Below are 135,896 nucleotides of genomic sequence, written 5' to 3'. Positions count from 1 at the left end.
GTGAGATGTGAAAAAGGTTCTGCTAGCTTTTGAGGTCAGGATTATACCAAGGAACCTGAAAGTAAAAGCAGAAATAATGGTTTGGTGGCTGTGGTTCTCATGTTTTCTGTGTGACTTTAAAAACTCTCAAGACTTCCCTAAAACCAGCACAGGACCTCACTTTGGCTGCAACATGGTTTCATCCTTGTCAGCTGACAGCTTTTCTTGCGTGACTTCTCCTAGGTTGGATCCTGGGTATCCATAGCTCTTTATGTCAATTGGAGCTGTATATCCAACCTTGGAAAAACTAGGCAAGAAAAGATGTTGGCTGCTGAGGGATGCTTCAAGGTAATACAAGATTGCTGTAATGCGTGCATGATAAGAAGCTGATAAGATGGCATTGTTCTGTAGCTTCAGGGTCCAGTTCTGCAAACACCATTCCACAGACTACTATGGTAACAAACTGAGAAACCTTTGGTGCTGTAGTATCTATTGATCGATGGTGTAATTTTCATATAAATTCTTCACAATTAGCAAGAGTTGGCTTTTATGTTGTAAAACTTTCAGGATGACACTCTGTAACTGATAACTTTGTCAGGTAACTGAGTGTTACGGTTTGCTGTGTACATGCAAGAGGTACTAGAGCTAGAGTTGTGATTGCTGCTGCTATCTGTTCACTGTGTTAAAAAATCCAAATCAACTATTGCACTAGCTGTACTTCAAAAAAAGCAATAATGGGAGCATCTTGTAGCTTTTCTCTCCAGAGGTGCTGTCTGTCATGATCACTTCACTGTCAACTGTAAATTTGGTAAAACATGTTGAAGAAATTGTTCTATGTGGTTTACTTGGCACATATAAGTTGAGATTTTTTTATTGTCAGCCTGTGTATTAGTTAATACAGCTGGACTATTTACATAACCACCCACATCTTTAAAAATCAAAAACCTTATATCCATTTATGGTGCTAATAATCTCAAATATTATAAAGAGCTGGTATTCTTTTATTACACATGAACACTAAGGAAAGCTGTTGTGACACCTTTCAATGAAATAAAACTTCTCTACATTTTAAGCCTGTTCCAAATGCTTTTTATATAAACACAATGCTTTTCTATTTCCATTTTATATAAAAATGGCAAAAAATAGTATTTTAGTGCAGGAAAACATTAGGAGTGTATATTGTTCTAAATGACATGTCCAATTCTAAATTTTCATACATTTAGGATAGCTAATCTTCTGAAACTCAGTCTAAAATCTAAGAATTTCAATAGGTAGGATTAAGGGACAGGCTGGTAGTTTAAATAAAATAATTCTCTGGCTTCATCATCACTGTTGAAGTCTTGGAGACAGAGGGAGAGGATGTGAAATGGACAAAGCTGTATTAGGAGGACACTGATTACGCAGTGTAGGTGTATATTTTGCTGAAACTTTAAAAAACCCCAACCAACTTGTGGTGGACATGACCATGTAACTATCTAAAGAGGAGAAGTGAAACAAGGTAATTGTCAAGGCAGTGCATTATAAAAACATGAGAAAGAACCTTAAACAAGATTGTTTAGATTGTGAAACAACAAAATAACTTTCTAGCTTGCTTTGAAAGCTTCACAAACAACTCTTTCTTAAGATGAAAAACTGTCTTGTGCCTTCTGTTGCAAAAGTTACTTTTGCCTTCCCCCCCTGCCTTTGGTTGTGATTTTACTGCATAAAATGGGCAGTGCACTTCCAGATCTTTCCAAGAAGCATTCTTGGGCAGCAGTACCTACACTTTCTATCCACAGAGAATACTGAGCCTTTAGTTCTTACTAAAAGCCACTTACTTGTGAGCTTACAGTTGTGAAAGTATCTGCCTGTGACAGGTATGCCTGTTGTAGTCAGCTCTTAGATGAGTGAGATGCCCTTAATTCACCTGGACACGTGAACATGCGGAGCGGGTGCCATGTCCCGGTGCACTGGTGGCACTGCAGCACACCCCTCTGCTCTGAAATGGTTGTGCCCTAAGTGGCTATCCTTCATGTACTAGAATAAATTCTCTTTAATCACTTCCACCCAGCACTTCAATAAGTAAATGGGGTTCTCTAAGATCTATTTGATGGAACTTCTATAGCAGTGCAAAGAATATCCCATGTTTAGAATAACTTAATTTAAAGCAGAAACAAGCACACCATCTAGGATAAAACCAGGGCTGGGTGGGTTTTTTGTTGTGTGAAGGTGGGTAGTCTAATAACAATAGCCTGGATTGTTTTCCTACTTGTCTCTGTGCCTGCTTTTATGGTAGGACCCTTGGAAAAGCCAAAGATTGAACAACATCTGTAATAGTCCTAAGCCGCATTGAAATATAATTTTCCTACCTTAATTACTAGACGCTTCGGAGAGAATGGACTATATTTTTTTTAATTTACAAAAAAAGTGCAATAATTACAGAACTATTAAGGGGCAAATGGCTGCATGTTTCAATGCCCTGCAAAAACAAAACCCTTGTGAGCATGTGACGTGCACTTGGCCAAAAGTGAGGTTTTTTTAGCTTTAGCTGCTGTGTTACAGAAACATGTTTCAGTGCACTAGTGCAACTCAGAACTTTCAAATATTTTCAATGTGCTTTTGACAAGGAGAGTGTTTCTTATGAATAAAGTGCCTGTGGAAGTAAAAATCCAAAAGTTGCCTGCAAGCTCAAATAAAACATAAAACCACAGCCCATACTTGAAGAGAATGGGTGCTAAGTAAGCAGCTGCATAGAACAGCTGGTCATTGACAGGATTCAAAGATTGAGCAAAGAATATTATGTTGCTTTTGAGAGTTTACTGTGTTAAACTCCCAATGCTTCTGCTTGGGCCTTAACTCTGTAACTTGGTTATCTTCTAAAGAAAAATTAGTTCCTTTGAACTATTCTATTTTTAATGTGTTTTTTTTCCTGATAGTCTTTACTCTGGTGGGGATTTTTGTTTGCTTGTTGCATGGAGCTGTTTTTTGACCTGTTAAAAGTGGAGTCACCATATGCTTTGATCCCTCAGTTAGGGGTAAAAGAGTTTGAAGAATGGTTTTTCCTTAAGTGCAGAATTAAAGGGGGTGTGGGTTTTATTACACTGATGCTAGGACTGAATAGGAAGGATTTCCATGGAAAGTAGTGTAGTGCTAAAGCTTGTATATGTAGTTATTAGGAGTATGCAGAATATTAGAAAAGTACTTGGATATGTTTTGCTGTTAATTTCCTACTTTAAAAAGAGGCTATTTGGTTCTAATTTAAATCGCAGAAACTGATTCTAATGTTGCAACAGCTGTTATTTTAACTTGAAATATCCACTTATGTACTGATATGTTAGAGGAAAAGTTATATTTTATCACTTAAATTTTTGAAATTAATCACTTTTTATCAAAACTAATGTGCAATTTAATATCTGGGCAGCCTAGAATTGGCCATATGCCACTGAAACCAAACTTTCAGCTGCATACATAGGGAAGGAAGGCATTTTCAAAATCTAGTTCAACTTCTTGGCTAGACTGAGAAGGAAGTGAGGCTAGATTACTCTTGTACAAAGAAAACAGGCAAAAACAGTAATGTGTTTCAGCTGTGCTGAATACCTTAGCTTCTTATTTTCACAATACAGAATTTAAACTTTTCAGGAGACTCAGATATAAAATATCTTTAGTTCAGCTAAACTTTCACCTGTTTTTATATATTTTTTCTAATAGATGCATTTTATTTGTATACATTGTAATTAACTGCTGAATTTCTGCCAAATATGGACAAAATAAAAGCTGTAATCTATTCTGCCACTCAAAATCTGTTCTTAGTTTTTCTCTTTTGTTCAACCCATGGCTGGTAAAATGTCCACTTGCTGTTTAGATTAAAGAGACAGTTGCCTTAATTGCTCAGAGGAAAACTGACCTTGACCATTTAAAGCTTTATGTATTTCTGAAATTGCTGTAACTTCTGTATAATTGCAATAAAACCTTTTTAATACAGTTCAGCCATTATTTTATGAGCAACTTGTCACTATCTTTACTGAATGTTCAACTGCTTAAAAAATAGTTTGTTTAGCAAAACCCTTTTTAATGGGAAAACTCCCTTTATTCTGTCCTTTTTTTTTTTTTTTGTTTTTTTGGGGACACTTTATAGAAGGAGCACTGTGAGCAAAACATGAATACTTTTCTCTGTTAGTGAGGGTATATCAAGAGCACTTACTAAACCCGCTGATACTGCAGCAAATTATTGGGAAGACCAGGCAGTGGCATTTTTTCGACTTTTAATTACCTCTCTAGGTGTTAAATTTTATATTGCTGATCAGCTGGAAAAAGTGCACTGAAGTGCTTACTAGAGGGAGGGAGCAGTTACCCTCAACACCAGTTCTGGGTGGCTTTGGGGGATTGGGGTGTTTGGGTGTGGTTTGGGGTTTTGTGTTTGGGGTTTTTTAATTACTATTTCATTTGAGGGAAAGGAGGACAGCTACATGTCTTTTTCCTCTGAAATTTAAGTGCCCCTCATCGAAGCCTCTCTGTGCTGTTCTGCATTTGCCAAGCAGGGAACCTAGAGCTGGGACATGGTTCTCGGTTTGTCCTTGGCTCTGGAAACAGAAGATTCAGTGTATTCCCTCGAACTGTCGGGTTTTTGTGTTTGAGAACGGGAAAAATGATCATCTGCATTTCCTTCCCTTCTAAACCGCTAAAAAAATAGGTATTTGCGTAAGGAGCGTTTGAAAGCAAGTCCTGCGTGGGGTGGAGAGGCGTGCTCACTTTTTTGTTGTTACTGTTTTTTTGGGTTTTTTTTACACGAGCAGGACATGTGGGTTTTTGTTTAATCCTTTATAAACTTGGCTCCGTCACGCCCTGCCGGGGGCGGTGTCGGGGCCGGGCCCCGCTCCCCGCCCACAGGCCCGGCGGGCCGGGGTCAGGGCGCCGCCGGCCGCGCCTCCCGCCCGCCCCCGCCATCTTAAACCGCTACGCGCCGCCGGCGAGGCGAGGCGAGGCCGCCCGTCCCGCTGCCCGGGGAGATGGCGGGGACGAGCGCGGAAGCTCGGACGTGGCTGCTGCGGCCGCCCACGGCCACCGAGCTGCTGCTGGTGGCCCTGTGCTGGCTCGGCTGCTACTGGCTGCTGCGGCGGCGGCCGCGGGCGCTGTCGGGGCTGCCGCCGGGCCCCGCGCCCTGGCCGCTCGTGGGCAACTTCGCCTTCGCCCTTCTGCCGCCTCCGCTGCTGCGCAGGTGGGCGGTGGATGTGAAGGGCGACCGGCTCTCCCCCGCCTTTTCGCCCCATGTCTTCCTCACCGGCCTCACCAAGCTGTACGGCAGCATCTTCCGGCTCTTCGTGGGCAACCGCCCATTCATCATCCTCAACACTTTCGGGGCGGTGCGGGAGGCGCTGGTGCAGAAGGCGGAGGTGTTCAGCGACCGGCCCTCCGTGCCCATCGTCCTCATGATCACCCACCACAAGGGTAAGCGCCCGGGGGCTCCCCGAGTCCCGCCCGGGGAGCTGCCGCACGCCCGGTGATGCTTAGGAGCGACGCGGAGCGGGGGCTGCTCGGACCATGGCTGCTCTGCCGAAATTTATAAATACTCCCCACGAATTGTGGACTGAACTATTTACTTGCTTTTTGCTCCTCACGTGTGTCCCTCGCCCTGCCTTGAGGTGCAGCATCCCCGCGAAGTTGGCGGTGCTGTGCCGTGCACCACAGAGCATCTCTGGGTGACTGAAGTGCCTGATCCCTTTAGCTCTGTGCACAGTAAAGGGACTGAGGAGCTGCTGGGCTGGGTTAGGCTGGAGGACAGGAGGCTCAGGGGAGGCTTTTTATCTCTCGCCCCAACTGCCTGAAAAGGGCTTGTAGCCAGGGCGGGGTTGGTCTCCCGGGTAATAAGGGGTAGGACAAGAGGAAATGGCCACAAGTTGCACCAGGGGAACTTTAAGTTGGGCATTAGGAGGAATTTCTTCACAGAAAGGGTGGTTTGACAGTGGGATGGACTGCACAGGGGGACGGTGGAATCACCGTGCCTGGAGGTGTTTATGGAAGGGCTGGATGTGGCACCCAGCGCCATGGTCCCGTTGACAAGGTGGTGTTCGGTCATGGGTTGGAATCAATATCAGAGGCCTTTCCCAACCTCATTGTTTCTGTGACTGGCATCTGTGCAGGGGTTTAAGGCACAGATGGTCTGTCACCTGGGGGCTTTCTAATTTTGGCTGTGTGAGGGAAGAAATTTCGAGTACTTGGGCAGTGGTATGAAACTGAGCGATTCCCCAGTTCTTACCAAGGTAGCGGTGGCAGAGATCAGGCTTCTGTGGAGTCCCGTGGCTGTGCAGTCTGCGCTGCCTGTGCCCAGGCTACTGTTGCTGAAATATTTGCAAGTGTGTTATTCTGCTTGTCAAAACTTACTGAGCATGTTTGGGTTTGGTTGTCTTTTGGGTTTCTTTTAAGAGTCCAAAGGAGAGTTACTAGCTTTTGCAGGAAAAAGGCATGAAGGGTTTAGACACATGCTGACAATACTGCAGGTAGAATTTCTTCATGTTTAGTTTTTAGGTCATTACTGATCTCAGTGTTTATGGAAATATACTTACCCTTTTTCAGTTTAAGAGGTGGACCCCAGAAGGCTTGTTAGTGTGCTAGCTTGTTGTGAAACTTACCTTTTTTTATTTTTTCCAAGGTTAGGAAAATCTGATTTTTAAGTGCATGAAACATTTATCTCTTTTTATTTTCTTTTTTTTTTTTCCTATTCCAGAATTGCCCTAGTAAAGAGACAAGAAAGTGAGAGAGCTAGATCATGTTTATTAAAATGCTATCAGGTACCGTTGCTAAAATCAGTTTAAAGAAAAAAAAAAGATGTATTGTGTTGGTTTAATGATATTGTTCCAATACAGATCTTACTGGCATGTTGTTATCATGTGTGAGTATTTTTAGGTACAGTACTTCAGCAAGAACTGGAGGAGGAAAGGGGAAGAGGAGTTAGATAATTTTAGCAGTGCTGTAAAACCTCATGTTCAGGCTCACGGTATATTTCTTTTTCCTTGAATGCCATGAATTTCATATGTTTCTTGTTCTCTGACAGACCTCTTTTGAATATGGTGAAGCAAAGAGTAGCCAGGACAGTTGGCAGCTTCCACCAGTGGGTGCTCCAGGAGAGTTGAATGTACCAGGAACCTGTGTTCCATGGCCAGAGCATGCTGCAAGCAAGCCCAGGGATGGTGCCTGTCTGTGTTGCACTGTGGCAAGAACATTGTGTTGCTCTGGGTTTGGTTTTATCTGGAAGGTCACCATAGCTGTGCTCGAGCATGAGGACTGCAGCATCAGGGCTGCCCAGCAGACCATAAAACATCCCCAGCTGTTCCATAGCGCTCATGTTAGCAGCATGCTGCATTGCCACAGATGTAGGAATATTGTAGAGTGAACCACAAGGGTGATGCTGTGTTCTGAGTGCACAAAGGGTGAATATGGGCAGTGGGGCCACTGCTCCCTGCAAGCTGGTTCTCCAAATGCCAGTGGAAGTTGCAGATGCTATCCCTGTGCTGCCTTGGGTTTAGTGGTGGCATGAGGAGATGACTGAGCCTCTGCGATGCTGCGTTCATGCTAATGAGTGTTGCTTTTTTCGTCTGTGGTTCATGGGGGAGGCAGATGGGTTATAGCACTCAAACGGAAGGCCTCTTAAGATTGGTTTGGGAGATAATTTCAGGAGTTTGTGGGTGAGATATTTCTGCAGGTCAGGACAGCAGCAGTTATGCTAGTATGTACTAGGAAAAGAAACAGTAAGGGCAAGATGATGGGTAACTTCAGATCTACCACTCACAATTTGGGTTCTACAGCTCTGGGAGGTTTAGTATCCATTTTGGGTTCCTGCATGTCCTTGGGTTCTTTAGGTTCCTTCATTCTGTAAGTGAGCTATTGTGGTATGAACTTACAGAGATATTTTCTTCTAAGCTACATTTACTGGTATAGTTTTGTCTTTACCTTGAGCTGCCCTGCTAGGTATGGTATGGAAGAAAGAGGGGCTTATTTCAGTTGTGTGGTTCTATTGCATGTAAGATGCAAAGAAAATAGTTGTGCCTGGGGAGAGCAGATAGAAGTATCAGAAATGGCAAACACTACATTTCAGCAACTTGATTAGTAAGTGAGGGAGGCTGCCTTGGCTGCATAGAAAGTGCCATAACTTAAGGAGAAGGTAGTAGTCAATTCTTAATTTTTAATTAATCATAACATATGTCTGCAGAAAGAGACGTAGTAGACTGGGGAAAAACAGACATTTTTGTGGTTTAATTTTAGGATTTTGGTTTTTTGTATTCTATAGCTACAAGAGGTAGCAAAGACTGAATCTGCAGAGTACATGGAGTCAGAGTGGTTGTCTGCCACTGTACATATCCACATGTAGACATCTGACAATACAGAAGTTGAATGTTATTAAATGTCATGAGTGCTGTGTTTATCAATGTTCCCAGTATTGTAGCAGCACTAGAGCTAGCAGTAAAAAATGCAGGGGATGGACATCTGACAATACAGAAGTTGAATGTTATTAAATGTCATGAGTGCTGTGTTTATCAATGTTCCCAGTATTGTAGCAGCACTAGAGCTAGCAGTAAAAAATGCAGGGGATGGAGGAGTAAGTAAGCCTTTGCTTCTTGTGAGGATTTGAATTCTTTTGTGTAAAAAGGGGGAATAAAATGAACTCTCTGGTTTTGTGAGTTTGTTGGTTGTATTAAAAGGGTTTCATTATCAGCTCTTAGAATTAGGCCTCTGTAGCGATCATGAAGTCCTGGTTATTGTTGCTTCAGAATTTATTATTGTATGTCCTTCAGGGTTTTTTTGTTGTTGTTTGTTTTGTTTTGCTTTGCTTTAATTTTGTTTACAGGGGAGGCTGTTTTTGTTGTTTGGGGTTTTTTTTAAGAGTAGGGATGTCTGTGCTGAGTAATTTGGCTTTTTAGGGCAGGCAGATTTTCTCTGAAATAAACAAAGGACTATTCCATTATTGTAGCTTGGTAGGGATACAGTTGAGAGTTTGCTTTCTTCTCTTACTTCTTTTGTTCTGTCTTTATGCTTTTCTTCTTCTTTAATCTGTCTTCTGTGTAATTCTTTCCCAATTTACAAATCAGTTGTCAGTATTCCGCAGCAGTTTGGGGTTCAGGGACATCAGAAAACACCCATGCTCTCTGCAGGACCGCTGGAGAGGCTCACTGCGTGTGGCGAGGTTTGTTGTTGGTGTTAGCTTTCCCGTGGTCCTAGGCAAGTCTCTTTTACATTCAAGACAATAGATCTGTTTTCTTTTGTGAAAGTATTTAGATCCTAAAACTAATTTTCCTAACCAAAAAAAAAAAAAAAAAGAAGGAAGAGACTGTGGATGCGTAGCCTGCTTTGGAGATATTTGTTGCAGGATAGAAATAGTGATAACTTTGTTTTGTTCCAAGAAATCCATGTTTCTTTTGCAACCCAGCCACAAGCCCTGGAACCCAGGGTTCTTGGCCAAATTCAACCCAGGTTGGTTCTTGGCCAAATTCAGCCCCAAATACTCCTGTTTTTTCACTTAACCTACTTGAGGACACCAGTGCTAACAGGAAACAGTTGAGAGAGGAAATCTGGAAAGTTTTGGTTCTGTTTTATGAAGGGCCAGGAAGTGGGCATTTGAATAGATTGCCTGAGGAATGTCTTCATGCAGAGAAGATGAAATTCAGCTGATTCTGAGCTTGTCCTGACTCTTCCTAATGTTGTTTAGGACATTTTAAGCTAGGTCAGCTAGGTGTTAGTATTCTTTTAGCATTAAGGGCTAGGAATTTTAATAGAAATGTTCATTTGTAATAGAAATGTAAGTAAAGTATTGAAACATGGTGCATCTTCTAGTACTTATGTAGTACTTCTATTTTCTCATGGCCATTTCTCCTTTTAAATTCAACTTTAAGGTTTGCAGTTGACAGAAGAATTGATGTTGCTTTTACAAAGTAACTTTTTTTTTCTGGAAACAAAAATCGGTGTCATTTTACTAGAAGAAAAAAAATCTAGAACTAGATAATGTTTGATGACTAAACTTTCTGAGGTTAACCATGGAGTACATTAGAAATTGCAGGTTGTGTATTTGTTACCCTGTGGTGTCTTTGGTGTGGTCTTTTAATTCAACATAAGAGATGTTTCTGTTTGAAAGTGAATAATAGGGATTTAATTTAAATGGTGTTTCATAATGACACAATCATGCAGAACAAGTGCCTAGGGGCATCAAAAGTGTTGAGATGCATATCAAGCAGGGTTTTGCCAAGTGTTTCTGAACCTGTCTTCACCTTCCCAGTTTTCTTACAGTGTGAGTATCCTGTATTTTTATTATAACTTCAAGATAAAGCTCACTTGTAATAGACATACTTGCAAAAAGTATTGAGAAGTTTGTATAAAACAAAAGGGGTAAAATGCAAATCAGTTTGTGTTTTAATGTCTTCTGTTATGCCTTGCTGAAGAAGTTCAGTCTCAGGACATTGGGAGAAAAGACTATATCTAACATATATCCCAGACTAACTGTTCCCTCTTCTCTGTCTATTTGTGTCTTGCAAAGTCTAATGAAACTAGTGATGTAACTTCAATATTTGTTTCAGTGATGAGGAAAAGGAGGGACAGGATTTCCAAAAGTTATAATAAGGAACCTTGTGTTTTTCCTTTAGCTCCTAGACCAGGTGCTTGAGAGAGATTTGCTGTGCATCATTTCCTTCTCTTCTGGCTTTTGGGTTGCAGGCATAGCTAAACTATTTCTAATTGAAAATTGGGCATTTTGGTTTCAGTCTCTCTTTTTTTCTTTCAGGTGTTATTTTTGCGCCTTATGGCCCTGTCTGGAAGCAACAGAGGAAATTCTCTCTCTCAACACTGCGTCATTTTGGAGTAGGGAGACACAGCTTAGAGCCTAAAATCATAGAGGAGCTGAAATTTGTAAAGGAGGAAATGCTGAAGCATGGAAAGGATTCATTTAATCCCTTCCCAATCATTCGCAATGCGGTGTCCAATGTTATCTGTTCCATGGCTTTTGGCAAGCGTTTTAACTATGAGGATGATGAGTTCAAGACGATGCTGAAGAACATGGCCCGCGCCCTGGAGCTGAGCGTGAACAGCTACATGATCCTGGTCAACATCTGCCCTTGGCTCTACTACCTTCCCTTTGGGCCTTTCCGGGAGCTTCGGCAAACTGAGTTAGACATTACTGCTTTTCTGAAGAGAATAATTGCCCAGCACAGGGATACACTGGATGCAGCAAATCCCAGGGACTTCATTGATATGTACTTCATCCACGCGGAAGAAGAGAAGAACAACAAGGAGAGCAGTTTTAATGATGATTACCTTTTTTTTATCATTGGTGATCTCTTCATCGCGGGCACAGATACTACTTCCAACACATTGCTGTGGTGCCTGCTTTACATGTCTCTTTACCCTGAAGTACAAGGTAAGATTACTTTTATTCTAGGTGATTTATTCCAGACTTTAAAGCTCCAGATGAATGCTTGGAAACAGAAGCAAGCAGTGACAGTGAAGAAATCATTTGGAGAACCAACAGTTCGTGTTGTATGTGTGATTTGAAAGGCTGGTATGTAATCAGGCATCTTCTAGCCTGCTGTTCTATGATGATTTCTGGGTTAATGCTATATATTAAGTGCTAAATGGCGCTTTAATCTGTAAGTTTCTTCTGGTATGGGACAACTTTATCTTTCCCAAGCAATTCTAGGGAACTTTAGTATGTTTGAAAAACTTTGGCAGTTGTGACATTCTAGGTATGTAGTAGTGATAGAAGATGTGTGAAGACCATAGTGCTAAGGTCTGCTTTTATGGCTTCCTGAGCAGGGTGGTTCTTGAGCCTGGCAGCAGAGTCTGGGGAAGTAGAACACTAGCTACTCTAGAGGAAGATCAAATCAGAGACAGCTTAAGCAAACTGAACTTGCACAAATGCACAGCACCAGCTGCCAGTGTTGTTAGAGGGCCTCTCCCTGTCAGTCTTGAGTGCTTAGGGCAGTTGGGTGGGTTGCTGATGATGAGGGATGGAGGGGACAAAAACAGAGGCAGAACAAATTGGTCTTGTTCAGTCTTAGGGAAGGATGACTGAGAGGAAACCTTATGCTATCTACAGCTGTCTGATCAAAAGATGCCAAGAAGATGGAGGCAGTTTCCCCTGAGGTGTGCAGCGGAGGGAAGGGAAGCAGTGGAAACAACCTACAACAAGAAAATTCTGATCAGATACCAGGAAAAGAAATTGCCCTGTCAGTATGGCAAAGGAGTGACATAGGTTGCCCTGAGAGTTAACAAAATCTCTGGTTTTGGAATTTTTCAAAACTGAGTGGGTCATGACTGGTAGTAGTCTCATCTACCCTGAATTGGATCTCTTTGGAAAAATCTCCTTAAATAGGTCAAGATCATAGTTTATTGCACAAAGTCAAACAAACTGCAAAACAGGGCACCAGTTCAGTACATGGGAGAGAGAGTTCACTGGGGACAAATGTAAAGTAAACTTTATTGCCATAGGCATATTCTTCTGTTTTAATGGCATGTGTTATCACTGCTTGACTTGATATACAGTTACGTGGATTAGATGTATTCTGTGCTACACAAATGGAATCCACAGGAGTTTTGTGTTTGTTTTTTTAACCTTTTTTCCTTCTGCCTGGTACTGTATGTGTATGTACTAGTCAATTTTCACTTTTCTGCTGATCTCTAACAATTTTATTACCTCTCTCTGATCTCCCCTTATGCTGTGGCTCTTGTCAAGTAATCGAAATATAATCAGTAGTCCAGACTGTATCACTTTTAGTATCCCATTCCTTGTGTCCTGATTGCCTTGAAGCTATGTATGGGCCCCTTTTTTTAATTCCTGGTAATACATTTCTCTTAAATGTATTTCCTCCCTAGAGAAAATACCTGAATTGTGTATCCTTTAAAAGTAGTAAAAGTTGCTTGCAGTTATGGAAAGAAAACTAAGGGCTATCAGAGGAAAAAAAAGTATTTTTCTCTTTGGAAAACAGTTTTGCTTTTTACATGGAAATAGAGAATGATGTGGATGGACAATATTGTGAAGCCTTGGGGAGTATTTGGTTTGTTCTGTTCCCTGACTTTGTTTTGGTCTTTGACTACTGAAGATCATTGAGATTTTTAAATGTATGAAAAGTTGTGGAGCAGTTCAACTAACATGCTGTTGCAGAGCCTACTAGAGTTTACATTTTGCAGCTGGTAATGTGAGCAGCAGTTTGGCAGCTGTCTATATAGTTTCTCATATTTTTAGAAACTCTGAACAAATGAGTTGTTCAGATAAAGCACTGGTGTGACATTTGGTATGAGACAGTCTCATTATTTTATTTTTTTAATATATTGAAAACTTTATTTATATGTTTAGATTACTGTGAACATACATGCCTGAATATAGGGCTATGATAATAAAAGTAGCAAACCCCCACAAAGAAGTTACTGGAGAGCCACTCTGTCAGCACATCTCTTGCTGTATTTTTTGTGGTTTTTAATGTTCCCCATGTATGAGCTTTTCTTCTGGGGCAAACCCAGTAGGTGGCAGCAGCGGCTCCTTAGACACATTTCAGGCAGCACTTGGGGATGCTGCTCGGGAAACTGGGGCAGTTTTTTTGCATTGAGCTTTTATTTAATCTTGTATCACTGCTAAGGAGAGAAAAGAGCAAAAACTCAGAGCATCAGCAGCCTGGTTGGAAAAGGCAAGCGGAACTACCACAAAGTATGCACGATATAAAGGGTAAAAAATGAAAACTGACTTCTATTATTTTTGAATAAGGGTTGGTTTAGAGGTCTCCTTTTTCAAGATTGTCTTTTGTGGTGTAGCCAGATTGCAAGTTACCTGCAAGAAAAGGCACATCATCCTCTATGTACGTAGGTGAAGTAAATCCTGAATCTTGGAAACGTCTATAAAGAGAATTACTTGTATGCTGAGCCTTTAGTGAAATGAAAGGGGCAAGCAAATAATTTGATATTTTTTGCTCCCCATGAATGAGAAAGTTGATAAGCTCATTAACTTTTTTGACTTTGCATAAGGGCTGTGTGGGAAAGGGGCATCTGCTCCTGCTTTTGGGGGAAATAGCTGAGTTTAGGTTCTGTGAATAGAAAGTAGGAAATGGCAAGAACGAGTTAAATGGCTTCAATGCTTGCAGTAACAGCACCAGAATTCCTGCTCCAGAATGAAGTATCTAAAGCAACTGCATAAACAACTTTCCCACCTCTTCACGCTCAGGCACACACTGCACGCAGTTCTCTTACGAATCAAGTTTTTAATTGCAGAGCAGAAGCTTGATGTTTTCATCATTAAAATTACTGTGTAATTAAACTCCTAAAATACGATTAGGAGTTTGGAATAGCAACAAGAGTTTACCTGTACTTTTCCAATACTGAAGTGCTAGCAATGTCTGTCAGCTCACTAGCTTTACTCTTGACTGTTGTCAAGATTGTGCTTGGTCGTTTTCTTCTTAGCTGAGTCTGTTCCTAAGGCTAATGTTGGCATAGCTGTTTCAGCTAGGAATCACATCTTGAAGTAATTTTTGAGAAATCTATGTAAACAGTGAAGCAAGCAGTCAGATGAAATTGAGATGATGTCTTCTCACATATTATGCCTTTTGACTTCTTTATTTTTCTTGCTCCCTTTGAATAGAGAAAGTTCATGCAGAAATTGAAGCAGTTCTAGGACGTGACAAAGTTCCCTCTCTTGCTCACAAGGCTCAAATGCCCTTCACAGAGGCAACCATTATGGAAGTGCAGAGGATGACTGCAGTTGTTCCCCTTTCTATTCCTCGAATGGCCTCAGAAACTGCTGGTAAGCATTTCTAGACACTTGTTACTACAGAGTTTCCTCTGGGGCTGAAAATCTGATGGGACGTCTAGTGATAATTTATAGAGACCTCATTTACATATTAGACCTGTAAAACAAATATGTAAAATGCTCTTTATAGGGAGCAGGAGGCCTTGACATAGTTCTCTATGTAAGCTGCATGTCTGACCTGACATCCAGCAGTTTTTCTAATCTCGAGTGATTTTTTTCCTCTGGGGGTCAGCTTGTATTGACTAGTGTGCTAAGTCATAGCTGGCAGCTGAGACTCCACCTTTGTACCTGAAACAGCAGAGCTGTTCTTAGCTTTCTGACACAGAGGTCTGAAAACATCAGTTTAGAGTAATTGGTTTGCTAAAGGCTTATACCACTGACCTCCACATGTACAGAAAACATTAAGAAATATTGTCTTCCAACTCATCTATGTGTTTTCATAAACATAGCTGAGCACTGGCCAAAGTTGGTGTGAAAGAGCAATACTCTACTTTTAAACCTATTACTGAATTGATCTGCTTTTCTAAATGTTTTGATTTGCAGGAGAGTGAGGTGCAACAAGCTGAAATGAGACTAGTAATTTCAAAACCATTGTGTCGCAACAGTTCAAAATCCATCCTTTGACTGTGGTGGGGCTCTGTGACAGCACAGGAGCAGCAGGAAAGTGGGTCACAGTATTGGGGTGCTGCAGAGTGCATTTCTGGCAACTGCTGCTTCCTTCTCTGTGCAGAAGCTGTTGGTGAAACTTGGTGTCTTTCCAGCTGCTCAGGCTTGTTTGATTCTGACTCAAGCAGGGTAGCAGAGATCACCTTTGCCTTCAGCTTTTGCTACATTTGCAGCCCACAGCTAGGGATCGATATAATTTTTTGTGACATCCTCTTGTTGTCTTTTTGCTGCTATTTTTCCCATGTTTTCTTCTAGCAACTTTTCTGTCACATTTCTGTCTCTGCTTTTGTTTAAAGTGCTCCAGGGATATACTATTCCTAAGGGTAGTGTGATTGTGCCCAACCTGTGGTCAGTACACAGGGATCCTAACATTTGGGAGAAGCCAGATGAATTTCAACCATCAAGATTTCTGGATGAAAATGGCCAGCTAATAAAGAAAGAGTCATTCATTCCTTTTGGAATGGGTAAGATAATCCACATGGAGTCATTAGCTGGGTGGGTGGGTGGTGGTGTTTCAAGTGTAGGGCCTTGGGGGTGAGAGATGTAAAAGTTGCACATAGGACCAATTATATAAGTAGATTTATTATCACAGTTGGTGGCTTGCAAAATGGTTTGGGTTCCTAAATAGCCAGTCGCCAGACAGAAATTATGAATTGTCCTTTGATACTACTTTTGCTGTGGGTGTAAATATTGTTAATATGAACTAGTACAGCTGAGCATGGCTTAGACTCAAATACAGGAGGGCAGAGATTCAGAGGTCATAGCTTAACAGTAGTTTGAGCCTTTTTTGAACTATGGTAGCACAGGAATTGCATGTGTGTTAACAAACTGCTCAACTGCATAAAGCCAGTAATACCTCTCTTCTAACTGTTCTTCAGGTAAACGTGTGTGCATGGGAGAGCAGTTGGCAAAAATGGAGCTGTTCTTGATTTTTTCAAGTCTTATGCAAAGTTTTACCTTTATGTACCCTGAAAATGCTGCAAAACCATCTATGGAGGGAAGGTTTGGTCTAACTTTAGCTCCATGTCCATTCAACATAATAGCTTTGAAGAAATGATACAGTGTCAAAAAAGATTAAGCAAAGAAATACTGCACTTTTAAAATACAGCTTTTTAAAAATTATTTTTATTATTTCCAGCTTATTTTGTTACTTTCTTTCCAGAAAATAACCCCAACTGCATAGGCTTTCCTAGTCAGTGAGAATGATCCATTTATCCATTTAGCCTTCTGGAAAGAAGACTTTTTATTTTTTTTTCTGTCAGCAGTTGCATTCCACAAATTAACTGACAAGCATAGTTTTTAATTTGATATTAAAACTTGGTGGGCTTAACCTCTGTTGATTATGGTCAGTTTGTCAAATGCTGATTATGGGAGAATGGTCCAAAACATTTGTTACTGTTCTGGCAAAAAGTAATTGTAAAAAATTGTGAAAGCAGCGCATAAATATTTCCTTTACCAAAGGAGTGAAGCACATAATGTAATATTAAAAGTGTTAATGAATTGTTAGCATTTTCTGTGAAAAGAAAGATTATAACTGAGCTTAAATAATTACTTATACTTTTTGGAAATTACCAAATGACATTACTTTTAACCTTGGAGGATTCTTTTTTGCAACTAACTTATAGGTGTAGTAGATTGGATCCAAATATCCTTGAGATTCAGGGCTCACTATAAAAAAAGCAGGTACCAAGTTGGAAAAGCCAGGATTTGAAGCCAAATGAATCCTTGAATATGCCATATTCTCAACATGAAATGAGTGTGCAGCATCGGGATGCAGATGTTTTATCTCAGAATACAAGAGCAGAATTCTCTGACAAGAAACAGCAGAGCTCTGTTCTCTCTGGTGCCAAACATATTCAAGACATCTGTGCTGCCTCTTGGCATTCATTGTTTACCTCATGGCAGCAGTGGCTGCAGGCTGGACGGGACCAGCAGCTGCTCACTGGGGAAAACACAACATGTGTAGTCCTGAAGTCAAGGCTGGTGCTCTGGTGTTTCATCCACAAGCAGTGTGGACAGTACTGCCACAACCTCTGGCTTTGGGAACTGGAGTCCTCAAATACAGCATCACTACAGCAGTACAGGTACTGCTTATACATTTACCATGGAACAGGAGGAAGCTGACAAACTTAAGGTTTGACTGTAATGGCTCTCTCTTTATTATCTTCCATACAGAGTAAAAGTATCTGTAGTTCATACAGCATTAGTGTATCAGTACTTTTTTCACATGCAGAATCTTAGTGCTCTTAAGCACTGTCGAACCAGCTGCCAAGGAAACCTCGTTTAATTGTTTCAGAGCAGGCCAGTCAGTCTTGCCTTGTATTTCAGACATGGAAAGTGATCTTTTGGGGGACTGTGTAACAACTAACCTTTAAATAGTTGTTCTTAATCATTCTTTAATCTCTTTACACTCCTTTTGATCTATCAGAATTTCATATCACACGAATTAAGTTCTTATATTTTTTTCCCCTCACTGCAGATCTAGAGAATTACCCAGAGCCCTCCTAATGTCAAGTTTACAGGACTGGAATGTGAATTTGAATGTAATTTAGAATTGGGCATTCCATAGCAGAAACAAAATCTTTTTTTTTTTTTTGTAAAAGAAGAGACAACTTCTCAGCTTTAAATTAATGTCTGGTTTTGTCACTTTTAACCTTGAAGTTTTAAAAGCCAGGTAGTGCCTAACAAAGACTGTAAGACAGTTATTTTGCATTTAAATTAAGGTTTTCTGTTACCTGCTTTGAATAACAGAGTGTCTTAATTTCTGAATTATGTATTTGGTTGGTCAGGTATTCCACTGTTTGTGTGAGTACTTTCAATTCTTAATTAGGTTAACTTTGGACTATATAGGCTTGTGGGTTTAGTTTTTTGGTATGAAGTTTTTGAAAACTTAGTACAATAAAAAGTTGAGTTTGGTACCAATGGCAGTGAACTTGCTCTAAAACCAGACTGTTCTGGAGAATTAAGCACTTTATTTAATTTAATTTTTTATTTTTGAATGAATAAATAGATTCTGTGGACTTGGGATTTTTGTCTGGAAATCCTAAAATTATGCTTAATTGAGAAGCTAAAATTAAGTGCTGATAATATTTATCTTTCTGTTGAAATGCCTCTTTAAACAACATAATGATGTTGGTGTGCAACTGATCGCTTATACAAAATACCCGTCCTTTTAATCAATGAGGACACATTTGAAAAGCACTTTAGTATTTTTTTACAGATTCCAAAGAAGATGCAATTCACATAATCCCCTGGCATGTGAAACTCTACATATTTGTGCTTGTTTTTCCCGCTGAGTTTAGTTTAAATGTCACATTTGAAAACTATCCTTTGAGAATTAGCCTTCTACAAATGCTACTTTGAGAATGTGTTTTTTGGTTATATATGTAATCAAATGCTGCAATGTGTGACAGGCTAAAACTACTGATTGGAAGTTCCAACCATGTCAAGGTGTGCTAGAATACATGATGCTGTTGGAAATGACAATGAAGACCTGCCTTTCATACCTTCCAGGTGCATTGAAATTTTCACAGGATACCATAGAAGTAGTAAACAATAGCATAAAAGCAGCAAAATCTGTGGTTTTCAAAGTGTGGTGCTGTCTTTGGCAAATTGTGAAGAGTGGTAGCAAAGTTGGTTTGTTTTTGTAAATGTATCCTCCCCCTCTCCTTTTTTTAGCAGAGGAAGCATCTCAAATGCCTTGTTGAAAAATGTATGCTCAGATAAGTGAGTGACTGTTTCTGAATGCTGCAAATATCTTTATTTCTAAAATTACTTCACTTCAATGTGTTTTTATTTTGAATAAAGTAATTCCCAAGTAAGTGTTTCACAGCTTTGCATAGTCATTTCAATGAGTTCCACTTACTGACTAAACTTGTCGTGTTTGGCATCTTACATCTTGCAGAAAAAGCTTCTGAGTGAGAAAATGTTAAAAATGCTTTGGATGAGGAGTGAAGGAGGTGGGGAAACAAAGTGAAATTGGGAAAATAACATTGCCAGGCTGCTGCATTTCCCTGTGGAATGGTATCACCCTCCTGGAAGACCCCTATAGCTGTGACTGTTAGAATGATCTTTACTTCCTCTTTGTACCCCATTGGCCCAGAGCCAGATAACCCAGACCTCCCAGACCCTAGATAAAAAACCCTACAGCCATTGTCCTTCCTTTTTTTCCTCCTTCTCCCCAGAGAATAAACACCTGGAAACTGAGCCTCTGCAAATATCTCGCCTGGTTTCTGAAGCTTCTTATCCCTGCAGGTCCCCCAAGGCTGAGCTAGCTTAGCAGTTCAGGGGGGCTGACAGGGGGGAAAGCATCACCAGGCATGTTATGATCAAATGATAGAAAGAGGGTTTTTTTTAAAACACTGTTACCCAGAATAGAAGAGGGAAGGGTAGAAGATGAGGAAGGTAAAAGAGCAAATGAATTGTCAGCCAGAGGAGGCATGCAGTCTGCAGGAAAGAAAACCTGGGCAGAAGTTGAGGTGTAGTTTTTTTTGACTCCTGGCATCGAGGGAGGCAGAGGGCAGAGAGGGAAAGGGGTGCCAAGGGGGAGCCTGGGGAAGAGGGCAAAGAGCACCTGAGGGGTCTCAGGGGAAAGTGGGAGATCCTTCCCTGTGGAAGAGCAGAGGGCTGAGCTGAAGCCAGCTGAAGTGTTTGTGGGGAGGGGGTGGGTATTAGCACTGGTGTTAAGCAGGAGCTGGGCACTCAGCAACAAGAGCTGTGGGTGGAAATCTTGTGTCTTATGCCCTGGAGTTAGGTTGCAGGTTACTTGGAATACTGCTATTTTTTGTTTGTTTGTTTGTTTGTTTTTAGGGAAAATTAGGGGAAATTACCACTCAGTTGTCATTTGTATAAACACAAAGATCATTAAGGGTGAGTCTTTGGATGAAGCTGTTTCCACAGCCACTTCCTGCTCCTGCCTAATCCAGGTGATTTTTTTTGCAGTAGGTTTGTGGTACAAAGTGCATAGATATGAGAAAACAACACTTTATTTGAATTAAACAAGCTGCTTAATGTTTACTCAGGTAGTGATGCTGACTCAGGTAGTAATTGCTGTGTTGTCAGCTACTACTGAAGTGCAGGTCTTTCTGGTGATAAATTAATTAGATGGAAATCAGGGCAGTCTGCATCTGATATGATTCAGCTGTTAGCATTTATAATGGAAGATTTTTTTTTTCTTCTTGTTTTTTAATTATATTTGTTTATTATGTATCTTGTGCTAGCCTGGAAATAGCATCCCCTTCTAGTCAGGAAATTTGCTGCGGAGAGACAGCTTCTAATGATGTGAATAGGAAGAACATTGAGGAGCTGGAGGGTGTCCAGAGAAGGGCAAAGAGCGCAGGTCCTGTGAGGAGCGGCTGAGGGATCTGGCGTTGTTTAGCTCGGAGGAAAGGGGGCTCAGGGGAGACCTTATCGCTCTCTACGACTGCCTGGCAGGAGGGTGTAGCCAGGTGAGGGTAGACCTCTTCTCCCACGCAACCAGTGACAGGACAAGAGGACACAGCCTTAAGCTGTACCGGGAGAGGTTTAGGTTGAACTCTGTGTTCACAGAGAGGGTAATTTGACACTGGAATGGGCTGCCCAGGGACGTGGTGGAGTCAGCGTCCCTGGAGGTGTTTAATGAAAGACTGGATGTGCCACTTGGTGCCGTGGTCCAGTTGACACGGTGGTGCTTGGTCATGGGTTGGACTCGATGATTTCGGAGGTCTTTCCAACCTCATTGATTTAGGGATTCTGTGAGCATAAGCAGCGGGAAGGCGAGCGCAAAGGGCGGGCACCAGCGCAGCCTCGGCCGCCGGCCCTGCGCCAGCCGGGAGCTTGTGGGCGTTCCGGCAGTGCTGACCTTGTCCTTGCTGCTTGGCTCTTAAGGAATCAGAAGTAGCGAAGGTGAAAGATCCAACGCGCCTCCCCCTTCAGCGGGCAGCTGGGACCGGGCCGCCGGAACCTGCCGCCTTCCCCCGGGGCGGAGCGCGGCCCTCGCCCGGCCCCGCCCCGCCTGTCCCGGCCCCGCTGCTCGCTCCGTGCCTTCGCCATGGCCTTCGCCACCCGCCACTTCGTGCGCGCCGCCTCCTCCGACGCCGCTACGGCGGCCGCCAAGAAGCTGCTCATCAAGCATGTCACGATCATCGGCGGCGGCCTCATGGGCGCCGGCATCGCCCAGGTGAGCGCGGTGCGGCGGCCCGGCCGCGGGGCGGGGGGGCGGAGGCGCCATGGCGGCCGCGGGGCGGCCGGCGCCCGGAGAGTGCTCGGGGCCGCGGGGCGAGCCCTGCGGCCAGCGCGGGCCCTTCCCGGGCTGCTGCTCCTGGTCCCCTGCATTCCGCTGCGGCTCTTCGCTCGGAGCTGAGCCCGGCCGTGGTGCTGCGCTCCGCGCTGTCCCCGGGCGAGAAGGGGCGAGCGGTCTGCTGGCGGAGCAGCATTAATAAAGCCCACAACTAAACATAACAACCCTCCTAGCGCTTCTCGGAACGTGTTATAGTCCGTGGTCAGACTCCTTCGCGCTTGCCCTTCCAGGCTGTGTTTGTGTGGGAAGCAGTGGCTGCGCTGGCTCTCGGCCGTGCCGGGACGCGCCCCTGCGCTCCGCTGCCCGACTGCCGCGGGTTTGGGTTCGACTGCTGCCGAGGCGGGCTGCAAAGTATTGCTGCTCCGCTCCTCTCTGCTTGCTCAACTCTCACACTTCTGCTGATCCGCCCATCTTCAGGTCGGACGGCTTGGCGAGAAGAACCAAGCCTGACGGCTTAAATTGTTTAAGGTGGTTCTTAAGACAACACGTGGACTAATTGTAAACAGACAGTGGGTAATGATATGTGGTTGGAATGAAGATTCTTGGTTGGAAAGAAGATTCCTTAACTTGGCAAGGGAGCAGATCAAGTGTCATTTTAGACATTTTACCAGTAGAATGCAGCAGCTAAAATGAGCATTTAGATGCCAGTCATTTTCAGAATTATGAAGTGGTTAATATTTAAAAAGGACTTATTTTCCCAGAGTTTAATCTCAGGCTTTTGGCCTTTAAGTTCACCTTTAACTTGATAGCTTTAGGACATTAAATTTTGAAGAGTCCTTTCAGTGATTGAAAATTTCACACTTAGTTAATTCAGAGAAAGAACCTGTTGCCCAGGATACCAGGGTAGCTCACAAACTTCACAAAGAATAAGGAGGGTAGACAAACATCCAAGTGGAAACTGACAGTGAGGCTGGAGCTGGAGCTTATGAATAGCTGTTCTCAATTTCAATGAATTAATAGGTTTGCTTCTCAGAACTAAAGATTTCTTACATTCCTGGCAAGTCTCTAGCATATGGAATACAGAGGTAAATTTTTTTGGCTAAGAAAATAGTTGTTTGTTCTTTTTTCTCATAAAAATACTCCTCTGTATTGTAATACTAGAGCTTGAGGTTTCCACTGGAGAGCCATCAAAGTACAACTTAGAAAAAAGTTGTTTTTGTGTTTAAGGAAGATACAGACTATGCAAAGCTTATAATTTTCCAGGTAAGTGTGCTGATCTTGTTCTTCTGGACTGCACATTTTCAGAGAGCAGCTTGTCAAGAGAAACATGTCTGGTATTTGACAGTAACAGGGGTTGCAGGCCTCTACCACTGTTAAGGACCCAGGACTGTTTTGCTGACCATCTGCCTCCAATTTATCAATCCAAACTTATCTCAAAGCAGAGGTCATTATAACCCCGAGTGGTGTCTCCCCTGTACCTTTTTAATAAAGCTGCTTTTCATCTCTTTTTGAGCATTTAAGAAATTGTGTCTCCTCTTCTCTTGGCTTTTTAGAGTGTCAGGTGAAGCAAGCCTCTGCTAAAGTGTATGGCTGAAAGCCATAATTTTTGGTTCTGCCCTGTGAAAAGCATTTCTGTATGAAAAAAGCATTAATTGCCTACCCAGCACTTGTGCTTCTTATTTAGAAACACATTCTTAAGATTATTGGATAGTAGAGTTTAGGCAAGTGTGTGATTGAGTTGCAAGGAAGTGGTATGATCTTGTCTCATTTTCTTCCTCCCAGTCCTTGTAAATATGGTGGGAAATGGGAGATGTTATTTTTTCTAGGATTTTTCACCAGCTGGTCAGTGATGGTGTCATAAATGGATCCTCAGTGAAGCACCTCTTAAAAATATGCTTGGTAATGATTTTTTCCTCTTCAGATGAAAAATCACTGTTACAAATGATCAGCAACAGATGAAGTGCTAGGAGGAGAAGTGCAAGCTTGGTTTAAGTGGCTTTTAAGGAATGGCCATAGTGAAAATAAAAAAATAAGCTGGATAAAGAAATGTCTGTCTGCAGAATGACCCCTTGTTAAAGCTCTACTGCTGCTGTCCAGAGACAGTCTGGCATTTCTTTATTTGCTGGGTTAGTGAGGCAAATTGGATGAGAATATCACCATGCTTTTCTTCATGAGATAGCTGTACTTTCCATTTCAGCTAGCTTTGCTGGAGTAGGTCTTGTGGGTGCATGAGTCTTTAGTCATCAGATGGTTAAATGTAGGGTAAAAGATTGCAGAAGGGAAGCTCTGAAGTTGAGTGATTTTAAAACCATCAGTTGAACTATGTTTTAATATCTGTTTTACACAGTTACTAAATCACAACTCTTAGTTCAGGGATTCTGGAAGTGAAGATAGGCTGTTGCTAACTAACAAGAGGAACATAAAGTAAAAGTGAAGTAACAGATAACAAGCAGCTGATCTTTAATATGCTAATACAGTGCAAGACAGTGATGTTATGTGTTTGAAATTAATTTAAATACCAGCCAAAAAGGCAATCCAGTAGTGCTGTGTGTAGCTGAGCCAGTGTTTGCACCAAGTGCAGAGTAAGGAGACTTTGCAGCCATTCTTGTCTGTATGGAATCCTGGAGTGGCAAACACTCACTCCTGCTGTCCCCTTCCTGTTGTTGCAGGGACATGCTCATGGCCTGACAGCAGAGCTGTGTTCTGGGGGCACAGGGTTGGCCATTCCCTGTGCCACCTGATCACCCTGCCAGCATTCCAGTTTTGGTCTCCAAAGCCCTTTTTCCTTATAAGATCCAGGGCTCTCGGCTAAAACAGTTGTTCCTTTCAAGGAACACTTGTTCCTAGCCACAGCCACTGAATTTCAAGGCCTTCAGACACAAGATTCTGCAGACAGTGTGAGGGAAAGAGAGATTTCTTTTTCTTTTCCCTCAAGTTGTTTGAGACCTTTATCGCTTCAGCATCACCCAAACTGTATACAGGCATTTATGATTTTTCTAGTCAAGTGCATTTAATTCAATGTATTTTAGCTCTCTTTTGCCTAAATGCCTGGTGTATTGTCTGTCAACACAAATCAGTATGGTTGGTTGTTTTGTGACATTGATGTTGAATTTTTTTTTTTTTTTTTTAACTTCCAGGTTGCAGCAGCCAGTGGTCACACTGTGGTGTTAGTAGACCAGTCAGATGAAATCCTTAAAAAGTCTACAAAAGGAATTGAAGAGAGTTTGAAGAGAGTGATAAAGAAGAAGTTTGCAGATAAGCCTGAGGTTGACACCTTCTTCTTTATTCCTCTAGGAAAACTTGGAAGAATAAAAACTCCCATATTGAAATTATGATACTGCAGTTATGCATTATAGAGCATGTTGTTATCCTTGCTTGCTTAAAAAGAAAACTTTTTTCCCCAGTGTGCTTAAGAACCTGGACTTGCAGTTTGTTTTTGTTTGTTTGTTTTTTTTTAATTTAGAGAGGTTGAAAGATGTGTTACTTCATTTTCTTTCCTTAATAAACTTCAGCTTTAAGCTAAAGATTTAAACCAACTTGGCAATCTTTTAAAACAGTTGCTAAGTGTGAAATGGAATAAAACTATTCATCGTAACTTAAAAGCAAGCAGTCTTTGAGTGCTTACCTGGGAATGCACCCATTTTCTCCAATAGCAAATAGTAAAAAAATTGTTCTAATACCTTTTTTTTCTTTTCTCCTCACACTTGGACACAGGATTACTGCAAAGGAAATGAGAATGCAAGTGGCATGTGTTAGAAGTATAACTTTGCACTTGCATTGCTGAGTAAGTCTTGCATACAGCAAGCCACTGTGGTGCTCTTGATAACTCTAGCTTTGTATCCTTAGGGTTACTTGTTGCTGTGTTTGCTTCTCTAAATTCCTCAGCAGATTCATTTCTTCTTTTGATACATATTATTATACATATACAATGTATACTGATATTGATGACTGCCAGAAAAAGATGCAGATGAAGGAAATAAAATGAGCTTGTTTGCAGGAGTATGGAAGTGTCAGGATAAGTAAAGCATACATATATAATTATGGAGAGCCTTTTAATCAAAAAGAAAACCGTCCACATAATACTTGCACTTTTGTATGACATTATATTCTACCATATAGGTTTTTTTTAATTTGTACTGTGTCTCCATTTACCCTTGGCTAAGAGTCTTGCATTTCTGTTTGAGTTCTACCCTCACAAATTATGTCAACAGATTTACTAGTGAGGAAACATTTTTTCCCCACTTTTTCACTGAAGCTATAACAACTGATTGACCAACCAGGTGATCACTCAGACTCTTGTGCTGAAGGTTGGACTACAGCAAATGGTCGTCCTAAAAGAATGAATTTAAAGGTCTCTTATTTGCTTCAAAACAGATTTGACTGGCTAGGAAAATTTTGTCAGTGGAAAGCATTGTACCTCTACACACTTAGAACTTTCTCATTGATTTGGAAATGTGGCAGACTGCCTGCATTTTGAGGGGGTCAAAACCACCAGAGAACATAAGGAGATTCTTGTGTAAAAGTAAATTAAATCACTGTAAATAGTCATTACATCTGCTTGAAAATGTTTTAGGCTGGTGCTGAGTTCATTAAGAAGACCTTGAAGAATCTCACAACAAGCACAGATGCAGCATCAGTGGTCCACAGTACGGATTTGGTGATAGAAGCCATTGTGGAGAACCTGGAAGTTAAAAATAAACTCTTCAAGACGCTGGATAAGTTTGCTCCAGAGTATGTGTATTTTTCCTGTTACATTTTGAAACTTAGACTATTTCCTGTTTTTACACTCACAGCTAGTTCTCTGTTTTCTTAGCTGCTTTATTTAAGAATGAGTTTTGCTGTTTTAGACTAGCTTCAGACTATCATGTTGGTGTGGAATAGTTTTTGTGCCAGGTGCATATGTTATAAACATTCTCAGGTGTGTTGCATTGCTTCATTTGCTTGTTGCATTGCTTCCTTTGTTGTTCCAGGTGTGTTTAGTCATTAAGATTGCCTATCTACTTGGCAAGTTCAAATCTTAATCCAACTACAAGTGCAGAACAGTAGAATCAACTTGTTCCAATGGACACAGGTTACTGTTGTGTTCCCATACTTAAATAGGGAACTGGGAGGATAAAGTATTTGTTTCCAGCACATCTGTCATAAACAAGTTTTAAGAAGTCTCAGTCATCTCAATAATGTCTTAAGTGAACTAACTTTACTTTGTATTACAAGAGTTGGGAAACAGCCATTGCTGTTATTGTGTGTGCTGTAAAAGGGTAAATAGTATTTTAGTAGGTACTCATTCAGTTACATGAAGTCCCTTGGAAACGTCTTTGAAATATATTTGATAACTGTTGGAAGCTACTGTTGAATTGTATCCAAACCCAAAAATGCTGTTAAGGTGAGCATGCAGCCTCAGAAATTTGAGCCTTGTAATTGATGAATCAGGATCACAACACCTTGACTGCTTGTTGAGATTTTAACTAGTGCAGGTAAATCTGGGGGTATATTGGCTAAGAGGTATTCTAGACTGTCTGACCTGTTAAATGGGCAAGCTGTGCCTTGAATATCATATCAAGGGAGAAAAGATGTTATCATTAGTTGACTTCAGCCTGGGGAGATTTTCAGGCTTTCTCCTACTGTCAGTAATTAAAATTACCTTGTAATTTTGAAAACAATAAATGATCACAAGCAGCCATGTACTGAGCACAGGGTAACTTGCCATTAACCTGACACACAAAAGTAAGTAGATGACTTCCACATTTATGACAGTACCGTGTTATGATTGGTTTGTGCCTATTTTGTGCAAACAGACCATTGTTTTTCCAGGTATTTAATGAGCAAATTGGAGTGTACTATATGGTAAACTGTCTAAAACCAGTCAGCAAGGAAATGTGGGCATGGGGACTTAGAGCCTCACTTAAAAATATGTATGTTTGGAACACCTAAGACTATTTTTTGTAAGACTGAGCTGTTTGTCAGCATAGCTGCTGTAAAACATCAAATATTACATCACAGTGTTAAAAGATACTGGGAGTTGTTCAAATATGCTCCTGCCCATTGCAAAAGGGATGATTTTGCAGGGTTGGGAAAAATGGCTAATACAAGAAGCCTTTCTTTTTAAGAGGGTATTTGGAAGCTATTATAAACATACAGATATCTTATGTGTTGGATAAAGGAAGGTTAAGTGGATGGCAAATAAAATGGGTTGCAGTGTAGAAAGTCTAGATGAAAAACCGTTAGATAGTGAAACTTAGTAGCCAAGTGTTTAAAACATTAGCTTTGGATACAAAAGGTAATTTGTAACTGTGAGAGAGTATAGAGTTGCAGATGGTGTGTATAGTGTGGGAAAAGACAGAAACCTGTAATGAGTGTTTTTCCATGTGTTGGAAGGAGGCAGTAGGCTTTACTCATCCCTCATGGCACTGTGCTGGAATGGAAAGCTCTCCCTGTCAGTGCAAGCATTCTACAGCCTTTTCTAAGACTGAATAGTTCAAAATTTATAAACCTATTGTATGGATTAACTGTTCTGTCAGCTCAGTAGGGGTGGTAGACTTGTGGTTAACTGGTAACAAAGACAGGATTTGTTTAAAGACAGCTTTGAGTCTCAGGAGGAGCTTTGCTTCTGAGGGGCTCTGAGCATTGATGGCCCTCTGAAGTATGGGTTACAGGGAAAGACCAAGATGCTGTGGAGGCTTGGCTTCAGTCAAATCTCAGGACTTCCCACAGGGATGGATGATAGTGGGTGGAAATGTGTGGGTCTATGTATTACAGTTGTTCTGACAAGATGATGAATTCTGCCTGTGAAATACAAGGTGTATGAAACCCTGCATTTTTCTTCTTTTGTGATGTATTTCATGTCTCATGCATTTCCTCAGCTGCAACATGTACTTGTTCATCTCCCATTTTTGCACTATGAAGATATCTCCATGGAAAAGAAATAAGTCTAGGAACTGCAAAAAAATATTACATTGAAAAAGCATGGCATAATTAACTTAATTCCTTTTCCTTTTCTTATAAAGTAACTGTAATTCCTCTAAAAGTGGATCTAAACATGTAGGGGATGGGAAAGCTATTCTTTTATTGAGAGAAGTTGTATTTGTGAGTGGGGAGTGAATTTCTCCTAAGTGTTCAAATCAAATGTAATAAGCCAGGAGCATTTGGCAGCCCAGGAGCACCTTGGAAACTCAGGGTATTCTTCATCTGGGTAATTGCCCAGGTGAAACAGTGGGTATTGTTTCTTGGGTACCATTAGTCTGAGAACATAATGGTTTATGTTCTTGGAGCTTTGCAAAAATGTACGTTCTTGGAGCTTTGCAAGATGTGGAAGGCAGAATTGTATGTCCTATTCCTCTCAGTATTAAACTCATATTTGGTATTTATTATTGTGTTACGTGGTCATCATCTTTGGAGCAGTGTGAATCATTGCTACCTACTCTTCAGTTCTGTTTTCCTTTTCTTGAATGGAGTTAGTCTTGCATTTCCATTTTGAAAAAGGTCAGGCTAGGATTTTTGTAGACACTGCAGCACTTTTCCAAACAGGGTCGTAAGGACTAAGACAAAAGAACTTTTGCATATCCACTTTAGGAACTTTTCTCTACTTGATTTCTGTTTTTTTCTGGGATGTAGGAAATGTCCATCAATATTCCTTGGTCTAGGATTTGCCTTTAGATGTGGAAACTCAGCTTGGACCTGGCCAGTGTTTTTCAGCTGTTCACTGTGTTAGAATGAATGTGTTATGAAACTGTTTAAAAAAGAAGTATTATTCAGTGTTTGCTGTGTAAGGCAGCTGGACTGTAGGAGTTGGATTTATTGGAAATATTTATTAACCTTTCTCTTGTGTTGGGCTCTGCTTTTGACGTCTTTCCCTGAGCCACTAGATGGCACCAAGAGAAAGCACTCTGGTGCTGGGAAAGCTATTTCTATGGCTTCACTAGTACTGGCTTCTTAAAGCCTCCCAACTCTGCTGTCACCTGAAGCATGGATTGTGTAATTCTAAGTCACAGAGGCATGAAAATTCTATTCTAAACTCAACTGAAATCAATTGGTTGATGAGAGAAGAAAGTGTAACTAAAATGCACTTGTTCACAGTGCAAATCCAATGCTTTTCTTTTTTCCAAGGCTTTCTATTGTGTGAGGCTGCAGAAGAGGTACTAAGGTAAAGTCTCTTAAGTGAACTCAGATATAAACCTAGCAATGATTACATTTCACAAATCAATGTGCTTTTTTTTTATATGAATGTTTTAGTTTTTATATACAGTGGCAAATTTTCGGTGAGAGTGACTGTTGTATGCACTGACCTTGCAAGGTCAAAACTATGAAATGCAGAATGCTCCTTTTAGTACCTCACCTTAGAACAGTATAAGGCCACTTCATGGTGAGGAGTTAATAAAAGAATATTTTTAAGAAGAGTAAACAGGAATTTTCAGGATTTTTTATTTCCTTCACCATAATAAAAAAGGAAACATAATAAAAAATGGAAAACAAAGCAAGTGTTTTGTCCTAAAATGTTTTCTTTAATGCTGCTGTAAAATATCGCCATGACTTGGACATAACTTTTCTGAAAGCTCTGTTGTAAAGCTCAGTTACATATTAGTACAATGTAAGCAAAATATCAACATAGATAAGCATTTGCTGAGTCCAGTAGAATAACTTTTTGAAGGGATGGTAGAATGCAGCCCAAAATGAAAGGTAGGTTTTAATCTCCAATTTAGTTTCTGATTTGAAGAAAGAGCCATTTCTCTTAAGTTTTTGGTGTGATTTTTTGTGTGGCTGTTGAGGTTTTGAGATATTTCTGGGAAGAAAAACCCAAACAAACAAAAAACTTAAGCCATTATAAATTGCAGTTAGTAAATTGGGTTTATGTCTGGAAAAGGACTTAATAAATGTCTTAAAATTCTTGGCATTTTGTGTATCCTTTGCAGCGTCCTATGCATGGCAGGTCTTAAATTTTCTGTTTTTTTCTCCATCAAATCTTTACTCTAGCGGTAGGTTTGCTTATCATGTCTACCACTGATAATTTTAAAACAAAGTAGATTGCAAATTTTCTGTAAGCCTCCAAAGTGCATTTTTGACGTGGCATATGATTGGGTTTCAATAAATGTGTAAATGTGTTTAACAACAAATAAAGATACCTTCAGGTTTCCAGGTTTCTGAAGGAATTACCTAGAATGGATTTGGGGAGTGAAATAAAATTTTCTACTTACACAGTCCTTTTTTCTAGCCCTAATAAAAGCATTCAATATTTTTCTTCTTCAAGAATCAGAAACTCACACGGTCTTTGCAGTGGTTATTTAATCACTGCTGTGCTTAGACCTCAGCAAAAGGACTGTGATAAACTGCAGGGATATTTCTGAGAATTCTTGGATGGTTAGCCAGTGGATGTCTGTTTATGTTTAGTGCCTCAGTCTCCTGCTGTCCTTTATCCAGTCTGTATATTTCTTATTTCTAGGCATACAATATTTGCAAGCAACACTTCATCCTTGCAAATCACAAAGATGGCAAATGCAACCACCAGGCAGGACCGATTTGGTGGTCTCCATTTCTTCAATCCTGTGCCTATGATGAAGCTCGTGGAGGTGAGTGTCTTATGAGCACACCTTACAGGGGCTGCTATCATCATGTTCCATCATAGTAGCAACTGCAGCCCAGCAGTGCAATTGTCAGCCGTGGGATTTCAGTTAGATTGACAGAACAGATCTCTGTTTGCAGCTGTTCTGATATGGAATTTGCTACCTCTAGTGATTAGAGGGTGCTGCAGACTCTGTTGAGAGGCGGGTTTAAGAGACAGAGGTAACTCCTTCAATCTCATTGTTCCTGAGTTCTCCACTGAACTGCCAACAGAGGTGCTGTTTATAGCCATCATTTCAAGCAGGGAGGCTTATTCATAAGAATTGCTTATACCAGTGTAGAAATAAATAGAAAATGTCAGGACATGAAATCTTATTGCCTTGTCACTTCTGAAACAAAGTCAGTCATGTTTGTTTCAATATTTCCAGCACTACAGGCTGGGGAAGAGGGGCTGGAAATCTGACCAGAGGAAAAGGATCTGGGAATGCTGGCTGATAGCTGCTGAACATGAGCCAGTGTGTGTGCCCAGGTGGCCAAGAAGGCCAGTGCCATCCTGCCTTGTATCAAAAATAGCGTGGCCATCAGGACCAGCACCGTGACTGTCCCCCTGTACTCAGCACTGGTGAGGCCACACCTCAAATGCTGTGTCCAGTTCTGGGCCTTTCACTACAAGGAAGATATTGAGGTGCTGGGGTGTGTCCAGAGAAAGGAAACACAGCTGGTGAAGAGTCCAGAGAGTAACTCGCATGAGGAGCAGCGAGGGAGCTGGGATTGTTTAGCTTGAGAAATGGATGCCAAGGAGAAACCTTATCACTCCTTGAAATTACCTGAGAGGAGGTTGTAGTGAGGTGGAATAGCTACTAGAACTTGTTATATCAGGAACTATGGCTGTTTAAATGGGTCTTTGTGTTTCCCAAGACAAGAGACTATGGAGCTTTTAAAGTTGTTTTGATACACTATAATCTCTTAAGTGTGCTTTCAAAGAATGGCTCCTTTTACCATCCTTCCATAATAGCTGAGTAGGAAAGTGTCTTAAGGAAATACAGTATTTCAAAATGCTGTATCTGTGTAAAATAGTGTTCTGTATCTATTAATATCTATACATTGAAGTTGGTTTCCTGCAAAACATTTTGTGAATTTCTGGAAGAGTGTTCTGGATTACATTGCTGTAATGGCGAAATGGGAGAGATTCTGCTCAGAAATATGCTTATGGTCTCTCTACCTTCCCTGTATCCAGGTCATCAAGACTCCAATGACCAGCCAAAAGACTTTTGAATCACTTGTGGATTTCAGTAAAGCAGTAGGAAAGAGTCCTGTCAGTTGTAAGGTGAGTACATTTTGACAGTATAGTGTTCAGAGGGTCTGTCCTTGTAGACTGCTAATTTTAAGGTGGTAGATTTTAGTAGATGTATGAGCACTTCAAAAATTTCCAGGCTGCTTCTTGTCTAGCTTGTCTTCATAATTAAAAGCAATTTGGCAAAGAAAACACACACGTTTACCACAAATTCTTCAAAGTCCAGTGACTCTTGACATCTTGTCTAGAGCAGCAAAACTCACAGGTATCAGAGCTTACTGTTACGGAGTCTTTTTTTCAAGTCCTGCAGAAGCATAGACTGGAGAGCTTAAGCAGGAGCTTATCTTTAGCCATGCCAGAGACAAAACTGCTGCCTCTTGTACTGTGAGGCAGTTGGCTGAATCCTCCATGGTGTGTGCTCATTGCAAGTTTTTCTTAAGACTGCAGTAACTAGACACATATTAATCTTAATTTCTTCTCAGCTTTGGGTTTTTTTTCTCTAAAGAAACACCCTACTTCAAAAGCTCACTTTTTCTGAATCCATTAAGCTGTGGTCTGGATAGCTTTATGCAAGCTACTGCTTTGGGTTTCACAGCCCCCAGGAGACAGCTGATAATAAAAAGAAGGACCTGCAATCCGGTAGTTACTGGATTAATTAATTCAGCTTCTGGATGCTGGACTCTAATTCTGGCTATGTTCTCTAAATTCTGGCTAAATAGTTCTGTGGCCTTAGTTGACTTTTTTCTTATTTCTGTCACAGTTTAGTACTAAGCAATGAGTAGAATATAGGGTGAATTTTTATAAATTAGCTTGGATAGAGAATAATGCAGTATTCACACCTGAACTTTTTTTTTTTTAATTCTTGCTTTTAGGGGAAATGTTGCTTGGGGTTCTCTGGATTAAATATTGATATAGAGTGGAATGAATAATAAACATCTGAAACAGTAGTAGTATACAAAATAATATTGTATTTGCAAAACTCTTGTGTTTGATTGTGCTTTTGATTATGCTTGTTCAAAAGAAGTTTTGTATTCATTTGTTACCTTCTGACAGCATGTGTCTTACCTTTTCATTGTCAGTGTTGATGTTTGCTGTTAAAACTATCCTAACTTTCAAAAGTATGGATCACCAGTGAGCAGTGGGGGAGAAGCAGACTATTTAGTCAGGAGTGCTTCTGGTAGCAGACACACACACAAAAAAATGTTCTAGGAAAGAAATGCTTTTCTCCTAACCTTCAGGAAATCGTATCATTAGACTCTTGATAAAGAAAAGACTAGCCATATTAAATTGTTTTAAGATTAGTTGCTTTGGCTTGTAGTAGTCTTATTGTTCTCAGTCATGATGACTGTTTATACGCCATTCCTTGTTTGAATTTCACTATGTTTTATGCTTTAATACTGAGCAGATAAATGAGATGAAAATACAGTTCAGAGAGTATCTTAAGTAATGATACATTAAGTGTCTTCATCCACTTGTTTTATTTGTCATGTAGCATTGAGTGTAGTTCTGTTAAAGAGTGTTTACTTAGAATCCCTTTTTTATGTTTCATAGGATACTCCAGGGTTTATTGTCAATCGTCTCCTGGTGCCATATATGATGGAAGCTGTTCGTCTTTATGAGAGAGGTACTTGGTGGGATATTGACTTCCAGGGATGTTGACATATAACAGTACTAAATGTTACATTGCTTCAGAAGAGCCATGGGATTCCCTCAAAATTTGCAGACATTAAAGGCTGGAAACCAATAGAGAATGTTAAATATGAGCCAACATGTGTAGTTGGAAAGGCTTTGCCTTCACTTTGAAATGTCAGATTATGCAGAGTTGGAAGGTACTTGTTTGTGAAATTCCTGGTGGTGGAAAATATTTCTGGCTTGGAGGTGACAAGGTGAGTGTAGTGCCATTGTAAAAATGTCAATTGCCAGCTATTCAGGAACTTCCCTCTTTCTGTCCCAGGAGACATTGATAAAAGTGATTGAAAGTCCCATAATGGGACCATTAGTAAAGTTCTCCTGAGCTCACTTATATGAGGCTTGTGAAATAAACCACCGGTGTCAAGGTAAGTGGTGTAATAGTGTCACACTATGGTACTGGCAGTGAAGTGATTTGGGCTCAGCTACTGCCACATAAAACTTCCTGTTCCCCTTCTGTGTTCATTTTTAGACATAGGTTCTTCAGGAACTCCAGTCTCACTGCTGGTCTTTTTTACTTTAAAATGTAGGTAAAAATAATTATGAATCCCCAAAGAAACACTGAATTTTTCAAAGCATTGAGGCTTGTTTTGAAAAGAAGCCAATAATGAATGTAGTGGATAAAGATGAAATTACAGACCCTAATGGCTTTTAGTTCAAGTTCTCTGCTTGTAGTTCTGTGCTACTAAGAATGTCATTTGAAGCATTTTGTTTTTGAAATCACTGCCTTTTTACAGATTAAAGCACTTCATTTCAGGATTCCACCAAGTATGCTTTAAATATTAAAAATTTCTTTTAAAGCACATGGAAGAGATGATTTGATTTCAAAAAGAAAAAAAATAAAACAACACTACTTGTTTATCCATCAACAGATGTACCTAATTACATCTCAAAGGGAGAAAAGAGCAAATTTAGTGACTTGAAAGGCAAAGGCATGAATGTGAGGGGGTATTATTCTTTTAGAAAAAGTCACAGTTTTGAATAAAAGTATGAGTGTTATGGGTGTTTCAGTGTGTTTAAAAGAGGTGCCTTTGTTAAGTGACATGTATCATTGTGCATATTTCAGGAGACAACAGAACTTTTAATTAAATGCAGAAGAAAAGTTACTGAGTTTGTATGTTAAAACTGACAGCTTTTGCCTAAGCAAAACAATATTTTGGTTTAATCCTTATTCTTTCTGTATTTTCTCACACAGTATGATATTTCCAAAATTGCTAAAGTTAATTTGAGACTTTTAAACTCTAAAGAAATCTATTTTAAACACTAGTTCACGTCTTGGGGAAGGTTGATGGCTGGCTTTTAATTCATATGTTCCAGTGAATCAGGTTAAATTTCTATCATATCCTTTATGTTTATTCTCAGAGTAGACACTTGAGCCAGATTGTCATCGACATTGAATGAAATTGTGTCTCTTTCCTGGTAACCCCAAGCACTGAAATGCCGTTTTATTGGCCTAGTCCTTGCGTTTTTATTTATACAAAATCTCATTCTGTTAAATGTGCACTTTTGCATAAGCAATATACCTTTAGTATATTAACAATTACTTAGATGGGGCATATTATAAACATTAATGTGTAGTGGTCTGTACTGCTCTGTCCTTAGTGGAAAAACTAAAAAGCAGTCAGCTAAGTTTCTATTAAAGTCTGCTTTATACTAGGAGAGACTAGAATGAACTAGGGATATAGCCCTTGTTTTCCCTTTTACTGCTTTTCATGGTGTTGTAATTAAACTGTCGTGTGGCCAAGTCCCAAGTTTGACAAAGTGGGACAAATCTGTTGAGAGAACAAGTCTGTATACCTGCATCAGCTGCAAATGAGCTGAGGATTTAGCTGTGTTTGAATTTGGGGAACTGAAATTACATTAGAATTAGGTAAGATTACTCTCCACAGCTTCTCAGAATTAAAATGTGGCTTAAAAAAACATTGTCAGCTTTAAAGAGTAAAAGGAGTTATATATAAATTATTAGCTCATACAGAACTGGCACTGAAGTTACCTTTACAAGAGATTTTGTAAATTTATTTCTAGGGTTCTCTGATCTTGGTGTATAAATTGCACAGGCTGTGTCTGCCAAGCTGCCGGACACCGTGCATGCCTGTACTCATTGAGCACGGAGGTTACTTAACAAGTACCTCTGGGGTTTGTATAACTTCATCCTTTTTGTAGCATTTGCAGAGAAAGTGCACTGCCTTTCTCAAAATATGAGTTACAGGTATGCAGTAGAAGTGCATCTGCTTTGATGACAGTCTAAAATATGTATTCCCAGCTAAAGAATGAGCTTAAAGTTAACTGTGACAATGTGGCAGTACAGGATTTGTATTTTTATAGGCACAGACTGAAGTAGAAGTTACAAATTTCTGATAATTTTGATTATTTCTTTCTAAATAATTTTGGAATTCATGAATTCAACTGCACCTGCACAGTCATTTCAGGTCTCTCTTATCTTCCATTTCTGATTCCAACAGATATCCTCTGGTGATAGGTGCTGTAGCTAAGCATGTTACTCAGATGCTTCTGCTCCCCTCTCAATGCCTGCCTTACCCATGAGCTGGATATCACTTGAGTTCTGGCAGCTGTGTGCATCGTTCAAAAGCTGCTGCTGATCTCATGAAGCTGAAATGGAGTTGTTTCCTTACTTACCCTGTTCTGCTGCCTCTAAAAGAAGCTCTTGTTTCTTCACAGTGACCAGTTCTTCCTTTAGTCGTTCTGATAGGGTCAGCATGGTAGCTGTGGCTCCATCAGCAGTGCAGTGCTCTGTATTGAAATGCAAGAGGAAACCAGGAAAATAGAAAGCAGGCCTGCAGGGCTTGCTTTTTTTTTTCTTTTTTTGTGAGAGGTTCAGCTTTATGCTCCAGCATCTGTATGCTGACTCCAGTTTTTGTGGCTGTGAAACATGCAGAGATTTCTGTGAAGAGCTGCACCAGGGTGAAATAACACCCTGTTAATTATTTATAAGTGGTGCCAAGGAGATGCGGAATCTTCTCTGTTCATCAAACTGTCAATCTTTTCTCTAGGAGATGCATCAAAGGAAGATATTGATGTTGCTATGAAGCTTGGGGCTGGCTATCCCATGGGTCCATTTGAACTGCTGGACTATGTTGGGTTGGATACCAGTAAATACATTATAGATGGTACTGCATGCTTCTTTTTTTCTGCTTTTCCACTTTCTAGCTAAATTGTAGATGTTTTAATGCAAATCTGACTCTTAATTATTTAAACTGAATGTTTATGGTTTAGCCTTTGAATTGTTGAGGAGAAAGGAGTTAGAATTCAGCTCAGAATGCTGTGTGAGTACAACATTTGTACTGCATGCCTGTACCCTTTGTACATGGGGACAGAACAGTGGTGGCTTTGCTGACTTCATCAAGTGCTTTTGGAAAATAGTAATGATATTAACATTCATGGTACTTCATATAACTAAAAAGAATCAATGGGAAGAGTGACATGTACTGGAGGTGAGGAATTCTATGAAAAGCAACAAATGTTGAGACTCCCTATCCTTTTTCTACCAGCCATATTTTCATTCTTAATTAATAGGAAACCCAGTAAATATCTCAAAATATGTAAGTGAACCATCTCCCTGTCACTTCAGTTAATAAGTGGGTGAATGTCAATACAGTAACAAAAACATACATAATTAGTGATGGCTTGTTGATGGTTGTTGTGTTCTTTTGAATGAGCAGCTTAAACATTCTCTGAGGCAAAATGTCACTTTGATGATGGCATTTTCAGTGGAACTTCTTTTGCTCTTAGTCTGTACTGTGGAGTAGTGTTATATTGTTCTAAGTAACCATGTGTTTCACAGGTAGAAATTCAACTTGGAATTTCTTTGCACTTGAATTTCTTTTCAGCTGAGCCTTTATTTTATTTCCTTGTACTTAACTATTTTTCAAAAGTTCTCCTTCAATTGTTTTAAAAAATCCTCAACTATGGAGACTATAAGGTGTTTGGAGTGCGCTGAGCCTGAAGACGGATTCTTAGATTTGTGCATAATCATCAGTACTGACCTGGGCTTTATGAAGCTGTACTGCAGGGTCTTAGAGAGCCTAGAATAAGTTCCAGTCCTCCTTCAATTTTCTGAACTTTGAATATTTTTCTAAAGAGGTACAGATCTCTACTATCTTTGCATCTAAACAGAACTGTTACTAATTCATCCAATTCCCTTCCTTTCCAGGATGGCATTCATTAGAGCCCAACAATCCTCTTTTTGCACCCAGCCCACTCCTGAATAAACTGGTAGAAGAAAAGAAGCTGGGTAAAAAGACTGGAGAAGGATTTTACAAATACAAATGAACTCCAGACCTCAAGAGGTGTTAAACTATCTGTGTATGCTATTCAGCATTGCCTAATACAGGTGTTTAAACCTTCCCAAGGGTGGCACAAGCTGCATTTGGAACATAACTCACTTGTGAACTGAGTGATTGCACTAGTTAACTATGGTCAAAGCTTGATTTGGTAGATTGTTTCTTGTAATTCCAAAAAACTTTCAATGTGCAGTGCCTTCATGAAATGTTGATTTTTCTCAAGTGCAGTACAGAATGACAAGTGAATTTATGCATTTGAAACGTTATTATATTGATGGGGAAAATCCCCAAATAACCTGACTTTCTTAAAAATAAAATTTTCGACAATTTTGTATTGAGTGTGAGGGATTGCAGTTGTGTCTTGGATGGAGCCCACAGGGTGGCAGTCTCTTCCCACAGTGGCAAATGCAGCCTGGAAAAGCAGTGGGTTGTTCTGTTAGGATTTTTCTTAAGTGCACCGCTAGTCTTTACATGATAATTACAATGCCTTGAACAATAATGTTTTGAAGGACGTATTTAAAAATAAATAAAGAATCCCACAATGGCAGGCTGCTCCCTGAATAGAAAGTTCCCGATAAAGCATTTGAAAGCAGAGCTCATGATTTGCATTGGGGTTTTCTAGCATTTTCAAATAGTAGCTGAGGGCATACTTTTGCTAGGTGCTGTAGAAACATAATGAAGATTTCTAGGGGATTTCTGGTCTCAGGGGCATAAGCTAGGATGCTGGTGAAAGCTTCTGAATGTTTTCTAGAGTCCTGTAAATTGACTGTACTTAAAGTGTCATTTCTACACCATACACTACTGTGATAGTTGAGTACCTTCAGGATTGCAGTTGGGAGTTTGTGCTGTGTAAACAAGTAAGTGTGTCTGGTTGTGTGAAGCACCTTCTGCTTTGCAACTTCATTTCCTTGGCGCTTAGCAGAGCTGAATTTGTCCATGGTGGGAGTGCATCAAACCCTGTCTTTTCTCCAGGTATTGTAGAGCAAGTGGGCATGGGGATTGGTGTTCCAGTTCAACTCAGTAGTAGTGTTCCTTTACTTTCTGTACTTAGCGCTTATAGATATATTTTGTTACAGAAATTATGAGCAATTATTTAATGCCAAGTTGCCTCCTCTTCTCTCCTCCGTCATCCAATTCAGATTGCATATAAAGAAACTGAATGCTGAGGTTAGTTTCCTGGCACACGATCACATAAGAAATCTTTGAGTAGAGAATAAAATTTTTGGTTTATTGGATCCTGGTCCTTAATTACATATCATCTAATTTTGAGCCACTTGCCTTGAAAGAAAAGAGTTAAAGGAAAGAAACACTACTATAAGCAGCCTCTTTTCTTTACTAATAATTACTAAACTGACTTGGTTTTACTGGAATACAATCCACTTTTAACCTATGAAGTCTGTTTCACTGAAGGTTCTTAATGCTTGTAGCTCAGTTTAGTGAATTTTAAATACTGCAGGGTGAAGTTAGCTTCAGTACTACTGTTTTCAGTAGTAATTAAAAATGGGAAGGTGTATGACTCTTGTGTCTTAAAAAATGCTATTTGTTTTTTTACAAAAAAACATTTAGGTAGAAGTAATTTGCTACTGCTCCCTTTACTTGGACAATGATCTTTAATTTGGAAAGGGGAAGGTTTATAGCAAGGCATAGGCTATTTAATGTTAAATGTGTGAAATATTTTTCACTAGTAAATGTGATATTTTATAAAAATAAACTTTCTCTAAAACAGTGTTTTCCTTTCAAGAGCTCTAACAAGTACAGTATGTGTATATGTAATAAATAGAGGCGTTTTTGAGTTAGACTTGCTATTTGAGAAGAGATTTCCTTTTTTTAGCAGAATAGGCCCTGTGGAGGTACCTTAATGGTGGGTGGGTATAGTTTATTTTATCAGCATGTGGAGTGCTGTGCCAGGATGAGTGGAGATGAGGTGAAGGGTGAAAATTTCAAATGCTCCCTCTTGAATCTAGATCAGAATGCAGAGTGGTAATTAAATTACTGTAGTCATTGAAACAAGGTAAACTTTTTCTTTTGCTCCTCAGTGGGGAGGCATGGAGAATGTAGAAGTCCCTTTTAAGAGAGGAAAATTAGGAAATTAGCCAGAAGTAGGATATTAAGTAGTCACTCCTGAATTTTACAAGAATTTCTACAGCTTTGATAGTTAAAGATTTCTAGAGAGCTTAAAGAATATGTAATGAAATAAGGAATTGTCTGTTGCCACCTTTCCCCAGTAAAAATTATTTCCCATCCCTTGCTGTGGCTGTGACTTGAAGCAGAGGTACATGAGCCACCTTCCACTGCACACAGTGCAGATGAAGGGAAATCTCCTGCTGGTCAGTACCTCAGACTAGCATGTGGTACATTAGACCTGCTCTCACCATTCAGCTCTCCTTGAATTTTTATTAATAGTGGAAAAGAGATAGTGAAAACAAATGAGGGATAGAAGAGAAAGGAGGGATGGGTGTTTGGTTTCCCTCACTGCCTACTTTTAAAACCTTTAGTCTATTATCCTTTCTGTCAGCAGGCGTCACAGATTTAGAGCACTTGCCCCACTTTGGTCAAAGCTTTGGGATGTATGCTTGGCACAGCTCAAGGGCAGCTTGACAGCCAGCAGCTGAGGAGTCGGATGTGAGCCCAGCAACTGCAGCTGGGAAGGTGGCTCCAGATTCAGCATCTGGGTCATTTCAGCTGCCAAATGTGCTCCATCTGTGGTCAACCTAGCTGCTGATACGTCGGGGGAGAAAACGGGAGCACAGCAAATTTTTAAACAGGGACTTGAAAGCAGAATCTTTATTGGGCAGAGGAGAGTGCTCTGCAGGAGTGGCTTATGGAGAATAAAATGCAAGAGGTGGCAGTAAAATTTGATCTGAAGAGGAATTAAGTGTGTAGAATTGATTGACCCAGCAACTGCATAAAATAACTTGGAAAGGTATCTTTTTTCTTTCATAGATGAATTGTATTTGTCCCCCAAGCCATCTGACCCAAGGGTTTTGAGGTGACAATGCAAATATCCTTCAAAAACCAATTAAGAGTTAACTCCAGCATCTAGTGTGGGCTCTTCAGAACAATGAGATCCAGTACTACCAGCCATGCACTTCAGCAGTGAATCAGGCCTCTGAAAAGCAAGGTAGTGGCTTCTGAATGAGATTCTGTTGTGGTTTGGGTTTGTTTTCTTAGTGCCGTATTTGGTGGCTTGTTCTGTGGATGGGGCTCTTACACACCTCCAGGTATCTGTTAAACTTCTGAGGTTCATCAACCAATCTCTTCAGGAGACCCACTTATTATAAATTAGTGAATGCTTATCAGGGTGAGGAAGCTAGAAAGAAGATATTTGCTGTATGAAGTGTAATGAGATACAATTGTCTTGTTAAATCTGTATCTATTACTAGAATGAGAAGGGAATCTGAAAAACAGGTGTTTTGTTTGCCTGCCCAAAAGGTGATTTTGATGTGAAAAGATCTTTTATGTTCTTGACTTTGCGCCAGGCTTTGGTCAGTAAAGTCTGCGAGTTAGGTGTAAGCTAATGCAATGCAGTGTGTTCCTGTGGCCGGGTGTGGTGCCAGGAGGTGGGAGGGTACTAGCAGACATTCTCTGTTTAATACATGCTTCTTAGTGCATCTAGAGGAAGCCCCTTTACAATACCAAGTGACTTTAAAGATGTGGACAAACTACATGCAGCTTCTGCGTGTAGAGACCAACTTTTCCTAATAATTTACTGCTGACAGTTTTGGAGCTAATTTTTTCAAGAGAACTACCTGTAGCTGTGGTGCTACATTCTTTTCTAACTAGTACCACAACAATGATTCACATCTCAGTATTTTTATTCACTACAGTTTGTGACCATGTGAGCAATTATAAAACTGACCCGAATAATGCCTTTTCTTTGTGCTTTTTGGAAGAGCTGAGACCAGGAGCAAAAGCAGATGCTGTGATTCTTTTGAGAGCTATATCTTTCCATGTTATATGTTCCTTCAGTAGCTTTTTCTGTTATTCTCTGCCAGAGGGATGTAGTTCTACTGAATTCTGTTAGAGAAGGGTTAAGTAGAGCCACAATCTGGTAACTGTAAAGATGATTTGTAGAATGATCTGCCTTGAGCTTTATGATCTTCTCAAAAGTTCACATCAAAACTGAAATCGCTCTTTATATACCATTTACTATCCAATATACTTGTTCATTTATAAATGCAATGCTATGCAGAGTCTTAATTTAAATGTATGAGATCACAGAACAATCTGTAATGATGTCAGGTGTTACTGATAATGTATTAGATTTAGGTTTGTATGCCCATGGAGCAACTTCGCACTTGTTCAATTCACTCTTCTCTTTGATTCCCCTAGAGGTTTCCTATTTGGTTTACCATAAATTGCAAATAACTCACGGCAGTGCATTGCAGAGAAACCAGCACCATAAAGCTCTAATGCTGGCTGGACGTTTTGGTTGCTTCTGGGGCAGGAATAATACAAAACATCAAACCTAGTTATTAAAGGAGCCATTTTTTTTTTGGTCATGTGGTGGCACAAGGCATCGCAGTGAGGCGTAAGGCCAAGCTTTGTTTCCAGCCTGGGGTCAGAGGCTGCAAGTTGGCCACGGCACAGGAGGATATTTTAGCACAAGGCTTTTGCTTGGCGGGCACTAAGGAACTTGTCGCTTACTTTGGCTGTCCCGTGCTACCAGATAACAGGATTTTTTCGTAGCCTGTTTGCTGCTGCTTTGCTTTGTGCGTCTCTGTCCTGCCTGGTAACAGCTTCTTCTATTCTGGTCCATTTTTTTCTGCCAGCAACCACTTTTGGGTGGTTTTCTGTAAATGGAGAAACCCTTACAGTATTCGCTAGTTAAAGAATGCAAGTTTTTTGTCATTAGTAACTTAAACCCCCCATTTGGAGTCTTGGCTTCAGCAACAAAAATGTTGTGGATTAACCACTTTCACCAGCAAGAGGCTTTCTGATGAGCTGTGGGAAGAAGCGTATGCTTGGTGGTAGGTCTACAGTAAACAGCTGGAATTTGCATGTGGTGAATTAGCACCAAATAAAACCCCCTTTTTTTTCCTTAATTATCCTTGCATACTCAAATGGACCTATTAAACATTTGTGCAATAGAAATTGGTAAAACCACACATTTACAGTAAGTGGATCTTGGTTGGGCTCAGGCTGACATTTCTCTGCTCTGTTGGTGGCAGGACCTATGTAAGTAACATATAATCCAAGGAAGGGACTACTGATCCCTGACTCCTTGGCATGCAGTGGTGTCCTGACTTGGATTGAAGCACTGCAGTCATTGGAAGGAAGCCCTTGCTTCAACTCAGAATTTTCACCTACTTTACATTAACTTTGTTGGAGACCTGCTGCTTTGACTCCTACACGGCCACAAACATAAGCAGGTGTAAGATACACTGCATTTGTATTTCACAGGCTTTTTAGTTGTTAGTTTTCTCTAAAGAGGTTGTAAAAGGTAAACTGTTTCTGACAATTGCTTTATTTCTCTGAATATGTCAAGAGGTCTAATGGCTTCCTTACAGCTGATGTTGCAATTCTTTTTTCATTACAATTTAGGGTGAAATTTCTAAAAGTCTTTTATTTCAGTTATTTCAGCCTAATGATGTTTTCCAGAATGTCTAAACAGATGAGGCATCTAGTTTCCTATGATTTCTTCTCAGCACTGAAATCCTTCTCAGAACTTTAACAAAGCATTTATTGAAGAGCCTGATTTTGGGGGCCCTAGTTTACTTTTAAATCTTGAACCTAATTTCCAAAATAATGGGGAATATTAGAAAAGAGCTGGCATGGACTTTGATGGCAAGTTCTTCCACCTCCTTTCAGTTCTTGAGACAATGTGAAAGAAAGCAGCAACTTTCATACTTTTCTTCCTCTGTTTCCTCTTTGTCTAATTTCTCGAACACAATTACTTGCAGGAATAAAATTCAGCTCTTGCTAATTAGTAACTTCAGACAGTAGCAATCAGACTGTGCTTCTAATGGTCAGAAAAAAGTACTGCCTCCTTATTTCGTCACCCTTTCTTTTCACTTCATTTTGAGTAAGAGGGTTATCCCATCTCCTTATGGATGGATTTCTGAGTGCTTCTGTGACATCAGAGTCAGACAGTGAGCAATGGACACCCCAATAATTTTTAAGTGCTTTAAAAGATGTCTGTGAGTCCTTTGAGGAGGAGGATGGGTGAAATAGAGTGCAGGGAAATAGTTCATTGAGAGGGAGCTGATTTGAAAGAGGCTGTGGATTCTGAAACCAGTCAGGGTGCTTTTAGGAACATGGAAGTGTGTGTAAAGTGTGAGATTGAGAGTGGGCATTTAAATAGCTTGCTTTAGAGTAAAAGGCAGAAGATACTTGGAGAATTTAATTAATTTAGTACCAGAGAGATGAGGGTCTTAAAATGGTAATTTTTTCTTTTAATAGGAGAGAATATGGGGGGATAGAGAGAAGATGCTATGAATTTCACATTAGTGGTTTTCCTGATACCATTTTTTTATTGCTTTAAACAAAAACATTACTTAAAACCAAGGAAGAAGTTTTTCTCTTTCTTAGGGACTTAGCATTTTATTTTTGGCTAAGACTGAAAGCTATTGTTGCCTAAGTCGACGCTTAACTGGCAAATCTATGAACTGAAGCCAGTATTGTTACTTGGATCTAAATTTATAAGGACATTGGGTTGTCATAGATCAAAAGATGAACATATAGTTTACCTCAAAGACAGAGTTATATTCTAAATACTATTTGCACATATTTACAGCTAAATCATTGTTTAGCCTATTGACATATGATATTTGAAATAGAGGTGGAAGGGGAGAATAATGTCAAACAATGATGAGTTTGTCAAATTATTGGACAATTGGCACTGTCTGTACCCACAGACTCATTGCTTTTTAGCAAAGGTCAGAACTTTTCCACAGTGGTAGACATTTCTGACATTACAAGGAGGAAAATTTCTAGTGAAAACTATGACTTTGAAAAATTGCTTTTATTGTGTTTTTAGGGAATGAACTGTTTCAGTGACAGATAAGACTGGGCTTAGCTATTGCTGGTATTAGTTTGACTCAGAATTTCATGTCATTCATATTATAAGAGTAGTGCTAGTCCACAATCACATAGCTCAACTTGCAAGGGATTTATATTGGAATTGAGAAATAAATCAATCTAAAAGGAGTGCCATATTCTTTACCTTCTGCAGGCAAGGAGGTGGTTTTAGAGAACTTGCTGAGTCTGCTGGGAAATGGAGAGAGAAGTAACAAAGTTTGATATTTGGTAGCTGGAAATCCAGCATGTGTTAGAGGATTTTAGATACCTTTGACTAGAAGTGATTTCAAGATGTGAAATAGCAAGGACATCCTTCAACCCCAACTACTGTATGCTGCAAATAATGTGGCAGGCTTTTCAATCCTGGTTAGGAGTTGTCTTCTGCTTAATTTAATTAAATATTGGCCACAATGTCTAAAATAAACTGTTTGAAATCTGGCAATAAAGGGACGGGTGAGAAAGTCCTGCCTAGTCTTCATTGTTCAATAAGAGTGGTGTGTAGTTGGAACTGGTGTTTGCACTTTTCCCTTTCATCTTTCCTGTGAGCTTCTGCTTCTACTTAGTTACACCCTCAGCCTAAGCGTGGGTGTCTCCACACTTCCCTGGGGTCATGGCAGTGTAAATGCTACAATAGCAGTAGTGCCCAATAGAAAATAGTTCAGGTGAAACTCTTAAATCCACACCCATCAGCTTTCTCTGTGCTTTATTCTCTCTGTTCTGTCTGGGTTTCCTTGCCATTGCCTCTGAAAGTGAGCTAACTCCTGCCCAAAAATGGCAAAGGATTAAGCTATTGAGACAATGGCTGGAGTAAGGTGATCTGAAGAATTCTTTGAATTTTGGTTGATAAATACAGTATATTCCATGTTTATATAATTGTGTGGTAGCTGTTATGATAACTATACCTGTAGTGTAGCTGTATGCATCTCATTTAAAAAATCTCTTAATTCTTCTGTCTGTGGTTTACATGAGTTACATATAATTATATCTGATCCTCACAACATACCTGGGAGCTAAAGAAGTACTGTCCTTCAAATGTGCTTGGGGAACACATATGTAGGGAATTCTTCCTTCACTTGACTAGAAAATAGTCTTTCTTCCCTTTCTTCCTTCAAATTGTATTTATTTCCAAACAGGACAGAATGAAAATACAGTATAAGTGTTAGACCTGTGCTAGATTTAGGTCCATTTTTTTTAGGTTCATAGGAAATCCAGCATTAGGTCATTGGAAAGGGGGGACTGCTTCTGAGTGGGCAACAGCAGTTAGCAAAGCTGTTCCATCAGCAGGGAGCTCTTCTGCCAGTGAGGGCAGGCCAAGAGCAGAGGAGTCAAACACAGGAGAGAGGGGGAGGAGGGAAGAGGCCTGGAGTAGAAGTGAAATCAAATGGACTAGAAGGAAGAAGGGAATAAACTACTTGAATATTGAGAAATGGCTTGCAATTCCTTTTCAGTATGTAATTTCAGTAAATTCACTCTTACTAAACAATTAAATATTAGTACCAGTATAGGCAGAATTAGACTGCTCAGTGATTAACTAAGTGCTGTGAGTGGTTTGATTTCTGGGTCATGTAGTTATACCAGTCCCACTCAAAGGGAAACTTTGACCATATGTGAAATCTGCCTTATAAAATTTGAATTTTCAAACAGTGGCTAAACCCATTCATGGTTAAATTTGTTGAGAGTTAGTAGATTAGGATGTTTTGATTGTGAGTTCTTTCTAGTTATTGTCATAAAAGGTTGAGTACAGTTTGAAGCTATCAGGTCTTTACAGGAAAAAAGCAGTGACTGTTCTGTCACTTGATTTAGTTGCAAATATGATTATTACCTATTAATTTAGCATGAATAGAGTGTAGAATGAAAGAAGTTGTTGCTGTTGATGTTAATCATGACAAAATTAAACATTTCACAGAGAAGAGTAAAAAGGAAACATATTTCAGGGTAGCAAAAGCAACAACTAGAATCTAAGAATCTTGTCCATCTTGGGCTTTTTTCAGTCAAGGGATGTAGTCACTGCCATGTTGTGCTGTGTGCTGTCTCCTCTTTTGTTACCCAGCACTTTGCTTTCACAGGCAGGTGCCAAGAAAAACTAATCCTTCTATAGCCTTCTGCTTTGTCAAGATCTGAGTCCTTGTTTGTGTGGCTTTTTCTCTCTGTCTTAAAAGACATAGATGCCCTAACTCAGCCAAGTAGATATCCTGTAGGACTTTTTTAGCCACTCTTCTTAGCTGTAGGAAATCTGTACAAATTCAAAGAATGGCCTGTCCAAATAACTCTTCTGACCATCATTAACCCTTCTGACTATCATTAAGTTTTGGAGTATGTTATTTTTCTTATTCTGCTGAAGATTTTATTATGTCAGTTACCTTTTCTCAGCACAGTGAACAGTACAGTCCACTTCTTGGGTGAGTTGCTCTTCTAGTATGAAGCAGAAATTTTTCTCCTAGCTCTTCTGGTTTATGCTGATTTTCCATAGCTGACAGGTTAATGAACCTGTTTCTTATTTGTATTTGTTGGGTTTCTGGAAGGTGAGATGGGTGAGTTTATCAAAATGTGAATTGTAGAACAGCATTCACAAGAATACCTTGGTTTTCTAAGGTTCCCAGACCAGGTATGCAGTGACTGTTATCTCAGCCAAGCAGACATCTGTGATTCAGTGAAGGCATGGTTGTTGCAGGAGAAGCCATCATTTAAAATCCATGGCCTGGAGGCATGACTGTTTATCTGGGAGGATGGGGAGCAGTATTTCAGTCCTTGTTTTGACCCAGTCAGAAACTGGTGATTAAGAGGTTCATTTCCCCTATTTCTGGCACATATGTTCCTTTTCCTGGGCAGATGCCCATTTGCTTGCTTGCCTTTCTAAACCTGAGCTTCATATCTATGAGGAGACTCAAAGGGTAAATTCATGCATTAATCCAGAGTTTCTCTTCCTAATGTGTTGTGGAGAAATGAATGTTTGGGCATACTTTCTAGGTTTTTGGTTTCATCTTGGAATGTGTTTATAAGCCAACCATTTTTCCTGTTACAGCTTCTCCTTTTGGCTGACTTCCTTTTTAGCCCAGTAGTCTTTCACTGACCTGACTTAGGAGAAAGGTATTATATATATATAGCTGACAGACTTCTGGCTATTTATGGACTTAATTATTTCCTCTCTAATGTCCTACTTTGTGTAAGGTCCTTATTCTGAAGGAGAGGCTTCCTTGCATGTTAGTCCCCTTGCAAATGAAGGGAAAAAAGTGCAGCTGCCTTATGGGAGAGGTTACAGAGTATTTCTTAAGTCTCAGTAGTGTCCTTCATTTTCTGCCAGTCTTGCTTTAGCCTGATTAGCTGCCACGTAGATCAGAGCAGGAGGCCACCAGGAAACAGAATGGTTGCTTCAAAGCCTTGTGGACTGCATTGGTTTCAAAGGAGTGCAGACAACTGATGCTGTGGATTCTGCTGTCCTAGAGTCTGGAGCAAGGATTGGGTTCTTAAGGTCCTACATTTTCTGCAAATTGACCCAGCCATCAAACGAAGTGACTGCCTTTTCTGTTGCCTAATCCAAAGCGGAAACTCCAACAGAAGATAATTCAGTAGAGCTGGTGAGTCCGTATAAGCACAAATAGTGAATCTGTCATCACTTGCTGCATAAGAAGCCAAAGTTAGCTGAAGCATTGTTCTTTTATGTAACACAGGGAAAATGGCTCTGGTCCAGGCAATCCAGAAGCATGAGGAGCCAGACCATCCTGTGATGTTGGCCTGATTAGCTGTAAATAATCCTGGCTCAACTCCCCTGTTCTGTATCTGCTGGTTTTGGTGAGGGGAGGGGGAAGGCTGTGTGTTTCCTAGGTACTGGGATAGCTCTGTGTCTATGAACTAGGCTACCCGTGCTGTGATCCTTGCAGGAACTGCTTTTAGTACATGCACAAAATCAAGTGTGGGGGCAGAGAGTGGTTTGTGAATGCTTGTACAGAAGTGTCTGGATAATTAACTCAGCCATTAGGTAGGAGCATTTAAATCCTTGAAGATGTTTTCTGTGGGAAATACATGATAATCATCTCCTCAGGCACCCAAAAGAGACAAGGTTAGATTCTGATGTCTGCTGAAATTGCACATCAGGAATTTAGGTGCTGGTTTTGAGTCTCACCTGGAATAATTTGTTCCATGTCAAGGATTTAAACCTAGTCTTACTGCCAGGGTAGCACCATCATCACTTGGTCATCTTTACTAGCTCATCTGTCTCCACTGACAAGCTGGCACAGTACAGTGAGGGCTCTTTTGGTCCCACAGGAACAAATGCCAATTAGCAGGGGAGGGTAGGAGTGGACACAGACCCAAGTCCCAGGGGGTAATCCAGGATAGCAGAGTTTCTGTTTCAGGTGCTCTCATGGCAGCATCTGAAACCTTGCATATTAGTTAACCTTTCCCATAGTTGCTGTATGTGAAAGATCTTTGATCTATGAATGAGCCCAACACGTGGTGCTTGTTCACTGTATGTTAACAGCAGAGATATTATTTTTAGCTCCCAAATTCTTTTTCTTCACTATTAGAGCTGAAAGACCTTTCGTCCTTAAGGCAGGCAACTGTTCACAACAGCGTACTGGGGACAATGGGCTACATGAAGCTGACACTTCCTTTGGGAACAATTTTTTTCAGAATGGATAAATGGCTCTTTAAATAGCCATTACAAAATCTAAACGAAGTAGTCATGTTTTATAAAGTTCTGAAGAGAACTGTTGTCTTTGGAACATGTAATTTGCAGATCTCACTGCAGTAATCCTTGATTTAGAACAATTACAGCACTAAGTACTTGCCGTTTTTCCCCTTTAAAAAACAAAACCAAACCCCAAACCAAAAGCCAGACAGGTTTCCAGCAAAGGCTGGGATAATTGAATGGAAACATAGCCAAGTCTTGCAAAACTCCAGTATACAGTTGCTATTCTCTCAAGAGATATTTTCTCCTGCCATATGGAAGCCTGGTCACTTGTTTTTCTTTTTTTTTTTTTTTCTTTTTTTTTTTTTTTTTTTAACATGATCACCAGTTGCTAGAAATAAATATTGCAAGAACTAATATTCTGGTTACAGCCTTAAATCTGCAGTGCACACTGGTTTAAGAGGAAGCTGTTTTATAACATTTCTAATTATGAAATTTCTTATGCAACCAAGTTAAAGGGTCATTTATAAACAATCCAGTTCCAAAGCTTCCTTAGGCAGTAACTGACCCCTGTCAATTCTTGTAGCTTGACTCAGTCCAGTCTCACACCAAACAAGATTTGGGAGCTGGAATATAAAGAATGCTGATTCAATGTACAATTTGTAGTATTTCTTTTTCACTCACAAATTGATGGAGTAGTTCCATCTGTGGCTCCAGTGTCTGGGATTTTTACATCCCTTAGTAGAAGTGAGGCAGCTGTGCTGCTTGCTATGGCAGGAACATCTCCCAGGCACCACTGGCATTAGGCAGGCCCTGCTGACTCTGGATCTCAGACCATGAAACCAGGCCTTGCACACTTGATTCTGCAGCCAGCTTCAGTCCCTGACTGGGCAATAATTTATACAGCTACAAGAAATTTAACTGTAGGCCTCTACCTCTTGTGTGGGCATGGAGCGCATCCAGAAAGAAGCAAATCCATATTCATAATCATCAGCCTAAAACCACTGCTCCCTTCCCTAAGATTTTGCTAGGAAAATGATGATGGAGGGATCCTTAATACTTCCACTTAGGACAAAGCTAACTGAGCAGCACAAGGGACCATTGAGCCTCCCCATTCCTTATTCCTGGTATGGAACTGAGACTTCTGCTCACTTTTCAAAGAAAAAGTCACTTTCCAAAATCACTTCAGGTGAGCAAACAGCCAAACAAACACATTGTATTTACTACAACAGAAGACTGAGCCAGAAGTCTTCAGCCTTACAAGTGTCTGTGCCTTCCTGAGCTTGCTTCTACTTTTGAGGGATTCTAGCAAAACCAGTTTTGTTGGTTTTTTTTAAGCCAGTTTTAAAGACAGTTAACTTTCATTTTATTACAAAGCTTTTATTAAAAAACAAATGCTCAGCACATTAACTCAAACTGGAATGACAAAAAAAAAATTGGTTGACAGTATTTCTGGCAAAGGTTGTGCCTTACTATTTAAAAAAATGGATACATCAATGCTCATTTCAACAACTGGCATAAAATCCCACTAACAGGCTAACAAAAACAGATACAAATACAGAACAATTGAAGTAATAATTCAAGTGCTGGGCTTTTTACAAGGAGAAGGGGAATGGGTGAGAAGGAGAACTCACTGCAGTCAGATTTGCTGGATGTATTGCTTATGTTTACAGAGTAGATGATGCAAGACTAACATGTCTACTGACCAGCTGACTGTTGTTACATTTATTTAGTTCTATAGGACACTGTATTATATAGACTGAGAGGCCACTATTTGTTACAAATAGTTTAACAAAACAGCCACCTTTTTTCCATACAGGTTTTTCCTCTTGCAGAAAAAAAAAAAAAAAAGAAAAACTCCTTTTATTTAAAAAGTATTTCAGATTTCTGACACTTGTTTAAGCTCATACCTAGTAAAATATACACCAAAGAAATTACAAACTAAAAGTTAAAATATAAAAGCATTCAAGTTTCTTAAAAAAAGCTAAAACCAAAATTGATCCTGTCGCACCATTAAATAAAAAGAAGGTTGAGCGCATCATCCTGGTCCAGGCAAATTCCATCCCTCGATGTGCTGTATGGGGCAGCTGTGGTCTATGTAATTCTGCTGGCTGAAGCAGGCACAGACAGCCATGCTACTGTGTTTGCTGACTCAATATGGACACAGATGAGACGGGGGCTTAAGAGTGCAAGGCAGAGGTGAAGACAAAAGCTGCTCTGCTGATCCAGGAGCTCACTTGCTCTATTTATATCGGGGCTGAACCTCGTGATAGTGAAGGATTTTGGCAGTGATTGTCTTTATGATTCAGTGTCTCTAGCAGTGACATCAGGGTGAATGACATCCTAGACAGACTCCTTGGGGGCGGTCTGTGCGGATGAAGGACACACCTAGGGTTTAACAAGCTTCCATCTCCAGAAGAGGTCCTGGTGTCGCCGCCTTTGCTTTGCAAGTTGAGAAAGCATTTCTTTTCCCACCTACAGGGAAGAGCGGGGGGGGGGGGGGGGGGGGGGGAAGAGAAGAGAGACAGTGTGATAAAGACTATCTGAAGCCTTTAAAAAAAATTTCTTCAAACAAGCTGGTGATGGGTCACTGTAACTCTTACAGCTCTATTAGTGGAATGTGCATTACAATGTCAAAGTTAAATGCAGAATTTATTACTACTTGCTTTTGCTTGAAGTTTGCAACTATATTTATGGAAAGTACTTTGCACTGTAAAGAGATACCAACTAGAAAGGTGGGGTTTCAAACATCCAGCATATTACAGATTTTCTTCCCTTTAGTAGTGGATTTCATTTATCTACAACATTTGACCCAGATACCATTACAAAATTAGACATCCTTGGGCTTTAGAACCGTAGTACAGTGGTTGAGGTCAATTAAACCTCTATTTCAGAGCCTCAAGCTCTACTCCCTGCAGACATGAAAAAAAGCTGTCTTCTGCAAGCAGTTTGGTAGAGGAATGTGGTGGATGAGGCTTGTGTGAACACTGATTCTACCATCCATCCTCATGACTGGGGAGGACTTGTTCTGCTCTTCAGTGGGGTAGGGAACATCTTCCAGCTGTGTAAGAGCATGGGCCTCCTCCCTAGCAGTAAAGTTCACTAGATCTTGGAAGGATTTATATTCTTAGAGCATGTGAAATGGCCCACAGCACAGGCCTAATAGGAATTGCTCATCCAGAGGGGAACAGTCTAGGTCTCTGGGTTACATTAGCTGATTTATGAAATTGCCAACTCAACCATCACCCTTGCCATTCTGATCCAGACAAGTGGGTTATAACAGGGTCTCCACCCAAAATCTCTCTAACGAGTCAGATGTTTTTCCACACATAGACACATGCTCTCCAGTAACTGTTTAGGGATTACTGGTATTTCAGAAAAATCAACATTAACCTCTAGGTTTCCACATACTACTCAACTGCCAAATAACTAGATGATTCAACGAGCAAAGCTTTTGAGTGATCAAAATTGACACAAGAAAGCAGTTCAGTGGAGAAGGTAAATGAATTTTCACCAGAAGAGACACAAAATGCTTAGTCACATAAAGACACACTGCCAGCACCTTGAGTCACACAAGGCAAGACAGAACAAGTTTATGAAGAAATGGTTTAAACCACAAGTCAAACTTCTTTTAGACTAATCATGATAGACAGACTGCTTAAGCCTGCAAGAGCCACAAGCTGAATTAATCAGCAAATTACATTACATTACATTTCAGCAGTATTTAAACCAGGGCCATTTATAACTAAGCACCTACCTCCCATCCGCTGCAGCTTCCATGTAAACCATTACCACACAAAGAGGCGCACAGTGGCTGAGTAGCGTGGCAGCTCCTGAGTAAGGAGTTACACTGCCTCATGTAGTCCAGGGTAGAAAGCCTCTAAACCTGAGTTGGTACCCTTTGATTTTAATCACCATAAGCTGAGGCCCCAAAATCTTACTAAACAAGTTGACTCCCTATCAGAGGTCACCCACGTAGCTATTGTTATAGTGGAAAGGAAAGTTGAGAACACTTAAGTTGAGCTGCAGACTAAGGAAGAAAAGACCAGCATGAATTTATAGCAAACTGCTCTGTATGCAGAGCAACAGCTCTGTATCAGAGCAACTGATGCAGATTCCCTTGTTGCCCACGTAGTGCCATCCCTGATACATAAGGAATAACTTACATCTGTTGCTGGTAGCCACAAAAGGACATTTAAAGCCACTGAGGCCTCTTAAACAGCACAGCTAAAAGTCCACTGGCAAACCAGCAGTTTCAACAGAGGTGGTCTGTATTGACTAATTCAGTTCCTATTTCCTCATAAAACCAGCCCATGTCCCAACTAAAAAAAGCCTCCTGAGCTTCCTGCCTTTTTTAAATTTTTTATAAAGTAGCGCAGTGCTCCGCAACACGTGCGGATCAAAGAGCTACGAAGGGCTCTACCTTTCCAAGGAGCACGAAAGAGAGGCCAAGCAAACAGCACAGAAACACTGGGGAGAGCACCCTGCCGCTTTATATTTATTTTGTGCCTTTTCATCCCGGATTTTCAAAGGTTTGGTCCAGGTTGCTCTTCCTGGGAAGGTTTTCCTCTCAGTCTTACATGAAAACATTCAGCTTCCTGTTGAGGAATGGCCTTGAGGCGCCAGGCCAGTAGTTCACAGCAGTCTGATACAAGCGCTGTGATTCAGAGCTACTCCCCATTAGCAGCCAGGAATGTCTACTTCACTGAAGGAAATGAAATGCTCTTCTGTTGAGATGGTTCCCTGCCTCCTCCCCCCTTCCCTTACCAGCAAGCTGTCTTTGAAGTCAGGAGGTTAAAATAACGACCATGGCCTTGCTCTGGCCCTCAGCTTTTTCCAACAGCGGCCATTGCTTCTTTCTCAATCCAGAGGCAGTTTTGCAGCGCCTGCCTCCCTTCCATAGCTCCTAACTATGCCCAGCTCCTCTAGAGAGGCTGCAGACACCACAGTAATTCTGAAAGGGGACAGGCACAGGGAAGCCCCACGTATTTTTATTTCCAAGCAGTACAGCAAATTATAGAGTAGCTATCCTGAAAACAGCATCTAGAACCCAGCCTTTCCCCTGCTGCACATTAAGGCTACATGCTGGAAATTGCTTCTGCTGCTGATAAACCAAATAATACCTAAAAAATACGAGTGATGATGGTGTTGCCTTACAGATATAAAACAGGTCAAATCAGGATTCTTTTCAAGAAACCACAGGCATGTGCTAAGGAGACTGAAGACTTCCCACATCTAAGGCTTCACTGGGGGGCTGCAGCTGAAGTCTCGCCAGGCGAGGCATGCCCTAGCAAAGCCCAATCCACAAGTGAAGTCGGCACAAATCAAAGACTGCAATTACAGCTCCCTGGCTGTGGTTAGGCTTCAAAGAAAGTGCTGCGAGTCACATTTTACATATGTGAAGTCTTGAGCCTGAGCCACAATAGGAGGCACTGTCTGTGCCATTTGCAGTGTACATCTGACTGCAGGAGGAAAGGGGAAAAAGAAAAAGAAAACAACACCTCAAGTAAGAAACAGATATAAGATTCAAGAATAATGAAGTGCAAAAAGAAAAGCCTTACTATCGAAGTGATAAATCTAATTCAAGAATTGCTACAGTAAAACTAAATTCTCCTAGCAAGCGTGGCCTCAGTGGCTGAGGGGATCACAAGGGGATCTGAAGTCCTCCCCATGCTTCAGAATGAGATGGGTGAAGGGTGGGTCTGCAAAGGTCTTGTTCTCCTCCTCTGGTCTTTTAACTTTTCTAGAACAAGGGAGAGAATTATGCAGCTTCATCCAGGTCATGCTAATCAGAAAAGGTTACAGAAAAAAAGTCAGAAATGTCTGGGTCAGTACAGGAATAAGCATGGAATAAAAGACATACCTAACTCTTCACAGAGGGCAAGGGATATTAAACATTTTAAATGAGGTATTATTTTTCCTACACCTTTCCCTATCACATTGTTTGGATACAGTTCTAAAGAGACAAAAGACTACGTATAACAGGCAGTTACATATATTTTTTTAAAAAAAGAAAAAACTTCATCTCCAAACCTATCTTTTAATCCAGTACTTCAAACAACATGGCAAGTTTAGGGACCCAAAAGCTGAAACAATCATTTTCTTTGTAAGTCCAAAACGAACATGTTCGACTTACTGCCAGCCATGGTTTATTCAATACTCCAGAAACCTGGCTATGCAAAACCAGGGCATTATTTATCAGGGCAGTTCATGGTGTTTGTGAAGTCCCTCTGTATTTTCTTTAACAGCAGAGCTGGAGAGGGTTTCAGGCACAAGCAGATAGATGCCTGCGTTGCAGTCTGCTCCTCTTCCTGCCCAGCTGTGCCGTGGTTTGTGGGTTTAGCCCAAACCAGATCCTTGAGATGTTCAGGGCAAACACAAACAAACACTCCACAACCCTTGTTGTTTCTAAACAAAAAAAGCACCTCCCAACAAAACCCCAGTCATTTAAGTAATCCATTTTGCTGCAGGGTCCTACAAGCTGTTACAAAACATGGATGGAGAGACCTAGGGGGGACAGGAAAAATCCCTCTCTGTAAGAGCTGGATACCAGCAGGCAGCAGAGGAAACTTTTTAAGCTGCCTTTGTATCCAAAAGAAATGACATAAAATTGTACGATAAAACTGTAACAGATGCTGCCATGTTGAAACTATGTTACTATGAAGTTTTTCTTGGTCGGTCTAACCCCTCCATCCCCCTTGCTACTTTTAACCTTGGTCCATTGCTGCTAAGTGTGAATGGAGACTCCAACAGCAAATTATTCACTGCTGTTTTACATGCCCTGAATTAACTGCCCCTGAAAATACCTCTCCATTAACTACAGGTGGAGCCTGGAGTCCTACCTTCTGTCCTCATAGTTTGACCTCAGCTAGATGCATTAAGTGAGCAGCAGAAATATTCCTCCCCCAGCCTTCCCAAACGAGAGACCTCTTCCAGAGCAGATTAGTTTCAGCACGGAAAACGCCCAGGTATTTTAGGGTTCCCATTTTGTGCAGCTGATGGCAATGATGCCAAACAGGTGTGGCTCTTATCAAAGGCCCCCAATGTAGGCAGCACAAAACTACAAGCTCTATCACTTAGCTAGAATCTTTAAAATTATCTTACTGGAAGACCCAAGACATGTTTTTCCTGTTGGGTGTGGGAGGGGAGAGAGGCTCCATGTTTATAATAAAAACCAGATTGCCTCTAGACAGCTGTCTCTAGCAGCTTCTTAAAACGGAACAGTATCCTAAAGGCGAGGAAGAGAGAGGAAGAAACAGGCTTGTCTCCTTTCTGTATCTTTATGGCATATAATAAATATTCAGAAGACTATTTTTTAAATTATTTGTTTTCTAGACTGAGAGCTAGGAGCACTGAAATTGTTACTTCAGTTTTCACCTGCTGCAACAGAGAAGAACATGAGGTATTGCTAAAGCAATAAGTGAAAATTCTTTCAGAAGAAAGAAATAACATGGGTACAGTTTCCTTTGTAGATCTTTTTTTTTCTGCTGCAATTAAACATAGGTTAGAATTTGCAGTATTTGAAAGACAATCTCAACAGTTAACTCTTCTGATACATGGAATAATTTAAATAGTTGCTTTCATGAAACCAAAGGCAAGTCAGATGTAACCTGAATATCTTCTTGAGCTTCCATCAACTCTTCTACACACAGGCATCCACAGAGCAACACTACAAGCATAAGACAACAGTACACAGAAGCCACTACACAATTCAAGCATACCAACTTCACTTTGATGCAATTAACTCATCTCATCATAAAATCTCTACTGGTCCAAAATACACAACAGGAAGTCTGTGTACCTCAAAAGACCCACATATGTGAAGAAAACCAAGTGTTCATCAAAATGTAGTCCCACCTAGTATGTGCATTTGCCTTTACACCATAGAAACCAATTCTGTGTAGTTATTTTGGCAATAATATTTTACCACACGCAATTTCAGGTATCCCTGAGAGGAAGGATAGATAGAAGGCTCTTATAACTCCTGAGTTTAACTCTGATACAACTTAATATTAATGAGGGAACACATATCCTGTAACTTTTGCAAGGAGGAAGCAACTTCAGAAATTGTCTTTCTGCTCACTTAAGCCTACTTAATTCTCTTCTCTCTCTGTACTGATGCCTGTGGCAAGAACACCAATTCAGAGATGGTTGCTGGTACTATTTTCCTCAGTTGCCTCTAACCCTGTTCACACACTACACCCTACTGCCAGTGACACCTTCACTGGTGTGAAATTTGCTCCTACCTCTGGAAGGAGGAGCTGAAAGCTCTTCTACTGAAAGCTCTCACTAAAGCCCATAACATCTCACTGACTTGCCAGGCTCATGTTTTAACTGACCAGACAGTGGTGCTTCAGCTGGCCATGCTATGAGCTTCTTTCCTTGTACAGCTTTCCAAGCTGCAAGCTTTCAAAATTGTCTGTATGTTACAGTCTTAACAAGCAGGTAAAGGATCAGAGATTTAGAAGATGACTTGCATAAATAATTCTTAAAGTGGAGGATTAAGGAACTGACTGGTATGAGAAGGTTTGATCTATTAGCAGTGACTTTTGCAATATCATGGTTAAGGCTCTTTGGTTTTGTTCTGTTCTTTTGGTTAGTTTTGTCTTCAGGATGGCTAGGTTTGCATTCATGTATATCAGAAGAACTCTTTAAACATAATCTCTAAAATCAGAGGCAAATAGAAGCAAAACTCAGTGCTAGGGTATACTAGGGTTTGCTAAGCTTTGATAGAACTGCATTTGAATATGTCTGTTGAAATTACACGACAGATTTCACCCACACTTACTCTCCACAAACAAATGGGAAAGACTTTGACAGTGTCATAAAAGCTTGCTTTCTAGCTCATCAGGAACACAGTATCAAAAACTCATTTTGAAATTTTTCATGTAAATACACTAAAAAAGGTGAAACCCCAATGCAGACATGAGAAAAACACTAAAATTTTGAAGTTTGCTTCCAATTGGAAATGAAACAACACTTCAAAACCTTACATCGTATTTATGAAACAGTTTGTTTCTACAGAGTTTTTCTCATGACCTAAGACTTCTCAGTCTGGTGGTGAGTTTACTAAATCCACCAAAACACACCGTTTTTATCTAGAGAAGAATGGTGCACCAGCAGTCAACTCCCTGTCCCCACCCTATCCCACAGGAAGACTTAGAACAATAGTTGTCCCACTGCTCTCCTTCATTCTTGCCCAAGCCGCTTACTGCTAACACCTCAGAAGTGAAACAATAAGGGGGTTTTTAATCACTTGTAAATGTGGTTAAGTTCAAACTTCATTAAGCATCACTAATTTCACAGTAGGTTCTGCAACTTGAGTATCCAAAAACAAACACATATATTGACCTCCTGAATTAGCTATTTTTTCCATTTGTCAGTGTAAATTTAAAATATGAAAAGCTGAAGATCAGCTTCATAACTGACCATGCTGCACTTATTTTGCAAAAATCCTTACTGTTTTTTTCTTATTTCTCTAATCCCATATCTATGCTAATTATCTAGTTGAAAGGGTTCTGATGTTCAATTTATAAAAACCTATGCTTTGCTACTACCCTCACTTAACCCTCCTACAGTATGACTGCACTGAAAATAGCCCTTCTTCCTTTCCTTTCCTTTCCTTTCCTTTCCTTTCCTTTCCTTTCCTTTCCTTTCCTTTCCTTTCCTTTCCTTTCCTTTCCTTTTCCTTTCCTTTCCTTTCCTTTCCTTTCCTTTCCTTTCCTTTCCTTTCCTTTCCTTTCCTTTCCTTTCCTTTCCTTTCCTTTCCTTTCCTTTCCTTTCCTTTCCTTTCCTTTCCTTTCCTTTCCTTTCCTTTCCTTTCCTTTCCTTCCTCCCCTATCCTTCACAAGGGACCTCCATCAGGATGATAACGGGAAGCAGGGACCTGGGTCTGCTCTGCTGCACCTCTCCCAGCAGGTGTCAGTGCCCCTCTGTACCTGCCACCTGCATGGGGCTGTGGCTTCTCTTCAGGTTTGCTCTTCTGACCTTTTCCTTGATGTCAGAGAGCCTGGAAGAGAGGAGAGCCTCTGTCTTCACCCCAGCAAGATCAATGTCAGGTCAGAATTAAGTTTCTGGAGGGACACACAGGAGGGACAGAATGCCAGGCAGAGGGACACGGGCAGGGCAATCCCAAGCACAGATACAGACTGGAGAATGGACTGAGAGCAGCCCTGTGGAGAAAGACTTGGGGGTGTTGGTGGAAGAGACTCAGCCATGTGCACTCACAGCCCAGAAAGTCAGTTGTATCCTGGGCTGTATCCAAAGCACCATGGCCATCAGAGAAAGGGAGGGGATTCTGCCCCTCTGCTCTGCTCTGGTGAGACCCCCACCTGCAGTGCTACATCCTGCTCTGGGGTCCCCAACAGTAAAAGCACATGAACGTATTGGACTGGTCCCAAAGGAGGCCACAAAGATGCTCAGAGGGCTGAAGCAGATAGGCTAAGAGAGTTGGGCTTGTTCAGCCTGGAGGAAGTTCCAGTGAAACCTTATAACCATCTTCCAGTTCCTAAAGGGGGCCTACAGGAAAGCTGGAGAAGGACTTCTTACAGTGGCATGTAAGACAAGACAAAGAGGAATGGCTTTAAACTGACAGACAATAGATTTAGATTGGATATTAGGAAGAAAATTCTTTAATGTGAGGGTGGTGAGGCCCAGGGAAGTTGTCCCATCTCTGGAAGTGTTCAAGGCCAAATTTGACGAAGCTTTGAATAACCTGGTCTAGTGGAAGGTGTCCCTGGCTATGGTGAGGGGGCATTGGAACTAGATGACATTTAAGGTCCCCTTCAATCCTAACCATGATCTGTCTGAGGGCTATAATAATTTTCTTTGGGGAGCTATACTCATTTTCTATGGAAATTTTATGCCTATCTGAAATAATACAAATATTTAAATCCAGAAAATTTTCTTCTGCTCATTCTGTCCCTCTTGCCTGTGCTGAAGGCCACTATTCATGGGCAAAATGGGGAATAGGGAAGTATGGGTCACACAAGAAACAATTTTTAAAGCAGATCAGGACAAATCTCTGCACCATCATCACCACACACATTCTCACAGAGACTAACTTCTGTGCAAGTTCTCCAAGCTCTGTTTAAATCTTCTGAGCAGTCAAGTGCTATAGGAAGGGGTGGAGCATTTGTTTCAACTTGAACTACTCCAGGAGCAATTTCAAGAGCACTGGAAAACCCAGGTTTGAAAACATGCCTCAGAAAGGAAGGTACCACATCCTCTTTGCATCTCTTTTCTCAGATGCTGGCCAGAAACCCATGGTCAACCATGACCACAGTCATCAGACACTTATTTTCCACACTATTCTGGCTGTGGACTGGTCCACTTTATAGTCTGCTTTCACTGCCTCACTCCTTTTTATTTTTACGTAATAGGGAAAACATAATCCAGTCATAAATTACTGCCTAAAAATCACTTCTGTGCTGAATTTGGCTCTAATTTCCACATAGGAAGTTTAAAATGTTAAGATAATACATTGTTCAAAGTTAAATGGTCTTAATCTGATCCTTTTAAGTACTTCTGATTTCAAATCAGTATTAGTAAAGTTTTCTTGGTTTTGAAAGCTTTGCTAATGTAGATGCTAATTGTCATGGAATTTTGCAAGCCACAAATAAACTTCTCACAGGTTTTCAGATGTCTATTAAGCTTCTCTATCACTCTTTTTAGCCCTTGAAGATATGCCAAAACACAATGTTAAATTATGTAGTTTCCCAGTTGCGTCCAGCCATATGTTTAATGATATGCCTTTTAGAGTTCTGTACAGAGCAAGCCATAAGAAGTTAAGTATTTCCATGCTGCAGAACAAAGAGGAATTTTTGTTAGTACCCTTCTGTTCCCTTACTGATTTCAAAATACTCATGAGATGCTAAAAATCACCTTTTTTTTTTCTTCCAAAAGTCAGACTTGATAGGAAATTAGAAATCTCCACTTCCAAGACAGAATTGGTCCTATTTATAAATCACCTAGAAGGCTGTACTTAAATTATGTACTTAAATTAAAAAAAACACCTTTCAGAAAGGTGCTCAACACGTGATCTCTACATTGTCCTTTACCTTAGCTTTCCTCATTTCCCCTTCCCTCCCTGGCCTCACCTCAATTTATTTTTAGCATTATCAGGTCTAATTCCACTCTTTGTTGATTTCAAAATAAGAGAATAAATAAGAGTTATTTCTTCAATAAATCAAAGTTATTCCAAACAGTGTGTTGGGCCATGTCAACTGCAAACAAAATCCTTCCTGGGACAGTTCCACAACTCTTAAAGGACACACTTTGGAGTAACCCGGGAAAATATAGCAAAGACTGGTGCAGAGGGTCACAGTATTCCTAGAGCACTCTGAAGTGTTTTACAGATTGGCCATTCAGTAGGTTGGAGATTACAGAACTCAGTTAAATCCTAAGCAGTGAAGCCATAAGATGCCTCCTGCTGTGTACAACTCTTGGAAATGGGGCAACTTAATGCTACCACTTGACTTTACCACTCTAATCATGTTCAAGTCAAAAAGCAGGACTACAGGTCCACCGTAAAAATCAGTTACTGGCTGAATGTTCATGGACAAAAAAAAAACCCACACCCAAAACTTTCACAGTATCTTAAATCATGTCTGTTTGCATGTCTCTTCCGTTACTTTCCTCTGAACATCCCACCACACAACCCTCCCACCATTTCATCCTTCTCACTTACATCACCATAATTACAGCCCTGGCTGATCTCCTTTGTGCTGATCTTGAGATTCTTTCTTTGGTCTTGCCACCTACTCATTTCTGATTCTTCTCAGATAACAGAAGGCTTGTCTCCTTCCCAGACCTCCCACCCTCCTTCTCCCTCTTCCTTACACCATCCATGCGAGTAAGAAAGCTATTCCCAAACTTATTATCTCCATCCAGTAAAGACTACAACAGTTCTGCTGTGGGCCTGGTAAGATATTATGCTTGTGGGCAAAACATTCTTTGGATTAGGCTTGCAGAGGGCAAGAGTCTTAACCTTCAGAAGTTTGCTTTGAAGTCTGGTTGATTCAGGTTCCCTAAATCGTTCTGTGCATCTACTTCCAGCAAGAGCACATCTGTACATCTCCAGCGCAGATCATTCACTCAGCATGAAACACTTAGTGAGGCTGCCTTCACATGCATATATGGACTCAACAGCACACTTCCCCTTCCCTGAAGAACATACTACTGGTTCTCAGACTCTGTGTTACAAATTGCCTGAAGACAGAGAGACAGATATTGCCAACAGTTTCCACACTGTTACAAAGCCTAAGAGGACACAGGAAGGCAAGAGTGTAAAGGTCAAAGGGAGAGAAAAAACCCCCACACTCAGAACATTCAACCTGTAATACAGAAAATGCAGAGAAACTCCAACAAAAGTAGGTCAGCATAGGCAAGACTGTAAGGCATTCAAGAAACCAAATATTCCCTGGTTTTACGCTGTCACTTGAACCTTAGTTGTATTCCAATCCCAATCAAGTGCTCTGCATGAGTTCAGATAAAATTATGGGTATTTTGCCTACTGGTACTGCGTTAAGATCAAAGTGAAAAATATTCACAACAGTCATGAACCTGGGCAACTAAACTGAAATATCAATTATAAAACTCAACGAGAAGCACTTTATTTTTCAGTAGGTATAATGCTCTAAGTAATAATATTTTACAGCTACATTTGTTGTATAGGCTACAGAACTCCAACACTGCAATCCACATCTCAAATCAGCATGACTCAGGCACATTACAAAGAGCAAGGCTGCCTGCTTGCCTAAAAAACTTCTGCTTATTAAGAAGAAAAAAGAGCACACATTTTGCCTTTTCACTTCAGCTTTAAAAAAACCCAACAAACAAACCACCAAAGTCCTGTCTTAACCAAGTTTAGACTAACCAGCATAATGGCAAAACTTCAGAAAAGTCTTGAATCATGCTGACTGCTGACTGGCACACTGCACACAGGAAAGTGAAGTTGGCTTTCTCAGGCTTAAAGTCCAAGCAGAGCAGAGGGCCAACAGGACTCTTTGCTGACTACTCTTGTGTGCCACAGAGAACCTGTGGCCAAACAAGACAGAGGAAGAGAGGACAGAGCTCATTTCTGATACAGTGCGTAGGTGATTTTGAATTCTTGGGGATCTCCCAAGTACAATCTGGGTTAATTAGACAGTTTTGAAGCAACTATTATTTTAAATTTATGCCTTTCCTACTAGAAAATACATTACACTGAGAGAAAGAGAAGGACCAGCCTTCCAACACAGACACTGAGAAATTATAATCTCACTGTGGTACTGTGTGCACTCACAAGCTGACTAGATGGTATTGCACATGTGTAGTCACTAATCATTCCACCCTCAGTGCAGGTAATATGATATAAAGAAAGAAAACACATGCTGGAAATACAACAACCACAAAAAACCCCAACCTGCACCACACGTGAATTACAACAGTACAGCTGTGGGAGAAATTCTTGAAACAACTGGAATACAGTCCCATTTTCTTAGCAGGTGTTTTGTTAGTATACAGGTGAATGAATTGTTTTAATAAGGTGTACCCAGCCAGCCAGAATCTTGTTGATGTCAGGACATAAAATGTGTTTCAAAGCCAGCATCTACCCTGCTCTTATGAGCTGTGACAATCTGGGAGGGCTTGCACCACTTAATAAACCCATCCCTGGTTCACAGGCAGACTTGCAGTGAGTCAGTGAGGTGTGATCAGTTTGAAAATATTATGGTTAAGCGGTGAAATGGTGAACACCTAATAGATAGCCGGTATAAAAACCATCAGTAATCAAAGTAACATTAGCTTTGGGATATGATAGTTCTGCAATTTTGCTAAATTCATATTATTGCATAAAATTTATAAGAAGGCTTATTTTACAATTCAGTTTTATCAGCAGGAAAGCTTTAGAGATGTTCTTACCATGCTTCAGATGTAGGCAGCTGTCATTCTGGGGCCTGTACCTGTAGAAGATTGTTTTCCTTTAACAAATTTCTGTTACAGAATTTTTGCACATTCCAAGTAAGTTTGTTTGCTACAGTGTTACATGGAATTTTTTTTGTGTGTGTTTTTTGGTTTTGTTGTTTGGGTTTTTTTATGGTTCTTATACCAGCCATTTTTCGTTGGGGAAAACAGGGTATTTCTTTATGTATATTTGAAAGGCAAAGAGGAGACCTCACTGATGCTTTTAGCCAACCTACTAGCAGCTGTTAGTGTACAAAGAAACGTAAAATACAGTGAGATAAAATACAGTTACTACAAAAGGTCTGTGTAAAGTTTCCAGTGCCCAAAAATACCACACAGTATTTGAGACATATTTAAGTCTAAAGATGATACAACATGGATTGAGGAAAAAAGCAAAGGTAAAACAGGACAGTGATTGCAGCAATGCATAAGTTCAGCCAAAGATGTTGATGCCATCAGGACTGCCGTTCAGAAAGGTGTAAGGGAAAGGAGGCACAAGTTGTGTGCATGTTCACAAGCTTACATTCCAAGTGAAATATCTTAAAATGTCCATCAGAAGCAAGGGTTAGACAAAAGCTCGTAAAAATTAAATAGCGCAAGCCCTGGTTTCTAAAATATACCTGAGGTGAATGGCAAGTAAGAGGTGGTCATGGCCTACCTGATGCTGATTCCTGCAACTTTTCTCTCTTCCTCTTCTTTTTCTTCCCCTGAAAAATAGGAAATTTTATCATGCCAGTACATTCACAGAACTTCTTTTTTGTCACTTAACTCACAGCAAAAGTAATCTGGACACTGAAAATGTTAGAAAAAAACCCAATTATTTTCAGGGTAGCTTTTCTATCCCACTTTTAACTAGTTCAATGGTAACAAAGTTTGCTCTGAGCATCTATGGAGAAATATGCACATTAGTAATACATATATTTATATCCACATGGAATTACAATTTCTGGCAGTTTTTCAACTAACACTGGCAGCTGCAAGCACTGAAAAGACTTCTCATGCTCAATAATCTGATGACACGTATGTTGATATCATAATGTATAGCTCTTACAAGGACTCTTCACACATTCAGATACTTACACTGTCCTACATGGTAGGAGCAGACAGGGTGTTGAAAGTACCTAGGAGGACCATGACTTGTCCCCAGGGTGCAAACCAGCTAACTAGAACTGTTCTGATAATGCTGGTACCTGAACAAAAGCCAAGTCTGGTGTGGCTGTGCCTGGAGAGCACACTCTGCAATAACCAAACAGCAGAGCACCCTTAACATGGCTGAAGTGCAGAACTCAAATGAATGCCTGGCAGCTGTCTTTCTGAGAGACCACACTGGCCACAGCCTGCCAACCTACACACTCAGCCTTCTGCACCCCCATCTATGGAAATGGCCACAGCTCCTGCTTCACACAGTCTGTCAACTGAAACAAAAGGTCAGCTTAGACCCACAGTTTTAAACCTCAATCATCTTGCATCATCCTAACCACCACTGATATTCCTCCATATGTCTTGTCTTTATTGCCCTCTATAATCAGTGAAAGCTTTTTGTGTGTGTTTTAAGAAAAAATCACATCTGTTTATATTTTAAAGAACCCTCCAGACAGGCTGCAACAGATGAGCTCTGGCAAAGGCGGGTGCAGTTTCTGTGAGCAGGGCTGCAGCCTGCTGCCCATCCTCTGGCCCCCCACTCTCATGGCTGGCAGCTGCATGTCTCAGCACAGAGCATGCCACACACAGAGTGGCCTCAGAGGGGAAGGGCTGAGGTGCTGGGACACATCTTTCCACAAGCTGGCTCTGCAAGGTGCTGGGATGGACAGCAGGTGATGTGAGAAACCACCTCAAACCCCTGCAGTGCTCACTGAGTGATAGACAGCAAGGGAGGACTCCAGATACAGGCTGTGGTGAAGCTCCAGCACGTGAACTTAAGTAGCCTCCACTCTGCTCTGACAGTCTGGGCCTGCCTGACTCTCAAGCTCCTGTCCTTATTTATCCCAAGGCTGGCAACAGGGCTGGGCAATGTCTTGTGAGCACTAGAAGTTGCCTGTGAGACTAGAAGTTGGAAAACACATTTCAAGGGCTCTGGGGAAATCCCAGCAATATGCTTTATCACTTAGGCACCAAGGCCATACTTTTTTAGAGAGGAAAGTGCATTCGTGCAGATGTTAACATGGAAAAGTCATGGGAGGAAAATTTGTTTTATTCTCTATGTCAAGTCTCACTTCAAGTGCTAAAACATAAACTGAAATCTGATCTGAGATCTACCCATGAGATAACACAAGTGAACAAGTAGAAGTCTGGGCTGAAAACTAATTGTCAGCATTCCCAAGCAAGATACTTTCTGACAACTGCAGCACACATAAACCCTCACATTTTGAAAACATTGTGCTTCTTGTGCCTATCACACAATTTTGTGTGACTGCTTTGGGTATCAGTAATAAAAACATATGAAAAATATAGTTTCAACAGTTGAATAACAATGTTTAACATTTTCTTCGAATTCCTAAAATCCCGAATAACCAGGCAAACCAAAATAGAAGAACTAAAACCAAACAGTACGCAGTACAATTTCTAATTTGTACTGTTTTGTGAAACAGAAGAACCACCCCTAAGTCACTTTCAACCCTCAAAATACTGGAGTAATACCTGTGCTAAACAATTACAATTTCACTTATTGACTGCTAAAGTTAGGAAAACCGAAGAGAAAAAAAAAGATGCCATATATCTGAAAAGGTTTCAGTGATAAACTGTGCTCTCCTATGATCACCATCTGACCACCACTGTAGAACATGTGCATTCCTGGAGAGGCAGAGGGGAGGCTGCAAGAGGAAGCTAGCAGAGTTCTTCATTGTAACATACAGGACTGGAGTATGTCAGAGCTATACTTCCACACAGGATATAGGCTGGAAGCACATCAAAGAGATAACTGATACGTGCCACCTCACACACTCCAAATGTCTGTCAAGGCATTTAAGAAACCGCAGGTCCGCTGCTTGTGCTGTGTCACATAGGCTGGGGCAGAGCACAGGGCTCTCAAAGCCAACATGACCAAACATCACAGGACCATCCTGAAGCCTGATGTCCAGTAAGCACAAGCTGACAAGACTCCAAAGTGGTGTGATTTTCCAGCAAGTAAATTTGGGACAAGCTACACCCCCTTGTTTCCAAGGAGTCTTTCTCTAAGACCCTGTTTGTTCCCAGCTATATTTCAAGGCAGCTCTGTTGACAGGGTCTGGCTACTGGAAATAAACCCTACCTGTGTAGTGTCAGGACAGTTTATTGGCCATGTAAAATGGACAGAAAGAAGCTGCTAGGGCTTTCAGTTGTGTCTGTGCTTACAAAACTGGGCATGCATGTCAGCAAGACCAGGGCATTTCCTTCAGAGATAATCACATAGTTTCTGTGTCAATGCCTTCTGTGCCAGTTTCTACAGTTTCTGTTAACACTGTGTTTAGGTACCTCAATCCTTAATGTCCAAAGACATCGCTGAAGTAGAGAAAAACTGCTGTCCCCCTAATGCAGATGGAAAATTGAGCCAGATATAGCATGTACATTTCCTATCCCAGTAGATGGTATCACATCTAATGGAGGGACAGAAAGGAGCTCAGATCTCGGATTAGGATCAGTCTCTCAGGACTGCAGCTTCTGAGTTTGATATCATCACATTTGGCTACACTGACAGCTCATTGTAGGTGCCAGAGTGTAACCATGCAGTGCAGGCTATTTGATATTTAATTATAAAACAAGAGTAACTGTAAGAAAACTTCTTAACATATACATATATCTATGTATAACAGCAGGCTCTACCATGAAGGTTACTTATACAAGATTTGCACAGATGGACCGTTCTGAATTAATTTCAGCTGCAGTTCAATCTGCATTGAGACCCAGTTCTCTTGAAAGCAAGACATCCCTTTTTTTCTCGGGTCTAAGAAAGATTTCTGCATAATAAGTGATCAAATAGAAAATTATGGAAAATTCACAGCTGTACAGTACAACGTGAGCTTCCAGACAGTATTGGCCATTGTCTTAGGAAAAAAAACTTTCCATGCTATTTTTTCCCCTGAAAAACTGTGAATTTCATAAGAAGCATCTCAACAACAACAAAATCCCAAGTTTTCTGGGTGCTTGAAGTGAAAACAAATATAAAATTTATATTATACATATGTTTACCATCCCTTCATCCAGAACTTTTCACAAGTTATTAAGAAAAAGAAGAAACAATAATCATTTTAGAAGTTACAAAAAGAAAGTGAATTTTTTAAAAGCACCTTCAAGTGAGTGACTTACATAGTTGTCTCTTGCAGACCAGCCTGGATAAAGCTGCATGTGTAGCTGCCTTTCTTTACGAGCTAGTTCATAATATTTTGCTTGTTCTTCACGAGAGAGAGCATGCCACTGCAAACAAAATAAACACACCTTTAGACTAGGAACTAACTTATACCTAGGCAACAGATGACTTGAGCAAGTGTTTTAGTGACTTTGATTCAGTCCTTCCCCACTGCAAAAATGAAATCCATTAGCACCTGTGTTTATTAACGACTTTCAGGCATTTGTTAGCTCTGCAACTGCCAAGTGCCTTGAGCAAGACAAAATTATTTATGGAAACATGGCTCACCAAATAATCTGCTCACAGAACCGTTCTCTCCCAACACTACTTAAAAAAACCAACAACAAACAAACAAAAGTAAACCCCAACCAAAAAAAAAAAAATCAACAAAAACAGCCTTTAGGTCCTGACAGAACTGAGGAGCTTTGTGCTGCTTTTAAAGGGCAGCAATCTCCCCTTGACAGAAGGGTCTGCTGTCTTGGTTTCAAACAGCAACTAGACACAAGTTTTCAATGCCAACACAGAAGGCTTTCTGTGGACCAGCACCCCTGTCTCAAAAATCAACTTCTAAGTATTGAACTTTAAGGTACCTGCTTTCTGATTGAAAAAGGAAATGGCAACTGCAAATTTTCAAAGATAAAAAAATCACAGAACTACAGTCTTACAAATTACATGAGTTGACCTTTGCAGCCAAGCAGGAATAAATTTCCTGGTTTCATATACTTAAAAATAAAAACACCCGCCAAAATAAAAAGCAAAAAAACCTCACAACCTGCACATTTGGAAAGGTACCAGCTACATTAGTATCTAGTAATTTTGTTCTTGTTGAAACATCTATCATAGACCTGAACCAAGAAGAGTAAAGGCCTCTTATTTAGAATTAAGTTCCACTGCTGCAGCATTAGATGCATCTTCTTGTTCGACAACATCCATGGGGAAGTAAGGGAAGAAGAAGTGATTAAAAAAATCCAAAAACCAGACCAACAATCATTAAGAAATCATTAAGACACTCATACAAGACTAACATACAGTACTAAGGTTTCAGATCAGATCACATTTGTATGATTTAATATGTTGTTTGGTTCACATTGGAGGATGTGAACTAAAGCTCTTGTCTGCCTTGACTTGGCAAGTTGGATGTGTTATTGAGAGCACAGCAGTTCAGCCTGTCTGCAACTCTCAAACTCCACATGCACATTCTAAAACTGGAAGGGGGTGAACACAATGCTGTGGCATCAGGGAGCCCAGCAGCATGCAAAGTGTCAGCTCATGAGAACAGAGGTGGTTCCTCCTCTGGGACAGCACAGGGTAAATAATGACCAGGATGACTGAACACAAAACACTTGACAATAATTAATGTCCAAGCAATTGGATAACTCATGCCTCATTTGCATCACAGGAAAAGTGGAATTTGAGGTACTTTCATGGAGAACAGTAACTTGAAAAGAGGAGTCCAAGCTGCAAAAAAAGCACGGAAAAAAGCCCTGAGGCTGATTCCTTACCAAAACAGAGATAAATAAGCCACTGCCCTGGTTCAGGCCAAGAAAGCAAGGTTGACAAAACTAAGATCAATCATCTGGGACTGCCATCACCTGTAAGGGCAGTTCACCGATCACAGAATACTGTGAGTTGAAAGGGACTCTCAGGATCATCAAGTCCAACTCTTAAGCAAATGGCTCATACATGATCCTAGAGGCTTGCATGAAAGCATGGAAAAGGCAAGTAAGTACCTAGATGTCCTTTAAGGGGAGGTAACAAAAACAACAGAAAGCAGAAGACTGCATGAACTGGGACAAGTACCAGTAGATTTCTGCTCTATTTGGAGGGGGAAGTCTTCCAACTGTAATATAAAAGGAGCACTTTAAGGTCATGTACAGATTTCCCACTTAAAAGTACAGGATTTTCAGAGTCACAGTGCCTCAATACTGCCTTGGTCAGTAGTCAAAAGGAGGTGTTCACTGGGAATTTGAATAATCCCTACTCAAACTCTGATACAAAAGTCACCCCTTTCCTCATTTCTGGGAGTCAATTGCAAAATGGGCATTTACCTCTGCTGCCTTCCCTTGGAAGAACAACACTGGCAGAGAACACAAAGGCTGTACTGTGAGTTGGCCTGCATAGGGTTTTTTGTGAGTGTGGAAAGTACAAAACACGACTACAATGCCACAGAAGCATATAGCACTCAGCAAGGCTCTGGTACATGAACTGGGATCATCAGTACTTAGCTGATGACTTCAGTGACATTCAAAACTTGGCTGGGAAGGTTCCTGAGCAACCTGATGTAACTGGACCTCCTTTGTGCAGATGTTGGACTACATGACCTCTGTGGGTCCCTCCCAACCTGCATAACTAAAACTGGACCATGTTATATTCACTTTTGAGTTTCATCTCCAGTGGCATCCAGTGTTCATCTTTGAATGATCCCTTCCTGCCCTGATGGACAGCATCCTAAGGGAGGACCCAGAATGTGATTAGAATGCTCCTTCTATGTGTGACCGAGGGTATTTCATGTCTGAGATGCTGACACCATAACGTGAGTAGAACAAACACAAATTTGACGATGTTCCTAATGCTGAAAAAAGAAAATCAAGATACTGCTTTTATTTTTGTTGCATGTTTTATCTTCTATAGCTAATTTGATAGTTGCACATTAGCTATCACCTCAAGCAGAAAGTTAACCCAGCTAAAGGGAAACACAAATTAGCAGCAAACATGAGCACTCACAAACCTTCCTGTACATACCCTTCTGCCAAGGATCTGGTTGATAGCTGCGCTTTCTTTCAGAGTACACTCTGCTACAACGTTTGCTCTCATTTCTTTCATGTACAACATGAAAGCATTCAGAGGTTTCTTAATATGAGGTCTTTTTGGCTCTTGTTCTTTTCTCTGTTCGTGCTGAGGCTTCCTAAAACGTGGTTGGGAAAGGGAAAGGAAAGGAAAAAAAGCATTAATTTGCCTTCAACCTAAAAAGATCCAATGGAAAATTACTAACTTGTGTTTACAGTAGCACTCAAGTAGTAGGAATGAAAAATTCAGGGGTCATGTCTCATCCACTTTCCTATCTTTTAGTTTAATACTCAGGGAGGACATCAGGTTGACATTCTCTAGCAAGTAACATTTCATCTGTGAATCTGCTCCAAAATTGTCGCAATTCTCTTTTTGAAAGGCTATCCATGGTACCCTAAAAGACCACTGCCTCAGGCAGGAAAATAGTTTCCTCTAATGAAGAAGCTATTTTCTTTACCTTCTTCTTTCCTAGGTCTTTTGCCTTTGAGTACTAGGCAATGAGACTGCTTTTTACTGGCGAATTTTTCAGGTGAGAACTTTTCCAGCAGAAGTTCATGAGTTCACACTCAAGAGCCAGTCACAACTGGACAGGTCCATGATTATTACTGAATCAAGATGGCTGTTGCCAACAGCTTAAAAGTGCTGGACTGGAATGAAAAATGGCTTCTCATTACCCTTAGTAATGTAGCCCACAGTCCCTGTTTTAGTTACAGGAGAAGAGTTAAAATTCAATGAGGTCATGAAAGGCACTTTTTTTTTAAAGCATCCTTGACTCTTCTTCAGATAGAGTTAGTTCTCAAACATTTATTCATTAAGGGCTAGAGCAGAAAGGCAGACTCACACATGCATTAGCTCACTGTCGTTGTGCAGATGTTCTTGTTTTACTTGAGGTGTTACAATAGCTGGGTGAGGGATTCCAGTTGTGTGAGGGCCTGGAGGACCAGGAATCATGTGATGAGAAAACCTAAAAGAGAAAACAAAGCAAAGTCTGTAACCCCACTGAAGACAGGCATCAAACACATATTACATCAGCAGAACACTCCAAGAATGCAAATGTTATGGAGCTTGCAATGAAGACAACTCTTAAAGAGCACATGAAAAATATTTGGCTAAGATTTGTGCATTGTAGCCCAATTATTCAAGAAAAACAAACAAACAAATCAGTCAACATTTTGGTTGTAGAGAATTTGTTTTATTACCTTTCGGGCAAACACCTTTAGCAATGCACACAAGAAATATTTAATATTTTTACTGTTGCACTGTCTAGCAATAAAAATACACATTTCTTAACCAAAAAATGTATTTCCACACCAAGATATAAACATCTTTGAAATATCCACCACCAGCCAATGCAAAGGAGGAAACTGCCATGCATAAAAAAATAAAATGAAAGAAGAGTCTTTTCAAGAAGTCCCTGATGGCTCTCTTTACTTTTCAAGGTACTTAAGGTAAAAGATTTTAACATCATTTCATCTGAACCCACTATGCTTACACTGAATGCTTAAAATAAACTTTGAAAATCCTACATCTTGGATGAAGGATGGGAGCAGGGAGAGATTTTTTGTCCTTTTGCTTCCTTTCATTTGTACATTAAGGAAAATGGAAAATAAAATCAAAATGCCACTAACTGAATAATCCCACCCTACTAACCCAGGTCATTCTCAAGGACAGCTGAGACAGATCTTAAAGGTGCTGAGCATTGCAAGCTCAGGTGCAGCAGAAAACCTGCATGCTGTATTTTAAATGGTAGAAAGTACTGTTAACATGAAAAGCTCATGCTCCAAAGTTTTGCTGAATGAGTGATGGCTAAGGAATGCCATCCAGCCTCTCCTTTCACCATTCCCTAGTCTCCTTGCTGCCCTTTTCCTTCATGTGATCAAAATAAAGGAAACACAAAGCCCTGTAACCAAATCAAGTGATTTTATCATGGAAAAAGAATGTGTTTTCTTCCCAGTCACCCTGACAGGCACATGCTTATCATTCCCCTGCAAAGAAGTGAAGGGACAGTGATAATCCAAAGGAGCCCACACACAAAGAGCTAAGAGGACCTACCACTTATCAAGTGGCCTGCCCTAAATCCCTGTGCTGGAAGATGTCTCTTTTACAGATGACAGAAAAAAAACCCCAAGAATTGTGTATTGCAACCTCTTGTACACCAAGCACAGGATGCAGAAGCTGCCTTTAGAGTGCGAAAGCAGAGCATAGGAGGTCTGGAGTGTGTCATGGCCAAGTCTCAATTAGCATTGCTTGCTTGCACTTAGACATAAAGACACAGTGCCTGAGTCACACACCAGTACAAATACTGGCTGGCATCCCCTGCCATTAGTGGCTTTGGGCTATGAAATACCTACTTGTGAGCAAGATTCCACCGAGAGCATTACCTAAGTGATTCAAGACTAATTACCAACAACTTTGAAATTGGAACTAGAGAACGCAGACTAGAGTGACAATCCACCTGGTTGCATACTGACATGAGCAAAACCCAAGGATGCTATGCTATGTGTTGCATCTAGAAATGAACTAATGACTCATTTCAGATGAAACAGCTCAATTAATTGTTGACAATTCACTGGGTGCTCCTCATTGCAACACTTAAGAGACTGACAAGAAAATGCTGAATGAGACCAGTGTGGGATCCAGGCAAACTGCATATACACACAAAAGTTAAATAAAAAATTTATGCATAACGGTTTAGCTGACTGAAAAGCAAGCAAAGGCAGACCAAGATGCAAGCAGAAGAGCAACTTGCCCTCTAACGCCAGCAGTTACTCCCCAGTCAGTCATTCACCTCCTACACCTACCTGGACATGGAAGGGTCGACTGAGAGTGAGGATGGATAGGGCTGCCTGAATCCACTCGAGATGGGATATACAGGCTGACCTTGCCTGAGGTCACAGAAGAAAGGAACCCATCAATCATATGATATGGTATTCAATGGTTATTCTAGAGTTACAAGCTCTTGATGGGAACTCAGTACTAGTCACAAACAAATAGTAAGAGCTAACACTTTCAAGAGTTCTGCTAATGAAACTAATGAACGCTTAAATGTTTTGAACTTTCTCCCTTGCTATTGAAAGATTCCCAATCTAAGTTTCCACTGGGAGGGAAAACAAAACAACTAGCCTTCCTCCCCCAAGGCACACATACACAGGCACACTCCTCTATCTCCATCCCTCTCTCACCTAGTTTTAGAAGCACTGGAATCAGATTTGTTAAACAAGCTCTTAGGAAAAAAGCATCTTATTCCGAACAGTTCTACTGTAGATCAGAGTGAGAACGCCAGATGGTGAATTATTAAGCTAAAAAGCCTTTTGAACAGTTTTATTAAGTCTTTGAAAACTTAGGACTCTCTCCATTAGCATATGCTATAGTGAGGTACAAGTGGACAGCTTTTCTAAGTAGAAACTGGTTCCATAAAAAAACCCCAACCCAACCACATAAAAGCCCACAGCAACACAAGCCTATCTTACTACTTAAAGATCAAACTTTGCAGTCCAGTAAGAGAAGCTTGTGTGAAGTTTTTGCCTCCTTTGCACTCTCACATATACATAATATTTTGCCACCAGTCCATCATTTGAGGTCTTTAATTTTTATCATCATCACTACATTTTGACTACTTTCAGTCTGCGATGGTTCATTCATGACTACAATGAGCACCCTGACGTAGCATGTGATGGAAATGTGAGCAAATACCAGCCCAAACACCTCTACCAGCCAGAGTGACACCATAAACATCAATCCTTTCAAACAGTTGCTCATCGACTGGTCAATCAGCTCTCAGATGAGAAAAAAATGGAACCTGGCTTTTGTAAGGTTCAGGGCACAGATTTCACTCTTGTAGCATATTACTGGAAATGAACAGTGCTCAAAGGGAAGAGGAAATAAAAAACAAAAGTTGAAGGAAGTCTCAACAGTGCTACCTCACAGCAGGGAGCCATAGCATAAGGGACAGCTGACAGCTGTTGGTTAGTGCTGCTGAACACATCCCTGAGCCTTGTAAGGTTGGATCTTGTCTCTCCTCTTCTTTCTATTTTCCCTCTTCCCTCCTCTCAGTTTGTGCACCAAGAAACCGTTCAGAAGAAATGACTGAACACATCTGGAAAATGCATGCTAGCAACTGCGTGGTGGCAGGGGAAGTGAGGAGTCAGCTAAGCAGCAAAATGGGGAAGGGGAGGGGGAGGAAGATTAAAAAAAAAATAGATGGTCAGATACTTCCATATTTTAGTTTGATATCTACTAATTATTTGTTCCAAAAAGGCATGAGGCCTTTTCTGAAAGATATGCCAGCAATACAACATTTCACGATCTTCTGCTCTCTACTTTCTCTGCCTGTTGTCATCTGGATCATGTTTCCCTCCCATGAAGACTTTAAAAAATAAAAAAGTCTGCATCCCTCATTGTGTGGGCACAGACTAGTCACAATACAGATTCTAAAGCACTGAAATTGTGGCCGAGTTGCTTTATTCCCTGCTCCAAGAGAACTGAAGGCAAGTACGTATCTACCCCAAGCAGACATAAAGGGCCCTGCCAAATCTATTCCTCTGAAAATACCACATTTCCTCCAAAAGGAAAACGACACCCTAAGTGGCAGCAAGAGATCATGAGAGTGCTAGTGTTAGCAAGAGCAGCAAGATCTCCCAGTGACAGAGGCTTCTCTCCATACAGAAACTGTAAAAAGCAGCAAAAGGCTACAAAAGTTTGTTCTTCATTTGGGGCAGTTTTAAGATTTCCACCCCACACTTTAAAATTTTTTCTTACCTCCCCTCTCCTCAGTAATTGCAATTTTGTTTATTAAAATTTACATTTAATTACTTGAGAACTGTTTTCTGCTATCTTTCCAAAAGCTAAGAGCCACAAATCTGAGCCATAAGAAACATACAGACTTCAAAGTGAATTCTACACACTTCAGTTCCTGTACTTTGTTCAAAAAACAGATTCATTTAATTTCAAAGATCGAAATTTTTTTCATCTTTTCAACTAAAATAAAGTAGCAATTTCTTACTGGAATGACATTATTATTATTTTGTAATTGCTGCAACTGATTCAACAATAGCGAATGGTGTGAGCATGCACCTGTCTGAAAAAAAGCTAAAAAATCTTACCAGCCAAGAGGTGGTGTTATCTGTCCAACCCCCCCTGGAGACAAGGGATAGAAGGTAGGGAGATCAGGAGCTGGAGGATGCCTGGACATGCCTGTTAAAAAGCACAGAAGAATGAGTGATTTCCCCTCAAAATACTCCATAGATGACCTACACTTCCCAGCTGATACTACAGTGGAACTAATGCTGTGGATAAGGAATAACCACCTTCTTGATTAGTGTTAAAAGCAAAAGGCTCCAAGGGCCACCTTTAAAACAATTTGCACACGATACTGCAATTCAAAAGGAGATACTGGAAAAAACAAGATGGAAGGAGGAAATAAATGTATGGGTAAGGACCTGTGCAAATTTAGATCTCCTGTGAAGTGCATTAGGTGCTGCTGTCCTCTCAATGGTTTCACCAAACCCAACAGGATCCTGAGGTACTCTTCTAACACATCATGAAACAAGGGGAAAATAAAGCGTTGTCAAAGAGGCAGCATAGCAGAGCTATTAGATTAGGTAAATTGCTACTTTTATATTTTCATGGGTTCCCTTATGGATTCACAGATTTTGGAAACTTGCTACCACAGAGGATCAGTGGTTAATTAAGAATAATTTTCAGGCCTGTAATGGTCACACTTGATATGATTCATTTGGCTTCCAATTGTCACTCCAGTTCCAACTAAGCTCTTCATCAAGTTGACTCCTGTGGGCTCCAAGGTCAATCTGTTTTGCAATGGTAAGTATTTCATGGAAAAATAAGAGTCCCATCAGGAATGATCCATCAGCTCACATTCCCCAGAACACAGAGTCCTACAACTGCAAGAATCACCTCAAGATTAAAGGCTAATCCTCATCCCAAAAGGGTCTGTGGTCTCCATTCTTCACCTAAACCTTGTGCCCCCAGGAGACATGGAATTACAGTTGCAGAAGCATAAAGACATTGGTTTATTTAAATGTGTTTGGGGAAGAGGGGGTAAAGCAGAAGGCATTGTTAAGTCTACTTCACATGTTAAATCAGCTGCTTTAAAAGGGTATTAAATATTTATGTGGTGACACTCCAAAGGTCCACGACTGAAGGTGTGCTACCTTGAGACTTAGTTTATAGACCGATGTTACTGATTGATTCCCGTGCCCAGTTTGTACTTAAATCTTTTGAATTTAATTACAAGATTTGAAGAATATCTGTCAGGACCGTGTACAGGAAAGTATGGAAAATAATACCAGTGGTGTCACTGTCTCAAAAAACCTGAATTTTCAGACTTGGAACCACAACCTAAGTGAGGATCAAATTTCTGGCCAGCTGTCTTTTCAAAGGTGTAAAACAGCTGGTAGCTGACAGGAAAGGAAACACTTTACATATCCCAGGGCTTTTATATGAGAGGGAGCACTCTTTACGAGTGGTTAAAAAAAAAAGAAAACCAAACAAGGTGTAAAAGAAGCCCAGCGTCTCATCTCTCACATCTTTGATGATGACTGATGCTCCTGGAAGTGATGACATGACCTTGCCCCAGCCAGACCAAGTTCTGCAAAAGGAGCTGGGCCACTCCTTTCCCAGAATCTGCAGTTCTGACTCACGAAGACAACAAGCTCTCTCTTACCTAATACTCTTACCTAATGTAGTTTATTGCAAATCCAAAATTTCTGGCCCCTTATGGAGGGCTACCAGTACCTGGTGCCCACAGAGCTACCATATGGCCAGTGCCCTCCAAAGCAAGTTCTCTTGAGAGGGTTAAGGAAAAAAATAAAAATAAAATAAAAAAAAATAAAATAAAGTAGTGACTGCCTTTAGGAAGGTGGTGCTGTGTGTCCATCCCAAAGTGCCTTGTGTGCAAGAGGCAGTGCTGAGAGCAAGCTGTGGACCCCCTTGTTGGAGGACTTGGTGGGAGGAGGGCACCAGGGCTAGGGCGCCAGGGCAGTGCCTTGTTCCAGACCCACAGTGGGAGGCGAGGACAGAAACAATGGTTGGAGGCGTTTGGCAGAGGACCTGAGGAAAAAAAAAAATCCTCTCTTTGCAGCAACTGCATGGGCTACTTCACTGTGGCTGCTCCCACACGCCGGTGGCGCCGAAACACGGAGTATGGACGGAAAGACCACACACATCAAGGAGACCATCCCAGACAAAACCAGTAGTCTCCAGCCTGTATTATCCACATCATCCATCCCCATCTTTGCCAGACACTGAGCAAAGGGATCAAGAGCCTGTTCAGGAACTCCAGAGGGCAATGTGCTTTGTGCCTCCTGGCAGAGGCCCTCAGCAGGCTTGCACTCGTGACTGGTGGCATGCTGGACAGGGGAGAGGGTAGAGAAGAAGCAGAAGAGAAGATGTGCAGCAGAAACAAAAAGCCAACAAACCAGATGTTGTTCAGCTGGGGTCTGCTGTACAGGAATACAAAAATAAACTGGGGTAAAGGCAAAAAGATGGGGCACACAAGGGCAAACTCAACATGCAGTAAGCAGAAACCTCTTAAGCTCACAAACTGCAGCAGTGGGTTTGCCCCAGCTGTCACAGCCAGCTTCTGCAAGAGGTGGAAATCCCATTCTCTTATCGCGTGGCACCCCTGGGATTTCAAGGAATGAGTGTGAATATCCTTCTCCTGGGCACTGACTGATGCAAAGGAGGAAGACAAATGAGGACAAGAGGTCTCCGTTTGCTTCTTCCAAGTCTGAAAAAGATACTGTATATGTATTTACAGGCCAGGCTTTCCAGGCAGAGTGCTTTTTGTATTCCCCCTCCCTAGAAAAAAAACAAAATCTAAACAACAAACAGCAAAAACCACAGAGAGTCATCAGGCCATAGCATTTTCTGGATGTAGCCCATGTTATTATCTCCATAGCACAGCCAAAATGAAACCTAGGCATTCAGGGAAGGACAGAACAAAAAAGTCTCTCTCCCTGAACAATGATGACTAAAAAGCCTCTTCAGATAAATGGGACAACTGTGCATATGGATGTGTGCCCAGGTAAAGCAGAGCTTCAGGATTTTGTCAAATGGGTGCCACAGCACATGGTGGGACACACAAGCGCAGAGAGAGGCACCCTCCAGGACCAGTCGTGGCATTGACAGGCTTCCTGCCCATGCAGAAATATCCAGACTACAGTGAATGCCTTTGTAAAGCCTCTGCTCTCTCTCCTTCCCTCCTCACCACCAGCTCTCCCATGCAAGCTTTTTCTGCTCAGGTTCTTACACAAACTCTGGCTCAGACCTGTGATGGTCATGGCCAGTCCTCCCCCTGCACCTTCCCAACTTCCATCACATCCCTCCCCAGCTCTTGCAACCCACTGCAAGCAAGCACACCCTTCCCAGGAATCCCTTGTGTTCTCCTGGGCACTGGGCAGCAGCTCTTGGCACAGACTGGGATTGACACCTTGGAGACTATCTGCTCTTCCCTGGGGGCCTGCAGACTGACCCTGAGCAGGGCTGCTCTGACATTCCCAGATGTGGATCTAGGAGGGTTTTGTGTTTGCTTTAAGGGGTCCTGAAGGTGCAGAGAAAACTGACATCCATGACTTGGACATCGAAAAAGATGCTTTCTGCAGAAGGCAGCCAGCACAAGGTTAAAAAACGTCAGATTTGTAAAGCTTTTACTTGCACAGGCTCAAAACTATTTTTATGGGCTATGCTTTGATTATGCCAACTGATATATAGAAGAATATGGACAGCCAGAACACAAGGACATAAAAAAAGTAAAAGAAAAGCTTTTAATAACACCATTACTGAAGCACTTGTCCCCTGTTTTCGAGAAGGGGAGGGATGGTTGCCCTTTCTGTATTTGCATGCTGGAAGCCTTGGGCACCACAGGAGATAGTGAAGACTGGCTGCTGTTTACTGAGATTTTGAAAGACTTTGATGAGAAAAGCAAGCCCAAATTATCACATTAGAAGGAGCATAAAAATTTAAGCAGCCAAGTTAAGTATCGGCATCATGGCAGAATTACCATCTCTGAAAGTGGGCATAGGCACCTGGAAGCCTCCCTCTAAAATATTACAAATTGGTAATACTGGCTCTGTCAGCCACACAAAGGGCACCAGGGCCACCCTGCATCCCCACCGTGCTGGGAAAGGATGGGCTCACCTTGTTTGGAGCTGACGTCAGAGGGGACGTGAGATGGGTGTGACCCCGGGGAAAAGTGCTCATCGCTGTAGGTGATAAGAGGGGTGAGGGGGTGAACCGCATGAGAAGGCTGTACCACGGGCACCTTGTTGGACTGCAAGAGAACAACAAAAATTAAATTGCATTAGCGAGGTGAGGCTTCTGCTTTGCCAAAAAAAAAAAAAAACAAAACCAAAAAACAACAACAACAAAAAAAAACACAACCAAAAACCACCCAACATTTCCAAAATGCTATTTTTAAATATTTGCATTACTGAAGCAGGGGAAACAGATGGACAGACATGACACTGGGGCTAGTGGATGGAAAGCAGGTTTGCTGCCAGAATCGGCATCCTCAAACCACTGGCACCCGAAGAGGGATGCAGATATTGAGGAAATGCAGGGAAATGGGTGGGAGCCAGGAGCAGGAAGAAAGGCATTTGGGAGACATTGAGACAGGGCTGCGGAAATGGCAAATGGAGAGCTGCAGGGCAGGAGGAGCAATGTGCTGGGCAGGCAGGCACTGTGCACCAAGGGCTGTGACCTAAGGACAGCAGAGTCAGCAGTAGTGCTGGAGAAACCCTTTGGTTACAGGAATAGCATTTAAAAAAAGAAGGCTTAAAGTACAGGTTTGCCATATCTCCAGCCTTAAAAGCAACACAAGCTTCATCAGCTTCCCTCTTCCTCCCCACTGCTCTTCCTGCATTGCCGTGGCATGGTACAGCTGGGACAAACCCCTGCCATCACGAGAGGAACAGCAAGTTTGTCCCTTTTACAAACTCTGGTTGAAAACTCTTGCCTGTCTACTGGGTAATTAAAGGGTCACCCTTAGAAGACTGATTTCATGTATGAGCAGTTGGCAGTGGCCTCTCAAGAAGGTCAGTGAGAGGGGAGACCTGCTGAGCGCATGGGACAGCTGGAAGGCCTCTGACTCTATCAGGAGAACTCAAAGCGCTACAAACGCCCACAAGGGTCCTGAAATGGGTGCCATAAGGTAATGTCCTTGTAGGGCAAGATAAACACTTCCCCCCAGCACTTCCCAGAGTGCAGAGGCACACGGGAGGAGGCAGGCAGCACGAGAGAAGGATGCTGTCCAAAATTACCCCCTAAGATCAAGGTTGCAAGACAACAGAACTCCTCAATCCCAATGAGATTCTGCATTATTAATGCTGCTTGAAACTCAAGTTGTTCTTTTCACGGTGGGACGAGCCGTAGTGATGATGCCAGCATGTGACAGGCACTCCTCATTTGTGCCCTGCCACTCCACCTTGCCCCTTAGCATAAATAATTGTGGAACAAACAGGTTTTTAATAAACCCCCCCAAAAAAATAAAGCTGTCCTTCAGACAGACACACTGACAGCAAAGACAGCTTGTCCTTACAGGAAAAAAAATAGTAATTTAAGAGGCCAATGAATTTAATTTTCATTGAGGTCACTATTGAAATTCTGGCATAAAGCAGATATTAGGACATCACTCCATGCACGAGTCCATGATTTTTCTGGACTTCTGGAAACAGATGAGTTATTAAATGGACAACTCACTTTATTGTTAAGGCTGGTAGGAGTAGAGGAAAGGGAGCAAACAGGAACCAATGCAGCATTTTCTGCTTTCCTTGTTTCCAGAGCACCACCTTAAGGAACTTGCATTAGCAGGCAGTATCTTCTTAATGTCTGACCTATCCCTCCAGTCATATAGCTCAGAATCTGGTGCCATGAATTTTTGCTAAATTATGCTATCCTTGCTCTCCTCTTAATTTTACGGTTTTCAACACAGATTTGCTTTCCTGTGGGAAAGAGATAAGAACCTGAGGATTTTAATTTAAGCTTCGGCCTTGTCTTATATTTTGCAAGATGGAGAGAGAAAGCAGCGCTAGTAGGTGTTTTAAAGCCAACAAGCATTAGGTCCATTTTTGTGACCAAATAATAAAAGCAATATGAATTCTCAATAATATCTAAGAGTTGAGTTGTAAAGGGGATAGCTCAGACTGCTATTCATCTTCCCCATCCATATAAATTCCACAAAAAACAGATGCCAACAAATTTCAGATGATTTACAAATCGGGCCTCAGTCTTTAGCTATGAGACTCGTGGGCCAGCCCACCATTCAGCCATTACTTTATCAACAATAAACTGTATATTATGAATAAAGATAAGCAATAGATGTATTTAGGTCACATACACACACAGCTGCTAATCAGCATTAATTTCTCAAAATTTAGTAATTAACATTTTGTATTGTACTGGATTTAATTGTCATGCATGCCCCTGGTATCAGGGTTCCTTGCTTTCAGAAATCACCATTTATACTTGGAGCATGCCAATCCCTGTACCCCCTCACTCTCCAGCATCCTGCAGATTTTATTTTATTTTCTAATTCTCGGCATCTTATCCCCTAAGCCCATGGCAGCGGCTTTCAACGGGCAAAGGAACCGTGAGAAGTCAGGAGAAAAGCAAACCGCTTGTCAGTGGGCTTAAAATTAACATATAAACGGGCCATATTTCCATTAAGAGCATTTGGGGGTCTGCAGAGCCAGAAATTGGGAGGAAAAAAAAGTAACAATAAAAGATAGCAATAATGCAAAGCTTCCCAGCCTGCCTGCCCCACACTGCTTTGGGAAGACCCAGGGATCTCTGGCAGCTAAATCCTGCTGGTCACCCCAGTGAGACAACAGACGGGAGCTCGCTGGGCACAGGCTGAACCTCCCCGTTCCCTCTGGTCCCACTGAGATGGCCACAGTGATTGACAGCAGGAGGACACATAGGGTGACACATGGACGATGAAACCAGGAGGAGAAAGGCCTGATGACGTATTTTCCAAAAGTCCTATGGACTTGAAGTGGTTCTGCCACAGCACCTGCCCTACAAGGCAACCTAGATGGGTTATCTGGGCCTTCCTCACAGAGAGGGTTCAGGGCAGGAGACCAAGACCTCATATGCAGACACCTGGATACCCCTCTTGCCACCCTCTCAACCCTTCCATCCCCTGCTGCAGGCAGGCCCTAGACACCACATCCAGTCCCATGGACGCTGTCCTGCACCCTTTGCCCTGGGGACATCTGGGCTCGGGATGTTGCCCTTCCACCATCTACTGCTCCCAGTGGGCACTACTGCTTTCCAGTACTGTGAACCATGGCCAAATCCTACCTCACACTGAGCTGCAAAACTGTGCAAATGAGACTGCTTCTACTGCTTCCCAGTCTTTACCCACTGGCTTCCTCCTCCCACAAACATGGCATCCCTATTACATTTGTCTCCCCAAATCCTCCAAAGACAATGCATTCAGCTGCAGAAACACTTGAGAGACTGACAGAGATCCGATCTTGGTCAACATGACCTCCATGCAGGGAGAACGCCATTCCCCATGGCTTGCTGAGCGCTTGTTGACCAAGCCCACAACCAGCTGTCCCTGGCACTCTGGTGACATTTATATCTAATACAGGCAGGGTCCATAGAGTGTCTTTTCTCCTCAGCACAGCCTGAAAATCTGCAAAACCCGATCAGTCCACACGCCTTCAACGAGACAATTACATAATTATGCACTGCCCTATGTGAGGTTCTTCGGTATTTCAGTACAGAAATTATACTTCATCCACCCTCCAAAACATAGCATTTTGGTGCAAGTAGGTATTCAAGCAGCTTCTAAAACCACAATAAAGTGAATGAAGATTAAATTTCCATTTCTATTCTCATTTCCAAAACAATCTGGAGAACCTGAACGTTTGTTGAAGCTGTCCTTAGCACAGCTCCGATGCCACCTAAATGGTGTATTACCACACCACACCAGTGAAGTTCCATTCTCTTTGCCTAAGGCTCTTCACACGACCTGGAAAGTAAAGGAAATGGGACACACAGTACAGAACAAGATATGCAATTTGGAAAATGTAAATTACTAAAAATGAGGACCTGTTGTTTACAACCTGAAGACCTCCTGTTATGTTTTAGGACACCTTATCATGCATATGTTACCTGTTACAAACACTAAAGGTTAATGGCAAAGGGATAGCCTGTTCCTGTTGGCCTAGAGACACACAGCTGTGCCCCACAGCACTGAGCTCAAAGGGACACTTCTGAGAGACTCAGCCTCGGTGGTCTCCTTCTCAGAGACCACACAGCCACCAGGGCTCCAGTCCCAGAGCGCAGTCTTGCAGCACAGACCATGCCAGTATCCTTTGGGAACTGGCCTCTGTGCCACTTCCCTGGGGCACTTTTTCTCATCAGCTTGGCCTTTCCAGTTGGTATCTTTTTTTTCTCCTAAGCATATACTCTCAGGCTGAACTGAGGCAGTGCAGGCAGGGGACAGTCCCCCGAAGGACACCAACTGTACTGGAAACAACAGGAGCCAAAGTATTTGGCCAGTTAGGGCTAAGACGAAACTGCTACTCAGTTTTATGACTGACCTGAAATACAACCCCAAAATCCCCAGTACAGTGTTGGTGGGCAAAGGGTAAGAGCTTGCAGGGAAGAGGGCCCTGACCCAGCAGTCGGCATATCCCAGCAGGAGCTTTGCTATGTACCAGACACCTGTTTAAAGCTACTGCTGTGTTAAAGTAACTCAGGAACAGGTCAGTACAACAGCAAACACTTCCCTTGCAAACAGCAATCACAGTCTGCAAGTGGTAAAGCTTGAACTTACTCAGGCATTTTGGCCAGGGCAAGGAGCAGAAAGAAGAAGAGTAGGAAATGCCCTGGCTGCAACACTGGCACAGCTGCTGCCGCATGGTTGGGTGACCCCTGCAAATGCCCTGCACTGGCTGTGCTGCACCTGCACTCACAGAGCCACTCACCATTTCCGACATGTGCCTGCCCTCTCATCCGAGGAGCACACTGTGAGACAGTTCAGATTAATCTCTGGTGAGTTTGTGGTGAAATGCTGTGGCACAAATTCAGTCTGAATCCAGTAAGTTTTCCCTCATTTTTGAAATGCTTCTGAAGAAAAGCAAGAGTACAGAAAAAAAATCCTCAAGCCCTCCCCAAACAGCCAGCTAATGCTTCAGTGAAGGCCCACACCTGTAAGGTATCTTATATGCAGCAAGTGTGCAAAAACTATAAAAAGCCTGAGACAGCCACGGCAAAAATGCCTATAGGTCAGCGCTGGGCGAGGCAGGCAGCTGGGAGCTCCTGCTGGAGCTGGGGCCACCATTTGTTCCAGCTGCTGCACAGAGAAATATATTAAATTAATGACCCTTCAAAGGACATGCATCTACAAAGGAGGTCGCAGGCAGGCAGGGAGCTTTGCAGAGAACCATGAGAAAAGCAAGCCTCTGCACACAAGACCCGAGTGTCCCTCATCAGCATCCAAAGAGGTGCTGGGTTGGTTTTTATTTTTCCTCTTTTCTTTAAACACAAAGTCACTTCTAAAAAGCCAAAAAAAAAAAGGTCCCAGCCTGTCCACTCTTCCTCTCCTGTCAGCAAGTTATGCATTGGTTACAGATACTAGCAGATGGTCTTCTCAATTAAGAAGTCAAAAACAAACAAACAAACATACCAACCAACTTAAGGATGAATAAATGCATGCATTTCCTTTCATTCCTGAAAGAAGGAGCCATTTGAAGAAATAGCTTCAACTTTTTGACAGCAAGTGTTAAGTTTAGGGGGAAAACACAACAGCTAGCTCCTCAAAAAAACCCCACCACCAAAACATCTCCAAGCCTTTCCACTACTGTTACAGCAGTACCTTAAAATAAAAGGACTAAATGGTCCTGTTATTGTGGGAGAATTTGAGACTACCTTGATCTAAAGAGACAAGAAAACATCATCCCTTTTTAAAGCCTATTCTCATTTCTGGACCCCCAAAATCATCCTTAGGCTGAAGGTTTCAGCAAACCCAGAATACAGCAGTTTCAGCTGTCTTCTCAAAATACCAACAACACTTTAATGGCTAAACTAACTCTGTATTTATGCCTTTGCTGACCAGCTGTTGCAATAAAAATGCAAGATCAAGAAGAATGTTATTTTGGAGCGATGTCAAAACCAGGCCCTCGTCTGGGTTCATCACAGATGGGCTTCAGCAAAGGAGTACCAGTGGTGGAGAAGGAGGAGGTAACAGTAACATGTTTTGACCAAAACTAGTTACCAGTAGAGGAAACAAGCCCATCAGCACCAGCAGTAATAGCAATCACAATTTGTCACTTCCCTGGGTACAATCCCTTTTTATACACAACTTTGCAAAGATGCTGCAAGGTCAATATATAGAGAGCTCAGGTTACTCCCTCATCCCCAAACCACTGTTTAGAGAAAGAGTTTTATGTCCAAAGCCAGCTTCTTTCTAGGCTCCTGACAGCAGAAATAATTTTATGCTTAATTTTCAAAACCTTCTCCAATCCTTGGACAGTGCATTTGGGAAAATGCCAAAATGGCTATGGTGGGGGTGGCTTGCAGCATTACTTTTAGCCTCACCTGAAGCTAAAAGGAACAGGGATAGGAAAGCACGCCCACAGAAACATGCAGCTCACAGGAAACTGGGGCTTAGGAATACTGTGATTTATGAAAGACAAATAAAAAAGGCAGAGTCTTTTAACCCTGCTTCGCAACTGGGCAGCAGGAGGCCATTTATCTCACTGACCTTTCATGCTTACCAGCAGCAGGGGGACACCCCAGGGACTCGCCATTTTAAGGAGGTGAAGTGGAATGCTGCATCGATGCTAATGTGAAACTTTCAGCTTCACAACTGCTAACACCTACTCAGAACAAAACTAAAATCAAAACCACACATTTCAGGGGGCAAACTGATGGCTTGACGAGGTCAGGAAAAAATCCTCCTGGTCTCCCTTTTCCTCATGTTTTCAACTCTTCATCACGGAACTAAGTTGCACTTAGTGCTGGGAGTCAGGAAAGGGCAGAACAAGAAAGTTATTCTAAGTCAGTTATTGAAAGTTTCCCCATCTCCCAAGGACACGCTGCATCATGAAACCAGAGCCAGAGCATGCAGGAGCCCTCAGAAGTTGGAGAGAAGAAGCTTCCAGTACATCATCAGCAGGTAAAGGAGGCACCCAGGATGCATGCTAGAGCTTCCCAAGGTTATTTGGGAAAAGTTTGTGACTTTTTTCCAATTTCTCACATCACTTTCCTTTCTGGGAAGTCCAGGAGCAAGTGGCTGTGTCTGCAATGCACAGGAAAGGCAGCTTCATGGCCAACAGGACCATGCCACAGCCCACAGGCACAGAGATCAGCACCTGAAGCAAGGGGGTGTCACGGCTGAAAGTGCAGGAAGCAAACAAGGACAGGCAAGAGGAATTGGAGAAAACTGCTCTGCGTGAAACCCAAAGGTTGGTATACAATAAAAAATTCAGTGCAACAGTCAGGGGAGCATTGCAAAGGAAAGAGTAAATGTGATTTGACAAAGCCTAGAATAAGTACCTATCTAGATGGATGACAATTAGTCACTAAATTCAGGTTAATTGTAACATTAGCGAGAAACCACCACTATTGGCTTGTCTACATTTTTGTCTTTTTTCAACTTTTTCACCCTTCCCTCCCCTTCAATCTTGGAAATTAATATAGTATAACTGTGATTTTCTTTTGCTGGAAAGTTGTAATAAGCATTTGAGTTCCCTCAAGACAGCTTTAAAAACACGGGTGTTGAATATCTGACAGAAACATGCTTTATTTCAAGTGTTCATTAAGCTCTGCCATTAAGTAAGTGATTAAAGCACACCCAGTATTAAAATAGCTTGATTAGAAATCCCCTGCTATCTCCATTTTCTTCTCTCCCATGATTTCTTAATTTGTTTGTTCTTGCCTGCTCAGGAAGGCTGTCAGGAAACCTGGAGTGCTGGTGAACCATGTGGGGAGCCAGGCAGGTCTTGTAAGGCTCTGATCAGGGGAGGACAAGCTCAGGTCAGTTTCTGCACTGTGAGTTCACATATACAGAGATAACACCCAGTTTTACACAGTCCATTGGTTTCGGAAATATCACTGATAGGGTATGTAATTAGCAGAAAAGCCACATGCTCACAGAAAAGACTTTCCCTGTTAGAATATTTTGCAATAACTTATTTCACTCTCTAAACTCATCAATGAGTTCTCTCAGATGGAGATCAGCTGCCAGCAAACACTCCACAATTTGACAGCCAATGCTTGTTTTAAGCTCTGATTTCTGCAAGAAGGTCCTTTAACTCTGGCCATCCTGAACAGTTCATCTTTTTCCTGATGTAAAGACAAGCCCCACATCCAACAAGCAGGAATCTGCATCATCAAATCACACACAACCCCAGGAATCTCTTAGCACCCCCAAAAACCTGGTAAATGGGACTGCTGCCACTACAAATGCCCTGGATGGTGACACACCCCATGGGCCTTTACCCTGCACAGTATCCTAGTGCATCCTTGTCACATACAAGCAATTCCATCAGCTGGAAAGATGTTTTCCCCATGGTTTCCTGACCTGTCCAGAACAATTTCAGTTTGTTATTGGCTAAAAAGAACAGAGCCCCAGCAATGTTTTAACAAACCCAAGCTTGAGCCCCTGGGTTGCAGAGTTCTGGCTTATTGCTTGCTTGGACAATAAGGACAATTGTCCTAAGCCACCAGAGGAAGCCCACTGGACATCAGAGAAGCCAGTGTCCAGAGCCCAGCAGCTTGCCAGGGGGGGAATACTGGAATGTGACCAGGGACCCCCAGGGGTTCTGAGTGGGGGGAAGGGGGCTGGAGTCTATCCTGGTGTCACCTCTTGTGCCATCTTCAGCTCTTTCCTGAGGACAAAGCTGCTCTGGTTTCTGTCACCAGAGCTGTCTGCTGAGTTGAGACAAAGACATGAGCTTGTTTTGCTTGCCTCGAGGTTATCAGGATCCCTGCTCACAACAACTTTGGCATTTTCTCCAACGTACTCAGACCCACAAGATCATGTGCTTCTCTCACAGGCAGAGGGATGTGCTTCAGTCCAGTGTTCAAACCTTGGAAATGGCTCAGGCAAGTAAAACTCCATATACCACATAAGCACACAAGTGTTGTGTGAAAGCAGGTTGTCTGACAACAACCTCTGAAGCCCAGCATTTCTGTTCTGGCAGACAACGTGCGTCACAGGATGGGATGACTTTCCTCATCGGCCTTCTCAAGTCCCACAGGATACAGACCCAGGCTTCTGGGGGGAGCCAAGAAAAAAAATCCATCCTGCACCCTGGTGACAGGAAGATGTCTTTCGGCACTGCACACACAGTGGATCAAAAGTGCTTGAAATAGGACCTCTCTTAAATGTATTTATATTAAGTCTATGTTACAGCCTATCCAACACCATATGTCATAACAAAGATTATCAGAGGCCCAGAAAACTGAGAAATGGGTCAACTTCTCTCTGAGCTGCAGTTTTCAAGGTGCACTGAATAGACATGTTCTCAATTAAGAAAATGCAAGAGTATTACATGTATTGGGAAAACACCTTAGCTCTGTCATAGAGGAGGTAAGGACAAGGGCTCGACACCTGTCCAAGCACCAGGCACACCTTTGCGTTTTCAAAACCTCTGTCTACCATGGCTAAGTCTGCAACTTAGAGGTTGACCAGGCAGCATCTTCTTACTTCTAGCAAAGCACAGATCACGCTGGACTGGTCAAGCTACACAACATGACTGATGTTTTTGGAAGTGCTTTTGCCTCATCTGCCTTCTAAAAAACAGGGGACAAAAAAAAATATAGGAACAGATGTGATGATAGAGGAGTGACAAATTTTGATGACATCAGTGACTCCTCTCAGCTGGCCTTTGCTCCTGGTAAGCCCTGTTTCCCACCACACTGATGTTGCTTGAAGACTCCTGCAGGGAAACCAGTGCTAAGGCCAAACCCGCTCTGGCTCCCAAGTGGATGCCCCAATTTGCCATGAGGTGAGGAGACCCTGCTGCTGGGATTTTAGCTCCTTCAGAGGGGTTTCCTGACAGCAGTGGAGCAGATCTGAGCCCAACATGAAGTGCAGTGCTGACAGCTGGGGCTGCATGCACGGCATTACAGGTGGCAGGGGCAGGCAGGGCCAGGTAGGATGGATGCAGGGGTTGTTCATCCTCAGAGGGGGCCTTTTCTCCAAATTTGAGGCTCTCAGGCATCACTGACCCTGTGTATGCACTGTAAAAAGTTTTCAAGTAACTTCCTTGAGTCCGGCTAAACCGTATTAACAGATTTATCCAATAACATGCAAATTCAGGTTTTAATGAAAACTCTTAAGTCCCAGCTCTAAGTGATTTGGACTTTTCTGCTAATGGCATCGGCTAATGACCAAAGATTTAATGCATCAAGTCTTAGCATACATCAGTGCAAACAATATAACCATTTAGTGGAGGCAAAAAGTCATCTAATTAGACATCCATCACTGGATATGGGCAAGATGGTCCAAAGGCTTAAAATAAAATATTCATTTTTAAACTTAAAAAAAAAAAAAAATCCCTACAAATGTACAAATGATTAGGCCAAAAGTAGCAGTCTGCTAAAGCTTCACTGGGATTGAAAATGCAAACTTCAACGTTTATCTGGAGGTAAAATGCATTTGCAAGTACTTAATTTCGGCAGCACTGTTCCACAGAAGACAAAACAAATTTTAACAGGAATTAAAGCAATAGGGCCCTCCAGAAACAGGATGTCTCTTAGACAGGTTATTTGAACCATCAGTAGAAGGTCACAACAGGAATTATTTCTCTACTACATCACGAAAGATGATTTCAGTACAAGCAAAAGTGTTGAAAAGCTACTAACTTAATTTTATAGATCATTCCCACAAGGGTTTGTCACATCAATGACACATAAAAACATGCCCTAAAATTACATTTTTATATAGCTAAAAATACAAAAATCACACAGCTAAGGACGAGCAACGACTGACCCAAACAAGGCATGGGCTCAAAGAAGCAGGGCTGGAAACACTTTTTTTGGCCCAAACTATTGATGTTGAATGTTTCATTTGGACTCTTGAAATAAGGAGGAGCAATAAAACTACCACATAACACAGCTGGATGCTGAGCGACTGACACAAAATCTAGATGCTCATTATTTTTAGTCTTGTTTGCCAAATGGCATCTTAGAAGACATAAAAAAATCCAGACTGATGCCTCCCAGCCATGGGCTGATGGTGGGAGATGACTCAGGTAAGGGGAGGACTGTAATTATAATGGACCTGTGCAAGCTGCCTGTTTGCAGGTGGAGTGGAAAAAGGATATCCAGATAAGATAGAGCACCCCACTTTTGTGCCTGTGTGCATCTCTCCCAGGGCAGCTTAGGAAACGTTTTTCTCCTGCTCCCCAAAAAGCAGATATGGCAACCGCACAACAAGCCCTGCCTCCAGACACAGAGGAAAACCAACAAAGAAGCCCTGGAGAGATGCTCCTACATCAGCTTTGGAGTTAGATCATCCCCTAAGAGCTGCCTATCCCCACTGAAACACACACTTGTGACCCAGGGAGTCCTTAGGACCCTAAGTGAAGCTGTGTCAGGGGAAGGTTTAGGTTGGATATCAGGAAAAGGTTTTTCATCCAGAGGGTGGCTGGGCACTGGAATAGGCTCCCCAGAGAAGTGGCCACAGCACCAGTCTGACAAGAATTCAAGAAGTGTTTGTACACAAACTTGGGCATGTGGTGTGACTCTTGGGGTGTCCTGTGCAGGGCCAGGACTTGGGCTTCGATGATCCTTGTGGATCCCTTCCAACTGAGGATATTCTATGATTCTAAGAAAATGCATCTTTCCCTGTGTTGGTGGCACTGGCTCTCCTCCAACTCTTCACTAGCCCTGTTCACCACCCATCCTTGCCTCTCCTCCATCACCCTGTACTCACCCCTGGGAAGCTTCCTGGGCCTCCTGGCCCTGCTTGGTTCATTTAACTGCACAGCACCCTCAGGCTCCCCAAAACCAGGCATTTCCTTCAGCTTTCAGGCCTTACCCATGCAGGTGCATGGCTGTCCTGGGCACTGACCTGAAGACGCTCCGGTGGCTGGGGTGGCAGCCCATGAGATGGGGGAGACAGGAAGAAACATGGGGCTCACCTACTCCCTCTTCCCACCCCACTCAATCTGGTCTGTTACCACTAAGCTTCTTCACCCACTTGGCCACAGGGCTTAAAAAGGGTTGCTGGTATGCACAAGACACGTGATGCCTTTTAAATCCTGCACAGGATATTTCTGCCTGCTGCTAGACTTGATGGTGGTTTTTTTATAAATTCAAGAGCTGCCTTTAAAATTTAAAAATCAGTCTTAAAAACAAAAAAATACATCCAGCCCACAACCTAAGTTTTGTGTAGCAGGCACCTATGTCCTCATAAAAGCCCTGAGCTGTGCTTTATAACATGGGTAGAAGTCTAAACATCGTAAAAAAGAGCCTAAACTGCCAGATTGCCCAAGCCTCCAGTAAATCACCCTTCCAGATGGGCTTAGAGCTGCACATAGACCCCACTAGTAGTAATGGGTCACCCTGCAATTATATTTCAATCCTACTAAACTCAAACAACATTATATGAGAGTTATGCTTGACTGCATTAAAAAGGCACTTCCAAAGTTCACCATCACCCTGTCATTACCAACAATTTGATTTTTCATTCAATTAGTCTTCCCCTGTGCAATTAAAGCATGGCAGAGGCTGGGATGGACAATTTCTTATCATAACTACATCCCTCCTTGCTACTTTTCACTGCAATAAAGGCTGTGCTTGGGAGAAACACAGCACGTTAGAGTCTGCAAAACACCACTAAGCAATTTATCAGGCAAAAAACTAGCTCATGCCAGGAGAGCTTGGGGAAGCACCCAGCCCTTACACCCCTCCACTGCTGACAGGGCAAATGGTCAAGAGTGCCAGAGATGCCCCAATGCAACTTTAATCCTTTTGTTTTTTGGTGTGGACACACAAGGGATCTGCACGAGACCTGCCCATCCTACAGCAGCTGTGGTGGGGCAGCAAACCCTGGAGCTGCTGCAGTGTCCAGTCTGGCCTGGCACTGGGGCTGGGCAAGCTCTGCCAGCAATGCTCCCATCCAGCAACCCCTCCAGCTGCCACCCCTAGCCAGCAATGTAGGCAAGGTTGGCAACCACATACTGGAGACAATTTTTTATCTGGGTTTTTTTTCCCCTGCTCCTACCAGAACAGGCATACTCCTTCCCTATTGCCATCATTTCAGAGGCAAGGACCAGACCCTCACCTCACCCCCGCAGAGGGAGCAGACTTTTTAGTTGGATGATCTGAGGATCATCTGGCAGCCAGGAAGGAGACACAAGCACTCCTGCTGCAGGCCCCATAGATGCACACAGATATTTTGAGTTTGCTTGAGAGGCCCCATGTCCACCAGTCACACGGTTTGCCACGTTTATCTGCAGATGAAGCAAAATTTTTACTGCCCCTTTTTTCAAGATGCAGGCTGGGAGACAGATTAAGGCACATTCATTTCAGTCTTTTAATCAAGGAATCAAGTGCTCTGCTCTAAAAAAATAAATTTATTTTCCTATTTATTGCAAAAGTACCCTTTCTGATGGAGAGAAATCATGGTCCCTTTTACTTCTATCCTACACCTAGAATAAGGATACCTTAGCCTCATCTGAAACTGAAAATTACCCCAAATTTCAGGAAGTTAACATAATTCCACCATCTCACAGCCAAGACACTATTCACACCATGAAACTGGCAGAGTTCCCCTTGCCTTTCTCAGAGTTTCAGCATCCATGCCTGAAGACAAAGATGCTAAATACCCTCTGCCAACCAACCAGGCTAAGGAGAGTCAGCCTCCAGACAGCCAGAGACAGGACCGTGAGCCATGGGGTGAATCCCTGTCACCCCTACTTGAGGGATGCACTCCCCCCATGCCACTGAAATAGCCCAGATGCAAAACTACGGCACCTCGTGTGCAGAAGCAGAGACAGACAGGATTTGCTCATCTCAAACACCTCTTCCTTCTACTCACCCTCCCATACCTCCCTCTCCTTGCACAAGCAGCTTGTGGGGGACAACCAGCTCAAAGTGAGAAACTGAATGCCAGTCTATTAAGTAGAGCCCATCAAAAGTCTATCAAATCAGTGAGAAAACAATATCCTCTCACTGGAATACACTGTAGATGATTTCTCATCTGCCCAGGATTTTGGCACTCACCATCTTCATCAATTGCACAGAACTAGGAGCTGAGAACATGAGGAGAGCAGCCCCTCGGTGCAGCACAGAGACAGAGCGCAGCTTTTATCAGCATTAACTTTCTCACACTAAGTCAGAGGAAGGAAATGCTGCCTCCCCCACAACATTATTTTTTTTAAAAACAACCACCTTTCCTCTTCAGAAGGCCCAGGCCAGGTGTGACATGCTCTCGACATCAAGCTGAGACCAGGCTGGCTAATCTGTAGGTTCACTCGTTAACAAGATAAAGGATTTCAGTTCGGTGCGCGGCCGGGCTGTGGGAGCTGTGGGCTGGAGGAGCGCTGCCGGCAGCTGAGTGTCACTCCTGGAGGAATGCCTGACCTTTCCCGGGGCTTTGATCATGCTGGCTCGCAGCGTGAGATAACCAGCCCTTTGCAGAATCCGGAGGTAATAAAAAAAGCAGCTTTGAGGCCTCGTGTTTTTGCAGGGAAATACTTACCTGTGTTCCCAGCACACTGCCCAGTTGCCACCACCGTCCTCCCAGATTTCAGCCACTTTACAGCCAAACCCGTCGCTGTCAACTAAGGGAATCATGTAAAGCCCTCAGATGAGAGTTTTTAGCTCTAGTTTAATTTCTCTTAATTGAAGAGGGTACTTGTGCACTATTCTTAGGGAGGAAACAGAGACTCAAAAAAGAGCAGAGCAACAGAAGCAAGGTCCCCAATTAGTATGCGATTAAGCTGTAAGTAGGATAATAGGAGGAGAAATTTTGTATCTTATATAAACAAGATAGCAAAAGAGATAGATAAAAGCATGGAAGGGGAATAAAGCTTTATCCCCAGCTCCCCTCTCAACACTCAAGCCATACAGAAAGGAGTGGATTTGCTGAGGGGTTTTTGTTTGCTTGTGATTCTTTTAAAGGTGGCTGTCTTTGTCAGGATAGTTAATAACGGGCAATTTAAACAAGCCAGTGTAGCACCAGGTTAGTAAAGCATGAAATACTTGGAACACTGCACTGAATGTGCTGGATCTGTAGGTGATAATCAGATCAGTCTTTAATGAGTATACAAATGCACCCCATCCACCCAGTCTGCTTTTGGTTACCAACCTAGAGAAGTTGACATGATCTTCTCAGGCTGGGGTGGTTTTTTGTTTTGCTCTGTTTGGGACACTGCATCACAGTCTCTGAAGTGGGAGCTACAATTCCTTGATGCTCTCTGCAGGCTGTATATGAGGCACAGGGCTTGCTCTGCAGCACTCCTCAGCTGCAAGCAGGCTGATGCCAAACCCAGCAGACCTGGATAAGTTACCCCTCTGGGGGGGAAAAAAGTTGTACTCAGCTACGCTGTCTTCCTCACGGGGTTAACTATGTAGATTTCTGATGCAAATTTTACTTTAGGGCAGGCTTTATGGTATTAAGAGTCTCTTTTTCAGCCTTCTGAAATTTCATATGTATACATGCTAGAGCTCTCTCATCTCTCTTAATTGGGTTTTGTGGAATTTCAAGGCCTGGGGGCCAAGAGGGGAGGGCTGCTGATTAAAGCACGCCATGCAAAAGTGGATGCAGAAGTGTTGCACAGTAACAGGAGGAAAACAATTCCTCTGAGCTACCTGCCTCCACGTGCAAACCCCATCTGCCACTTGGGAGGAACCCCATCTTTTGCCCTGGTCTTCCTGAAGGTGCAAGGATGGTTCCTGCCCTCTGCATTGGGCACTGCAGCTAGGATGTTCAGCCCTGCTTCGCTGGATGTGCAAATCAATTTCAGAGGTTTAGAGGCAGCTACATTTGTTTGTTTCACTGGAAATAAACCTGTGTGCCTGTGTCCTCACTGCAGACCCAAATGGGCCTTCTTCCCACAGCCCTAACCAAGACTTAGACACTTCAGGACCATTAAGGAGGAATTAAAGGGTATTTAATCTCCCTTTATCCCTTTTCATAACCCAGCACGTACATGTATGTCAGAATTTGTTAGGCTATTATGTCTGAACTGATGAGATGACATGTGTCTGTGTGTCCCCACAATGAGAGCACAGAAAACACCCATTCCTGCATTTGGCCAAACTATTTCTCCACATACAAGGATTCAGCCCAGGAGCCTGCTTGCAGCAGCTAAATACAGATATTCACACACCCATTATAAATGCAGTCTAGTTTCATTTTTAACCCACAGGAGGGTGTGGAGGGAGAAGACATCAAAGCATGGACACAGGCTACCCTGGCATTCTGGATGTGCAATTTTATCTTCCCCTCATTTCCCTCCTCTCCAAACCAGCTGCTACAACTATCATGATGCTTGCCCTCCAGCCAGTAGGCTGGAAAACTGGCTTCTAAGGCTGTCATTAATCTCTCCCCATCGCCCAGCTGGCACAGGATTTTGCTTAGATCGGAGAAGAGTCGGCTCTGTGCCCTCTGAAACACCAGTGGCAGCTCCTGCAGCCGTGCATGCCAGGCACTGGCCGCCCCACTGCTGCCTACACTGGCACAGCCTGGCACCGCTCCCCCTGCTGCAGCAGGAGGGTCACCACACATGGAATGAGAGGGTAAAACTCAAGTACAGGCACTGTAGAGCACTGAAAGAGGAACTCTGAATTATATAACCCCCTCCTGTCAGCAGTGACGGTGAAAAGAAACGCTGTGCATCTTTGGGGGAAGATGTCTTGGCTCAGGGCTAAGTTTAGAGGCTGACTTCTGGCATAGCAATAGCAGCAGAGAGTAGCCCCTACATATGCAAGTTATTCAAGTGAAATGAAGATGCACATAAACCTTTAGCAGGAGAGCACAGCTCAGCAATGCTACTACGCTTTTCATTCGGCCAGCGGGGTTCAACCCGTCTGAGGTAACACGCCTGGAAATACACAGAGGTGGATGCTGAGCACCAGCAAGGGCTGCTCCAGCACAGCCTAGCTGAAATTAGAATAAAACAGGCTCACAAAGTACCCTGCGCACCACTGCAAGTTTGTTAGGGAGATAAAGTAACTAGAAGTGTGTTTCATGTGGTTATAGTCTGAAACATAGCCATTTTACTGTCCCCCACCATACACTGCACTGTCCCTGCAACTTCTGAGGCCATGTTTGACCATCTACTTCAAGTCAAAAATAATCTTTTCAGAGAATACTTCTTTCCTGTGTTGATGGGATGATTCATACCAAACTTGTCATATCCTCTCAGTAATATCACTCATTTGCCATTTTAGAGGGGAAGAATGGAGCCCACCAAGGCCCCATGAATACACACCTAAATCTGTATTTGATCTGTTAGTAGTACTGTAGGTTTACCAAAGAAGAAGAAACATGCAGGCAACTTTTTGATCTTCCTTAAAGCACCGCTTATCTCAGCTTTTGTTTGTTTTCTGTTTTTCAGGTGTGGGGTAGTGTCTGATGTGAATGCCACCCACTGTAAGCTATCTAGGCAATGAAACAACCATCATAAACCACCACTGGAACAAAAATAGCAGCACCTTTCTCTCCCCTGCCTCCCCCTGGCACAGGCCACATGCAGAGCAGCGCTGAAAGTATGTGCAGCTACAAGCATACTTTGCACATCACAAACTCAGAGGTGCTAAGCATGGGTCTCCCCTCATGTATCTTCCAGCCACTTGTTAGGGAACCACTGAGTCCTTCTGGATGGCTACCAGAAAAGGCAGCCGTTCATAACAGCTGCGGAGCAGAGAGGGGTAGTCCCCCAAGGCTGCTTGTGGGTTCAAACTCCTGCTTAGCCCAAGGAAAGCTGCCACCTGCAGTACAACCAGATGAGAGAGTACTTACATCAATATAGTTCACAATAAGCCTAAACCACAGTGAGCTGAGCCTTCTCCCACTGCTCAGGCTTTCCTCTTCTCACCCGCTCCTCGCTATCTAGAGGGAGTGCCAGTCCACAGCTAGACATCAGACAGGGTGCAACAGCAACCAGTACCAAATCCTAACTTTGAATGGGGAGACTGGTCTGAAAGGGATTTACATGAGGCTTCAGGTTAAACCAATATTCATCCTTGCAGCTCAGTCCCTTTTAATTCTAGGGCAGGCTGGCCAACCACAGCCACACCTGAGCTTGGAGGAGAGGTTTCCAAGTGGCTACTATGCTCCTACCAGCTTTGGGAGGGAAGAGAAAGGACAAAACAACCCAGCAGCCAGGTAGAGGAAGGAGCTCTTCCTGAGCAGGAGGCAGCAATCAGCCGCTACACTGCCTGTTCTGCAGCAGTCAGCCGGGTGAGCATGTGGCACACGGGGCCACTGATGTGCACCACATGAGCTCTCCATCCCTAGCACATCCTTCCTCACTGGGAAAGGACAGAAACCCCTGGGACACCCAGATGTGGGGTCTGTTGCTGAAATCCTGCAGGGCTTCTGCTCAAAAAGGCACTTAAAACTCACACTAAAAATAGAGCCTGCACTGATGCTATATTTAGCAGGAGGGTGCATGCTTTCAAAAAAAGGCTGTCGCTCCCTCCAGCAGCAGAGGGAAGGCAGCCAGGCATGCCCCTGGGATGGTCCTGCATTCCAGCCCTGCTGCAGCAGCACGTGCTGGCACCCCAGCATGAGTGTGCCTCACGAGAGCCACCTTTTCCTTTGGAAAGGTGAAGACAGGGTGCATGAAGCCATTTGCAAGGTCACTGGGTAGAGGTTCGTGCTCCACAGAGGCCAAGTGGGATGTAGGACCCTGGACCTCCCTGGGAGCTGTGCTGCTGGCCAGTCCCACAAATGGATGATTCCTTCCCTGTGCTGGGGTTTTTCTAAGTGCAATAATGAGCATCAGGTTTTTCATAAAGTGCTTACGGATATGTTGCTTCATTCAGGTGCCAGGAGAGCCAGGCATGGCCACTGAAAACTTGTCAGCTAGTGAAAACACAAAACCTCCCACTTTGTCTGTCAAGCCAAGTATCTGACAAAACCCTTGACTAACTGTCTCTAAGTAAAGGGCAAAACTCTCATTCCCTGGCTGGACTACTTAGGCTATGGGGACAGATCCAGAGCTGATGCGACACAGGCACCAGTGTCTGCACTGGCAAGCCCAAAGGGGCAGGTTTGCACTTTCCACATTTTGTGCTGGGTTTCCTCTCCCACAGAGCAAAGCTGAAGGGATGTGCAACACAAGAAAGGATACTGCATGGTCCATGCAGATGCTGCATGGGAAAAAGTGGCACCTTCTCCCCTTGACTCTCTGAGTCCTGTGGGGCAGCAAGATGTGGCAGGGGGTGTCCCACCTCCAGGGCCCAGGAGGAGCCACTGAAAGCCAAGCTTCTAATTAAGACCACAGCTTTGGTTAATTGAGTCCAATTCACCTGTGACATGAAGAGTCCCAATCCCATCAACAATAATGGAACTGCATCGGCTTACACCAGTAATGACTTCAAATCAGTGGCATAATGAAGCTAATTCAATACTTTTCCAGGTCCAGCTGATGAGGCTGCCAAGGGAGAGCAGGAGACAGCCTTCCTCCCTCGGCACCAACACCTGCTCGAGGGCAATGTGACCAGCTCACGTCTTGGAAAGACGGGAAATGTAAAAAAAAAAAGTTTCCAACAAGACTAAGGCTTAGTTTTAACACTGAATTACTCCTGCAGGTGACTCTGTGCAAGTGCTGACGACAAAGCAGCACTGCCCACAACTACTTTCCAGGAGGAGGAACTCTGAAAGGCAGCCACAGGTCTCCAACCTGCTGCGTGCTGCTGAGCCACCCCACCAAGCTGAACCCAGCAGCTCCGGGGACAGGTCACATGCTGGATAGCACCTGCCAGGGCGTGGGAAGGAGCTCCTGAGAGACAGCCACGTGCTGGCAGCCCTGGGGAGGAATGTGGATGAACATGGAAGTTGCCCGATGTAGGCAGACATGCAAATCAGCAGCTGCGGGGCCACACCGACAACCTCCTAATTGCCTCGGCAACCTCCTAATTGCCACGGCGCCCCCAGCTCTCTCGGGGCAGGGACTGGCAATAGCCAGGAGGAGCAGGAAGGAGCGAAACCCTCCCGCGGGAGCAGGGGCTGTGCTGCCAGGTCGGTGCCGCCCTGGGACAGCTCGAGTGCCCCGAGGGATGGGAATGGCCCAGCTTGGCCCCCGGCCGCCCCACACAGGCCACTGCCTTGCGCACACAAATTTGTCTCTGCCTCGAGCCAAAAAAAACTAAGCCGACACTCTTTAGAAGAGACGTGCATTATTTTAGAGCAGTCAAGTTATGACTGGTCTGATTTCCATAATACACGCTCTGCAAACATCTGCCTGTTATTTAAGGCTCGGCTCCACTGGGACAGAACTTAATAGGGCAGACCTTTGAGCCGGTGTCTGTGGAGCACTCCTTGCTGCCAGAGATGTCCCGGGGCAGAAGTGTGCCCAGCAGGTCCGGCTGGTCACTCCTCGCTCCCGCAGCCACGTCCAGCTTCACGTCTGTGAGCCTTTCCCCGCGCACCCGCTGATGCTCCTGCTGCCATTGAAGGAGAGCTCCGTCCCCCTCTCTACCAGAAGTATCTGCTGGTGCCAATGAGCCGGTGTCGCCCTTCAGAGGACCCAGCGATGTGTCTCTCATCGTGGGCATCTAGCAAATCACCTGGCACCTTCAAGTTGTCTGCCGCTTTTGCAGGCCGACTGTTGAAACCTGAATGTCCCAATTAGATGAAGTTAAAGGCTGCCCTGAACAACAAGCGTTGCTGGCAAGAAAGTTATCCCAGCATTATTAGACTGCTCCCTCCCTACGAAGAGACCGCAAATTAGTGTTTACTTCAGAGGCCAAGTAGGCCAGCTTTGAGAAAGCATGCCTGCCCCGCCATCCCACAGGTTTCCCAGGGGCTCCTGGGTCCTCAGCACACACCTCCACGCCATGCCCTTGCTCTGCATTTAGCCCAGGCTCCATCCCAGCCTGACACAGCATTTAGCTACTGGGTTTATTCCCTGCGTGCTGTACTGGGAGAGCTGAAACAGCCGAGTCTCTGTGCTGCAGTCAGTTGACACAGGCTAAGTCAATTAGCTGCTATTGCTGTGATGCTCAGCTAGGCCAGATCAAAAGACAAAGAAAGAAAAGCCTCACAGTGAGAGGAACCAGGTCCAATCAACACATTTGTCTTCGATACTTCAATCAAAATATTTGAAATGGGAAAGGGAGATGGCTGATACTTCCCAAAGCAACTAGGTACAAGCTTGCTTTCCTAGGGCAGGAGGGGCAGAGGGACCAGGCAGAGCATTGCAGTTCCCATTCACCTCTCCTCCAAACTTTGCTTTCATTCAACAAATCCTTCAAATAAACACACAAAAAACCAAAATATGTTCCATAAGTTCAAACTAAGGCACTTTCCATTTTGGAGTGGGCTGCTTAAGCCCTGTAAGTCTCCTAGTTCATCCTGACTCAAACCAACACTCTTTGCAGCTTGCGCATAGCATTCTTCAGGAAGGACACAAAAGATCACAATTCTCCACAGGCCTCGTATATCCTCCTCCTTTGGGCAGGATTATTATTTTGCAGATCTCTGCTCTGTATCAGCCATTCCAAGGACCACTGGTCTTCACACTGGCTTTTGCAAAATTACATACAAGTCAGCAGGCATTATATCCCATACCAAGCATTGTGAGTATCAAGCCCATTTTTGCCTCCAAAAACATAAAATTTTTCTTTTAAGAGGCTGACAGTTACTGATGACAAGGCTTCACCTACTGCTAAACTGAAGGAAATCAAAACTGGTAAAGGACAAAAGCAGGTCCGCAACACCGAGCTGTAGCTGGGCAGCCTTCAAATTCAGTTCAGCTCCTTGTGCAGCCGCTGCCGTTGTATCATGCCACACTGCTCCTCACTTCAAAGAAGACAACCATAAGGAGAACTATGAAAGCAATTAAAAAAATATTATCTTTAGGATGTAATCTACCCAGAGATGAATGGGAATAATTATCTAGCTGCAGATTTTTATGTGTTTTTTTTTTAAGGCAATAACTGGCTGAACATTCATTCTAAGTAGTTACCTACAGTAACTTCCACCTTATTGAAACAAGAGACCAGAGATACCATATTTTTTTATAGCATGGGCCATGTATTCCATACCATTTCACAGTAACATCTATACTCAGTAACCCTTTTCCCATTCAGTTCACAATCCCATAAACACCTCTGTAGCAGCTCATGCAACTGTTCACATAGAAAAGAGTGCTTTCCGTTTTCTCAAAGCAGCGAAGGCAGCAGTTCAACAGCCTGAAGTGAGAAGACCCAGCTCCAGTTTAACAGGCAGCTGTCTGAAATCGCCCCCTCAAATTCTCACTGAAGAGCAAGACCTAATATCAGTAGCCTTGCCTTAGCATTCTTTAATCTGCATACCTTGAACCCTTTATTCTTCCTCTTCTGCCCTGTTGCCCCACCTCTGAAATGGATATTATGCCACACTGTAGATAGGGAAACAGGCCCTGAGACACCAGCTACTGAACTGAAGTTGTGCATCAACAAGACTTCCCAAAATCCTTTGACAATCCATTCATTCCAGATATTTTTGAAGGCAATGTACAACCTAGGTCAATTATTCACTTTTCGCCGGATAGATATGTTTTCTGTAGCTATTATCATCTCCTGTCTGCCTCTTATGTGCCCATGGCCAGGTACCAGCACCAGCTGTCCTGATCCAGGGATGCCGAGAGACACTTCGAGCTCCTCCCAACAGTACACAAACATGCGCTCACCCCTATTATAAACACCCCAAAAGATCAACAGAAACAGAAAAAGGTCAAAGCCAACAGACCTCTTTTCAAAAAAGACTTTTTTGGCTTGGCTAGACCCCTGAGATGTCAGTCCTGAAGAGATACACAGAGGGATTTAGGTTGTATATCACAACACTGAGGTGCAATGCTTTCCTCTTTATAGGTTAAGGCTTAAGGCACATACTTAATTCAATAAAGGCAGTTAACTGACATTGAAATTTCCATGAAAGAACTAAGAAAAAATGTTAAAGAACTCAAATCAATTAAAAAAACCCCTATTTTAGAAATTCCTTTGTAATTTAAATTTATTGGGAGGCGGGGGGGGGGGGGGGAATAACCCCAGAAGAAAACAGTTTTACTTTTTTTAAATTATACATCTTTCACCAAATACTTAAAAAGAAATCTCAGCTCATATTGGTAATAACAAGAGATTATCAGAGTCCTTGATTTACTGTTGAAGTCTGCAGTAAAGTTTCATACCTTGAGTGAGGTGCAGCCTAATCCCTGCATGTGATTACATTTAGGTGTGAGAGGGAGGTATGCGGGGGGTAGGGAGAAGCAATTTTTATTGAAGACAACGCTTCAGGCAGCCCTGGAGCAGAGTGGATCCAGTTTGAAAAGAATTGGCAACCCTAAAACTTTTTGATAAGATAAAAATTCATTGATGTTGGCTCACACTAGGCCCACTTCAACTCTGCACTTGTCCTCTGTGTTTCCTTGGCATATCTGTTCCTTTCCTCTATCTGCTTTAGCATAACTTTATTTTTCTCTTTTATCTTTAGCTAACTGCACCCAGGGACTGGAGGGATTGATTTTTTGTTTTGACTTATTGTTTGAAGATCTGTAACTCAAAGCAGCTTCTTGCGCCTCTGATGTCTAAGCCCGAGCAGTATAAAAGGTAAAGCTCATCCTGTGTACCAAAGTGAGCAGGGATACCATTTTATAATCAGTCATCTGTGTTTTATTTTGCCTTTTGGGGAGGAAAACTATTTTGAGACTTTATAAGCAATAATGCTTTAAATAAATATTCTCGTGGCAGATACTGCACATGCCAGTTCCCTTTTTAAAGACGGACAGCTATTGCTTACCACTCAGGGGAAGAAAAAAAAAGTTCCTAATTAAAGGAGGCCATTATACATCAGAAGATATTTTGAGCATCACGTCACACTACCAACAGCCTATTGCAGCCAAAATGTTACCATGCAAATGAAAAAATGCTCTCGCTCAGAGATGTGCTGCCATGAGGCCAGCGAAAATCCCCGCTGGGAGGGGAAGGCAGGAGCCAGAGATGCGCTCCTCAGCGCTGCTGGTAAACAGCCATCGCTCATTGCCATGTTAATACCACCCGTCCCAAGACATGGAGGGATGGAGACGGATTTTTGCTTGCTTCCTTTGCCTTCTGAGGGCCAAACTCTGGAGATTTCTCATTTTCCCAGGCAATTCTTCCCTCCCCCCAGCCCCAAAAATGCCTCTGGGCTGTTTTAAACAAGCAGCTCCTCAGGACGTGGCACACAGGTTTCTCACTGCACATGCACATTTCTGTATCGTGGAAAGCCGATGGTCATGGCACACACACACTTTGTTTACGATCGCCAGTCTCTGCTATTCCCTAAAGTTGCCCAGCTTGCTGAAATATGGTTACATATGCAAACATTATCTCCCAATTGTAACCTCATTTTCTGCTCTGCTGGACAGCGTGACCAGCATTTGTCATCTTGCCGCCCCCACCCGCCACATCATTCATGTGTCTATAATTGTCATCAAGATGTGGCATGTCAGCAGGACTCCCGCGTCCGCTGCTCCCCATCTCCACGCAGTCACTCAGGTAACAAACCCATAATCTCACCCTGTTTTCATGATGGTTGAATTACACATAATTGTTTCTGCACAGTGATTGATTTCTGCCTGAATAGAGACCTCTGCCTTTTTTCAATGCGAGCGAGTGGCAGCCAAGTCTCTCCATCTAGGAGGAGGCAGCAGCCTTTGAAGAGATCAAAGCCAAGGCCGCGAGCAGTTGTGCGCCCTGGGAATATGGAAAGCCTTTATGCTCTCAACCCCATTTCCAACATCATGTTGGATTGCAGCTGCATTACATTCTGCCAGCATTCTTAATGCTTTTAGTATTGACTCTGACATCACCGATAGCTGTTTTAAAGTAACAAAAGCTGAAGGATGACTTATTTTCACAACTCCATAATTGGAACATGCAAAGTTAGGGGAAGGGAGCATTTGTTTTTAATCTGAGATACAAAAGAAAGCACAGAAAATTATATAAGTTCCCCAAAATTAAAAACACGTTTTTCATATGGAAAGAACAGAGGGGGCATTTTTATAGCCTAGACCACACAAAATGAACTGATTATGCACATGCTTTTTCAAGCCTAAAGGCTGAAGTAAAAATACGATTGGGCAAGTGAGTCAAATTGGGAAAAAATATTGTGACTCACAGTACGTTTAGTGACTTTTAGCACCTGATGCAAGGGAAAATAATGCAGATGCCCAGGCTGTTGTCTCCCCTCGGCAGCTCCTTGTAGCAAACTGACGGTAGTTCACTTACCTTAAACCAGACACACAGCACATGGCAAACACTAAATCTCCATTAATTATCTAAAAAGATAAATAATGACCTAAAAGTATAAAATACTGCAAAGCTTTATTTAAACCTTCCTCTTCTCCAGTCATACAGACAATTCTTGGGCTGCAATAAAACTACTCTTGCCACAATATGGTTTTCAGGGCCATCAAATGCTCCCACACTACTTCTCTCTCCTCATCTGGCTTTGCTGGTGAAAACAAAAGTAAATTTCTATCAAGAAAAGACTGTCCTGAATTTTAATTAAACATACATCTACATTATCCTGAAAAAATATTTCCAGGAAACTTTAAAAAACTATCCGCAGAAAGGAAGGAGGATAAGGAGGATGTAAAAAGCAAGAGCCCAGGAGGGCACAGCAGCTGAACCACTCTGTGTGCGTGTGCTGCCCAGTCTGAGCACCTGGGCAACTCTGACAAATATTTTTATTCATGGTAAAACCACTGAATAGGAGCCTTTAAGAGCAGTAATTTTGAAATATGGTCCTGCTGCTACAGTGTGCAGAGTGCTGAGGAAGGAAGAATGTGCAAATAAAGCATAAGCTGTAAAGAATTAAACATTACGAGCACCCATGTATTAGCAATAAAAATAATTTCCTCTTAGCTGTATCGTTTTTGTTCTGCTGTACTAACACTCCTTTCCTCCCTGTAGTCATTAAAACCCCAACTCAAAGACAATAGCAAAGGGATCTGGCCTCCCTCCCTATGGACACAGAGCTTATGTCCCTGTCATTTCAAGGCTGGGAATCAGTCTCATTTTCACTTTGACTGTTCCTTAACACACTAACCATACTGAGGCTGAAATTAGAGTCAAACGTAGCAAGCTCTTTTCCAAAATGTAAAAGCTTATAATTTTTTTAGTATCAAGACAGAAGTCTTTTCTGTTGTAATCCAAGGTTTTGGAGTTTTTCCTCCCTCTACTCTCCTGCCATCCCCAACAAATTTCCTGCTTCCTCTGCACAGTCTGCTTTTTAAAATCAGGACTAATTCTTTGTGGCTCTGGTGTTCATTCTGATAAGCAGAGGGATGCTTGTAAAGCAGCACAGAGGAAAGAGTGGCAAGATACAGGGAGCTGAAGCCATCACTGTAAACAGAGGGATCTGCTGCCATTATCTGCAGGACACCTAAACCAACTTCTGCCTATCCCACAAGGAGTCTTAAGTGTCTGGAAAAGAATGCCAGCCTCCAAAAACTGAGCAAGTAACATGCATAGCGTTGCAAAGGTCTCCAAAACACTCGCCACTATGAAGAAACAGCAGAAAAATAACTTTTACATGATACTGCAACCCTACCTTTCAACATGAAACCATTACTATGATGAAAAAGTATGTTTTACTGTAATTACTGCTAATTTTTCCCTTCCGGGGACCCTTGTGTTCGTTTACAGAGGATTCACTTGCTACTTGATACTTTTTCTCAAAAGCTTGCTCCTATTTGGTAGCTATTCAGTGAAATTCAAGAAACACTATTTCGCCCAAAAGAGGCACCTGAAGGCTCTCTGCCAGGTTTTCACCCCGTGCAGCCCACTCCATAACCTGTACAGACAGCATTCCATACCCAAGCAGAGGCACAGCTTCTCCTCATGCAGGATCCTTTGGATGAGAGAGCCAGCGACCCTGACAACCAACCTCACCAGCTCCTGAAATCAGGAACTGAAATCCCTTCAAGGTGACTACCTGCAGGACCACAACAAACTGGGTTTTAAGTGTGGCTGTGGTGCTGGGGACCATGCAGCCACCAGCTGTGGCCACAGCGTATCAGCTGTAGCTACAGAGGTGTGAAGAAACAAAAGAAAATGCCACAGATGACCTGGCTAACCCTGGCAGGGCAATGGCACCAGGGCACACCGCTTAAGAAGCACAGATAGGAAGCTGAGAGCTGTGCTCCAGTGAACACAGCCTGCCTGTAGTGTATTAAAATAGAAGATATTTCAAGATGCCCAGGAAAAAGTTTAAAGCTTCCAGCTGCAAATGACCCAGCACCTCCTTGCAAACCATTCTTCCCACCAGAGGCTGCCAAGGCACAGGGCACAGACAGCAATGAGACCTTGACAAGTGCCCCGCCACAGCTGGAAGAGGAAGACAGATGCCACTGCTGCTGAGATGCCATCCCAAAAAGCTTCTCTGAGGTCTTCCCATCCCTACAGTAAACAAGAGAAGTCCCACCAGGCTGGTGCCAAGGCAGATGACATAGAAACCCTGGCTGGTCATTCCCAGCACATTGTGTGCAAGAGCTGTGAATCAATGGCAGGTTCCCAGGAGAGGGAGCACACCGTGCTCGTTATCTAATTGTGTTTGCACTGAACTTCTGACAGGGAGGGAGACAAAAGTGGGAGATGAAAATAATGATGCTGAGGGCAAAGAGCCTGCTCCCCTGCAGGGGAGAGAGCAAACAGACAACCAAGCGGGAAGATATGGGTGCTATTGTATGGCAGGGAGGGAAAATAAGAAAACACAAAGTCTGTTTTTTGACAAAACCTTTTTTGGGCTAATTTTCTTAGGCCCCTTCTTGCTTTTATTTAGAAACTTCAGTAGATTGTTTGGTCCTTCATTCAAAGGCTAGGTATGAAACACAGCCACAGCCGGCACTGACACAAACTTTCTTCCTATCTGCACTGCCTCAATCCTCTTATTTTTCCTCTCTCCACCACACACATCTCAGTTTTTACTTTCTCAGACTTCTAATTTGCTTTCATTAAAAAATCTGAAACCAAAACCAACCTAAGAAACATATGCTTAGAAGTGAGCTGTCTTTCAGGTTAATTCCCAAAGTGAACTCAGGAAATACGGAATTTATTTCCATCTCTGCCAACTCCTTACTCTACGACTCCGAACAAATGTTGCTCTTTTGGGTCCTCATTTGCAGAAGTCTCCTCCTAGACTGTGCCTTTGCTTTTGGGAATGAAGTGGGGAGAAGCAGAGGACATCCACACACACAAACACACACATAACCCCGGTGCCAGCGTGGGCACCAGGGATATTTCCCAGGAATCTGCCAGCAGCCACTGATGCACCACAATTTCCATGGGTCATGTCCTCATGCTACACTCCAGGATGGACAATTATACAGAGAATTTACCTATTTCATGCTTAATTGCACAGGCACAAACTTTTCCTCCAGCCCCGAAACAGCTATAACTTACCAGTAGCACTTATGTTACCACAGGCAGCTCTGCCAGTTCTGGCTTAACCTCCTAGGACCAAATCTCAGCTACTGGCTTAACCAGCCAACCCCTCCTGGGAGAACCCAGCAGAAGAGAGAGAGGAAGTGCAGGTAATACAAGAAAGGCCAACATCAGCTATGAGCTCCTGGGCTGTGACATGCCACCTCCAGAAGAAAAATGAAACATCCACCTGTAGGCTCTTCTGCTGACTGAACCTGAAAAAATAATTTGTCCACTAGATGTTGGCCAGAGAGATTAATTTAATGGAAAAGGGCATTTTTGTGCAGTAAGCACACTGTTTAACTATCTGACTGTATTTACTTGGAGTCCTGGAAGACAAGCTTCACAAACCCACCGCTGAGTTCTCCTTCTCCTAGGAAGTCTGTCTGTGCCCCAAACACAAGGGTTTCTGAACTTGCTTTGATTCAACCACATTTCCCGACTGAACATTTATTGTTCTGCCCCATTAGACTGCATTATTCTCACTTACACACATATCCTTGGAAAGAAAAAGCAATAAAAGGAAGGATTTAAAGTGTCAAAGAAAGAGGGAAAGATCCCTACGTAAGTTGTTTTGGAAGCCCCCTTGAACTAAAAAATGTTTCAAGACAGTGTTTTGACCAGCTCTTCTACAGTCTCTTAATATTTCCTTATTACAAAGTATGAAGTCATCCTCTCACAGGTCACTCTGATAAGAAGATTATATTTGCCAGTTATAAAAAAAAAGTGTTTGCAACATTGCTGTCAAACTGTCTGGGGAGTCACCTAATAAATTAGCATTTTCTTGCGGTTCTCCTATTCCAATCCCTCCTTCTGAAGATTTACATCTAAAAGAGGATCGCTGCACTATTATCTTAGAAATATCCTCAAAATAACTGAGATAGGAAAAAAAAAGTCTCAACAAAACCTGAAAAATCCACACACTTAAGAGCTAAGCTTTTTAAAGTTTTATTGCCTTTTTCCTTCAAATCCAGCACAGCTTTTCTTCCTATAGCAAGAGTATTTAAGACACAAAATAAAGTGCAAGAGAGAAGCCTTTGAGTAACAATTTTTCCAAATCCAGCACGTTCATTTGCAACTTATTTTTTCAAGTTGAATTTCAGTTGTGTGCAGGAGGTAATTGAGCAGTAAAAACCAGACCAAAATACAGGCCCAGCATGCTACTGTCAGAGGGCAGCCAAACAAGGGGCATTCTAAGGGGGTAAACTATTTTAATTACTTGAGTTTTCAAAAATGTATTCCAGTATGTTCGATGTAGGGCTTATTTCCTCAAGATCCTCACTGGCTCTCCCAGTGCCAGCTGGGTGAGCTCACTGCTCCTTCATGTGTTGATCTCCAGCAGGCTGGAGGGGACCTGGGCCTGCCCCATCACCCTGGGCTCCCACAGCTGACCCTCGCTCACCTGTGAGCTCCCGCCCCACTCCCAAAAGCTCCCCGAGAGGCTGAACCTGCATGTACGTTTGTGTTTGAAAAAGGAGGACCTGCATGTGAGTACAAGGACAGTTTTTACACTTGGCAGGGCCTAATTCACATGCAGAGGTTCAGGGGAGAAATCAGCCTCCCCCAGTTTGGAGGGATCCCTACACTGGGTCAAGCCCAGCTATTCTCTGGCTTCACCTCAACTTTTCTGTACACAAGTGTTTCTTCAGTTTAAGATACAGAAGTGCTGCTAATCAGACCACAACGATGGAACAAAGCCACCACAAAGCCTAAATTGAGGAGAAGGCACAGATGTGAGAATGAAGCCAGCCTGTAAAAACTAATTGACAAGATGTACAATGGAATTTTGCAGCATGGGACAGAACATGGGTTGGTGGCAAGAACCTTGCTCGCTGTGAGGGCACAAGGGAATGATACAAAACTGCAATGAAGGAAATACAGGACTGGCAGGGAGCAAAATAAAGAGCAAGGAAAAACACAATGACCACTCATAACTGCAGCTTCCTGAACTCAATACAGCACCACTCAAACTTCAGAAAGGAGAAACCAACAAATCACTGGATTGTGGCATTTAAACAGAGTAAACATATTTGCATTGCTGGACACAGCTTGTCTGCACATCGGCAGGCAAAAGGCCTTCTCCCAGACTGTGGTCTGTGTTTGACAAGTGTTGACACCTTTAATCGTCACCTCCACATTGTACTTTTTTAATGCTAGACAAAGCTTGCCAATGCAAGACTTGATAGGGATGAAGAAAGATCAAGGCAAAAAAGATACGCCAGAACTGTGGAGAGACAACAGACGGTCACAAAGATAAACCTCTGAGACAGTTTTGAAACACAGAAAAAGGCAGAAAATTGAAGAAATAGAGCCTTACAGCATAGATAAGTGACCAGTTACAGAGAGAGAGCTCTGAGCAGCCAGTGTCACTAGGATGCCTACTCAGAAATACAGAGCCTATAGGGATAGCATTTTAAAGTTCATCGATCTCTACCTCTGAGCCAAGAAAACTGCCCAAGAAAAATCCAATGATCCCTGTTTTTTTGAACATACGTGATGACTCAAACAATTTTCAGACTAGTTTTCTTTGGATAATGACTGCAACCCATACACACCTCCATTCAAATCAGCTAAGATGAAGCTGAGCTGTCATCAGTATCCACAGGATTTCAGCATCATGCCTTCCAATTCTGTGCAATCTCACTCCTTGTGCTGACACTGTGAGGTTCATTGCAGCTCACACAATCTCCAGGTTTCTCAGAGCAGGGCTGCTGGATCTGTGCAGAGCCTGGCACTGTGCTGGATGTGCAACACCAGCCTGTTTCAAACTATTTAAAAGCTTCCCTGCTCAGAAAGCAAGGAGGGGAAAGAAAGAAAAGAAAAAAAAGAAAAAAAGAAAAAGGAAAAGGAAAAGGAAAAGGAAAAGGAAAAGGAAAAGGAAAAGGAAAAGGAAAAGGAAAAGGAAAAGGAAAAGGAAAAGGAAAAGGAAAAGGAAAAGGAAAAGAGGGTCCCACAAGCAGCTTTCTGCTGCTCTTTGGCAAAGCAGCATTACTAGGGCTGCCTCGTACCACGAGCACATGTCCACGTACCCTGCTCCTTGGCAAACACTTGCAGGAAGTCCCATGCTCCCAAGGGACTCCTTCCCCTGCCCTGGTCTGGGTGAAGCAGACCTGCCCGCTGACTCGTGCGGCACTGTTTGAAGTACAGGCTGGAGTACTGAAAGTGCTTGGATAGACAGATGCTTTTGGGAATTAACTGCTCTCTGGCTTGCTTAATAACTCCTAGCCAAAGCAATTCTCTGGTTTATGTGTTACAGCTGGTGACAGCACTACACTTACTTTTTAAGTTGAGCTGCCCATTTTATAAATATTCAATCGAAGCCCTGTAACTTTACACTTGTAATTTTTGCTGACTAAGCTCATCTCATTGATTTTATGCCTCAATCTTACCTATAACCACAGCCATTTAAAGAAAATAAACAATCATTGAGTCGACCTTTCAGCTCCATGAAAATGCCCTTCTACACAAGGGATTTGGTAACTTTGAAGATCACAGGCAAAGATATTCTAGTTCCTTCATCCTCCATCTGAAGCCCCAGCAAGCAACACCACCACCAGAAGCCTCAGAAGGCCAGTCATTATTCCTCAGGCATTTCAGGCCCCTTTCCTTCCCTTTTAGGAGAGCAGGCGATCCCTGACTGATTAGCACAGTTGGTGCACATGTTAACTCCCTATTGCACTTTTAGCTCAATCCCAAAGATTCAATGAATACATTTTTATTTAAGTGCTCAATCACTTTCTTGCTGAGAGGACAGATTCCTTTGAAGTGGGAATCCCAAACTAAATAAACATATCCACAAGATGCAAGTCTCAAATAAAAGCCACTGGGTTGCTAGATTAAGTTATTCTGAGTGCAATTTTCTTAAGTGACTCTAATGCTTACGAAGGGCCGGAGCAACAGAGACCCTAATCCCTGAGTGCCTGGGCAGGAGCAGCATGCCAGTGTCCTGCAGAAAGGGACCAAACCCAACAGCCAGATGAGAACTGTCCTCACCCCAAACATGTCTTTCAACCAAAACCAGCTCGGAGAGAAATGTGTGCTATCCTGGACAAGGCAGTTAGGGGTAAATGGGAGCCATATCTGCACAGCTGGACCATCACAGCACATGATGGTCCATGTGGACCATCAACAGGGAGGACACAAGCTGAAGACAACCTGACTCAAGCAGGTCAAGGACAGACTGCCTGGCTCCCAGCAGTGTTTCCCTAGAACCAGACAGACACTGGATCACTGTCCATCCACGTGCAAGCAGCACAGGGGATCACAGCAGGACACACACAGACATCACGCCGCCGCAAAATGTTCTGTGTCCGTATTAAAAGGGATTCTTCCATGTTTGTCTCTTTGTCTTCTTGAGAGACATGGTGCTTTACTACTAGCAAAAAAAAAAAAAAAGCACATGCCTCTGATAGGACTTCAGAAATATTAAGCAGCAGTAAAATGCTTTTGTGTGGGTTATTTCCTTCCCATATCAGGAGGCATTTTCACTAACTATAAACAGAAGTTAAGTACTCAAGAGAAACCAGGCCTGCGGTACCCAGGCTTTTCAATGCCTGCAGGCATGCAGCACTGCAACTATCTGGAAAAAGCCTTTTCCTCTTTTGATGCCTGAACCTGTGGAGCTTCAGGCTTTCTTCTTGAGCCATATCCTCCTTGGCACTTGCAGCCCATAACAAGCTATTCTTATTAACATTTTTTCTGGGCTGGGATTAAGTTGGAAAAGAGACAGGAATGACATTTTGCTTAAACCACTTTAAAAAGTAAGCAGTAGCTCTACCATTTAAAGTTTATATTGAATCAGCTCCTAGATGTTTAGAAAAAGAGGGATATTTAGAACATAAACACACACACATTGCTATACAAAAGCTCCAACTTTGATGATTTGCAATGGGTGGGGTTTTTGATAATGCCTCTGCTCAAGCCACACACACACAATTGCTGCCTCTGCACTGACACATCAGGAGAACATTTTGTTTTCTCTTGCCTATTCACAATTACACAGATTTGATAATTGCATCAATGTGACAAGGAGGAGGCAGCAAAAGCTGAAAAGGTGTTCTCTTCACCAGTATGTGCCAAAGATGACAGTAACAATGAACTGTATACCTAAGACTCTGCCTGGAGCTCTGATCCGGAGCAACCAGACCAAAATTCAGACAAGGACATCCTAGAGCCAGTGTGGTAGCTTCTTCTGCCCCCTTTTCCAAATGGAGGATTCATCTTATTAAGTGGGAGAAAGAAAACACCCCCAAAACTCATCCCATGACCATTCACGGCTTGGGTTTATGTTTCACAGTGGCCTGACTCTGACTAACTTAGACTGATCAGCCATGATTGCTTGAGTCAGAGCAGCTGAGAGACACGTTTGTAGCAATGACATGCTGCCATTTGGCAAGACTCACTGAGATCCTCAGAAAATAGTGCTAAAATTCCTCCCTGGGCAAATGCTAATACATTCCATCAAGTTCTGCTTACATGCAGCCAGGAAGCTTTGTGCTCCTCTGTGCTTGATTGCAAAGTTATTTAAGGAGTTAATCGGCATCATTCAGCTGCACTGCGAAGCCGTGCACTGTGCGGGGTGAAGCTGCAGAGCTTCGGTGTTGGATAAGCAGCTCTGGCTTGTGGAGCCCCTCAGCTGCCCATTTCCTCAGGCATGGGCCTGGGGTTGTGGAGGGAAGAGAGACATCTGTGACAGGACCACAGCTGCCTAAAGCTCCAGAGCATCCTGCTCCAATGTCAACTTGGGAATCAGAGCAAAGGTTTCTGGTGGGTGATATGGGAGCAGGAGCTGAGCCACAACTTCTGCACTATGAAAGCCTATTTCATATTGGGCCAGGGAGGTTTCAGCTGGCCACAGCTCCCAGCAATTCCCTAAACTGCATAGTGAGAAGAAGCAAATCCTCAGGAAAAGACAATACAATGAAAAATCAGGTTTGTGTCCTTCTGCAGCTCCCATACATTCCCCTTCCAAAATTTCCCCACAAGCAAGAGAATCAGCCCACTTTCAGAGGAACAGATGATATAGCTAGGGAAACAAAACCCTCTCACTGAGGCTCCACAGCCACTCATTTTTGCTATTTCTATGCTCATCCTTCCTTCTGCCCATATTATCCTCTGAATCTCCTGGGACATCAGCTGCTCAAGATGAGAACCAACTCCATACCCCTTACTGTAGCAACCCCTGCCATGCAGAAACACACAGGGAATACCCAAACTTTGGGCAAGTCCTGCGTTGTTCCTAGCAATCCAACTCTCTTGGAAGAATTCCTTGTCATTTTCAGATATGTTCCATTGTGCAAGTTGCCATAAAATGTTTATACATTGTATCCTCCAACCTATTTAACACATCCAGCTGCTACAGAGTGGCAGTTAAGCCAGGAAGAAACCCAGACTCCAAGAACACGTAAGAACAGACAAAAGGTAGGCTGCAGAAATCCCCTATCTTTCCATAGGAAGTTTAATTCATGGGGAATAAGAATTAGATCCAAAATTATCTTCTGGATGAATTTACAACATGGAAAAATGATCTTTCTTCAGTCACCTCCTCTGTTCCCACATTCCCATCAAACAGTCAAGAAAGCTTTGCCACCCCAAAACTAGTTTTGTTAACCAAAGGAAAAAGCCCCACACGTTAGAAAACAAACAGCTGTCTCCGTCTCCCATCTTCAGTACCCCCGCAACGCTCAGAAACCACCAAGAGATATCTCGAGCGCACAGGATGCACATTCGCCAGGTGTTACTGCGGTTTGGCACCATCACCTGCCACTTCTCCTGCAGCCACCCGAACCCACTGCTCCGCTTCTCCACTCACCCACCTATCTGATAAGTACACATGCTGTGGCAGGAGGCTCCTACCTGAACTTGCAATTAACACTCTCCTGCTCCTACTAATGCAACTTGGAAATAGCAAATCAGTTGCCAGTAAAATAAGAACATAAAAAAAAAAAAAAAAAAAGAGGAGGAGAATGGGGAAGACAAGACCTCTCTAACAACAGCAGATTTTGGAAGATTTTGAACCCTTCTCAAACACCCTCTCCCTTCCAAAAGCTGAAATTAGACTTCCTTTTTTATTATTATTATGGTTTATTAGGCAAGTTGGGTCTGACTATAGATTTGTACTTTTAATTTTACAAAGCAAGCTTTTAAAGCATTCACCTTTTTTAAAAAATGGAAAGGCTTTGTTTTTCCCCCCTCTACATATGGTGATGAAAGTAACTTTTTTTTCCTTTCCAGGAAAGCTTTGCTCTCCCTTCTCATAGATGGTCCTTGCCCTGTGTCTGGATGCCGTTCCCCAGGGGTGCATCCCCGGGGCAGTTTGCAGTCAGCAGGTCCTTCCAAGGTGGAAAAAAAAGATTCAGCGCCCCAGGGCGCCTTTTTAATCCTGGCTAACACCTCCAGGCAACAGATGCATCAACAAGAAGTGTCTTTGTCATGCAAATAGCAGGGCGCAGGTACACACCAGGCACAAATGGCTGGGGAGGACTGACTCCCCAGGGGAGACTCTGCCTCCAGTGCTTGCTGATCTCAGCTGCTCCTCGCCCCCAGCCCCGGCCGGTTGCCCTGGAAAGGGGAGGCAGAGCAAACCGGGAGGGCAGCGCTGGGACCCCACGGAGGTGAGCGCGGCGCGGCGCCGGAGCCGTGGAAAGCCGCGGGGAGAGCCAGCGTGTCACCTCCTGATGCCGCGTTTTGATCTCGCACGCATTAAAACCCAACTGTCAGCAACGAGCCTAGCAAAGATTACAGTTCAATTAAACAAAAAAAAATTATTTAATAACTCAAGCGTGTAGGCTTTTGGTTAAACTGAAAGAACTCCGGGCTTATGTCAACATTGCAGCCCTGCAACAGCACTATTTTAATGAAATAGTGGCGCTCCTGTAACATGCAAGAGCAGCACTGAACTAAATTAGCCCCTCAGATGTTCAGCAGGCAGCTTTACAATTAAAAACAAGACGCATTTCCCCCCCCATTCCTCCCCGCCACCACACCCACAAAGGGCAGTTCCTCAAGAGCCTCTGCAAGATGATATTCTAAGGGCATTGATGCCAGATCTGTAATAAGTGGCAGCCCCACAGCAAGCATATATGGAGAAAATCCTCAGTGAATAATTAAATTGGATTTTGTTGTTCTAAGACATGCACCAGCACTCAGGACTTTCTTAGGAAGGTAACAAGGCAAAGAGGGGGTAAATAATAAAGTCTGAAGTGTCCTAGCCCTCCAAAGGGCAGGTTTGAGTCTTGATGCCCTCTTGAAAAGCTGTATGCTTTTCCCTATGATACATCCAAAAGGAAGTTTTATGTAGAACAACGTTTACAACGACAAATATCAACAGACTGTGATCATCATGCTTCACCCTAAATGGCTGTAGGCCTCTGAACTGGAATTTATACACAAAACCCCCCCACAGCTATAGAAAACAATATATTGCATGAGTTTTTGCATCTTTCAAATGCAGATCCATGTGTTTTACAGTGCCAAAGCACCCTGTCATTCTGACTCCAAATATACACTAATTTAACACGTTTCGATGCTGTCAAATTACCAGTACAGATCAGGCCCCTTCTTTTTGTTTTGGAAGTCAAATGCTACAGTCCTGAATAAAAACCAAGAACATCAGAGAGCAAAACAATGCTATGACAGACACCTCCAAGAAAAAAAAAATCTAAGAGCCAGTAAGAGGGAAAACTGCTTTATCAGAGGGAAGTAACAGCATCCAACTCCTCCTCTCACAGCACGCACAACGGCAGCGGCATTTTTCCAGCATGATGCCTACAAGCAAATTGCTTCCCGCTCCACTCAGGTTCTACTAATATAATTTCCACAGCTCATTTTAACAATGCCTCTCCATTGCTCTATATGTATACCAAGAGGCTTACAAAAATAAATGGGAATTGACTATCCAGAATTAAAAGTACATTAAAATCCATTAAACATGAATCTACACCAATGGAAACAGACAGACCAACCTGGAAGAATCAGTGCTCGCCACAATGTAAGGGAAAGCTGTAACTACTGCATCATGGTTGATATTAATTCCTAAACGACCATTTCACAATTTCTGGCTAAAGATACAGAGTATGTTTCAAAGCAATGCTGTCAGATAGATAAAGCCTTCACGCAGACCAACTGATGGTGGAAATAAATATCAATCAGCAAAGAGCAATGCCACATCTGAAGCAAAAAAAAAAAAAAACCTCCAATCTTCTCATCTTACTGTCATGTAACTTTAGCAGTTCTGCTTCCAGCCCTTGATTTTCCTCAACAAACGAAGAGTTAAAGCCAGAAAATTCACATCTGTCCCAGTCACTACAAAGACAGCATTTACATCATTCTGCCATACATTATCCTACAGTAGTAAACCAGAGCTCCCCCCACAAAGCCCCCAGCCCTGTCCACAGACATTAATCTCAGCTTTTCCACTATGATCACGACCAACACCTCTAAGAGCTCTCAAACTCCACTGGACAGAGGCTCTGAACAGCAGAAGCTCAAACTTTGTCGTCACTGAAGCTACCCAAAAGACCCCGTTGTAAACAGGCTCTGCAGACCAAACAGGAGGAAACCCAGCTTGCCAAAAGCAGCCTTTGGAAGAGATAACTCACTGTTCTGGGGATGGGTGGCGACAGAGATCCATTAGGCATGTATGGGTCGTTATTCATATTTGGCATCATGATATACCCAGAATAACCAGAGTATGATGGTCCCTTGCTGTATAAGCCATTGTCTGGATGCTTTCCTATGGAAGATGAAACAATGATTACATTATTCCCCACATATGCATTTCTCATGAGTTAGAGCACTCAAACAGGTACTGTGCATATATAAAAAATGTTCTGCATGCAAATGTTTCCTTACTCATGGAAATTACTGCTGACAGAAAATGATAGAAAGCAATTTGTAAAAACTTTTTTTTTAGGAAGAGCAAATTCTTAAAGGAGTGAGTATTCTTGGTGAGAAGTTTATGTTTAAAATACAGAATAACTCCAAAAGAAATAATTTTGCTAGTACTCATTGAAATCAAAGCAGACACATCAGCAATGACATCACATTTCTCAAGTAGCAGTTTTCCCCAATTTTATACATGCCTCTAGGATTTGTCAATTCAGAATTATTGCCAGTATGGGTTTCCAACATCATTGTTAGGAAAGGGAGGACAAGGCTGTGATAACTAGATATAATAATTTCCTTCTCTTGCTGAGACTGGGTGTGCAGCAAATAATTCATTCTGACTATGCTCATTGGGAACAATTAAAGGGCAGGGGGTGGCTTGGAAGGAGATCCTAACAATTTGGGAGGGAGGCTGTTAAGCACACATGGTACTACAGTCAAGAGGGAACCCCAGTGAGGGAGGCTATTTGATAGGAAAAAAGAGTGTTTGGGTCCAGATCCTGCAAATAGAGCGAACAGGTCTCCCACCTACATGCCCACTGACAAGGCTACTACTTGAAAGTGAGGTTTAAAGAAGACGCAGAGCTGAAAACTACCCAGAGTTGAACACCTCCCCCTCACTACCCAAATGCTATGAGCATGGACATCATTGCTTTTAGGCTGCTTAATTACGATTTGGAGGAAGATGGCCACAGAGTCCTGGAAAGCACCAGGACTGAACTATGTCTGTCTTTATATGGAATTTATAATCTGGTTTAGTTTGTGATGATAAGCAATTAATTTTAAACATAATCTCCCACCCTTCACAGCACAAATTCTTTGCATGCGTGTCCAGCTTCGTAAATGATATTTGATAAACTGCTACTTCCTCTGTCCTCCTCAATCGAAATTAGCCATTTGATACATTAAAAAATGCAGGAGATCTGCTCATACTTAGATTTGAAGAAGATTTAAGTGATAGACTTTGGCTATGGGGAAAAGCAGAGGGTTTCTGAACACAACTGTACACTGTATGAGTGAAGAGATAGATGTATTTAAGGTGATATACTAAAAATAGTTACTTCTTCAGTGAAGATCCATTTGGCCTACTTATCAGTTTCTAAACAACTGGAATACCATTTGGTCACTCAAGATAAACACGCTGCATGTTCATCTCCTTTTTAAATGTGCTTTGAAAGCACTCTGGCATCCCTCTCCCACAAAAGATATTAAATTTATCTTTTCCAAAAGAAACTAAGTTCCAGTTTGAGGACTGTGTGGCAGATCACAGAGGGACAACGTTGCAAGAAGGGACTGTGCGAGTCTCACCTTCCTCGGGGTGTTCTCTGCCTTTATCATGGTAGGAATCCTGTGCTTGAGTCTGCCTGGAAACCTGACCACAAGGAATCCACCATCAGAAAAGAAGAAAAAGAAGAAAAGTCATTGTATGGATGCTCGTTTGTCAAACACACTGCTACAGTTTCTTGAAGGAAGAGAGGATTTCAGAGCACAAGATTAACATCTTTCTTTTTCCTCTTAAGTAGCTTGGAAGGCAACTGTACCAGAAACGTTTGTGTAAACTATTGTTTTATGACAACGTGAATAACAACAGGGCTTTGCAAAGCATTTCTAGCAGAAGCACCCTGCATTTAATGAAAGTGGTTCATTTCTGGAAAATATTTGGCGCTCTGGCGGTCAAAACGCTCTTGGTAAAAATACCAAAAATAATAATGAAAATCAGGTTGCCCTCCTTAGCAGACCTTCAGGAAAAAAAAAAGAAAGAAAATTAAAAAAAAAAAAAAAAAAGAAAGAAAATTAAACCAATTTTTTAAAAAGGCAGGTTCCCCGCTCGCCCTGAAGTTATTTTAGAGTCGGGAATTTCTTCCCAAACAGTTTTATGCAAATCCCTTAAAGAGTTTACAGCTAACGCTCCGACCCCGCTGATTTTACTGAGGAAATTTCATGGCTGCTTGAGGTCTAATACCACCGCACCGTCGGGGAACTCAACTTTCTCGTCCCGGGCCGAAGCGCGGAACGGGCTCTGCCCGGCGCACCTCTGAAGACAGGATTTGGGGTGGAATGATTTCTTTTCCTATGGGAAATTTTTCCCTGGTGCCCCGCCGAAGCTCCCTCCCCGCGGCGGCGGCCGGAGCCCGCAGGCATCCCGCGCCCCCTCCGTCCGCGCTGCCCCGCGGAGCCCCCGCGGCCGCGCACCTCGTGCCCGTTGGCGCCGGGGGCGATCTCGGACTCGTTGACGAGGGAGGACTTGATGTCGGCCAGGTCGCCCTCCTCCTCGGGGTGGCTGATCTCGGCAAAGATCTTCTCTTTCTGGGGGTCCCCCTCGTCCTTGAAGGGGATCATCTCGTCGGTGGCGCAGAGCTCCGGGTCCCCCCCGCCGCCCCCGGCCCCCGGCAGCTGCGGCATCCTCACGGCAGCGCGGCGTCTGCTGCGGCCGCCGGCCCGCCGCGGGAAGGGGAGCGGGCGGAGCAGCGGGGGGAGGAGGAGGGCGGAGGAGGAGGAGAGAGGAGGAGAAGGAGGAGAGAAGAAGGAAAAATCCCGTGAACTCCTCGGGGTTGCTCTCGGCAGCCGGAGACCCCCGCTTGTCCACCCGCCCCCTCGGGGCCGAGGTACCCCGTCTTCCGCACGACACCGACGTCCCGGGGACCCTCGCCCCGACGCGCCGCACGGCCGGAATAGGTCGGAATACGCCCGCCCGTGTCCCGACCACGCCAGGGACCGCCCCCCAGGAGACCCGACCCCCCTCCACCCCCCCGGGACCCGGGCTCACCCCGGGGGCGAGGAGACGCGGAGGGGAGCGGCGCCCGCCCGCGTTTCGCCTCCGAGTGAAGTTGCCACCACCCCGGCGGGACCGAGTTAAAATGGCTGGGGGGAGGCGGGCAAGGGGAGGGGGCGTCCCGGGGGAAGGGGCCGGCGCTGCCCGTGCCTCGCACCCACCGGGCCTTTGTCCGCCGCTTCGTTCGCGGCTCCGGGCACGGCTGGGCTCGGCGGCACCGCGACGGGCGGGGGGCGGGGGGCCGAGGAAGAAACAGCCCCGGGAGGGAGGGCAGGAGGGGAGGGATGAAGCGGGCGTGGAGGTGACCCCCCCGCCCCGCTTCCCTCCGCGCCCGCGGGCAGGGGAAAAAGTTGCCGGCACGGCGCCCCCGGCCGCCTCCGCGCTCAGCGCCCGGCGCGGGGCCTCCTGCCGCAGCCGGCGGGCGCGGCGCCCCACGGGGGGCGGCGGTGGGGCGCGGGGCGGTGGCGGCAGCGTAACTTCAGCATCGCTCCCGCCCTCTCTCCCTCCGCCGTCGGGGCGGGGCGGGGCGGGGGCGGCGGAGATGAAAGGGACCGCCGCCGTGACTGACACCACCGTGTCCGGGCCGGGAGGGCCGAGCGGCGGGGGCGGGGAGAGGAGGGGGCCAGCGCCAGCGCCGGCAGGGAGGGAGGAGGGGGGCGCGAGGGAGCGGGTGCGGGGCTGCCCCCGGGCAAACTTTGCTCTGGCTGCGCGGAGTAGCCTCTCTGTGTCCGTGTGTGTACCTACATGCACACGTGTACGTTTATGTGTGCGTGTCCGCGTCGCGGGGGGTGCGCCGGGGCACTGCCGCTCCTCTCCCTTCCCAGCCAAGAGCCCGCCAAGAAGGGCACAGGCACTAGCTGCATCCCCGGGAAGGCCGGACAGACCTGCTTTTTTAGGGCTGCTTTGTTGAGCGTTCCCCATCGCCACATGGCGCTCCTCCGGTGTGAGAAGTGTGCGATGGGTTGACCAGGCTCTGCCCGCGCCCGCATCGGACGAAGGGCAGAATTAAGACATCCCCATTGAATCCAGCAAGTGCCCGGCAGAAACGAGTAGTAACCCCCGAGAGACGGGGAGAAACCCGCCGGGGTGAGTGCGTCCCAGTTTCGGACCGGTAAATGGAGCCAGAGCAGTAACGGAGATTCACCCCTCCGCCCTGTCCCGTTCCTCCAGCACCGAGCTGCCCCGTTAGCTCCCGGCTGGTCCGGCATCGCCCTGCATGCACGGGTGCATTAAAAAAATCATCCAGACAATAGCAGGCGCTGCATGTGGGGAACGTCGGGATCCGCAACTTTTATTATGCGAACACGATGGGCGCACATTTTGCAGGAAACAACTTCCCAGTATTTTGGCATCGGAAAAGTGTGCTTTGTGCTTTGCACATGCCCCGTCAGGTTGCTAAACCTTCAAGCGCCGGGAGCCGGAGGAACGGGAACATGTGGATGCTCAATCCGTTTTCGGCAGATGCTGGGTTCGGCACGGCGGCACTGCCGGCCGGGACACGGGCGGGCTGAGCCCGGTTGCCCACGCCGCCGCCCGTGGCTCTGCGTAATCGTCCTCGAACGGGTAATTAAAATCCAGCTGAGAAATTAGACCCTCCAAACCCCGAGAAAGGGAGCAAGGTAGTGGGAAACGGGGGATGGACTTGCCAAGTCGAACAAGTGTGTGAAATAAATGATCGAGAAAGAAAGAAATTAGAAATGTAACTTCTGGGAAAGGGCTTAATTGTGCAATGCTCCCCAGATGCAGGGACACCCCCTCTCTCGGAGAGGACTGAAGAGAGGCGATGGGGAAGCGGTTGTTTGGAAAACGACTGACAACTCGGGGATGGTTCCTGAGCGGAGATGTACATCTCCGCATCCCTCCTGCCCCTCTTCCCTTTCCTGGAGCTCGGCGGGCACCGGACACCCGGGCCGGGCAAAGCTGCCCCGGGACGGTCCCGTTCTGAAAAAAAAAAGACCTTCGCTGAGAGGCTGAGCTTTGCAACCCTCTCTCCCGACGGGACGGAGCGGCGCGGCCCGGGAGCAGACAGGGACCCCGCTGGAGGAACCGGCAGCGCGGCCACTCCTCTGTTTCATTACCGTGTCCCTCTGGAAAAGCAGCCTCCCCCCGCCCCTCCGCCGTGCCTTTCCGTGGGCTGGAGTCTTTCCCGGATCGGTTTTTTGGTGGAAGGATTTTGAAGGCAAAAAAGGGCCGGGGTGGGGGCGGCGGGACCAGGGCGGGGGAATGTGTGTGTGGAAACCGTAATGATTTACGACAAAAAGATAAACTCAGGAAACGTCAACTCCAACGTCAGATTTGACTGGAGACAACACAAAGCTGTCGCTTTACTCGCAGTCCTTGGGGCACGGCCGGAGGCGGGGGGCAAGGCCCGGGCTATGGGGACGCCCCACGGTGGTCCCGCTCTCGCCCCCGGCGGGACCCGCCGCCCTCCCCGGGCCACCGGGAGCGCGCCCGCCGCCGTGCCTGGCACCCGGCTCCGCAGCGGCTACCGCGCCGTTTGGTACTTTCGTAGGGGTGATTTTTGCGCTTTAGGTGTTTCTTCTTTTTTCCTCTTTTGCTTTTAGCGTGAGTTTTTATTTTCCCGTGGTTTTGTTCTTGTTTTTTGTTTGTTTGCTTTGGTGTTTAATTTTGGACAGATTTTGCTGGAGTTTTTTTTTTTTGGTCGTATGAATGGGTTTTAGGGTTTCAGAGGGAGTTGAGGAATTTTTGTTTGTTGGGTTTTTTTGCATTTTCAGTGTTGAAGGGACCCGCACTTTGAGCACTCCCCGACAGCCAGTCCGGCTAGCCCGGGCTCAGGGCGGGGAGGGCAAACCGGCCCCGGGGCGGGCTGAGCTCCAGCGCTCGGGGCAGCGGGACGAGCCCCGTGGAGCTTCAGGGAGGCTGAGCGGGGAGAGGGGGGAACCGGGGTGCCAATGACGACCCCTCCGGGCGCAATAAGCGGGGCGGGGGGACACAGGACACTCTGGCGTGCGAAGCGGCGTCCGCCGCCGGCGCCCCCTATATAGGAAAGGGCGGGAGTGGGGCGGGGCGGCGGCGCCTTTGATGTCCCGCCGGCGGCCCCTTTCATCCCCCCCCGGTCCCCCCCCCGAGCTCTTTGTGTGACTAAATTTGGCAGGAGCATGGAGGCGCGCCAGGGCGCCCACGTGTGCGCCGAGCTCCCAGCTGAGAGAGCCGGGGTTTTCTTCCGGGTAAGGAGACAGCGGGGGAGATCAAAGAGTTTGGGGAGCTGGAGCCGAAATGTGCAGTGGAAATAAAATAAAATAAAATAATAAATAAATAAATAAGAGAGGAGGGGAAAGCAAAATTCCTCCGTCCTGGACGCATGCCAGTCAGAGGCAAGGGGGAGCAGGGGGAGCATATAGTGGTCGTGGGGAGCGGCGGGAGGGAGGGGGAAAAAAATATTATCGCAAAAGGGGGTTGCAGTTGCTTTCTGAAAAGAAAAAAAAGGAAAAAAAAGAATAAAAAACAACCAACGAACCAACAGACCAAGCCTTTTGTTTAAAGCCGCCGGGCTGTGGAGCCAAGCGGGCTCGCCGGGAAGAGCCGCCCGACAGCGCGTCCAGGAGCGCGGCCGGGCCAGGGCTGCGCGGCCCCGGGGCAAAACTCCTTCGTACTGCCTGAGAAACGGGCAACCAGCGGCAAATACCCCCTTCTCCCGCCCGCGAGGCCGGTTCGGAGGTTCGAAGGGAGTCTTTCTAGGCAAACCCCACGCGGCTTTTTCTCTCCCTTGGAAGCGATGTCGAGCGTGGTCCCGGAGGGGTGGGTGCGCTGGGGGCCAGGCGCCCTTTGCGGCAGCCCCGGCGGGCACCGCGCTGCTCAGGGACAGCCACTCTTCTTCGTGAGCTGTGCTGGCACAGCCGGGCTGCGCCACGGGAATCCCCGGGGCCCCGCTGCCGCCCGGCACAGCCTGCCCGCCCCGGACCTGCGGGGACGGTCACCCGGCTCTCGCTGCTCCCTCAGGACTGCAAAGCACAACAAAGAATGTTAGGTTTTAAAATTTCTCAACTCGAGCCTTCTCGGTGCCTTTTCAAGGCAATGTGTCTGAATTATGCGTGTTCCCCGGGTCTGCGTTTGCCGCCCCATTTAGATAACATCTGTGATTTATGTGCAAGTTGAATATATAGGCTGAATTCCCAAATTCCTTCTGAAGCAAATAAATCCTCCTCTTTCAGGACATGGGGTGAGCAGGGCCAGAGCAGGGATGTGATGATTAGCCCTGGCTCTGCAGAGTTATCGCTGGTGCCCTGCACATCCCGCTGCTGCACGGCATCACTGGGGAGCCAGCCCCGGGCTGCCTCAGGTTGAATGGATGTGTTTGCAAATATGGACCTGTTCTGTGCCTCTAAAACAAGGATAATACTTCTAAGGCATTTTTTTACTCTGTGAGAATAAATGCATTGTTGTGTTTAAAGAGACTCTCGTGTTGTATCAGGCAGACAGTGCCTTTGGTGGTGCAGTCCCTTTTACAAGCAGAGTGTCCAGATATCTGGCATACCTTTGGATTTGGGTCCAGGATGGGATTGCAGACACGGTGGCTCACACTCCATGGCCTATGTCCAGCTGCTTATCGGGGTGGGTCACCTGCTGTGGCCTCCAGATGATGCTGATTCAAGTTCCTAGTTGCCTTGAGGGAACTTAGGTGTGGTGTGGAGGGGATTTCTCATTGCACTTATGATCATTCCTGTCATGGTGGCTGAAAGGGATTCTTTCCAGCAGTCAAGTCAAGAGGATTCTGCCAAGTGAAGGGAACTACTCTATATTTGGTGCAGATTTATATTTTAAATGGAGAAAAAAGCCAAAAAGGGAATAATATGTTCTGGTTTTGAAGACTCATTTATTATGACCCTTTATGAAATACGGACTCATTTTTAAAATTTATAACAAAGGGCATCCTGGCTATGTTTCTAGCAGCTATATCAAAGAGTAACTGCACTTCTCATTTAAAGCTACTTTGAAAGAGATCACATGTAATAGGTATTAGGATATTAAGAGTGTATATGTGCTTTTTGCTTTTTAATTTACACATCCAGCTTTCCAGTTCTGAGATGCCATTAATGTTCTTAGCCCAGAATTACTCTATTTAAAGAGCTAGGTTTTCTTAGCTCTTGCAACAACATGGGCTTTATGAGATTTGAGTGGGTAAATCTTGCCCGTGCATTTTTACTGTAAGAGCTTTTGTTTAGAGGAAGGAATTGGTGGCTCAGATCTCATGAATGTGTTGTTATCTTATTTTGAGATTCAAATAGTTAGTAGTTAGTGGCTGCTTTTTTTTTTTTTTTTTTTTTTTTTTTTTTTTTTTTTTTTTTTTAAGTGCAAGATAAAATACAGAGCAAGTGGCATGGTTTATTCAAATAAATGATGATACAAAGTAGCTTGCAAACTAACCCTTACATTGAACAGTGCCCTTGCAGGATTATTTCTGATGACTCATCAGATCAGATAATCCACAGCATGTGGATAAAAGGGGACGCAGGACTCCCAACTAAACCCAGAGAGCCACGCTTGGAAAAATGCAAAATGTGAGGTTAATGTTGTATTAAAGGTAAGACCTGAAAAAAGCACAGCAACATGCTGCCCCCCAGCAGGGATTTTTAGCCTGGCATTTTTGAAAGGACCAAAGAGATGTTCAAAGGGAGTGGAGTAAAATATCCCTGAAGGGGCCTTTGAAAATCCAAACTTTAGTAGTTTTGTGGGACGCCACATTAATGTGAGATTCTAGCTGAAGAAATGTGTTTTAATTTCAGAGTAGCAGTTTTGCCCATTTACGTCAACATTTCCTACTTTCTTGGAGGGGGAAGTTCTGCTTCCGTCCCGAAAAAATAAATGTTATACATGTCCCAGAATGGATGAGATTTTCTCCATCCCTGGGAGCCAGGATGCCACACCCAGGGGCAGTGTCTGTGGATGGGCTTTCAAAGGCCCCTCCAACCAAGTCCTGCTTCTGCACCTCTAGCTTGGACTCAAAAGTGCTGGTGAGTATCTCATGCTGCAACTTCTTGGATGCACCAGGGAAAGCCCCGAGGGCCTTTTGCTGGGATTTTGTGCATGTGTCGTTGGAAGCCTTATGCTGAAAATGTTTATTTCTATTTCTACTTGATTGTACAGTGCAAAATTAGTATCTGGAGCCCCATAAGTATATAAGGTGTTTTGTAAAGCAGTCACTCTTTTACAATAGCCCTTGGCTTGGCTCTAGCTTGACCCGTTTTGGAATTCAGCATACACCAATTGATATATTCTGCCAAATATATAATGAACATGCAGAGCTGACTGTGCACCAGTGTTTCCTTCTGGCTTTTGAAATGGCGATCGTTCCCCTTCTGTGCTCCCAACGAAATCAAAGCATCTTGTAATCCTTTGCTTGTTTTTAAGTGACAGTAGTCCTCTGTTCCCTGACAAATATTGCCAGCAGAAGCCTGGTAGCTCCAGACAAGGTCCTTTGAAAGAGGTGGGAGGGGAGAGAGGCTCTGCAGGCAACTTTCCAGCAGCAGCTGTGCACTAACGGCATGGGAGTGTGGGAGGCTACTCCCGGGTTAGTAAGACAGTTCAGCAATGCAGTGAATGTGTGCTCGCAGTACATGACTCCTATTTACTTTTTTTTTTAATTCCCTGACCTTTGTCTGACCAAATCCATCGCCAAAACACAGCTGGATGGGGAGGGGGAACAGCAGCCAGGCTGTACCAAGGATCTTGCTGTGCTCGGTGAAACATGCGGCACTCCCCCAGGGAAAATGTTTAAGGCAAGTAACGAGGTGGTGAATTTTCTTTCTTGCTGAGAAAGTTATTTGGAGTTGGGTCTTATTTTACTGTACCATCTCTCACTTCCCATGGAAGTAAGTGCATTAATTTGCCTGACAGAGGTATTAAACTGAAACAGCTGAATACCAGTCAAAGGCAGCACTGTTTGATTGGGAAGTGCCAGAGAAAGAGGAGTTTGCAGGAGTCTGGGGTATTGTTCAGAGCCTTGTGATCTCAGCATCACAGCTTCACAGTTTCAGGTCTGGTAATGATCAGAAAATACAAGTTTTCATGGTGACTGGAAGGCGGAGAGGCACAACCTATAGGCACAGCAGTTGGGGCTCACCTTTTGATGAAGAGCAAGATCAGTCCGAGTTGCAGCTGGCCATTTCACCTTTAGCTCCATTTTCCTTTGAGTGGGTCTCATGGACTACTTGTGTCCATGTGCAGGGGAAACAGGCAGTTTTGGCTTGCAATTAAGAGTTTCAGAAAGACTCTCCAAGACCAAGGGAAGTAAAGAAATGTGAGCAAAAGTTCTGCAAGTTGTCAAAGGAGAACATCACATGCAAGGAGATTTCAGTCAAATCCTGCAGACCCTGACTTATAATTGTGCTGGAGCAGGGACCTACACATGAGACCCTGTGCTGAAAAAGAGCTGATGAGGGATGACACTAGGGACAGTGTGGGGTAGAGGAGAAAACTGTAAGTGAATGGTGTCACTTAAATTCCAAAATTCCCTGTGTGGTGCCGCTCTGAGTCTCCCAGACCGCTTGTGGTTCCTGCTGAACTCAGCCAGAGTGTGGGTGCTCAAGCTGTCTTCAATTAAGTCCTGCCTAAGGAGGAGAATGGTTTCTGCCCTGCTGGAGAAGGGTAATGAGAGAGGGTGACCCTTTAGGCTGGCTGGGCTATTGCAGAGGGTGGAAGCAAGGGTTCAGATTGTGGCCCTTGTTGCTCATCTGCCAGGTTACACCATGATTGATCAGTCAGCTTCTGGCCTGTACGTCTCCACAGAAAGCTGTGCTTTCTCTCCTGTTTCTACCTTGCCTCCTCTGCTGCTTTGTGCTGGTCAGAAGGAAGGAGCAGCTGCAAAAGTTGCACGTCTGGGTGAGCCTCCAGTCAGCAGCTGAGCTGACAGTCCTTGCCCACGCAGCAAGGCTTTTCAGCAAAACAAGAGACTCCGGATGATAATGCTCTTCCTAGCTAAAAGACTTTAATAACTTTTACTAACTTCAGCACCTTTTTAAACAATGTGTAATTAAATGATGAAGTTTCTTCCTGCAAGATGATATTGAGTCTGACAGGATGAATGGATTCAGAAAAGGATTAAGCAAATTCATTTTGTCTATGAAACAACCGGGGCTGGATGCAACTTCCCGCTTAAAAAGTCCCTGAACCTCCAGTTGTAGGCAGTCATTCTGGGCACACGGAAGGTGATGCAGCAGAGGAGTGCAGATTGGAAAATCAAAAACTGCAGAAAATTACTCAAATGAATGCTGTGATGGAAAAGTCAGAATCTGAATTTGCAGCATGCCATTAGTCACTGGCCTCAAGCTATAACCAAGATTGATACCAGCTGATGGATGCATGCTGCTACTTATGTTGATAATGAAATAAAACTTTCCCTGCTTTATTTGTCTGTCCCTTGAGGAATCCGGTTTTTCAGACCTCTCTCACAGCCAAGACTACTTTTTTATTACATTTATTTATGTTTGCTGGCTGTGAAGCATCTAAATAGTGTTTCATTAAAAAAAAATCTTTATACGAGGAAGATCAGAAGCGTTCCGTGGTATTTATTTTTCTTTAAAGAGGGTATCTTTGGCACGCAGACAGGCTGTGGCTCACCATTATAAGTTAGCAAAGGACCATCCATGAGATATTAGCCATAACTAGAATAATATTAGATAACAAGAAAAATTAGTTTTTAACGGGATTTCATTTCATGTAAGATATATTATTTTGAATTTCAGTAAGGTTTTCTATTTTTCCTTGAATGCAAACACCTTGTTATTTTGAGTTCTCTTCCTCTTAAACACTGTGCATTTAGCCCTGATATGGGCATAGGATTCACCAGATTATTCTGCATTAGAAGAGTGCTATCTTTAGTGAGAGCAATTAAGGCAAAGGGGCTGCAGGCCAAAGCACTGGAGCTGTGTAAGGATAGCAGAAGCTGTAGATTAAGCTGTATATTAATTACTTGGTTCCCTACTTGGAGCTATGAACAGTGAATTCTTTCATTTAATGTTGCATTTTTAAGGTAGTTTGTGGTTCACTAAAACCCAAACCATCGGGAGGTTTTGCAGGTAGATATAAAAATGATGAAACTACTATGTTTTGAAAAAAACAGCTGAAGCAGACCCCAGAGGTGGATCCAGAGAGGGTACAGGGCAGCACTTGGAGATATCCAGGTACATTGCTTTATGCAAGCTCTTGCACAGGGCTGCAATAAGATGGATTTACTTCATCCACACCCTGACCTGGGCAGTGGATTTGATGTTGTGTGAATGAATGTCTGGTTTGGGCAGGAAGGTCTCCCCTGTTGCTCCACTCCATTGTTTATGGAGCTGCCCACACAGCCCCTGTTACACATAGTATGCTCTCCAATTTAACAGGTTTCTGCCCCAGAGAAGTTTATGCTCTGGAGGAAGTTCATATCCTTCAACTTATTTGAATTATCCTCATCTAGGGAAATTAATTCCTTGAGCTCATTCTCATCTCTCAGAAGTTCCTTGTCCCCTCAGTCACAATTTTGTCTCCCTTGTTACTGCTGCACATCCTCCCTGTGGACTCTTCCCACAACTGGGGAAGCCTGCAAGATCCCCTGGGGCTGCTCCTGATTTCCCGCCAGGCACCAGGGCAGCTGCCTCTTGCCCAGTGCCCAAGCAGGGGAGGGGGCCCTATTAATGTTACTTTGTTCAGTTGATCTGGGTCTTGTCAAATATATGTGCCTTCAAAAGTCCTGGCTCTGACCTGTGAAACAGGTGGCACCTTATTAGCCTTTTCAAAGGGAGTTCTCCTGCTCTGCTGTGTAATTTAGGCTCCTGTGTTAAATATAACTCAGTGTGGAGCGATGCCTGTAACCATCATGCTTGGGCCAGTGCCTGCATGTCAGTTCAGTGGGGCTCTGCACAAATGCAAGAGCTCCCACTGGGCATCCTCCCACCAGGCTGAGGGTCTCTGCCTGTGGTGGCTGTCATCTGTCAAGCAAGGAAAGGATCCTTTGTGCCTTACTCCCATCAAAAACATAAATACCCATTTATTATATGGTAGAGGAGGAAATGGCAGCAGCAGCAACACTTCACACCGATTCTGAGATCCATCCTTACCACAGAGCCACAGAATCAATGACGTTGGAAAAGACCTCTGAAACGATCAAGTCCAACCTATGACTGAACACCACCACGTCAACCAAGCCATGCCACCAAGTGCCACGTCCAATCTTTCCTTAAACACCTCCAGGGACAGTGACTCCACCACCTCCATGTGTAGCCTATTGCAGTATCCAAATTCCCTGATAATAGACATTAGTGTAATGTAGCTTAGTAAGTGTGTCATAGTTAACATTTTACTTCTCTGCGCCTTTTCTTCTGTCAGGAGCCTAAATGACAGCCATCACCTGATGTGAAAATTGCATGGCTTGAGATTGACCTGAGGGCTGAGCTTCCTTCAAAATTGCTGTGGGGCAGGAGGATCCCAGAAAGAGACATGGGCTACCATCAGGCCAAGGAAGAAAGAGTCCATGCCCCAACAGGATTGTTGGAAGTGGTTTCCACAATCTCTCCCTGGAAAGGCAAGAGGCAGCCAGACCAGGACATTTTATTTGTTTTTGCCTGCTTACCCTGCCTGAGTTCAGACCACAAAGCTGTGGGACAATGTGAGCACACCTAGCTGAGCTGGTGTGTTTGGCTGCGCTTTCCCTCAGCAATTAAAGGCTTTCTGCTGTGCAAGTTACTGTGCTAGGCTGTACCTGAAACCAAAGTGCTTATCCCAGGAGGGATAAAGAGTCCACCATCTCTATAAAGAGTCCACCATCTCTTTTGCAAAGGTGAGTAGGTCTGGCCATTCAGACACACCAGTATAACCAGAACGTGTTATCAGTAGGCATTTTTCAGGAATACTGATTTATTTAATTGACATAAAAACTACAAGAACAGCTCTCTAAGTTTGCAAGGCTTTAAAAGCCTCAAACCAAGTGAAATGGTTCAAAGAACACAAACCTGCTCACTCAACTCTGTCAGCCCAGCTCCTCTCTCAGAAACCCACCTCTGCTGAATGCGGCCTAGAAAAACCTGATTTAAAGTCCATGATGAGCCTTTGCTGACACTGTCCTGGGAAAGGTGAGAAGAACTCTCCATAAAGCTGAAAGAGCCTCACAACAACTACAGTACCCTGGAGCCCTTGCTCCTTCAAATTTCTTAGCACAAGCACAAATTTCATAGCACTTGGCACAAGCAGCTCTGTCAGATGTGATGGCTATGGAGTAGCGCATGCAGAAAAGCTGTGAAACAAAGAAACCCATACGACACCTGAGAGTATGATGTCACATGGAAATATCAGGGGCATTCAATAGTAAGTGCACCTGCATGTTATTTATCAGCCACATTTTGGGGCTGTGTTGGCCTTTATGTGCATGAGGATCTGCCCCACTTCTCCATTGCTACCAAATTCTTAAGTTGTTTGACAGGATTTGGTCAAGTACACCATCCCATCAAGTTTGTGTGGGTTTTTCTGTGTTTCAACCTAGAAGTAGTTTTTTCAGCAAGATTTTGGAGCAAGATTTATTTTCAGTTTCTTTGAGGCAGTTTGGAGACAGAAAGGAACAAAAAAGCCTCCAAACACCAAAGGAAATGGTGCCTCTGAACAAAGGGTCTCTCATTTGTAAACTTCCATTTTAAAGTGTTGGTGCATATTCTACTGGAACAGTTTTTAATTTTTCACTTATACAGCCCAATGTTTTAAATACTAACCTATTCAAGAGTCAAGTGCTTTTTAGGGCCCTTTGGAGTGTCTTTTCAGTGCTGCATCTGTTTCTGAGAAAGCTGAGCTTCTTCACTCCTGCATATCGATCCTCTTAGATAATGTATCCAAAGAGAGAGAGAGTGTGTTTCAGTTTGCAGAGAAGCATGGCTGAAGAGACGGAGCTGAATCTGTCCTCTAATCTGTCATCTGCAGAGCCTTCATCACTGAATGATTCTCACCTCATGTTTCTTTCAGCACAAGAACAGGACTCTATTTCAGAAAAATAGTAACCCAGGAACAAATAAATTTCAAAAAAAAAGCAACACTCCCTTGCTCCCCCCTCAATTTTCCTTTGAATCTAGAAGTGGTCTAACCAGGAGAATTTTTTTCCCCTGCACTTTTACCTTAATATTTCTGTCTACATTGCTGTGCCGCTCTCTGCCGCCAAAGCTAAGTGTTTGCTGAATTAAATAAACCATGCTGCATTGACAGACCTTGTGAATGCTGCTATTGTCACCAGAATCCCTTTTGCTGGTCTGACCCCAAATCCTAATGCCGACTGTGGTGCAGTCATAAGTGAACAAGAATCGATCATGCTGACGAGACTAAGAGACTCTCCAAAAGGTAATTTTATAGGCTGGTTTTGTCACCACATGGCAAAACTTTGGATATGTTACATCTGGTCTTGTTTGGAATCACTCCTGACTGTCACAAAAGGTTTTTTAAAAAAAGTAAATGCTCAACACACTCAAGAAAAACTCTTGTCATGTGGCTAAAAGCCCCCAAGTAATCATTTCAGTTACAGGGTCATTAATAATATTGGATTTAATGGGTTTCCAGTGTTTGCATAATGCAATAGGGGATCCACAAGGAAATAGATTGTTCCTATCTGTATTGTGGAGAAGAACTTAGGACTGATGCAATATAAAGTCTCTAAGATGAAAAATTAATTTCAGACAAGATAGTTTCTTAAGTCCTGAGCAGGAGAGGTCTGAATTTTCAAAACAGAACTGTAATAATTAAAGTCTCCTAATTTTGCTTGTCTTAAATGCCTAAATGCTGTTGTATATTCCAGAACCGCGTATTACTGAGAAGTTAATATAAAATACTGGGTCTTCTCTTTTTTGTGTGAGGTCTAGAGACAAACATGTCCAACTTAGAATCCAGTTGGTCTTTGTCAAACTACCCAGGAAAGGAACATCCCACCTCAAATCCTATGCCATTATTTCCTCTGACTCCTTTTGTTACTTCTCCTTTTGGACATGCTGAGCAGCGGCTGCAGCAGAAGAGTTCCTTTGGGTAGATCTGGTGAGGAGCTGATAGCTCAGACCAGCATTGGAGTTCCAAAAGTGGTATTGACCTGTGGGTTTCAATTTCTCTTCCAACACATTTGAATGAGGCAGCACGATAACCCTTTTTAGAAATATTTTCCTCTTCACTTTGTCTTCCTTTCTGACAATATAGCACAAAACCCTTGAAGTGGTTGTACAGAGAGCTGCTGCATGAATGATTCAAGCTGTCTGCAGACATTGTGTTCCACTGACACGCATCCTCACCTGAGAACTAGGGTTTCTCCCCAAATGGGCAACTCCCTGTGTGCGCTTTACAGAAATAAGGAGAATTTTCTTCTTCCACCTTAAGGCATAAGGAGAAGTATCACAGTCTGTAATACTTTTAGGTTTGTAAGCAGAAGCTCTGGGCCATCAGGGCTTGCTCTGTTCTGGCTCTGGTGTCTCGGAGGATTGTGGGAGCGCCAGCTCTCCTGAGCTTTGGAAGCAATGCAAGAGCATGGCA

General features: G+C 43.2%; 3 protein-coding genes across 10 annotated transcripts; 2 read left to right on the top strand and 1 right to left on the bottom strand.

Annotated features, from left to right (window-relative positions):
* Window positions 1–4,937: 4,937 nt before the first annotated feature.
* On the top strand, window positions 4,938–16,455 carry CYP2U1 (cytochrome P450 family 2 subfamily U member 1). Of its 2 annotated transcripts, none has more exons than XM_068187422.1 (5): window positions 4,938–5,403; window positions 10,721–11,353; window positions 14,561–14,722; window positions 15,691–15,858; window positions 16,273–16,455. In XM_068187422.1, the coding sequence occupies exons 1-5, from the start codon at window positions 4,965–4,967 to the stop codon at window positions 16,449–16,451; spliced, it is 1,581 nt and encodes a 526-aa protein (XP_068043523.1). In that variant the 5' UTR covers window positions 4,938–4,964; the 3' UTR covers window positions 16,452–16,455. The 2 variants fall into 2 exon arrangements, with proteins under 2 accessions (XP_068043523.1, XP_068043524.1); XM_068187423.1 differs by lacking the exon at window positions 4,938–5,403 and adding an exon at window positions 10,087–10,231.
* Window positions 16,456–21,354: 4,899 nt separating this feature from the next.
* On the top strand, window positions 21,355–38,791 carry HADH (hydroxyacyl-CoA dehydrogenase). The gene is made up of 8 exons (XM_068187431.1): window positions 21,355–21,551; window positions 24,749–24,877; window positions 26,185–26,342; window positions 31,045–31,171; window positions 32,401–32,490; window positions 34,009–34,081; window positions 37,158–37,274; window positions 38,318–38,791. The coding sequence occupies exons 1-8, from the start codon at window positions 21,423–21,425 to the stop codon at window positions 38,434–38,436; spliced, it is 942 nt and encodes a 313-aa protein (XP_068043532.1). The 5' UTR covers window positions 21,355–21,422; the 3' UTR covers window positions 38,437–38,791.
* Window positions 38,792–51,412: 12,621 nt separating this feature from the next.
* Window positions 51,413–122,691, bottom strand: LEF1 (lymphoid enhancer binding factor 1). Of its 7 annotated transcripts, XM_068187428.1 has the most exons (13): window positions 122,573–122,688; window positions 121,832–122,063; window positions 120,947–121,010; window positions 119,353–119,486; window positions 81,302–81,434; window positions 77,248–77,338; window positions 74,947–75,030; window positions 72,987–73,109; window positions 72,101–72,263; window positions 69,319–69,426; window positions 65,696–65,744; window positions 64,996–65,036; window positions 51,413–52,569 (listed from the first exon to the last, which is right to left on the bottom strand). In XM_068187428.1, the coding sequence occupies exons 2-12, from the start codon at window positions 122,039–122,041 to the stop codon at window positions 65,002–65,004; spliced, it is 1,194 nt and encodes a 397-aa protein (XP_068043529.1). In that variant the 5' UTR covers window positions 122,042–122,063; window positions 122,573–122,688; the 3' UTR covers window positions 51,413–52,569; window positions 64,996–65,001. The 7 variants fall into 7 exon arrangements, with proteins under 7 accessions (XP_068043529.1, XP_068043527.1, XP_068043531.1 ...); XM_068187426.1 differs by lacking the exon at window positions 64,996–65,036 and having other exon boundaries at window positions 121,832–122,060; window positions 122,573–122,691; XM_068187430.1 differs by lacking the exon at window positions 74,947–75,030 and having other exon boundaries at window positions 122,573–122,687.
* Between the last annotated feature and the right edge of the window lie 13,205 nt (window positions 122,692–135,896).

Source organism: Anomalospiza imberbis, chromosome 4, assembly GCF_031753505.1.
Source record: "Anomalospiza imberbis isolate Cuckoo-Finch-1a 21T00152 chromosome 4, ASM3175350v1, whole genome shotgun sequence".
Classification (NCBI taxonomy): domain Eukaryota; kingdom Metazoa; phylum Chordata; class Aves; order Passeriformes; family Viduidae; genus Anomalospiza; species Anomalospiza imberbis.
Note: the sequence above shows the minus strand (reverse complement) of the source record. Positions and strands in the feature narration are given on the sequence as shown.

Bases quoted from the DNA above. Each gene is read 5' to 3' on its own strand.
- HADH (XM_068187431.1), top strand. From the start codon at position 21,423: ATGGCCTTCGCCACCCGCCACTTCGTGCGCGCCGCCTCCTCCGACGCC. The intron at 32,491-34,008 runs GTGAGTACATTT...TATGTTTCATAG, and splicing joins AGAGTCCTGTCAGTTGTAAG to GATACTCCAGGGTTTATTGT. The intron at 37,275-38,317 runs GTACTGCATGCT...CTTCCTTTCCAG, and splicing joins CAGTAAATACATTATAGATG to GATGGCATTCATTAGAGCCC.
- LEF1 (XM_068187426.1), bottom strand. From the start codon at position 122,041: ATGCCGCAGCTGCCGGGGGCCGGGGGCGGCGGGGGGGACCCGGAGCTC. The intron at 75,031-77,247 runs GTAAGATTTTTT...CTGTGACCTCAG, and splicing joins ATAACACCACCTCTTGGCTG to GCAAGGTCAGCCTGTATATC. The intron at 72,264-72,986 runs GTGAGTCTGCCT...ACCACGTTTTAG, and splicing joins GACAGTGAGCTAATGCATGT to GAAGCCTCAGCACGAACAGA.
- CYP2U1 (XM_068187422.1), top strand. From the start codon at position 4,965: ATGGCGGGGACGAGCGCGGAAGCTCGGACGTGGCTGCTGCGGCCGCCC. The intron at 5,404-10,720 runs GTAAGCGCCCGG...TTTTTCTTTCAG, and splicing joins CATGATCACCCACCACAAGG to GTGTTATTTTTGCGCCTTAT. The intron at 14,723-15,690 runs GTAAGCATTTCT...TTTTGTTTAAAG, and splicing joins AATGGCCTCAGAAACTGCTG to TGCTCCAGGGATATACTATT.